This window comes from Dasypus novemcinctus, chromosome 18 (genome assembly GCF_030445035.2).
Source record: "Dasypus novemcinctus isolate mDasNov1 chromosome 18, mDasNov1.1.hap2, whole genome shotgun sequence".
NCBI lineage: Eukaryota > Metazoa > Chordata > Mammalia > Cingulata > Dasypodidae > Dasypus > Dasypus novemcinctus.
In genome coordinates, this window is record NC_080690.1 from 19,150,389 (window position 1) to 19,294,567 (window position 144,179).

The 144,179-nt window shown below is 42.1% G+C and overlaps 1 pseudogene; it reads right to left on the reverse strand.

The window, feature by feature from the left end:
* Window positions 1–6,001: 6,001 nt before the first annotated feature.
* Window positions 6,002–53,199, reverse strand: LOC101426357 (coiled-coil domain-containing protein 25-like; annotated as a pseudogene).
* Window positions 53,200–144,179: the final 90,980 nt, after the last annotated feature.

Consider the following 144,179-nt stretch of genomic DNA (forward strand, 5'->3'; position numbering starts at 1 on the left):
CTCCCCCATAGCTCATGGCACCAGTTTGGCCAACAGGAGGGATTTTCTCCCTAAATCCCTGACTGTTTGAAAAATGTGCCCATACCCAGACCATCCATTCTTCTGCCCCCATCCTGTAACCAACCTAAACAATGTATTGCTTCTCTTTCTAAAAATCCTTAAAGAAGGACGGGTTCCCAGAGGCCCTTGGTAGTCAAGTTTCATTTTTCATATCCTCACGGAGGTGAAATTCCTCCTGGAGAACTTGCTACAACACAGTTTGGGAGAATCATGGCAGCCAAAACTGGTTTGGCTTTCCACTTTGGGCTCCATGCCTCCTTGCCCTCCTCACCTCTCCAGGGCCTCTGTTCCTCACCGTGTTCCCTACCAAAGGAGGATTTACATCCGAGGAGGGCGATCGGAAGAGACAGCATTCTGAGAGCTGCTGCATTGTCAATCTGCTAATGGGACGCGGGAACTGCCACAGTTCCCCACTGCTACCTACTTTGGAACCTACCAATCCCGTGGCAGCCAAGGTCAGGGTCGCTGCCTGGAGGCTTGGTCTGTCACGGGATGGCCTGGGAACAGAGTCAGGAGGCCAGAGGAACAGTCGAAAGCATCTCGAGCTAATTCACACCTTGGCGCCCGCTCACTGGGGCTGGCGCATCCAATTTACAGCAGTAGTGTCTAATGGGTGTTAGGCCTCACCAGAATACACCCCACACTTCACAGAGTGCTCAGAAGGATTGTTGAATATCCTGCAAATAAGTCACAAAGAAACATCTTGAACCATTGATGAATTCATCTGATATTTCAGTATCTGAAGCATGCCCGAGGTGCGTGGCTTTATGCAAGATGTTGCAGGGCAAATAGGACACCTGCCCACCAGCCAGTAGCTCTGCCCTCGCAAGTTTAAAGTGGTGAAGCCTTCCTTGTTTCCTGGAGGTGAAAATGAACAATAACTCACCCCAGAGTGGAACTTTGGGGAGGGTGGACAGGCTATCTGACTAAGGAAACTAAAACAATTAATGAAGAGTTGCCAAATAAAATTCCTGGCAGTTCTCTATTTCAGTAAATATCACACTTAGCTCATATACAATTGAAAACTATAAAAGAAAGATAGAGATTTAAATGATTCTATTTTTTTTTGGCAAAAATTTTTTAGCAAAAAATATTGTGGTAGATTGAAAAAATGACCACAATATTTGTACCTCTTTTTTTTTTTAAGATTTATTTATTACCCCCCTTGCAGCTTGTTCCTTTTCTTTTTGCTGTCTCTTCTCTGTGTCCATTCGCTGCATGTTTTTCCTGTATCTGCTTGTCTCCTTTTGTTGTGTCATCTAGCTGTGCCAGCTCTCCACGGCGCACGGCCGTCAGCTCTCTGCAGCGCACGGGCCAGCTTTGCCTTCACAAGGAGACCCCGGGACGTGAACCCAGGGCCTCCCATATGGTAGATGGGAGTTCAACTGATTGAGCCACAGTCGCTTCACATGTAGCTCATTTTATCAGAGGTGGAGTCTATTTCTCAATTATTTGAATCTGGGTTGACTGTGTGCTTTGCTTTGACTAACAGAATATAGCAAAAGTGACACTGTAAGATCTAGTGTGTGGGCCTTAAGGGACCTTGCTGCTCCCACTGACAAGTTCTTTGGACTCCAATACTACCAAGTGAAGAAGTCCGAGCTTGCCTGCTGAAGGATGAGAGGCCATATGGAATGGAATGGAGGGGTCCCAGCTGACAGTCAGCCAGCCCCAGCCAACCTGGCAGCTCACTGTATGAATGAATCCCAGCTAAGATCAGTGGAGCCTGACTCAGGTCAGCAGAACTCCCAATGAGCCCAGACCAAATTGCTGACCCATAGCATCATGTATTAAATAAATCGTTGCTGTTTTAAGTCATTAACTTCTGGGGTGGTTTATTATGCAGCAAAAGCTAACTGCTTTGTATCTGAAACTACAGCTCCAAATTCTATTGACTTGCTTAGCCAACATATTTTCAATACTGTAGGCTCAATGAAAGCAGATGTGGTGCAATGTCTTCTCCCCCATTACATCTCCATCACCTAACCTCGTGCATGGCAGAGCAGGTACTTCATAAATATTTGCTGAGTTAATGAATATTGTAAAATAAACTTATCTTGCTGCTACTTCAATTATTTCTAAATGAAGCAGAGAAAAATGATAAATACAAGGGAAATGAAACACAAAGAAAAAGCCCAATTAGACTATATCTTAATTATCTAACATTCTCAAATAATGTAGCATGGATTGATGAATCTTTAAGCATCAATGGATGCCTTCCATCCATCCTTCAACAAATATTTACTTAAGGTATAATTTGTGCTCTGCTAATCACCATGATACAATGAATAAGAGAGATGGACAGCATCCTTGGCCTCATGGACCTGTAGAAATTTATCCCATTCTGTTTAACACTAAAAATTACTGATTTCCTTTTAGCGCCATAGGTAGAAACTACAAGTAAGATTATGGGTAAGTATATCTATTACAAATGCCATCTCATCTTTGGTACAAGGTGTTTCCTTGACTGTCATTTGCTTTTTGTTGGCATCTTTCTTTTTTCCATTCATTTAAATCCCATCATTCATTTGGCCATTCAACAAATATTGAGTTCTCTGTGCTTGGTAGGGGGTATACATAACATGAATCAGAAAAAAACTGCTCCCTGGCCTCATAGAGCTTTCAGTCTGGCCAAGAAGACAGAGATTATATGCATAATGATGCTAACAAATAATGGCAACCTAGCCAAAGGTCATAAAGGAGGAGCACAGGATGTGCTAATAGGGGAGCATGACCTAGCCCAGGTGAGATGGTTGGTGAACCCCTGGGCACAGCAAGCAGCCTGACATGTCATCATAACTTGTGCTACTGAGTTTAGGACATTTCCTATTTATTTATTTCTCTCTCCCCCCATTGTCTGCTCTCTGTGTCCACTCACTGTGTGTTCTTCTGTGTCCACCTGCACCCTTGACGGCACTGGGAAACTGCATCTCTTTTTTGTTGTGTCATCTTGCTGCATCAGCTCTCCATGTGTGCGGCACCACTCCTGGGCTGGCTGCACTTTTTCTCACTCAGGGCAGCTCTCCTGCCCCTGCATGGCATGGCATTCCTTGCATGTGGCAGCACTGTGCGTGGACCAGCTCACCACATGGGTCAGGAAGTCCTGGGTATTGAACCCTGGACCCTCCATATGGTAGGTGGACACTCTATCAGTTGAGCTACATCTGCTTCTCAGGACATTCTTGGTATGTGTGCCAAAAATCTCTGCAGAGGCTGATATCCAGAAAGATGGCACAGAGCCACATCAGCCCCTGGCTCCAGCTCCCTGTCATATCCAGCTCTCACTGAAAGCCACACCTATCCCCTTCCAACCCTAGAGTCACCTTATCAAACGATGTCTTTTCTCTGTCTAATATTTGATAAACATTCTCAGGAGCAGGTGGGAGAAAAGGATATCCCAGAAAGAGGAACCAGTACATGCAAATTCATAGAGGCAGGAGCGCTTTATCTAGAGGAGGACGATCTGGACTTCTTGGCTAAAGGGAAGGAGTCCAGGAAAGGGCAAAACAAAAGGTACAAGGATAATAAAAAGGAATGACAGCAGGAGTCAAGTAGGATACAATCAAACATCTAATTGAGGAGGTTAAAATGAAAGGCACTGCTTTCTGCTTGGGCAGGAAAAAGAGATATGAATATAATTAAATCAAGAAAATGAGGGAAAATGATGTTTAGACACTTCAAGAGAATGGAAAAAAGTTTGGCAGCTTGAAAGGGGAATGGGAAAGGCTGTTGGAAAATTGTTTGCCAAAATGTTATTTAAAATAGCAGACATTTAAAGGGAGTATTCACAAAAATTCTGAGGCAGCTATTGGATAGGATACCATGCAGTTATTAATAATGATCATTATGAAGATTTTGTAGCAATGTGGAAAAGGCTTATGATATGACATAGTGGAAAGTAAAAACAAGACTAAAGAAAACAAAATCCCTCCCCCTTTTGGTTTCTAACTGGAAGAAGCAACAGAAAGTGAAGGATGGAAAGAGAAAGACATTGTCTGACATTGGTCTTTGAGGTTGTTTTGAGGCAGGAAAGACCATTCCTGGAGCTCAGAGTCCAAAGGGCCACACACGGATCCCCCAAATCACTTGATATTATTTGCAAAATTGTGTGTGTGTGTGTGTGCACTTAACTGCATGTGTGTATTTTTTCTGGGATGATATAAGTGCTCCAAGCTTTCATTATTTCAGAGGGGTCTAGGGCCATGTGAAGACTACGGAGGACGGTTTAAATTACTGTAATGCATACTACCTGTCCTTGCGGTTGAGATTCTAAAGTTCTAAAATTCTGTGAGATAGCTGAAAAGTGTTCTTGTCTAAGGATTCCACTTTGGCAGCTGACATTATGAATAATTTGCATCTGGGACCCAACCTTCCCTCAACTGGATATAATACTAATTGTGAGTATAAACATACACTTTTTCTTTCTCTACATACAGTGAGCAATTTTCATTCAAGGTCTTAAGTCTCAAGGAATTCAAATATTAAGTTTATAAAATATTAAATTGTCTCCCAGGTAATGATCATTGGGAGAACTGGGCTCCCAGAGACTTTGGCTCCAAATCCGTGATGCATAAGACAGAGGTCCCATGAGACAGTTGAACCACGATGACCACTGCCTGGGAGACCACATACCCTCAAGTCAAGCTGGAGCATTTCATATATTGAAACATTAAAGTCTTTTGGTTTAATCCGCAGTATCACAGTGCTGTTCTAGGTAAAATATTTCTTGGAGGAGATTTTTGCTAGAATAGAAAACATTTAAGAATAAGAATGCTGTGTAGAGAGCTCTGGGTGTGGCTTAATATGAATTTGTATCCCTCTTGCCTGCAAATTTTGTTCCTTTCCCCTTCATCGTTTCATAGGTTCTCTTTGTACAGGGATTTCCCTACACTCTGCCAGAAGAACTATATCTTCCATTTGGAATCACATGGGGCAGCTGATGGCTCATGCCAGTGTAACGCTGCATCTTAAATCACTGAGTCTATGACTGAGAAATTTGAACCCTCACATGTCAACCCAAAATAAATCTTATTTCAAGGTAAGTAAACAAATTTGGCTGGCTAGCAAAATGCTTAATTCTTTCTAAAAATCACAGTTTTATAGACTTTTGCTTCACGGCATACCCCAAGTCTAAAATCAGGTAACCTACATTTCCAAAATGACTCACAGAGCATCCCTCTCCTATTTCCCTGCCTAAGTGCTGAGAAATGACTCTGGAGCCTGGGAGTTATAATATATGTGGCTTGGGTGCTCAGCTTAAAACTCCCAGAAGGCTCAACCAACCTTGATTAAAACAGACTGTTTCTTTAAATACAATGGAACTAAAATGGAGACTGTCACCCAGAGAAAGCAAGGATGTAGAAGCTAGGACCAGCTGAAAGCCTGAGGATAACTATGCTAACAGACTAAGACAACACAATGGTACATGAATATTGAAGCCAGTAATCTTCTGGAAATCTTACTATCATCCTCAAAACCTTATGCTTCTTTTTTTTTTTTTTTTTCTAATCAGGAAATTGGGTGGCAGGGGGAACATTCACAAATATTGTCCACCAACACATTCTTTTTTTTTAAAAACACAGGAGAAGATCTATTAAGAATATGAAAAGCTTTTCAAGATATCTGTTTTTAAGGAAAGACCATAATAACAGAAGTACTTTTCAGAGCTGGTTCTTTCTAAAGCCCATCTCAAGAACAAGTGTAGCCAAAATATTTTCGCTTTCCTAAAGTTAAATGCTGTCTTTGAGTTTTCAAAGGGTCAATATGACATGATCATTTTCTCTCAGAAAAAAAGGGATTTTAAAAAAATCTCCAAAATTAAAATTTGTATAGAATGAAGGTGGAATTTTGGTTGGTTGTTTTTGTCATTCGGAATGTAGCTGAAATCAAAATGTCTGCAACTGTCCTTAAATTTACATCTTTAAAAGGTCCTTTTCACCATTCACTTGAATTCATCTGAATCACTGTCGTCTTACTTTGAAGACAAAAATCTCAACTTTCATTAATGATGAATTGTGCCCAAGTTCATCCATTTCCCTCTCCTTCTTCATTTCCTCTTTTTCTCTCCTTTTCATTTCCTGAATTTGGGCTTCTTTTCCATTCCTCTCTTCCCAGTCTCTGCATTCTTCCTCTGCTGCCAGGAACCACCCCACGACAGTCTTTTCTAATCGATTCATTATCTCCCTCACTTTCTTCTCCCCCGTCACAAGGTTAGCATCCTTTTGCCTGTGAAAGCCTAGCTGTCCCACGTCCACGCCAGTGGTTCTCCTCCGGTTACGCCGCCGCGGTGTGTGGACCACGTGGCTGTCTAGCTCACAGCTTTGAACGCTATTGGCCTTCCCAAGCAGGGCAAAGGCCGACAGCACTTCCTTTAGAAGGTCTTCTATCTTCTCCCCTTAGGTAATTAAGTTTACATGAGCCAAAGAGGCTTTGTCCACATGAAACCAAGTATCTTCAGGCCAGCCATACTTTATTAGGTCTTCATTTCCAGTTATCCTTTCCCATGTGAACAGTGCGGGTGGATGAATTACCGCTGCTGCTTGTGAAGCAGCCGGCCGTGATCCCTGCGGTGGTGCGGGGACTCCAGCGGGAGCTGCAGTGCTCAGCTGTCTCCGGTGAGCTGCTTTTTCTAGACTCAAGCAGAGCTTTTGGACGAGCTCTACCATGCTAAGGGTCAACATGTCCCCAGACAGAATAGTATTTTAATTCAATAGCATTCAGTAGTTATTAAACTATGATAAATGCTAAAGTGGGCAAGATTACACTTAGACTTAAGAAGTGTCACTTGAATCACTTAAAAATATCATAATGTATGGCTAATTGCACCTTGACTATATTATCCAGTGCTATGAAAACACTTCAGATCCTTAAGTAAGGTACCATTTAATACCTATTTCAGTATGTAATGGGTAACATTCTTGAATGCAAAGGTTGTTAAAGGACCCCACATCCTTTGAGCAGCCATCATGTGCTGGGTATTTTGTTCATATTAATTTATTTAATCCTCAAAACAATTCTCTGAGGCAATTATTATTATCTCCCTTTTACTGGTGAAGAAATAGAAATTCAGAGATGTCAAGGAACTTGCCTAAGGTTACACAGCTGATAAATGCCAGAGCTGGGATTTGAATGTGGAAAAGCCAGCTCCAGAATCCACCCTCAAAGACATACCCAATACAACTTCTGTGATTTTGTACTTAGCATCTCTGTGCCTCGGTTTCTTCATCTATAACATGGACATGATAATCATAGTGGGTGGTTGTATTAGGTGAATTGATTTATGAAAAGCTCATAACAGTGCCCAATAAATGGCAGTATTATTATCTATTGTAATTATCATCATTATCCTTCTCTCCTAGGTTGCTATCCTAGCACGCTTCAGCCAATGACTCTAAAGCAGGGATTCACTTTGGAAGGACACAGTCCACCTAGCATGGATTTAATATATCTGAAGCAACACAGCACACAGGTCTAGAAAGCAGGACTGGCTACATCATTTGCAAGGCCCTGTGCAAAGTGAAAATGTGGTGCCCTTGTTCAAAAATTACCAACAATTCAAGATGGCGGCAGCATGGTATTGAACCAAGCACAGTGCTCTTCTGCACGTGGGCCCAGACTGACTGCCCAGGTCACACTCCCATATGACTGGCCTTGCTGGTGGGAGTCCTGGCTGGCGTGGCTCCTCATCATCTCTGTGGCCTTGGGCAAAGTGGTGGAACTTTTCGAGGCTCTCTGATTTCTCATCAATAAAATGGAGACCATTCCTGCCTCACGGGTTGTAGGAAGAACCAAAAGAGTGAATGGAGGGAAGCGGACTTGGCCCAGTGTTTAGGGCGTCCGTCTACCACATGGGAGGTCCGCGGTTTAAACCCCGGGACTCCTTGACCCGTGTGGAGCTGGCCCTTGCGCAGTGCTGATGCGCGCAAGGAGTGCTGTGCCATGCAGGGGTGTCCCCCGCATAGGGGAGCCCCACGCGCAAGGAGTGCACCCCGTAAGGAGAAATGCCCAGCGTGAAAGAAAGGGCAGCGTGCCCAAGAATGGCGCCGCACGCACGGAGACAGCTGACACAACAAGATGACTCAACAAAAAGAGACATAGATTCCCAAGCCGCTGACAACAGAAGCGGACAAAAAAGAACACGCAGCAAATGGACACAGAGAACAGACAACTGGGGCGGGGGCGGGGGGAAGGGAAGAGAAATAAATAAAATAAGTCTTAAAAAAAAAGTGAATGGACAAAAAAGTCCTCATTTAATTGCAAAAAAGCACCACAATAGCCAGCGGTTCTATGTCCTGACTGAGCAGTAGAACCACCTGTGAGCCTGTTAAAAATGCAGGTGGACACTCTTTTCTCTGATGGTTCTGATCCCAGGAGCTGGGCTCTGGGCATCTGTATAATCGACAAGCTCAAGGTGATTCTGTTGTATAGCCAGGATTGAGAATCACTGCACTACCAAACAAACGCTAGTATTTTAGTATTTCAAAAATCAACTTAATTAGAATTAGGATGGTCCTTTTTTGTTTTGAGGTTACCTTCAGGGCATTTGAAGAGCCAAGGTCCTTGAAACTTATCCCGTGGAATTGTAATTGTTTCAGTATATCAGTTGGTCAGTCTGTCAGTTCAATGGCACACACAAATGGAGATAGGAAATATTCCTCTTATACCATTAGACAAGGAATTATTCCTCATTTGAAACGGCAACATCAGGGCCAAAGTTTTCACACTGAGCTCCCGCACACCATCCCCAACCTTTTGGTTTCTGATTGCTTCCTAATCAGAAAAGACCAGCACCAGCAAAAATGGATGCACAACAGCAGCCTTTCTTTGGAAATACTTCAAGTCCAGGCAGAAAATTGACTGAGTGGTGATAGCATTCATGCCACTGGGCACATGTCACTGTAACTCTGCTGCATTCTCACTTGGGTGTCTATTTCGGGCCAATGACAGAATGGCTACATTTGACAAGTTGCATGCATCCTCTCATCAAAACCATTTGAATTTTTTTTTTTAAACAGATTTTGTTTTGCCTGAATAGGAGTATTAATTAAGGTTCTATTACATGGGAAGGCAGGTGGGGGATAAGAGCTACAGGGCAGTGGTGACAAGGCAAAGCCAGTGAGTGTGTGCAGCCATTAACAGGGTGTTAATTGGGTGGTACACGAACATAAATAGGAAGCTCAGAGATGCCAGGAGTGGTTGGCTGGGTGTACAGTCAAGCTCACATGCTAACCCCATAATAGGATGCAGCCTCAACTCAAATTTCCTGGCTGTAACTCCTCCACCTCCCACCCCATGTATTTATGCTGGGGCCCTCCGTGAGATTGCCACATTCTTACCTTCACCTGGAAGAGGCTTCTATCCCAGGGTCACCATGCACACCCCAGGGCCCTGATCTCAGCAAAGGGCAACCTTGGATTCTGGAGGTGACAGTTGGCTTCTTTTCTCTTGCTACGCGGCTGCTTTGAAACTCAACCTATATATTCCCAGCCAGTCACAGGAAAGCCCAAATCATTCTCTTTCTCTTCGTCCAGCCGACTCAGACGTAATGGGTTCTTCCATATTTACTGGACAGTCTATGGTGGGCGCACTGGTGGCTGGCTACCAAGAGTTGCAAGGCGCAAAGGAATCAAGTGAGGAAAAAAGCTCCCCCAGATCGTGCTCTTGGAATCCTTTTGGGAAGTCAGGCTCTTCCCTCTTGGCACGCCATTGTTGCATTATAGAATGCTATCTCTGCAAGGGCTCCTAAGTTCAGTCCTTCTGAGTCCTGACTTTCTGGGTGGAGAAACTGAAACCCAGGGAAGTTAAGGGAGCTGACTTCCGTCACACGGTGAGCAGAGCCGCAGGCCCGCTTGGAAGCTCCACCTGCCAACAGAAACCAGCGCACTTTTTGCAAACCCTCCTTGCCGATTTTGGTTTGCTGTAGCAAACACTAGCGGGGTCCATGGGGACAGCGTCTCCGGAACAGTTGTTAGCCTTTATCATGCTTCCATTACATACAGCTTCTTCATCCTCAGGTTGAGACCATTTTCCAGACCTTCCTCCAGTTCTTGGATTATTGCTGCCTGGTCTGGGGCTCTGAAGTCAATGTCGCTGACAAATAGTTCAAAGTCTCTCTCGCTGATCTCGGGCGCCCTTTCCCTCCCATTCAAGGTCTCGGCCCGGCCCCTCTGGGCGAGCAGTTAAGATTTTCAGTGGCTATGAGCCCTCTTCCTGGACCTCTTTACTCTTTTTCAAGCCTAAACATCAGTGCTGTGTTCACATGCACATGTCACACGAATTTTTCTACTCTTTCCACTTCCAACATAGCTTCTATTTCCAAGGAGTCAAAGGGCTTTTCAGAGTCCATAAAAGTCTATGTACACAATGGCATTTTACACTCAGCAGTCTTCCCTGGGACTTTTTCATTTTCTGCAGGTGATCCCGAGTTGAGAAATGACTTCTAAATCCTGCCTACTCTCATGGCTGATTAAAGTCAAGAAGTCCCTGTAGTCTGCCCACCAGTACTTTTGTGAAGATTTTGCATAACTACTGAAAACAGTTTAAAAGATCATGTCTGTGATCTATTAAACAAGATTTTTTTAAGGGAGATAAAGGGTTTAAAAAGAACACATGAAACAGAAATGGCTGGGTTCTGCTTATTGTACATGGAAATTATAAAAATAACACATTTACTACTAATTACACAAGTAATTTATCATGAAGCACTTGCCAGAAAACATATTTGACTCCCCCCCACCCCAATTCAAGTCTTAATGGGTAAATAATTTATACTCAAGTCATTATTTGCAAGACTTAATTTAAACTGGAGTTTAGTCAAAGTAATTCAAATGTTTTATTTTTTGCATCATGTAATAAAGGCTTTGTTTAATCAGAATGACAACTTGCTCTTGGAGGTAAAAGGAAAGGAAAATGTAAAATTTGAAGATGATTCTCTTTGGCTGCTGGGAATAAGTACAATCAAATTGGTTTGGAGGAAGGACCAAGTTTTGGATGATTCCAGCGACATAGGAGAGGAGCAAAGAATTTCCAGATTAATAGAACTAATAGGCTTAGGGACATTTCTTCAGTCGAAACAACACAAAACAAAAATAGTAATGAAAACTCTCAAAAAACTCACACCCATCCATAACACACACAGTCTCAGTGACACCTTTGTCTAAAACATGCACCCTCGCATGCAGACACCTTCACACACACCTCTTCCCGGCTAAAACAAATAATAGTGCCAATACCACCCCTAATGAGAAAACCCGTCCCAGATGCTGTCAAATTGCTTTCACAGAGTTTAATGAGTTGACCATCCAGAGACAGACTTGTAGTTGCCACTGGTCCTGAGGCTCCTAACTTTTCTCGTGTTAAGAATTAGACACTTGGGTCTGGGGACTGAAGGTTTGTGGGGCCAGGAGGCTTCCAGTCTCTAGATCCATTTTCTTTAATTGAATAGAGGGAGATTGTCAGACTGCTTTTCAGCTTCCATTTCTCACCAGTTGGCTGGCTGTTCATTCCGCGGCCCCCTGCTTTAGCTGCATTGGCTGTTATGAAGCATAGCTCTCAGGTCAGGAATTTTTGGTGAGCTGGATTAGATGAGGTGAGTTCAACTGTGTTCTAACCCCCACTGACCTGAGAGCCAAATACATGCAGTGGAAAATGGCCATTGGGGGACTGGCCCATGCTGGGCAAGATGGGAAGAGCCTTTTAACATTCTCCTGTTTGAGAGAGAGCCATGTAGGGGTCTCACGGAACCACGATGTGGGAACAGGGGGTCCTCTCCCTCTGACATCCCCGCTCAACTCCTGAAGGCCAGAACTTTGAACCACTGCCAGTCCAGGTAGAGAAGAGTGGCAAAACAAAAGCAAAAAGTACAGGTTTTGCTAAGGACAGGTACAGAAGACTATCCATGTTCAGAGGACAAAATGAGGCAGTAAATGACACAATTCTTCTGTGCCTCAGGCCATCCCTCTGAATAATTCTTTGGTTAGAAATTTACAAAGAGACCTTCACAAACTCCAATCTCTTTCATTACTACCATATACGCGTTCCATATACAGGGTACAATAAAGTGTAACTGAACATTTTATGTTAACCCTTCAGACTACTAATGATGGTGTAAACTTTGGACTAAAATGACTTAACAAAGCTATTGAAAGATGTCATGCTGCTTTACAAAAACTCTGCTTTACATTATATTACTGCACCTGAGATTGATGGGATCTGCAAAATTAGGCTACCTAGTACATGTCCTCTTGGGTTGAGAATGGGTATAGAATGGAACATCCACAAAATAAGTTGGGATACAGCAGTTTAGTGTCATTCTCTAGTCCTCTAATGTTCCATCAAAATCACTTTTGGGAGCAGAAGCAAGGAAAACTGTTGGCAAAGATGAAAAGGGAAAGAGCAATGGGGCAAAATGTGAAGCATGAGAGGGTGGGGTAGGTTATTTCTTAAAGAATGACATGTGTGGAATTACATAATATATACACACTATATAATATGTAGACCATGTAAAAATAGGTCTTAAATTTTTTTTTTGTACTTATCACTTAGCTTCAACAATTGTCGACACATTGCCAGTCTGGGTTCATCCAACCCCTCTACTCTCCCTCATCCTATAATTATGAAGTAAATCTTGGTCATCATTTCATTCATAGCTATTTCAGTATGCATCTCCAAAAGATAGTGACATAGGGAAGCAGACGTATCTCAACTAATAGAGTGTCTGTCTACCATATGGGAGGTCCAGGGTTCAAACCCAGTGCCTCCTGGCCTGTGCGGTGAGCTGGCCCACTGGCAGTGCTGCCGCATGAAAGGAATGCCGTGCCACGCAGGGGTGTCCCCTCTGTAGGGGAGCCCCATGTGCAAGGAGTGTGCCCCGCATTGAGCCACCCAAGCAAGAAAAGTACATCCGCCCAGGAGTGGCGCTGCACACATGGGGAGCTGACACAGAAAGATGACACAACAGAAAGACACAGATTTCCGGTGCCGCCAAGAATGCAAGTGGACACAGAAGAACACACAGCGAATGGACACAGAGAGCAGACAATGGGGGGTGGGGGTGGGGGGGTGAGAGGGGAGAGAAATAAAAAAAATCTTTAAAAAAAAAAGATTATACATATTTTAAAAAACACAACCATGATACCATTATCACACCTAAAATATTTCTTTAGCATACCAAATATTGTATCCACTTTAGTGAGTGTTCAAATTACACATTGTCCCATAAATTTTATTTTTTAAAAGTTTGTATCAGGATCCAATAAGCTCCATATATCATGATTGGTTGATAGGTCTTTTCGGTCTCTTTAATCAATGGAGTCACCTTCCAATATCTTTTTGTCCTTGTGAATTTCTTATTGCTGCTGTTGAAGTTGAGTCTCATGTCCTAAAGTTTCACAGAGTCTGAATTTTGCTGATTGCATTCCCTTGCGATGTTGACATGTTCTGCTGTTCCAGCTCCAGTAACTTGGCATTTAGATCCATAGGCTGGCTCTGATTAATTTCCCCATCACTCCATGGGTGGTAGTGTGTATCTCCATCGGAGGTGTCCAATGCCTGGTTGCCTCTGTTTCCTTGAGATGAAGTCACTGATGATCACTGCCTAGATCCATTAATTCTTCAAGGATTCCAAAATTTGGGATCTTTTAATTCTATCATTCCAAATTCCTCTTTTTCTTTCTTTCCTTTTTTTTAAAAGCTGGAGTGCTTCTCTAGAGAAAAAATTCTCATCATTTTGTTACCCTGAGATAGAAGTTATATAGGAAAGTTAGAATAAACACTTCATTTTTCCTTTATTTTCCAGTTTTCAAAAATAATGAGTAGGCTCCCAAACATCCTCCAAAGGTGACTATTGATGGAGTTTCTTGTTTGCTTAGTTTGGATGATTATGAACTCATGAATTTAAATGTATTTGATTTGTAGTATTTCAATCCATTGAAATTCATTGTGGTTATTATTATTATTGGTAATCACATTGTCACATCTTTGATCCCTGGGAGCCTTTTCAAGTTGATTCATGCATCCTTGCTTTCTGGTTTATCATATATTTCCTGTCCCTGACCTGCAATAAGCCATTTCACCAAGGAGCTTAGGATCCTTTTAACAAGAAATAGTACTTAGAGACCAAAATCTAGATTGCTAATGGATTAATCATTGTTTCTAGACCTTTTCAGTGAACACAGCAAAAATTTTAAATATATTATATATAGTATATATACTATACTATATAGTACTATATAGTACTATATATGTACTATATTATATATAATTTATATATTATGTATAGTATATACAATATATATACCTACATATGCATACATTATTTGATATATGCAATTATATAAAATATATAGATATATATTTAAGATAAAATATAGCTTAAATTCATTCTGCTACTTCCCTTTCAGATTCAAAATGACAAGGTTTTTATTTAGCCTTATTGATCTTACAGCTGTCTCATTTTTCCCATGCTAAAAAATTCTCAGTTCTCAGTGACACTAATCTGATACTCACTTTACCCCATACTATACACCCAATAATCACAGAATAACAATGACAACACAACCGTCTGCAGTGCAGTTACTGAAAACAACTTAATTTTTTTTCCCAATTCTTTTTGTTCTTAGTGGTATACATCAAATAACTATGCTTTAAAGTCACTTAGAAGAGTTCTTTTCTATGTGATCATGCCACACACTGGATACACAGTTGGGTTCATTTATTTCATTTTGGTTTTGATTTTTAAGGATGGCTTTTAAAAATTTTATTTTGTTTTATAAAAATGTAAATACCCAGTTCCAAAGTCAAATTTATAAAAAAGGTATATTCAAAGATATCTATTCCTCTCCTCTTCACACTATTTCCCCCTCCCAACAAAGATAACTTAAACAAATTTTGGTTTATTTTTCATTTGCTTTATTTTTAAAAATATAGACAGCTGCCTTGTTATACTGTATACATTTTGGGGGAGTATAGACCAAATGAGCTATCTATACTGTTGTCAAATCATAATTGCTGAAGGTACAGTTTTAAATCCTAAAACAGTTCACTAAATTTGAGATCAATACTGACTCATAATTCTCTAACATTGTAGAGAACTCTTGAAAAATTATTTTAGATCTTGGACCATTTTCTTTCCCTGACCTTCAATCAGCTCTTCCATAGAATTTTCAGCCATGTTAGCAAGGCTTTTACCACCTACTTGCTGTACTTTAATTCATTTCATTTTCATGGAAGGAAGGAAGCCCCCCTAAGTCATTTATTGGTTCTGCTAAGAAAGTACAACAACTTGGGACTCCTTAATGTTTGTTACATGGGCAGCAATGCTGTGCTTCTTTCACCATTGGCTTGAGTCAATGTTGAAGTCTTAATTCATGGTGTTTATGAGGGCAGCTATAGTGCATGGCAATTCACATTTTCAGGAAAATATGCCTGAGAGACTGATGGAATTTCATGGTTGGGGGAGGAAGATGAGCCCCCTGGATGTCTGGATGTATATACAGAGGACATGGGGCTGGCCCACGGCACACGTGCCCATTGCAAGCAGGATCTTAATGTCGATGTTCTGCTCAGTAACTGATGTCTTTTCCTTGATACTTACAAAACCGATCTGAAAGGAGTTGTTCCATCTAAGATATTTTATTAAGCTGTCAATATATGGACTAAGAATGATTGACCTTTGATATCTTGGGTTTTGTAGAACATCAAAGTAAACCCAATTTTTCTCAGAAACATTTATGCTACCACCTCTATTTTATTTATTTATTTATTTATTTATTTATTTATTTATTTATCTATCTCCTCTTCCCCTTCAACCCCCCCCCCCCCCATTGTCTGTTCTCTGTGTCCATTTTGCTGCATGTTCTTCTTTGTCCGCTTCTGTTGTTGTCAGCGGCATGGGAATCTGTGGGTTTTTTTGTTGCGTCATCTTGTGTGTCAGCTCTCCGTGTGTGCGGCACCATTCCTGGGCAGGCTGAACTTTCTTTCTCGCTGGGTGGCTCTCCTTATGGGGTGCACTCCTTATGTGTGGGGCTCCCCTATGCAGGGACACCTCTGCGTGGCACGGCACTCCTTGCACGCATCAGCATTGCGCATGGGCCAGTTCCACACGGGTCAAGGAGGCCCGGGGTTTGAACCACGGACCTCCCATGTGGTAAACAGATGCCCTAACCACTGGGCCAAGTCTGCTTCCTAAATGTACTATGGGTTAACTGAACCAATCCCCTACTTTTAACATTTAAGTTGATTTAATTTTTAAAAAATTTTGTTATTATAAACAGCACTACAATGAAGTTTTTTTTTTGGTATCTAAAATGTTGAACAAATTCCTTTTATTTCTTTGGGTTTAATTCTTCAGAGGGAGATTGTAGGGTTTGAATATTTTGGAGAATCTTGTCCACATTTTGAAATTCTTTCCTACAAGGTCTTATGCTTTCACCAGCAACATACGAAAGAGTCAAGATCATTCTCTCTGACTACATTGAAAATCACTATTTTAAAAATCTTTTTGCATTTAGCAGGTGAAGAATGGTACCTCACAGTTGTTTTCATTGGCATTTATTTGACAATTTATGAAGCTAAATACTTTCTTCCCCATGATTATAGGCCTTTTAAGGTTTTTCTTTCGTGAAATATTTGTTCTTGTCCTTGTTCCAGTTACTAAACTACTCCATTTTGCACCACTCTAATCCACCAGTATACCACTGTGAAACATATCAGTAAGCAACTATTGTGTACCTGGTACAGCTGCTCCAATACTTTCAAATGCTTCTGCTACCCACAAGATAAGGTCCAAAGTCTTTACCCAGAGCATGATCTGCATCAAACTATTCCCAGTATTACCTTCGACCATAATCCCTCTCACGCAAACCCTTGGCCTTGTCCAGCTTGGTAAGTTCAATGGTCTTTTACTATGCGACACATTCCTTCCTCCACGCATTTGCTCTCATTACTCTTACAATTCAACTTGCTTAGTTTCTTGTCTTTCTCTATGCCTCGCTCAAGGAGCACAATCTCTTTAAATCTTTCCCTGGGACAATATTGCCTCCACCTCTGTGGCACTTACTGAAGCACTTAGGCCATGTGCCATCTTTTTTTTTTCTTCCTGTGTATGTGTGTGTTGGGGGGACGGAGCTCTTATCCCAACTGAAGTGTACAATTTTCGAGGAAGAAGGTAGCACATCCTATGTTACTTTTAGACTGTGTCTTGCTCAGTCCCATGAACCCAGCATGGCGGAGATTCTGGTGATCACATGGAGAAAGATCTGTCAATGGCAAGTTGGAGATGATAACATTTTTATTCCTTATATCTGCATAATTCCAACCTTGTTATGAAAGATTTCAACTGACTCTTCAGAGGTTTAATGGAACTATTTAATTTCTTAGCCATGGAGGAATTAAGGCACTAGGCACGAGTGAGAAGACATGGCAGCATCATTCAGCGCCAGCCTAGTGAAGTTGGTAAAGTAGTCATTATTCAGTCATTTTGGACTGCTTTTCCTTTCTGCCTCTGTTACCCCATAACTCCATTCTCAGCGCAGGCTGGAGCTGTATTAACAGAAAAAAATGAAGGCCAAACAAATTAGGGGCTAGTAAACTCTGGAGAAGGGAAAAGCAGTGTAGTGTAGAGAGTAAAACAGAATAAAGAGCAAGTTTCATCTCTGTTGTTTACGGACTGTAAACAATTCACCTAACTCTTGTCATCTGCAAACTCGGGATAATAATATATTCCCCAGGGTGATTGTGAGGTTTAAGCAAGATAATACGTAAGAGTAGGTAACATGCCTGCCACAGAGCCAGAATACAATACATCAAGTTCCTGTTCAAACAGCAGAAAGGAAGGCTATCCTGCTGGTCACTTCTGTCTTTGCATTAAGCAAGAGGTTAGACCAACCTGAGTGAAAGTTGTCAGACCTGTCCAGGGCAATGAGTTGCTAACACACTCTTTAGGGCACTGACTCTAGTGCCATTTAAGGGGTAAATTAAAGTGGAAAGAGCGGAGTGTATGTGCAAATCTTACTTCTGACTGAAGGTCATTTCTAGATGTTTCTGAGAGCCACAGGAAACAACTATAGATGTTAGAGTCCAAAACCCAGCAATTATGGAAACTTCTGGGGAAACTCAGGAGGGACTAGTTCTACAATGAGAAACTGGGAAAGACGAGTTGAAACTGAAAGTCTAGAAGAACAGCAACCTGGTAAATACAAGCAAAAATAAAGCAAAAGTAGCAATATGGATATTAGAAAGTTTGGATCTCAGGTTGAAGGCATAGAACAAAATGAAAATTGATATTATGTAATGTTAAAAAGCACAGGTATAAAGAAGATATAATAGTCATCTGTATGTACCATACAACATAACAGCTAAATATATATATAAAAAACCATTAAACATACTATTAAAATGATATAAATAAGAGTTGGAGACAACTATACATATCTTTCAGAATTGGAGATTCCTAGAATGCAAAAATAAGTAAAGACAGAGAAGAATTTACTATTTTAAAAGAATGAATTAGAATGGATAATTAAGTTGAAATTTTTGGAGAAACTAGTATATGCATTGAGGCAAGAAAATTAAATCATTGGCATCAATATTGAGAAAAATAGATAAAATTTCTCTTTTGCACTGATATGGTTGAATACCTAGAAAACCCAAGGTATTCTAATGAAACACTAGTCAAATGAGGGAATTTAGTAAAGATAGTAAGGATAAATATTTAGGAAATCAATAGTTTTACTCTTTATTAGGAATAAGCACCTAGAAATAAGAATGGGGAAAAATTACAATAGAGATGAAGAAAACTATACAAATATTTAGAGACAAATCTAACAAAACAGGAACTTGAACCCTAGGCCATACATTCTTGTGGCAGTTCTACCCTCTGTAATGAGGCTTGAATTTCAGCCTTGGGTTGCATGTGTCCCTCATCTAAGTTCCCAGCTCTATCCTTTGTTGTCTCTCTTAGCTCTACAGATAGTAGCTGCTTCCTACATTTGCTAGTTCTCTTTTACTTAGAGTCTTCTTTTTTAGCCCTTTTAGTAGTTAATTCTTTATATAAATTTTCCCTGTTTACATTATTGGTGTGGTTTTCTGTCTTTACTGAACCTTGAAAGTATGGTATAGATTTACCTGAATACAACTATAAAATGTTACTGAATGGCCCAAAACAAGAAAAGACATTTTCTTAGATAGGAAGACAGCACAAAAATATCCATTCTCCCCAAAATACCTATATACATTTAATGCAATTCTGATTAGAATTCCGAAAGTTTTTCATTTTTTCTGTAATCGAATGAAAATATTTTAAATTCTAATGTAGGGAAACAGATGTGGCTCAACCAACTGGGCTCCCGTCTACCACATAGGAGGTCCAGGGTTCAATGCCCAGGGCCTCCTGGTGAGGACAGGCTGGCCCGCATGGCGAGCTGGCCCACGCAGAGTGCTGACCCATGTGGGGAAAGCCACCCTGCGCAGAAGTGCCAGCTGACATGGAGAGCTGGAGCAGTGGGATGACACAATAGGAGACACAGAGCAGAGAAAATAAGAAGACGTAGCAGAACAGGGAGTTGAGGTGGCACAAGAGAGTAATCACCTCTCTCCCACTCCAGAAGATCCCAGGATCGGTTCCCAGAGCCACCTGGTGAGAATACAAGCAGACACAGAAGAGTGTGCAGTGAATGGACACAGAGAGCAGACAATGGGGGAAAGTGGGGGGAGAGGGGGAAGAAAGATATAAAAAATAAATCTTAGAAAAAGAATTCTAATGTCGAGATAATTAGATGAAAACAGCTAAGAACAGAATGAAAAATAGGAAATGTGAGGGGGGATATGCCTTGCCAGATATAAAAGTCACAGTAATCAAGTAAAATTAGTAGTGGCAGAGATATAGACAAAGAGATCAGTGAAACAGAATGGAAAATACCTAGGACATATTAGAATTTCATGTAGACAAAGACAGAATTTAATTTCAAGGGGGAGAGTGATTTATTTAATATACTGTGCTGGCACAAATGGCTAGCCATGTAGAGCAGGGGTCGGCAAGCTTTTTCTGTAGAGAGTCAGGTAGTAAATATTTTAGGCTTTGTGGACTACATGATTTCTTTCATAACTACTCAACTCTGCCATTATAAGTGTAAAAAGCAGCCATAGAAATAGCTAAATAAATGACTGTGATTGTGTTTCAATAAAACTTTATTTATAAAAACAGGCAACGGGCCCACAGACTATAGTTTCTCAACCCTAATTTAGAGGAAAATAAAGTTAGACCCCTGTCTCTGACCAAATAAAAAAACAAATTCTGGATGAAATAACAGCTCATAAAAATATAAACACTCAAAAACTCGCAGAGGAAAAATCCAGGTGAACTACTTGTCTGACTGTTAAGAAGGGCACCCATCAGAATCCAGACAGGGATCCCCAAAACCACAAAAGAAAAGTTGGACACATATGACTATATACAAAGTCTAAAGGCAAACAATAGGTTTGAGAAAAGTGTCCCAGAGATGACTATAATCTTCAGAGCCCTGACCAAATGGCAAGAAAAAGACAAACCACCCGATTGAAAAATGGGCAAAAGGTGTAGATATTAGTTTCAGTGTAAATGGAAGTCCTTGAAGGTTTTGAGGGGGAGAGCAATCTGATTTATGTTTTTGAAAAGACCACTTGGGCTTCTGGGTGAAGAATGGTTTGTGGGGGCTGGGGGACTATTGTGCAATCAGAGACCAGAGAGGACTTTTAGCAAACTCCCAGGAGAAGGCTCACTAGCTGCTTAATAAACGTGGGCTGATTTTTGATGAAAACACCTATGCCATACTCCACTATAGCATCCAGACAAAGGGTCCCTGAACTGACTCCTTGATCCTTTCTTTGAGAGAAGGTTTGATTCAGAATGTGGAACCACTCTTTCAAGTGTTTCAATTTACACAAATGTGTTGTCAGGGGTCCTTTGAAGCCAAGAGCTTGCTCTGGCCCAGGTGACTCCTGAGATAATCCTGCCACACCTGCCCACTGACTGTTCTGATGGTTATTCTTGCCTCTGGTTGTGGAGAGGGGAGGCAAACAGATGCTGCAGTCTTGAGGAATTGGTGAATTCTTGGCCTAAGGAGCTAGGAATGGGAGGGAGAGGTGAGTGAGAATGACAGGGCGACTCTGACAAACCCTGGCTGTGGGAAGTCTGCACTGAATAATCTCTGCTCTTCAAGTTTGGGGTATCCAACAATCTGGGTGTGAGTCATTTTTCCACGTGTGGAGCAAAGACCTTTAAACTGACAAGTGGTCAGAGTGACATAACAACTAGCTTTTCTTCAGCTAGGAAGTGGGTTTCAAAACTTGGTCCACCTACTCAGGAATGACAGCTGGAGTGGCAGTGAGCAAAGAGAGGTGTCCCTCCTCCCTGTGCAAGCTTTAGAGGGCCTGAGGCCAATGTATGGAGGCAACACAGAAGCAATGGGTCTGCAGCTGGTGACTCAGGTAACTCTGGGCTCTGTGAACTGCCTCTGTGTTTTCAAATGTAGAATTAAAAAAACCATCCTGAACAGGAGGAATCTCTAGAGAAAAATGAAAGAATGTACACAGATGTGAGCTGCTGCAGTGAGGCAGTCGGGCTGACATTTGCTGCAAAGAGAAGAGAATAGCATTGGCGCAAAGGGACCAGGTATCAGGCAGCGGAACTCTGTGTGGCTTATCTTTGTGGTGGCCTCTCTGTTGCCTGAAATCCCTTGGGCAGCAAGCAAAGGAAAGTGGATCTGAAGGAACTGGGTGGAAGGTCGCATTAGGGCTCTTGCAACTCTGCACCTCACAGCTGCACCTTGGCAAGATGAGGATGTTCTACTCTCCCTGGCTGGGCCTGTGTCTGGTCTTCCAAGGGGATGGGCACGATGAGCCCCCACTTGCCAAAGACGCTGGCCTTGAATGAAATAGCAGGGCCTTGTGCTGTAAACAAGCCCACATTTCTGCACTCTGGGAAAAGTGCTTGCTTTTGGGAGAGTACCTGCCACATTGTGGGTGCTGGAAATTCCAGATGCCCTTGATTTCGCTTTGCCTAAATGGCTGCCAAAGTGTAGGTGCTTAATAGATACTTTGAAGAAACAAATGAACAGACAGTTTATTTTGGAGGCATGTTCTAGTCATCCTTTGGTATATCTAATCCAAAGTCAAGTTGAGAACCAGATGATTTCAATCCCTATCACCTTGTCTGATCGTCTAGAAGACCAGGGACCAACAAACTACAACCTGTTTTTGCAAATAAAGATTTATTGGAACACAGCCACACCAATTTGCTTACATGTCATCTGTGGGGCTGCTTTTGAGCTACAACAGCAGGGTGACAGACATAAATATGGCCCACAAAGCCTTAACATTTACTGTCTGCCCCTTAACAGAAAAGTTTGTTTACCCCTGCTCAGCCACTACCTAGATTTAGCAGGTGTGGGGTGGGGTCCAGGATTCTAAATTTCTAATGAGCTTCCACCAGCAGTGATGTCGATACTGCTGGCCTGTGGACCACTCTGAGTGGCAAGGTCCGAGGACACTTTTTTCCCCCAAAACAAAACCTAAGTATGATAAACCAATAAACATCAAATAACAACCATGTGATGCTGGGGTTAGAGTATGTTCAGGAGATTTGGGTCTCTGGACTGTCCATGGGCGGGCTGGGTCCTGAGCCTCAGCAGAGTTGCAACACCTACTCTCTGGTTTGTTGGCCTTACCCAGGTCAGCCAACAGGGAGGTGAAGATGGTCAACCACCACACCAGGGAGCCAAGAGAGTCTATGGCTGCAAGCAGGAGAGTTGCATCCATTGGCCATGTGGGATCTAAGCCCCCTCTCAATTTAGAGGTGGAATGGACATCATCATCCCAGGGTCTGCAGAATGGAACAATAAAATGTGGACTAGAGTGGACTTGCTGGTATTCTGCTATGAAATTGTTGTGTCTCTAGCAATGGAAGGAGCTGTTTCATTGATGTGGAGACAGTGGCCACGGGAGTTGCTGAGGGCAGGGAGAGGGAAGAAGAGGTGTGAAAAGGGAGCATTTTGGGGACTTAGAGTTGTCCTGAATGTTATTGCATTCAGTCCACCGATTGGACTTGGGGAGAGTGTAAACTACAATGTAAACTATAGTCCATATGGTGTGGCAGTGCTCCAAAATGTTTTCATCAAACGCAATGAATGTGCCACACTGATGAGAGAGGTTGTTGATGTGGGAGGAGTGGGGGGCCTGGGGAGTGGGGTTTATGGGAACCTCTTATATTTTTTAATGTAACATTTTGTGTGATCTATGTATTTTTTTAAAAAAAGACAATAAAAAAATTTCATGATAAAAAAATAGCAACCATGTTTGAGACATGAATTTGATCATGAAGCATCACCTAAAATTAGTAAGCCACAATCAAAGAAAGGCTTGGGCATCCTTTCTCCTTGCCTCATCTGCCTCTCTAACTGACACAGGCTGAGCAGCACATGACAAAGGAAGGGACTGGGCACATTCTCCCTTCATTTGTGCATCCACATACTTGTGAATAGTCACAAAGTTAGACAGATACTGTAGTGGACATTCATTGCATTTAGATCCCAGCATCCATTCACCCCTTTCCTGATGAGAGCCATTTGGAAATATTTGTTTCCTCTACTTTCGATTCACATGGTTTTCGATTCAGTGATTCAAGGGATACAGCAACTGATCCAGGCCAGAGTCAATCAGCATCTTGTATTCCTCCTGCATCACAGTGATTGGTTCAGGGATGGGCATGTGACTCAGTAGTTTTCTTGGGACTTCTGCCCAGACTTTGGTGAAAACGATGTTTACTCTTTACAAGAGCATCTGAAGTAAAAGAAATGAGTGATCTGGACTGCTGTAGCCATCTCATAACCCTGAAGAGAGCTCAGTATGAAGGAGACAGTTCCAACCAATGGGAGGGGAGAAGAAACCTGGTGATCTTGGGTAAGTCTCCAGTCAAACTCTATCCCTGAACAGGCCACCTATCCAAGTAGACCTGCCTATGGATTTTTCCATTATGTGAGTCCATACATTCCCTTTCTGTTTCTGACATTTGGGGTTGAACTTTCTGTGCCTTGCAATTGAAAAGAAGTCCTGATGGGAATAGCTACTAAAACTTTCCATTTGGCTGGGGCTGAACATCTGGGTCCATGTGCACTTTTGCCATTCACAGAGCATTTTCTTGAGATTCCTGCAGGCTTGAATATATTTTGGCATGTCTGCAGAAGGAGCTCGTAATAAACAGCTGCCTCTCTTGGAGCTGGGACCTGTGTTGTTCTGGCTATCTCACACACTAATCCTGATGAGGCCAATCTCACTGACGATAACCATACGACCTGCATCCAAAGAGATTCTTAGCTCTAGCCTGACTCAGTTTGCAGAAGAAAGACCCCAGGAAAAGGACTCAAGAATCCTGTTTCAAGTCAACTGAATGAAGAACCGCAAACATTGGGGTTCTGAAGGGTAGGTCGTCTCAGGAAAATCTATACCAGGTAATGTTTTCTTTACCACCATTCCATGTTCTCGTATCTTTCAGTCCTATTCTCATCTTCTCAACCCTAAATTAACTAACATTCCCATTTTTAAAAAACTGTCTCTTAACAAAATAGATTTCAGCTAACAAACATCAGAAAGGGTCTTTTTAGACAATACACAGGAAGCAGGTATGTTGGAATATGCTCAGAATTTGAAATCAAAGATCTCGATTTGAATCCCAGGCTTAGTACTTAGTAGGTGTGTAACTACGGATAAGAAATTCAAACTCTCTGAACCTCATTTCCTTATCTTTAACATGTTTACCTTGTTGGGTTATTATAGGGAGATGAAACAATGTGTATAGTGGTTAGTTGTAAGACAAATTAAAAATTATCAGTCATAATATTAATATTATGTATGTATTTGCATTTTAGCAGAGAGCAATTTCTTCCTTGACCCAACTTGAGGAACTCTAATGTTGGAATTCCAGTCATAAGTCATAGCAATGGACCTGTTCTAGGTTTGTTTCTGGCAAGTGGCCACTCAATGCAAATGCATGGGAGGTATGTGCAGTCCTTAGGCAACGACCTAGAGAATCAGGAAAGCAGGTCATATGTATTGAAGCCAGAAAAGGGATTCCAGAGATTAGAGTGGCCATAAAGGGTGACACTCAGACCTTAAGATTCTAGTTCTTAGAGGTCATTATCACCGTTGAATTCTGATGTCCTACCCTGGCGTAGCGTGGGATAGCCATAAGTCTCATACCATGGAGGTATTCCTTCTCTTTGGCCAGTTGGCATCATTCTGAGGGTAAGCCTGTACATGATCTCCTTCACATAAACTGGGAATGACCTTAGAATCCATTTTGCCAGCAGTTTGGAGAAAGGGCTAGGTAGCAAAGAGATGTGATTATTTTCACTCCAAGAGCCACTGTCTCAGGATTCTTGCTTAACTGACAAAACAGGGAAGAGCTGCTCTTCAGTGCATCCTCAGTATTTCCATTCCATCTGTGAACACATTACATGGGCTTGCATGAGCCAACGTTTTCTTGGTATATTGATAACCCATGGTATGTATATTATTTGAGTAAATGACAGGCCCTGAAGTTAAGACTCATTAACACCAAATGTGATGCCCAGATGTGCAAGCAAATCTTTATCATTTTGCATTTTGGAAAGTTTGCATTTCATTCTGCTTTCTGAATCCCACAACTGATTGGTAAAATGGATTAATATTAAAAAAAGGGAAGTGGATGTGGCTCAACTGATAAGAGTGTCCGCCTACCATATATAAGGTCCAGGGTTCAAACCCAGGGCCTCCTTGACCTGTGTGGAGCTGGCCCATGTGCAGTGCTGCCGCACGCAAGGAGTGTCATGTCACGCAGGGGTGTCCCCCACATAGAGAAGCCCCACACACAAGAAGTGTGCCCTGTAAGGAGAGCCGCCCTGCACGAAAAAAGGGCAGCCTGCCTAGGAGTGGCACCACACACATGGAGAGCTGACGCAGCAAGATGATATAACAAAAAGAGACATAGAGTCTGGGCACTGCCAAGAATGCAAGCAGACCCAGAAGAACACACAGCAAATGGACACAAGAGAGCAGACGGCAGGGGTGGGGGGAGCAGAAATAAACTAAAATGAGGCTTAAAAATTAAAAAAAAAAAAAAAAACAACTCAACAACAAATAATGTTTTATGCTAGGGAGGAAAATCAGATGTCAGGTTTCTGATAAGGAAAGAAGGGTAAGGGAAGCAGACGTGGCTCAAGTGATTGGGCTTCCATCTACCATATAGGAGGACTCAGGACCCATCTCCTGGGCCTCCTAATAAAGACGTGCCGACCAGGCCTGTGTGGTGAGCAATGCAGCAAGATGATGATGCAACAAAAGAGATATGCAGGGGAGAGCCAAGGCAAGATGCAGCAGAAACCAGGAACTGAGGCGACGCAAGTAAGTGGGAGCTTCTCTCCCACATTGGAGGTCTCCAGGATCAAATCCCGGTGAAGCCTAGAAGAGGAAATGAGAAGAAAAGACAAAAAGAAACAGACACAGAGGATCACACAGTGAATGGACACAGACAACAAAAACAAAACAAAACAAAACAAAAACAGCAGTTTGGGGGATGGGGGAGGGGGAAAAAGAAAAGAAGAGTAAAGTTGGAGAATTCAGGATAACATATCTTGGAGAATGAAAAGCTATTCATTGTCTTCATTCTCCAACTCTGTGGGAAGAATTATTTAAAATTGTAACTTTGAGAGTCTACAATTAAGTTTTACAAAACCCATGGAAAATTTCCCTGTTTTCAATGATTTTTCCCTAAGAGCCTTTGAATAGAACAAAATTTTTCTTTTCATTTTTTTAAAACAATTGGACAGTTGTACTTCATGAGGGATGGCAGTATTTTCAATAATAATTGAAATATTATTTCAATTATATTGATAATTGAATGGCTGATAATAATCTATCTGGATCCATATGAAGAAATATAATATTTTTAACATACTTTGCACAGAAACATTTTGCAAACATCCGCTGCTCTTCTGTGTGGCACTGTACCTTGTCGGAATACAGAGGAAACTTCCAGATATCAGAGATCACTTATGACAGCCCTATCTTCTGTGTAAAAGGTCATCTCTCAGCAGAAGAATAGCTTGCCTAGTTAAAGGGATACCAATTTTAAGCGCTCTGCCAAGCTGAAGACAGAGTGAATGAGTAAGAGAAAGATGTCAGATTTCAAATGCAGGGCACGCTCACTGCGCTCTCGGGTGCTGAGCTGGTGGGAGGGGGAGAGAAACCTCTATTTAGAGATGATTGGGAAAAATCAGTACTACACAGTGCACTTCAGAAGAAACAGGGGAGCCTGTTTATCCCTTTCCTCGGAGGTGACAAAATGGCCGCCGTGGACACACAAAGCAGCAGTAAATGGCGGCAGCGGTGCTTCTCGGGGGCTTGAGGAAATATATGTGTGTGGACAGGTCTGAAGTGGAGTTTTACTGTGGCCAGGAGGCTTTTAAATTCCAGATGAAGGAAAGGGATGCATTTGGAAAGAAGGGATGGTTAGCTGTCAAGGATCATGGCCAGAGGACAGAAAGGGGTAATGAGCTGGGAATAGCAAGGTGCCACATACTTGTGGACTCCATGAAACTTAGAATGCACAATATTTTAACCACCTTGAGCTATGTAACAATGCCGCTTGAAGAACCAAAAATGTCCTAGCCTCCACAAATGCTCATCAGCTGCTTTGAAATATTTTGTTAAAAATGACCCCGAGACTGCCACAGGGGAAGGGCCAGGGGACAGAGTTGCAGATGAATGGTTATGCCTAATCAAACCTGCCATGCAGGCAAAGCAGTTCTCTGCCCTCCCACACCTTCTCCTTCTGTTTGCAACCTGGCCATCTTCTGCCTAGGAGTTGAGGACTACAATGCAGCAGGCACCAACCTGGCCTGACTTTCCTATTCAAAGGACTTGAGATCACTAGTCAATGTGATCTACTATGGGTACTGTGTTTTCCCTCCCAATGAGCAGTTACATTTTGTTAGGCCTTTATCTTTCATAAAGAAGAAGCCCAAAGCAAAGACTATCAAGCAGTAGGAATTTCAGACACTGTGTACTACTTCCCTTGGGGTACCTCTGGGGCTGAAGCCTTTACATCACCTTGACATAGAACAAGTCTGCACAGACTCTGACCACCACACCTTAGAGGTTTTATCCTTCTGTGTGAATGCATACTATGTATTCTGTCTCTTTCTCTCCTTACCAACACCCATGCAAATGTGTACCCCCCCACAACACACGTGTTTGTAGCAGTTTGATATTGTTTATGAATTCCAAAAATAGACATTGGATTATGTTTGTGAACTTGTCTGTTCCTCTGGGCATTTTAGGTTGTATTGGGTTCAGAGATTTCACTTTTGCTTGATTAAATTATGATTAAGGTTTTGATTGGGCCATGTCAGTAGGACATTGAGTCCCTGTCCACCAAAGGGGCGGGGACTCACAGAGAAAACTACATGGCAGAGGAGTTAGAGTTTTGAGCTGGAGTCCTGGAAAGTAAACAGGCAGGAGAACACAGAGGAATAGAAATGGCGCCATAGACACAGCAGAGACCCTGGGAAGAGAGAGAGCCTGAAGTCTACAGCTGACTTTGTGGAGAGAATAGAGCAGCTGGACCCAGAGAGAAGCAAGTTCCAGGAGACAGTAAGATTTATCCCTAGCCTATAGCTGATATTACAAGAAACTGGGACCACGGAGCCAAAGTCAGAAGCCATCTCGCTACATGGCTACAGACTTTGGTGAGGGAAGTAACTTACACTTTATGGCCTGGTAACTACAAGCTTCAACCCCAAATAAATACCCTTTATAAATCCCAACAGATTTCTGGTACTTTGCATCAGCATCCCTTTAGCTAACTAATACAGTGTGCTATACAGAAATGTGATGCCAGCACATCAGTGGCCTTTGCATAGTCTTTTAATTCCCAAGTCCCTCTTGTGCCTTCCAGCATCCTCTAAAGCAGGAGTTCTTAAACTTTTTGTTCCACAGACCCTTTGCCAGTCAGGTGAAAACTGCAGACCCCTTACTAAGTCCACATAATACTGTGTATTATTTAATAAATATATCACACCCACACCAACACATCCCTGCAATATTGAATTCCCATCCTGGGGAGCTCTATCACATTCTCTAATGGAAAAGCAACAATCCCCCAAGTGCAGGGCTATGACTAGTGAAGAAGGATGGTCCATTGATGCGCCCTTGATATTGACAGTTATGCTTATAAGCCTTTGCTCTTGAAATTGCAACTTAGCCTAGTGCTGGGTGCTGAGTGTTACCTCCTGAGAGCCTCCATGTTCTCAAACGTGGCCCCTCTCTGAAGCCAAACTCAGCATACAAATGCATTACCTTCCCCCTAGTGTGGGACATGACTCCTAGGGATGAGCCTTCCTGGCACTGAGGGATTACTACCAAACACCAATGAGCAATGCAACTGGAAAAAGACCTTTAAGAAAAGGGGGAAAAGGTAAAGACAAATGAGTTTATATGGTTAAGAGACTTTGAAGTGAGTCGGGAGGTCATCCCAGAGGTAACGCTTATCCATGTACTTAGCAGGATCTCATAGACTGCCACAGTAGATACTACCCCAATTAGTGGGGCTCCTGAGGGCTCTGGAGACACCCAGGTCATATGGTCATGGCAGATAGATCTGGAGTTTGGTGCTCATCAGTAGGCCCTACTTCGGAGTTTGTTCTCCTGAGTGTGACAGAGTTGGACTCAGATGTGACTTCTCTCCACATGCCTCTTCTGACCCTTCTATGTGAACCTATAGTTGGTGCTGGAGTTGGTAGGCATATGTCCAAGAGACTTGACTCTTTGGGCAGGTCATGTGCTAGGTGGGCCCTGAACCTCAATGGAGTTGCAATACCTAGTATCCATTTCATCGGACTCACCCAGGACAACTAACAAGGAGGTGAGAATGGACAACCACCATACTAAGGAACCAAAAGTGTCTACAACTGCAAGTAAGAGAGTCCTATCCATCAGCTGCATGGAATCCCCTCTCAATTAGAGGTGGAGTCGGCATCACCGTCCAAGAATCCTCAGGATTGGGGAATAAAATATGGACTAGAGTAGACTTACTGGTATTCTACTATAGACTTATTGGTATTCTAGCAAAGAGAGAAATTACATCACTGAGGTGGAGACAGTGGCCACTGGAAGTGCTGAAGTCAGGGAAAGGGAAAAAGAGGTGTAATATGGGGGCATTTTTGGAACTTGGAATTATCCTGACTGACATTGCAATGACAGGAACAGGCCATTATATATCCTGCCATAATCTACAGAACTGAGTGGGAGAGAGTGTGAACTACAATGTAAACTATAATCCATGCTTAGTGGCAATGCTCCAAATGTTTTCATCAATTGCAATGAATGTACCACACTAATGAAAGAAGTTAATGTGGGGAAGGGTGGGAGGTGTGGGGAGTGGGGCGTATGGGAATCCCTTATATTTATTTGCGTAACATTTTGTATAATCTAAATATCTTTTAAAAAAATAATTAAAAAAAGAAAAGAAAAGAAAAGAAAAGGGAAAGAAAAGAAAAGGGGAAGAAAAGAAAAGGGGAAGGGAAGGGAAGGGAAGGGAAGGGAAGGGAAGGGAAGGGAAAGGAAGGGAAGGGAAGGGAAGGGAAGGGAAGGGAAGGGAAGGGAAGGGAAGGGAAGGGAAGGGAAGGGAAGGGAAGGGAAGGGAAAAGAACCTCTGCTCTAAAGCAAAGGCCAGCAAACCATAGCTTCTGGGCCAAATCTAGCCCACTGCCTAATTTGCAAATAAATTTTTACTGGCTTACAGATGACTCATTGGTAATCTGAATCAGGTAAACATGGCAGAGATCATGTGGCCTGTCAAGCCTAAAATATTTACTCTTTGGCCCTTTAAGAAAAAATTTGCTGACCCCTGCTCTAAAAGAGTGGTATCTTATTTCTAGAAAATATACATATTTTTTCCAATTTGCAAAAAGATCTTTCCAGGGGTGGGCAGAAGGCAGAGACTGGCTGCTGTCTTTTGGGAGTGCCACATACAAGGTAGTACCCCTGGTACCCTCTGAGGATGGCCATGCCAAGCCTGGTACTAGTGGCTGGAGGCATAGCAGGGATTCCACTGGAAACCTGGTTCTAGGGAACAGTATATTTTGAATTAATCACTCAACAAATCATAAAACGGGATTGTCAGATTCATTATGAGAAAATCTGTGCTCAAAATAATGTCCTAAGTATGTATCGTGGCTGCTGGGGATACATTAGTGGCATAAGGAGCTCAGAAAATGTCTGTGAGCTCATGACAAAGGAACAGCCAGCATTTGGTGAGAACAATGGAGGATGGACTCTTTTCCTTACATCAGTGAAAAGGCATCTTTTTTATTTAAAAATTTACCACTCCAAACACTCATTTCTTCTCCTGGTGAACCAGGTCAGGGCTACTGAGGAGGAGGTAGGATAAAAAAGGGGGGAGGAATCATTACAACACCTCCCCCCCCAAAAAAAAGAGATGGTTCAATGAAGTTTCATTCAGTGCTAATGAGCTCCAATTTAACACTATCATTATTTCTGACATTAAAGGCCTAAGAATAGTGTCACATGACCAGAGCTTTCTTTTTTCTTTCTTTTTTTTTATCCTCTAATCCTAGAATAAGAAGCTGCCATTAGGAACAGTGAATCAGGGCCTGTAAAAGAGCTTTGGGATTGGAATTTTGCAGTAGTTGCTCGAACCTGGGAAGCACTTCCTACACAAGGCCCTTAATCACCTCTGGGGACCCCAGCTTCCACTGCTTAGCCTTCTTAGCCTGTACTGCCAAAGGGAGTGCCATGAAGGCTGAGGGAGTAATTTAGGGCATGGGTTTGGTGTCAGGCAGGCATGGATTTGAGGTCTAGCCATTCCATTTGTGAGTACCACAAGTGACTTTGGGAAATTTCACTTAGGTTCCCAATGCCTCAGTTTGCTTCACATGCAAGATGAAATTAATAATAATACCTACTCCTGGGTTGGGATAAAATGAGATGGGATATAGGAAATAGAGACTCAAATACTCCAGAGAGGAGAAACAAACTCCCAGGATGACGAGAAGGTGTCAAATGGGCTCCAGGCCTAGACACCAACCAAGCCCAAGGGGAACAGCTCAGAAGTTTCTAGAAGGACCTTACAAGAGGATGACATTGATAGAATACTGAATATATCTGAGTATATTGAGAGGAAATGTATATAACAGGGAGCTTGGAAACTGAAGGTACAATATCCTCCATTAGTTTTCCAGTGGGAACCTTTCCCCATTCTTTTCTAGCTTGTATGATGGGTATAGCCTTACGAGGGACTAGATGGAGAATTTGGTCAAGTCCATTATAATTGAAGATTAGTTTATTTAGGAATGCCTTCCATGGTACAAGCGTGCCATGAAAGAGCACACCAGAGAAGGCTATATTTTGTCTTCCTAAGACCTTTGCATTTTGCAGCGTTGATAGTTTTCAAAGGGGAATTGAAATGAAATGTCTACTTTGTTAAGTCAGGAGGTTCATTTATATATTTTTTTCTTTTTCTTTTTTTTTTTAAGATTTATTTATTTATTTATTTCTCTCCCCTTACCCCCCCACCCCATTGTCTGTTCTCTGTGTCTATTTGCTGCATCTTTTTTGTCCGCTTCTGCTGTTGTCAGTGGCACGGGAATCTGTGTTTCTTTTTGTTGCGTCATCTTGTTGTGTCAGCTCTCTGTGTGTGCGATGCCATTCCTGGCAGGCTGCACTTTCTTTCACGCTGGGCGGCTCTCCTTACAGGGCGCACTCCTTGTGCGTGGGGCTCCCCTACGCGAGGGACACCCCTGCATGGCAGGGCACTCCTTGAGCGCATCAGCACTACACATGGGCCAGCTCCACACGGGTCAAGGAGGCTTGGGGTTTGAACCGCAGACCTCCCATGTGGTAGATGGATGCCCTATAACCACTGGGCATATATAAGTCCACCACCCTATATATATTTTTTTCATTCATTCATTCATTCATTCATTTATTCATTCACTCACTCACTCACTCAACACAGACTAAGTGCCAGGCACAGTTCTGCATGTTGGGGATTGTGGCAGAGATCATTTTAACAATTTCAACCAGAATCTCTTCTGCCCTCTTCCTGGCTACAAAGATAGGCTAAATTTCCCAGTCTCCTTTGCAGTGGCCATATGGGTCCTGTGTTTTCACCCACGGCATGTGAGTGGTGAAGATGTGAGTTGCTTCTGTGCCAGACCTTAAGACAGTTAATATAATGCCACTTCCCGAATCACTTTCCACTGTGTGGAACCACCAGGGACCCAGATTTGATCTTGCAAATGGCAGCAATGGCCGAACAACACGAAGTAAAGTAAAGAAAGTAAAGAGTTGTCTTGTGGGGAAGAAATTACCTTCCTCATTTTTTTAGCTGCTCTGTTCTTGGGCCTTTTGGACACAGCTTTTGAGCTTAACGAATATCAGTCTCTGCACTCACAGAGCTTATATTCCAGACAGACAATAAATACCAAAGGTAATCAGGGAAGAGCTCTCTGAAAAGATACTATTTATATTTATGTTGCGATCAGAATGATAAGGACAGTCAGCCATTCAAAGATCTGGGGACTTGTACAGATGGAAGTGTCCATGGCTCAAAGGCAGAAGATAACTTGTGCCTGAGGAAGAGAAGAAGTGTAATGAGTGTAATGAGTTAAGGTGACAGTGGTACTGGGTGAAGTTGGAGAGGCGGCAGAGTGAGAGTAAGGAGTCTGGAGCCAGTTCTAAGTGTGATACAAAGCCATGGGGAGGGGGAGAGGTGGATGTGTGGAGAGAAATGGAGAAAGAGATAACATTTGACGGCATATTTAAGATTACTTTGGCTGTGGTGCAGAAAACAGACCACTGGGGTCAAAGATAGAACTGGGAGAACAGTGAAGTGATTATTGCAGTGGTTCAATGCTGGTGGCTTGGACAAGGATATGAGCAGTGGGGACTGGGGTAGGGAAGGGGCTGGATTTAGGATGTGATTTGGAGGTAAAGTCAATTCTTCTGGCTGGCGGATTGGAAGTGAGAGGTACAGGAGAGTTCTTATCTTGAGCAAGTGGGCAGTGGTGCCATTTACTGATTTGGGGATGTGTGGGGGAGTAGAGTCTTTGAGGGCACATCAAGCGGCCTCCTGTACAGTACAGAAGGGCCTGGCTCCATTAACCTGGAATTCCCGTAACATTCCAACCTTGACCCAGTGTTGCTCCTTCACTGTCACCAGATGGCTGGTAAGTGGCAGTGAGTCTTAAGCAGTCCTGGAAAAAAAGTCAAAGGGAAGGTTTGGAATCTGAGTATCAAGATTTTGTGGAATTAGTTCTTAGAAAGGGAGGAGAGTATTGTTTCTACTAAACAGCAATTGCAAAAGTTCTAGCACAGGGGCAATCTCTTCCCTATGAGGCCTCAGTGTAAGTATTGAGACGGACACAGGGCCCCGGGGAAGAAAGCAGAGGGAACTGCAGTCTCCTGAGCGCCCTGGGCATTTCTGTAACTTTGTCCAAGTTTCTGGGCACATGGCACCACCTCCTTTTGGAAAGGCAGCAAGTATGTTCTTTACAACCCTTTTCTCTTTCTTCTTTTCAGGCCACTTGCTGTCGGTATTGTCTCTACCACACCTATTTCATTGACTCCAAGATGAGTTTTTATGAAGGTGCAAATAGGTTGATTAGTTTATTCAGGGGTATTGACAGGCTACAGTGCACCGGAGCATGCAGCCAATATCTCTGCACGCTTGAGTGGGCTGTGGCTACCTTGGCTGCCTCCAACAGGAATCGAGTGCTGGTTTGCACGGGCGCTTGGGGCTTGAGAGAGGTGTCATTGCAACAGCACTCTAATGATCATTTTCAGAAGCTGTAGCTGTCTGAATACAATGGGGCCATTAAAAGTGCACAGAGGGCTAAAGGAAAGACAGACGAGGGCACACCCATAGACGCTGGACCTGGGAGGGGATGGGATGGAGTTGTAGCATTATCTCCTGTGCACAGCTGGGACTGTGCAAACACACGCACACACACACAGTCCTGCAAAACTCATGAACCTTCTGGAGTGGGGCTTTCCTTTAGAAGGAAATTGTTGAATTTGGAAGGAATCACAAAGGTCATCAAATCCCAAGCCTCATTTTTTTTTTCAGATGAAGAAACTGAGGACCAGAGAGGTTATGTGATTTCCCTGGGGTCACTCAGCTGATCAAAGCTGATGTGAGTTCCTTACCTGTAATTCTTGTTCCTCTCTCCTCATAAGCAAGCTGCCAACTCAACATAAAATTCTAAAACACTGACTCAATTGTGTGTGTGTGTAAGCAAGCGTGTGTGTGTATGTGTGTGTGTGGCTGTTGGTATATGAGTTTCCAGGGATATTCTTTCCTTACTTCATGTTTTCACCTCTCCCACAAGACAGGAATTAAAAGGAAGGAATAGCTGAACTGTTCCCTCAGGCAAGTAGATCTGTGGAAAAACAAAGAGCCAGTAACTCAGTCTCCAAGGGGTCAGTCTGCCTTCCTTCTCTCTGAAGCATCAAGGGCTACATTTTCATCTCGGCCATGGTCCAATCTTGCATAATCTATAATAATGTGATTCCGAATGCATTTTAGCAAATGCAAGATGGAACGGGACCCTCTCAGCTCCTCCTGGACATTTGATCTGTAAAACCCATAAGGAGTTGCCATGGAAGGTGCACTGATAGAAAAACCAGACAAGCACCGAGTCGCTGGTGAGAGGGAAAGTTTCTTCGGAGTTGGTATTTTTGTTGTTGTTCTTAAAAAAGGGATAGCATCGCGGGAGCTGAAGGCTCACCTTAGCTCTGGCGTTTAATTGCTGCAAAAGTCATTTATTACCTTGTGTCTTTCCCAGAGGGAACTTCATCATTTATAGCCAATAGGCCTCGGCTATGTTTGGCTCCTTTAACTGCCCCAGAAATGACCCCCTCACCTCTGGGTAATTCTGGGTCAGCTCCATTGCCCCTGCTGGCTGCAGTTCAGGAAGGCCCCTGTGAAAGGAAGTGGGGCAGGAAGTGGGATTTTTTTCCCCCCTTCTTTGAATTTTGCATAAAACGCCCTCTCCAGCCCACATAATGAGAAAACATCCATCATCTGTCTTTCCCTGGAATGTCGGGGGCCATCCCGAGCCGATTCGCTGTCCTGCTCATCTGTACACAAGGCAGCGCTTGCGAAATTGCTTTTCTCTCAGAAAATATGTTCGTTTCCACCTTCCTCTGATGGTTCTCACAAATGAAAGCGCTTTGTCATTTTAATGCCCGGTGCTCCCTTTCTGCCCCCCTCCTGCCTCCAGTCACAGCCCATCTGCTAAAACCCATGGGTATTTGGTTTTTAAAAACCACCCCGCAAGCCCCGCGGACTGTCGGAATCCACCGGAGCCCCTCGGAGATTCTCCCTGCCTGATACAATGCAAAAATGGCCGCAAGGAGAGCGTCTTCCCCTCCCCGGGAATCCCCCGGGAGCCTGCACGGCCCTCAGCTAGCGCCGTGCAGCGCGGGGTGGGCGCTGGGAGCAGCCGCCCGCTCCAAGTGCGGGCAGTGGGCCCCGCCGGCTCGCCCTCGCTGGCCGGCTCTGCGGATCGCGGGGACCGATCAGGGTGGGCGAGCCTTGGAAATGGGAAAGGGTGCTGATAAACGCGCAAGATGTTGTTATTGTTTTAAAAATCTCTCCAGCATGATTGGTCATAACCACCTATCATTCTGCAGAGATAACTGGGGAATTGTTCCGCATGCCAGAGGGAGCAAAAGTCTCTTTCTGAAATGTTTGTTCCTCTGTGTGTAGTGTTAGGGCCCATAGACTCCTGTTGGAATGAGGTTTGACTCCGTGGAGATTTGTAGATGCCAAAGGACTAACAATGTCCTCGGACAAAGAACCGCATCAGGCTTTGAACAGGCAGGTCAGCAGGAGAACCTGATTCCAGCATTATAAAAGAGTTTAGTCTCTAGAATATGGGTGGAGGGCCAACATACTAGGACCTAAGGTAACTTTACATGATCAATTTGTTGCCCAAAAGTTATTACACAACAGAATTGTTGCAAGGTATGATCATTCCCCATACAGCAACATTTACTGGTTTATCTTCATTTCTTGGTAAACGTTATTTAGATACCTATTTGCATTAATGTTTCCTGCCTTTTCTTTATCATACCATCCACTCCATCCATCAGTCTGTAAGCATACACTTAAATGAAACAAAGTAATTATTCTTAGGGACCCTTTGTTTTGGTAGGTAAATTTGAAAATCTTCCTGATAATGGGGAGTAGCCCTCAACTTTTCTGTTGTGAAGGACGTAAAGAAATTTTAAAAAAAATGTCTAAGCCTATATGGACTGATATATTTGTAAATTACATAAAAACTGAACTACTAGAAAATAAAATGCTGCTTGACTATTGCAACAATGTCAGATAGCTATGAAAGTTTCTAAACTCTTGCTCTGAATTTCTGCACTTAACTTGTTGAGCACTGCTCACAAATGGTTCGCAGCCCAGGAGCATCTTTGATAGCACTGACATGGAGGCAATCATTGGGCTAAGTTATTAATGGGGGCTCGAATTCCAACTCAGCAACTTCTCACTCCTTAATTTACACGAGTTTGTACATCTACCATTGTAATAGCTTTGTTTAAGCAGGATAGGTCTTTATGCAAAGCCACTAAGCTCAATTATCAAGTGATAACTACGATGGAGGGCACAATCATCCCAGTACAAGTTACACAGGGCATTGTCCAAGAATAAATCTGGAAGTTTGGCTGAGGTATGGCAAAGGGTGGTGAGGGTTTGGATTAGCTCTAGTATAAAAAGGAAGGTGAAAAATTAAAGTGACTCTGAACCTGAATTCCGCCAGATGGTAGATTAGGAGAATACAGAGACAGCTAAAACCAGGCTGGCCCAAGAATAGAAGCCTGTGCGATCTGTGTGACAAAGAATATACATGAGAACGTGCATATACATGCATATGTGTGTGTGGATGTGTGCGCGAGTGTTATACGCAGTCTAACATGTGGGCAGGCTGATTGGAGCTGAGTAGGGAAAGGTGGAAAAAAGATTGAAGGTGCATTTTCAGAAAAGGGGTCCAATTTATATCCGTTGCTGTAATTGGTTTGTTTGTGTAGAGCAAGAAGAAGGGGGCAGTGGGGGGACGTGATGGAGTGAAACACGGAGGGCTGCGAGTCCCTTGCCTGATGAGTTGGAGAGAAATTGTTAGTAACCGAGACTGGTCCCGCAGGGGTTCATTAAATGACTGGCCCTCCACAATCTCCTGTCATTTCCAACCTGGATGCATCAACATTAGCCAGCTTTGCAGTATGCAATTGCATGTCTGCCAGGGTGTGCCAAGGCACGGGAGAGTCTGCTGGCTGAGTTTTTGTGCGTGCATGTGCCTTTTCTTACGGATACACTTAAGTTTTCCATGGGAATTAGAATTAAGGAGGCTGTATGCAATTAAAAAAAAAAAGGCAAAAAGCAAAAGGTGCAACTACTGGAAACACAAATTTGCTTTGACACTTAAAAAGTACCGTGGAGTCAGACAATAGGGGAACCAAGAAAGGAACTGAACTAGGCGGCCGCGAGGGAGCAAAGAGCTGAAAAGAAGCCAATGGAGAACACAACCAAATGGTAACTTCTGAAACCACCTCTGAAAGGGAAAGCCAGCAGCATTTGTCTCCAGATTGTGAGACCTGTCAGCCCCTGGGAGGTGGGGGCCGAGAAAGTGAGATTTAAAGGGGAGGACTGAGGGGAAGCACAGTGACTAAGCCCGGGGGCAGACTGCTCTGACTGTTTTGGCTCTGTTGGTATTCAGAGACCCTCTGACTTGGCCTTTGGATCTTGGCATGTCCCTTTACAGCAAAGATGGAAGAAAAACTTGTTTTAAGGGTAGAAGTCCCTTTGGGAATACCACAAATTCAGAGCACAGTAAAGCCTGGAGATTTCCACCAAATGCTAAGAAAAAGAGGCGGTAATGCTTCCTCCTGGGTCAGTTAATACTCTGAGGATCCAGGCTCCCAAGAGCTCTGTCGGGGCAGCCAGGAGAGCAGCGTCCAGAAGCAGGGAGCAGCTAATGCCACCCGAGGAGCACCCTCACCCCACAACCTCAGCTCTCTCAGCTCGACCTCAACAAGCCTAGACTTTCTGGTTTCTGGACCAGCAGCTTGCTGATCATGCACAAAGGAGGGTTTGAATGCAACTTCTCTTCTGTGGTTTGTAATGGTTTCCTAGAACTAACTATCAAAACGTTGAACCTGCAAGACACGCAAGTAACTGTCCTTCAGTTCCTTCCCTACTCATCAAAACATGCATGTACCAGATGTGTGGCAGCGGAGAGCTCTCAGGATCTCTGAAGAAGAATCTGGCTATGGATATGAATCCTCCATCAGTATTGAATCTTGGGTAGAAGGGACCAGAAACGAAACTATTAAATCACATTACGTAAGTGTTGGCAAATCCAGGAGGATATGTAGGGCTAATTACAATTCTTGTTGTTATTGTTACAGCTAATGGCTACCATTCATCGAGTTCTTTATCCTTTATACATATTATTGCATTTTAATTGTTTTAATAACCATCTAAGAGAGTAAAGGAGGTTCTGTTATTATTCCCATGTTACACATAAAGAAACTGAGTCCAGGAGATCCCAACTAACCCTGATTCCACAGCCACCTTGCTCTATGCCTTTCCAAATCAGAATCCTGTTCCATCTGCCTGGTGTCATGTGCCAGGCACCATACTAATAAGCACTTTACATACGTTATCTGATCAGCTCACTGGGTCCTGAGAGTCACAAATCTAGGTAAGCAGAAGCTGTCTAGCCTTCAAGCACTTCTAAGCTGTCAGCTCCACAGAGCTGCATCATCTTCAGACCGTTTGAAATGGTCCGAGGTGGCAAAAGAATCACTTCTGGGAGTGAATGTGGTCATTCCAGATGACCGGGTGGGGGCCCGGGGCAGACGTACTGCAAGGATGAAATGAGCCTCTAGACAACTGGGGAAGAGAACGTCCACCCGCAGCTTCACTGCCACCCATACTATTCTCAGCAGGAGATGACCAAAGCTGATTGGAAATGAGAAAGACTGACTTTCGTTTAGAGATAGTTCATTTTGCAATTAACAGAGGAAACGGGACTTTCCTGATTTTTTTTTTTTTTTTGGTAACTTTAGGGAACCAGAATAGATATGAATGCCAATGTTTTGATTGAAATACACATGTCTGCTAGGAAAGATGAGGGTTAGCTGTACTATTTTATTGGATCTTTGGATGATTTTATCAAAAAAGAAACATAAAATAAAAAAAGATAATTAAGGTGCTTTCCAAACAGAACCCTTTCTAATGAGGGGGTTTTGGAATTGTTTATATAGAACATCTCTTTAGCTGTATAAGGCAAAGACCCTCTCTAGGTATTTTCAATGGGTTGATCTCATTAAGCAATAGATTTATTAAAAAGAAATACAGATGGAGGAGAAACAGGCCACTTTAATTATACATTATTATTATTTTAAAAAATAAAAACTGACTCCCAGATTTTTAGTCATTGGAATGGGCACTGCACATCATGTATGTGATGTAATGACAGCCTCAGACCGGGGATGCTTTTGATGCATTATTAACCATAAAAAAGACATTAAATACCAGGCTTGAATGCCATGGGGATGCATATTTCACTAGGAATTATTTTTCAATGTATGCTTAAAGTTTATTTTGGTAAACAGATGACTGGAGGCTGTCAGAGCTGGAGTGAGATTTATGTTCATTTGGAGTCTTTCTGAAAGGAGAGGAAATGGCCAGGACCTGTTGAACACCGACAGCAAAATGTAAATCTTTCCCTTGGCTCCAGGGGAGGTTGGAAAGTGCCACACAAACAATTCCTCCTAGGAATGTGGTTTCCAAGAGGCATCCAGTGTTGATGTCTGCAGGGGTGTGCACCAAGGGTAAGAGGTGGAGGGGGCATTCCACTGTCCCTAGGAGGAGGTAACAGAACACACATCTAGACTGGGAAGCTGGGCTCAGGATGCCCTGTCACGTGCTTTGTTTAGTGTCAGCTGCAAAGACAGCTCCAAATTAATTCTTCTATCTGAGAGTCAACCACATATAGGCACCAAGAGTCACTTCTTTTTGCCAGTGATTCTGATTTTGCACATGGAACTTATTGACCATTTGGGTTCTTTGATCTTTGGGAAAGAATGGAAGGTTCACAGTATCAGTCTACAAAGCCCTCCCTTGGGGTCTTTTGTGAAGCCAAAAGAGCTATCACAAAATTATAGTCGAGGCAGGACAAGTTGGTTCCTTGCTGGACTTGAAGACAATTTCCAATGATCACAGATAACAGTATCCACCTTTAGGGCCTGCTCCCATCTTTTTACTATTTGATATTTAAAGAAATATCATCCTAAAGACATATTCGTTTTGGCAGATACTGACAGCTTAATGTAGCTGTTCCAGGCCTATACATTCATATGGAATGTAATAAATTCTGTTTAACACTTGTTACATAGACATGCAACTACAGATTCAGAGCAAAATGGGCACACTTAACCCACATGCATCTGTAAAATACTTTCCTGCTCACATCCTGCCTGTGCTGAGAGTCCAGCAGATGTTACTACAATGCCAGTGCCGCGGAGTGGGCTTTACTGAGTCAATGGTCCATGATTTGCATTAACAAGACATTAGTGGCATGAAGGATGCAAAGTCACAGAGAATGGCTTGGGGATGTATTTTCCTTTGCAGCCTTATCTTCTTGAGCTTTTGTTAGAACTGGTTTATGTTCTCTAGTGGCATTCTAGTTCCCGAGTATGTCAGAGAATTTACCTAAGCATGTGTGTCTCAGTTGCTTGGAGTGACAACTAATTGGATCAGGGTTTTTGGTGATGCCTCTTCCAAGGATGGCTGATTCTAAAACAGTGATTCTCAGTGGAGGGTGACTGTGCCCTGCATGGGACTTTTGGTAAGATTTAGTGCGTTTTGGTTATTACAACTGGGGGCTGCTATAAGCCTCCAGGGGGTAGAGGCTAGGATGCTGCTAAACATCCTAATTGCACAAGACTTCCTACAATGCCTGCCACAAGAATGATAATGGCCCAAAATGTCAGTTGTGCAGAGGTTGGGAACCTCTGTATGGTGGTTTGGAGCTGTATGTACCCCAGAAAAACATGGACTTAAACTTAACCTATTCCCATGGTAGTGAACACATCGAAAGTAGGACCTTTGTGATGAGGTTACTTCTATTAACAACTTTTTTTTTCTCTTTTTTTTGTCTTTATTTATTTTTTTAATATTACATTAAAAAAAATGAGGTCCCCATATATCCCCCACCCCCCTCACCCCACTCCTCCCCCCATAGCAACAATCTCCTCCATCATCATGAGACATTCATTGCATTTGATGAATACATCTCTGAGCATCGCTGCACCTCATGGTCAATGGTCCACGTCATAGCCCACACTCTCCCACAGTCCACCCAGTGGGCCATGGGAGGATCTACAATGTCCAGTAACTGTCCCTGTAGCATCACCCAGGACAACTCCAAGTCCCGAAAATGCCTCCACTAACATCTTAATCAGGATAGGTCTTAATCCTTTTACTGGAGTGCTTTATATGTAGAATGAAATTCAGACAGAAAGGAAGCCATAGCATGCAGCCAGATGCTGAAATTCAAGGCAAGGCCACCATCTACATTGCCATGTGACAGAGAAGCCAAGGACCAAAGAAGAAAGCATCACCCTGATGACACCTTGATTTGGACTTTTAGCCCCAAAACTGTGAGCTAATAAATTCCCATTGTTTAAGTCATCCCACTACATGATATTTACTTGAGCAGTCATGGAAACTAAAATACCCTGTTCTAAAAGATTGCAAAGGTAGCTGCTGTGCTTGGTGGGTAGAAGCACCTAGGATTACAATTCAGCTATGCACTGTCTAAAATTGATGATATTTAAAAATGAGGGAGGAGCTCAAATGCTGGCTTTCCACTGAATGGTGATCCATACTTTGTGTCCTTTGTTACATGGTATAATGATGTCATCACCACTCCAACATCCACAGGGCTTGGAAGAAGACACATCAGTAATCCACTGATATGATGTCATTATACTCCTTCTTTGGATGAAAAAGACAGGCACAGACCAGTCTAGTGACTTGCTTGAGGTCATAAGATGGAGTGGCAGAGTCAGGAAGATATCGCTGGCCTTTCCATCTCCTCTTCATCTCCCATCTCCTAGTCTGGTGTTAGAACCAGGAGATCATACCGAATATACACACTCTCTCCCTCTACTATGTGTGGAGATATAGCAAAATGCAGGTTACGCTGCCTTTAATCTTTAATTCATACACAAGGCCATGCTGCACAGAGTGAAATAGAGTAAACTCCAGAGGCAGTAAGTTCTGTAGGTTTGGCCGGATCTTCCTTTTCAAAGACAGATAGCTGGAGAATAGCATGGATGGCCTTCCATTGTCCTCTTAGATTCTTTTTATGGCAAAATACTCGCTTTTATCGATTCCTACCCCAAGCTCTGATTCCCACAGGCTGGGGGGGAGGGGGCAAACAGAAGTTGAGGGAAGTGCACCTACCCTCTCCTCTGATGGACTGGGAGACTTGGGCCAGAGGGGAGCAGCAAAGGAAGGGAGTGGAAAGATGGTTGGGAGCGGAGAGATGGATGGGGTAGGGTGTGGGGGAAGAAGCTCTGGTTCCAGAAGCCTGTGCAGCTGCTTTTTCTGCTTGAGTGGAGGGATTTGGCCTGGGACCTAAGAGAATAGTTGCTCATTCCAAGACCCCTATAGGCATTTCTGCATTAAGTGGTATCAGAGCAGATACAGAGAAAAGTGGAATCTATTGTTGTATCTTCAATAAAACAGATATGTGGAGAGAATGACATGGAGCAGAATGGACCTGAGAGGGTGAACTCAGGGAGAAGAAATCAAGCAGGACAAGCCCGAATCCCTGAAAGGGTCTTGAGGAGACAAAGAAAGGGGTTTGGATGCCAGGAACCCTAATCAGCAACAGATGCAGCTGCTACTGGTTTCTCATTGACACAGTCACTCTTCCTTTTCATCCCTAGTGCCCTCCAGCCAAAAAATAAAGGCAACTCAGAATTCCAACTGCCAGCAGCGCTATTGTTGGATATGTGGCCAACGTCTGGAAGCTGCCTCTGAGCCGGGAATACTTACTCCTTTGGGAATGAGAGGAGTGAAAGCAGAACAGAGTTTTGGAAATCCAGTTTCCAACTTGGGGCCCTTTGGGGTTGAAGGCAGGGCAGTGGTGCCTTGACATTGCCGTTAGGTAACTCAGAGGGTCAGACCTCTGGCCTCCGTGCTGTTGTGAGCAGGTCTCTGAAGAACTGCTCTGCCTCTGCTCAGGAGGGAAACAGTTGTGGCATCACATGGAGTCCATGTGTTGTCCAAATAGTTCCCTGGAAGAGGATGGATGAGCCATGTCAAACACCAGCTGAGACAACCAGAGTTGTCTTCATATGCCGGGCTTGATCAAACTTTGCAGACATAAGCACCAGTATTCCATAATAGGTTGGCTCTCTTCCCATTCATTTCAACATGACTTTGTGCAAGGGATTCACACTGTTAGTTTAAACAGCTCATTCTCTGCATTTAGTACAGAGACTTTTTTGGTTAAGGCCATCCATGGTGAAATGAGAAGTGTTGATTTATCTCCTAGATGAGAATTTCACCTAAAAGGAGTCATTTACTTGATAAAAAAGCAACTTATTAGTACCCTTTTGTTTATAGTGCCAAGCTGGGCATAGCAGACTACAAGACAGAAGCACATGCTCTGCCTTTTAAAAGCTTATTATTCCCTGGAGAACTTTATGATGTGTCTGAGCATGAATAAGACACGCTGTGGCTGAATCATCAACCCTGGACATGCCCAGAGGGGAAAAAAAATAGTTACATTTGGTAAAATTGAATAAAGGGTTAAGACACCTTGACTCTTGGAATACAAAACCTAGAAGGAAATTCTTCCCTTGCACCTCTCATTTTAAGAATTGTCTCCAGTTTGTACCCATAGGCCTACCTAGGGTGCTTACATCTCCTGCTCCTGGACCAGTGTGGTCTAAAGGCAATAGCTGTTGAGCGGAGGAACCAAACAAGAGAGGCTATATCCTTGTATGATGCTAATGATGCCACTAAGAATGAAGATTCATGCTGGTTACTATCTGTTATGGATGGAGTTATGTTCCCCAAAATGATATATTCAAGACCTAACTCCCAGTCCTGTGAATGACTCTGTTTGGGAAAAGGATCTTTGAGGATATTATTAGTTAAAATGGCTGGATTGGGATGGGACCTAATTCAGAATGACTGGTATCCTTATAAGGGGAGGAGACTTGACACAACTAGTAGGAGACACAGAGAAGATGGTCATGTGATGGAGAAGAAATAGGAAAAACCATGGATTGCTGGCAAGCCATCACCAGAACTCTACAGACTTCAGATGGAGCATGGCCCTGCTGACACCTTGGCTTCAAACTTTCAGCTCCTGTGCTGGGGGATAGTGAAAGGCAGTTATTTTAAGCTACCTAGTTGTGGTACTCCGTTATGGCAGGCCAGCAAACTAAGACTCACCCACTAAATACCAAGTGATGGGCTTTGTATAAGCACCATCTCACTTCATGCCTCTAAGAGCCTCATGAGATGGGTACATTTTTGCTGATGTGAAAACAAAAGCACAGAGAGGTTAAGTGACTTGTCAGAGCTCACAGTGGCAGTTCTAGAGCTAGGATCTAGCACCTAGAGCCGATATGCCATGCTTTTGATTTCCAGTCTGACACCACAGCAAAACAGCACAGACCTCTTCTACATGAGACAGACACCGCTGCCCTCTTGGATAGAGCTGCTGGTGGCACTGAAGACTTCACAATCCATCTTTGTTGGCCACCAGCCAAACAGCTTTCATGCTAGTGGGACACTGTCAAAGGCCGATCAGACCACAGCCAAAGAACTTCTGGCCCCTGGACTTCAGCTGAATGACCCTAGTGGCTACCATAGAATGGCTGAGAACTTTAAAAAGAGAGTTCTGTGATAAAGTCTCTGCAGAGAATGAGAATAGCCTTATACTGGAGTTGACTTTGGAAATGCTGACCTGAGTTTCTGCGTAAAAGTATCCCAATTCTTGGCCAAAATTTTCTTCAATCTTCAGAGTCATTTTACCATGGGCTTTAGATGAATTAGCAAGTAAATGTAATAGAAGGTTGGTGCATTATTATTAAAATTTCATCAGAAATTGACACTTGCCCCTTGAAATATATACGTATGCCAATCCCTGCAATATGATTTTCAAATGTGTTGTTGAACAAAAATCTTATTCTGTGGGAAAACATCTCTGAAATTTTAATGTCCATCAAATGGGAATATGTGAAGTTACCTACAAATATTCTATTTATAATATTTTTTCCAGACCACATAAGGTGAAATATAACCCTTACAACAAAGATTGTGCAGATGGAATTGGCCTCATAGATGTGTTTGTATGTGTGTGTGTGTGCCTTACATAATATTTAAAAGAAATAAATTGTCAACTTACAAAAACCAGGAGATGGTACATAATAATTCAGATTCATAGCTTCTCTTGAAAAAAGCTGAATATTTCAAACATCTGGCAAAAGTCTGCCAGATGCTGAGAAGGGGCTGCTCCCTGTAGACGGGGCATGTGCTTTGCAGTTTGCCCCACTCCCCCAAATCCTTCTTCCCGTTCTGCCTTGCCCATTTCCACCGCCTGTCCAGCCTCTTAGCATTTGAGTTTGTGGCCTCCGGTCTATATTAGAAGTAGGAGCCTCCCTGTGCTGAAATAAGTCTTTCCTTGGTTTCTCTGTGGCTGTACTTAGTTAGCTTCAACTGTGGTTAAAATTGAAGGAAGAGCAATGGAACAGCTCAGAGGCAGGCATAGTGGAAATAAATGTCAGTCTCTGTTAGGGTCCCACAGTACCCATTACACATGCAGAGCCACTGCAGACCAGACCGGAGGCCCTAGCTTAGCTTCCCGAGGCCGCCTGCCTTCTACATGCCTCCTTCTACAGTAGCTGTCTCTCTCCCCTCCTCCCTCCCTGCCCTCCATCATCCACAGCTGCTGGAGACGGTGCCCCTTATCCCATCCCTTCCCTGCCTTGTACTTTGCCTCAGGGCAAGGTCTGTAGTGTTAAGACTGGCAACGGCCTGAGCGAAGAAGCCGGTGAACCCCTGGGGCTGCTATTAGTATCGGACTTTAGCCACATTACAAGTTAAATGGGCTTTTGTGGGCTGGCTAGGAGACGCGACCTCCGTGTATAATACAGTTTCGAAGGGAAAAGTCAACACGGGTTCTGAACAACAGCCTTACAAATGAACTTCGGCAACGTAGCCCATTAGTAAACTGATGCTTGGCTATATAATTCGAGAAGATAATTGGGCTTCCCATTTGGAACTTAAGCTTTCTTAGGGCATGACCTGTGTTCTTAGGTCAGGGCTCTGCGCTGCTCTGTTGAAAAGCAGCAATACAGATGCAATTATAGATCTTAAGAGGGGTGCACAACTCACCAAATATTAGCTGAGTGCCCCCTGTGTGCAAGGAGCTACGCTAGGTACCGAAATAAAAGGGAAATGCCGCCTTTCAGGAGTTTATGATGCAGAGGGGGTGTGCATGGGAAGGTGGAGTAAAGAGGCAACTGATCGCATACTGGGGGGTTCTGAGTAATACAACAGAATGCCAGGGAGACTCAGAAAAGAGCAGGACTTGAGATACTCTCACGAAGGGAGTGGTTTGAAAAGAAGCGAAAAAACTGGTAATATTCCGAGAAGCCCTTTCCACAAATGATGTGGGATTCCCCAGGCATTCCAGAAGAGAAGAAACAACGAAATAGCAGAATGGGAGTGAGAAATTTCAGAGTGTACTCAAGAAAGAGGAGGGGTCTGGACTGGGCTGGAATGTGGTGGGCATGGAAGGGAGGAGTAGAAGATCAGGCTGGAGGTGAGTCGGGACCGTATTGTAGGAGGTCCTGGGTACACGGTCGCTGAGACAGAGATGGGCTGGAGGGCAGCCCGACAGATGTGAAAAGACCAGTTAAGAAGTTAGTGCAAGTAGCGAAAGGTAATGAGTGGCTGTATATGGGGGAGGGATGACAAGGGGTGAAAAGGGTTACACGTGAGGATATTCGTCGTTTGGGGAAATCTCAAGAACTCTCTTGGTAATTGGTGACAATGATGCTAATCCTTATATGATTTAGGTAAAAATATTATTCCGATACAGTGAAAAATCCATCCATTCATTCATTTGTTCATTCATGCACTGAACAATTATTTAAATGTTTATATATATTTTTCATGTTGTACATTTGATTTTGAAGTTTTCCCAAGTACCTAGTCCACGCTCCAAAAAAGAGGAAATCAAAAATTCTAGGGCAACTTATCCAAATAAAATAAAGGCTCTGTGTATTACAATACAGTGTTTCTGAAACTGTGTTCACTTGGTTAATGACATGAAACATGCATCTCAGAAAGCAGATTCAGTAAAATATTTTATGACTCTTCTGTTGAGTCCCAACTTCAAAGACTCTGATAAGTCCCCAAGTTAAAAACAAAAACCCAAAGTGAAAACTGCTAGGCCTTTCCAAGGTCAACCTCCAACTACAGAACCCTTTTATTAAATGGTATCTATTGACTTTCCAAAAACACATTTTGAAAAATAGTGTCACAAAGTATTGTGTAAATAATATAAGGTATAGACCTCCAAGTGCAGTAATTCCTGCTAGATCACACCCATCACCAACCATCACCACAATAGTAAACAGAATGGATATACTTAGGGTGCAACCCATACAGAGATACTTTCCATAATCAATCATTTGTTCTGCAGCAGAGATTTATTGAGCACCTACTGTGTGCTAGGCCCTGTAATCAGTATTAGAGACACAGCGATGACAGAGAGGAATATGGATTCTTGCCAGAAAGGAGCCAAACTTACTGTTGAAGCAATAACACAGGATTTCCATCATCATTGGTGACAAATTGGTCACTCATGTTTTCAAACCCTACGTTCCCTATAATAGTCCAAGTGATATTACAGAAGGCAGTTTTATAGTGAAATTTCCAAAGCTCTGAGGTAAAAACGGGGCATTACTACAGAGGATCCCAAACCAGAGCTGCTTTCTACTTGCTAAAAGGTCTGAGAACAAACTAGTTAGGGGAAGGATTTTAATAAGGAGTGGCTCAAATAAAATGAGTTGGGGACTAGTTTTGAGTTCACTCATCTCTGGAATTCTCTCTCCAGGTAAGAGAAGCGATCACTGCTCCTGAGTCACTGCGGGGCGTCTTACCCAATTCAGCATTCACGGTTCATGCCTAGGAGCCCACCCTCCCTTTTATACTCACAAAAGTTTCTCTCCTAGTTTTTTTTTTTTTTTTTTTTTTTTAATAAAGGAGGTCTGGGGTTCTAAAGCTATTTAGCAAGAGATACAAAATAAATAGTAATTTCTAATATTTATAATATCATTCAAAATTAGCTCTTGGTTGCAAATCAGTAGAAGCAGACTTAGCTTAGACGAGAGTTAGCGGATTTTTCGTCTTAAGGCCAGGCTATTTTCATGAGCTTTATATAGAGGATGAGAATGAAACTTTCAACTCTTAAGTTATCTCCTTTAAAACTGTGTTTTATACCCAGTGTAATTCTGCAACCGTTAAGCCTTAAATGGGTATTGAGCCCGATGCAGAGTAATGAAAAAGACAGTGGATGCACACACTATGAAGTCTTCAATCTGGGGAGAAAAGGGCTGACTCATCTCTTTCAAGGGCCAGGCAAAGATAAAAGACCTCATCCCAAATGGGGCTGCCTCCTCCCCAAACCTTAACATTCCCTCCAATGTAGTTCTCAGCGTGTAAAGTATTATTAATGTCAGTATCCCTAGTGCTTGTAAAAGATTCATGGGCCATTTCCTCCCCTTCTCCTTGAATTCCCCCTTCTTTAGCTGTTGCTGCCTTGTGTTTGTCTCACTCTTGGGCAGTTTGGTGGTACCAGCTGCAGATTCTCTTAGGAGCGGACCTCCTGTCAGGGAATAATAGTGTTTTAAATCTGCATGGGCCTTAGAGATGGCTTTGTCCCTTCGTTTTCAGAAGAAAACTGAAACTCAATGACTTTTTCAAAGTCACATGGCAAGCCTGGAATAGAATTCTTCCAGTCTCCTTTATTCCTTTGTTTATTGTTTTTATTTTTCTTCCTTTCCATTTCTGAAAAGTGTCTGTAGAGTCCTTTTTAGGAATGAGAGGGTGAGGCTGGACAAAATCCTACAGGCAAGGATAGAGATACTGTGCTGACTAAGACAAAAGGTTGTTGGAGTTCCAATGAATCAATGAGCAAAGAATGAACTAGGAATCGTCATGAGAATGCTGCAGTAATAATTGTTGAGGGCAAGAGCCACTCAACGGATGCTAGAAGTTAGCAGAAGAAAATCAGGGAAGAAACAGAATAGTAGCATAGTCTCAAAGTATTTCCTCCAGGGTTCTTGTTAATTACAAAGGGAAAACAGTTACTTTACAATGGAAAAATCTGGGAGGCACCATCTTAAGCAAGTGACTAAAGCTTGCATCACCAGTAGTAAGACTTATCCACGTCATGTACCTCTGACGTGGCGCACAGAGAGGGACACATTGCTTCTGGGGTGTTCCTGACAAAAATGCAGGCCCCTCATCTACTCATGAGAAAACATCAGACATAGCAACTTGAGGGACATTCTACAAAATAACTGGTCAAAAGTACCAAGATCACGAGAGACAAGGACAGACCACGAAACTGTCACAGATTGGAGGAAATTAAAGAAACATGACGACTAAAGGCAACGTGGGGTCGAGGATTGCATCCTGGAATGGAGAAGGGACATTAGTGAAAGACGACAGTGAAATCCAAATAAAGCCTGTAGTCAATTCATAGTATTGTCTCAATTTTAGTTCTGAGTTTTGATAATTGTACTATGGTGATATAAGAAGTTACCATTAAGAAAAATTGGGTGAAGAGTATATAGGAACTCTCTGAACTATTTTTGCAACTTTTCTGCTAAGCCAAATAATTTCAAAATAAAGCTTTTTAAAAAAGGAAAGAAAAATGTTGTGAGAGACAGAAAGAGGGAAGAGAGTAGGTAATGTGATGGAGATGTAACACAGCATCTGACCATTCCTCCTAGAACTTTCTAAATCCTTAGGACACTGTGAGTTTACCATTTCCCTCTCAGGATAAATTTGAACTCACAAGTCATTAGAGCCACAGCAACCTCAGGTTGAAGAGACTTCTGAGAATAAGTCCCTGGGTGTGGAAAGGGTTAAGAAGATACCGACTGATTTCCTCTTTGGCAGCGGTTGGTGGCAGAGTCAGTGGCAGTTGAATAGGGACTGACCTCAAATGTTGTCAGGGCAGGCAGGGGTCTGAGGCCAGCCACAGGGAAGGCTGCACTCCCAGAGGCTTTCCTGCCTTGTCACCTTGAATGGGGTATCCTGATCCAGCTGTGGCGAGGTTGTCACAGTAAGGGACAAGAAGATCGTGCCCAGCAAGTAGGGGCAGAGAGGGCATCTGTGTCCAGGGTGTTTACTACATTATGCTTATATGTTTCTGGCAATGAAATGCATGCTTTGGAAATATCCTCTTCATTTATAGATGTATCACTGTGGGGAATGTATATGAGAGAGAGAGACATGTTATAATCCCAAGAAAATAGCTTAGCTCTACATTCTATTTTTTACCCAAAGCCCAGTGTATATTAGTGATAAATTTGCCAAAGGGGTGGGAATGTGGTTTTGTTGGAATTTCCAAATGCAAAACAGGTCTCCCTTCCTCTCTGTTTGGTTGTTGCTGTTTTTCCAACAAAATTGAAAATGCCGGATTTCAAGACTTGTTACCAGAAACTTGCTTGGCAAAACAGTTAAAATCCCTTTGTATAGAAAATGAGCACTTCTCACAGTAGATACTTTTCTATGTTCTGCCTGATTTCCATGGTAACAATGGCCACATTTGGCTTTGGATCCGTGGATGTGGTGAGAGAGGCCACCTCCGGATTCCAGATCCTAAAATGTCATGGAAGATTAACATGGACGTCAAACTGACGTTATCAATTTAAGGGATTTAAGCGATTCAGCTTTAGAATAAACAAAATCCAGTGGCAAGGTTTTGGACAACTTCAGTGACGTTCAGCAATACAATCCAGATGTTGGGGAATGCTAACATCATAGACGTGTGCTTCCCATTGCATCCTTCACAGGAAAGAGGAACGTGGGAAGAACTGGCTAATGAAGCAAAAGGGAACTGATAATAACTGAGTGACTTTTATGAGGCAGATACTATGTGGGCATTTTATGTACTCTGTCTAACTTAAGATTTGCAGCTTCCCTCTGGGGTCACTATTATTATCTCCATCTTACAGATAAGGACCAAAAGCTCAGAGATCTGACCCAGTTGGTAAGTGACAAAGTCAGGATTTAACTTGTATGTGTGACTTGAAAAATCTTTGCTCTTTCCGAAAGGCCACCCTTACCATTACAATACTTCGTTGCTTAAAATCTGTTGATTTCTCATACTGCCACTAGGTCAGCTAAAGTCTCCTTTGATGCCTTGGTGGTAGCCCCTGCCCCACTTTCTGGCCTCGCATTCTTCCACACAGAACTGAAAACAAGTTACCCAAGGCTGGTGCTCTCTCATAAACGCTCATAGTTGCCTCAGCCTCCCCATACCTACCAGTATTTATCAGATGGTTTGTGATTCTTTCACAGGTCTGCCTACAGCTGTTCGCTCTACAAGGCGTTTTGTAGTTTTTGCATCTACTGAGACTATCTGGTCAATGCTGAATAAATGCTGGTGGAATGAATGAATGGATGGCTGAATGAGAAAGAACAAGAGGATGTTTAAAATATTTCAGGTAATAAATACTTTTCAGGTTTTATATAACATTCTATGTAAGCGCTATGAAAGTTATAAGTCACCATGAATAATTCACTAAAGCAGGATTCCAAAAGATCCTTGTTAGATAACATTCAGTGGTTTTCTTGCAGTGATTCTCAGCCAGGGCAATTTTGCACCCCATCGCCCACCTCGTTTTGGCCAGTCTGGAGACATTTTTGATCATCACAACCAAGGTGGTGCTTTTGGGATCCAGTGGGTAGGGACCAGGCATGCTGCTAAACATCCTACCATGCCCAGGGCAAATCCCCAAGACAGTGAATTATCTAACACAGAATGTCAATAGTTCTGAGGTTGAGGAACCCTGTTTAATTTGATTCAACAGCATGTACTCGAAACCAAGCACACTGTGGTTGTTTTCTCTGCTTTAATTCAGATTTTTGCCTAATCAAGCTGCTTTGCATTGCCTCAATTTGTCTGAATTACAGAGGAATGCTGGAATTTTCCTGGTGATATACTTCCAGAAAGGGCAGAAACACTTTGGTCTTCTTCACACTTTTGGTGGTAGCAATGTTTTTGCACATTAGTTGACTATCAACTGGTTGTTGTCTGTGACTCAAATTACATAATAAACCCATCACATAAATTATTTACTGAGATTTAATTCCAGCAACTGTTATCTTTGTATTTTTTTTCCTCTGCCAGCTAATCTGGCTCATTGCATTGGAATTTTGGTCATGCCCATTCTCTTTCTGCACTAAATTATCTCCATAATGTAGTATAAACAGAACAAGCTTGTGTGCGATATGCTTAACTGTTAATTTACCTAATTAAACTAATTCAATTAAATCATTTACATCTTTTTGGTAACCCGCCAGTTGATACCACAACAGAAGTGGGATGTTTTAGAAGATGATTGTTCAGCAAATGAATGGAAAAAAAAAAGATTGGAACGCAAAATGAAACAACAACCCAAATCTCTTGGCTTGAAAATTAAATGATACTGAAAAAATGCTACTTTCATAGGGTACTGTGATTAGCTATTTTTCTTAAGTCAATTTTCTCTAGAAATAGGTATTTTAACATAGTGATCATAATTTATAGTTTAAGAAGTATTTTAAATACTATTTATATGTTCATATATTTGGTATGTTTAAGTAATGCATGTTCATTCCCACATTAGGATACGATTAGTAAAATGTTTTGTGGTGCTGGCAAGACATAAACTGAGCAGATGATTTTGAAGGAACCTGAGATAAAATTTCGCTAAATTATAAAAATATCTTTAGGATGCATACATATTTCATTTACAGTCATCATCTAAACATCCCTGTCATAAGTGATAAATGCCCAAAAGTAAATATAAAGCACTTTATGCCAATAAAAAACCAACAGAAAAAAAGACAAGAAATTCAAGGCAGAAGAGCCTAAATAAATTCTCATCTTTGTAGATCTGCCATAACCCCCCCTTCTGGGCTTGGCTGGCAGTAGAATTCTATTATGGAGTGACTGCAGATCCCCTCGGTTTCTTAATAGGTGGGGCACCACAGCTTCATCTCTCCAGGACATCAGCTTGGGCAGGAATTCCTCTTCTCTCCTGGAGCACACACACCTAGGGCAAGGCTGGAGGCAATGATCTATCTGGCCTTATTCTAGGTGAGCAAAGCCCTACCTTTCTTAAATGCAGGAAAGTCACAAATGGAACTGATCTAAGTTCCTCCAAGTGGAGCCACCTCCTTCAATCTGCCAGGAAAGCCTGCACAATTCCAGCATGAATCACAGATCGCAACAAGGCCCGCCATCTTCCTGGGGCCTCCCCTCAACAAAATACATTTCTTCTTCCATGCTTTAGGGGCAAACATGGCCTGTATTTATTCTCCTGGGCATCCTTGTTTTTGATCTATTTCTGCATCAGATCCAAACATCTTATTTTCCCATTTAGAAAACAAAACAGCTTGTTTTAGGAAGATGGTCAATTTTATTTGGAAAGAATCGGGTCATCTCTGCAGATGTTTTCCTCTTTAGATACTTGGATGGGGCCTCTTTTCTTTGCAAATAGTAATGACTCCATCACATCATAAATTTTCTGACAATAAAGTTTTGGAGGTTGGCAGTCAGGTTGCAACCCGCTCCCCCCATTCATGCTAACTCATTCTCTTGTAGTAAATGCCAAATGGACTACTCTGTCTATTTTCCTCTTCATTGCTCTGGCTCCCAATTAGCACAGAGAAAAACATGTGAACTAGTTATTTCAGAGTCTCATACAAAGAGTAAAGAGACCATTTCCAAACTTAAGTCCATCTGCCTGCACAAAGCAACTTTCCCTTTCAACTTCACGTTGGGCCAGAGGTGCCATTTCTTCTCCAGGCATCAGGTTTAGAACTGGACTTATTGCCCTGTAGATCGAATTGCCAAATCACAACTACATTTCTTTTCTAATATGCATATGCAGTGCTTCCTCTGCATGTCCCCTCTTTTCCTTCCTCTTGACCCCTGCAATCATCCTCCTAACTTCCTCGACTTTCCATGTCATTCCCAATTTCCAATGATTACTATGAATTTGAGGAAAAACTAAAACTGGCAATTTTCCGTCAGTTATTCAATAGGTAGGTGTTAGGGGAGAAAACAACAACAGTGATTCGGAAGTCCTGTAACTTTGGTAAGTCCTGGATAGACACCATTTTTAAAGACCAAAAACGAATTTCCCCCTGTTGCTATCAGATAGTTGGGTTTCTGGCTGTGGCTTTGTCAGCTGCCTTCTCCACTCCCGGGTCCCCCTCCTCCTCTCGGTTTTGCCCTGGTTTCCGTCCTTGTCCACACACCGCTGTTCTGTGCACCGACTAGCCCAAGCAGGCGCTTGTCCGTGACTGGGTTAGGTCAGGTTGTATGACCCAGTTCTGGACTGAGCAAAATGAAGGAAGGTTTGCTGGGGCTTCTGGGAAAAGGTTGTGCTGTTAGGAGTCCCAGGAATGGATGGTTCCTTTTCTCTCTGGACAGTGTGGTGTCTCAATGTAGCACCTGAAATGTCTGTGCCCATATTGCAACCCAAGGGGAAATGAAATGAGGGCAAACCAACACACCAGGACAGCATTCTTAGGGAGAGGTGGAAGTTTGGGTCCTCAGAGATATCGCTAAGCCACTGAATTGAACAACCTGTGAGCTTACGCTACCGCTAAGCTTGTTTTTAGGTCAGGTAGTACTTTTTCTTATTCTTTAAGCCAGGTGGAGGCAGATGTTTACCACTTTTAGCCAAAAGCATACTAACTAATAGGGTGGCTTTGGGCCAGTACAGGCTCCCTATTCACGTACACTCGTAGTGCCTCAGTTTCCTTATTTGTAAAACAGAGGTCATATTGTCTACACCCTAGTATTGCTGTGCAACTGGAATGAGGTCAGTTGCATTAAGTGCCCAAAGCACTGCCTAGCATACAGTAAGTGCTCACTAAACAGGAGCCATCACAACTGTCACTCGCTAGGGGCCTCTGCTCACTCGGGCATTGCACTCCTTGTTCCCCCTACCTGGGTGTTCATAAGCAGAGTGGCCCAAACATTAGCATTGCCAATATATGTATTCACAGAATTACAATGGAATCCCCCACAGCGACTTACTGTTTCAAGGAACTCTGTATCCTACTGGCTTGATTGCAAAGTCTGAACTGGTGGTGTGAACTAGCCACCTCAAATCCAATCACTGCTTTTCTTTAGCAGCAAAGATGATGTCATTCCTCCCTCCCCTGAGATCGTTCCCGTGGCAGCCCTGGACGAGATGTCCTAAGTTGGAGTCCTCATAGGCAGCCCCCAGCCGCGTGGTGGTCTCATAACTCGGGGTAAAGGTCCCCAGCAGGATGTGTTCTGTCTGTCCCTACCCCCACTCCTGATTTGTCTCTCCCACTGCGCTTTCTTTCCTCCCACCTCACCTGTCCTGCCCCACAGGACCTAATCTAGTGCTTTCCATTAGAAACAAGTGCCTGTTGAACAAATGCTTGGCTGTAACAAATTGTAACAAATTGTTGGGGAGCGATTGGTGATAGGCAACTTAGCAGAGAGAAGCTGCCCATAGTATGTTCCTGGCAACAATATTGTGGGGCCTTGGTGCTTTTATGTGCAACTCCCTGCCGGGACGGTGGCTCAGGCTGCAGGCTTATGCTGGGGCCACCTGGGGGCGCCCAGACGGCCCAGCCTGGACACCCAGATCACATTTACTAATTGCTTATCTATGCCAGGCAATGATGCCCCATGTTTTAGCACCACAGTTAGTCGCCACAACAATTCTAAAGGCTCGTAGCCCATGTTATGGATGAAGATCCTGAGGATCCGAGTGGCCAAGTGACAAAGGTACTATTACTGGTGAGCAGAAAATCCAGAACTCAAACCAGAGTCCATGTTTTAAGTCCAGGAATCCAAGGGTTTGAGGACTTCCTGGGGGACAGGATTTATGGGAGGACCCAAGGATGTGGCAGGACAGGGTCAAACCCTGTGGGGTATAACAAAAGAAGCACTAGAGTGTCAGCACCACTCCCAGCATAGACTCCTTCAGTTTACCCATCTGAGAAACTAGCATACAGAGATTAGCCACATGGCTCTCCTGTCATCAGTGAAAAAAAATGGGAATATTTCAGGTAGCATCTAAGGTCTTTACAACCAGACTTAGGGGCCACATGTTGTCCAATCTTAGCCCACTGCAGGTGCTCAGTAAATGTTTGAGAAACTTATTAGAGCCAAATGTAAACTGCTTCTTGGTCTTTCAAGATCTGCTTTTATCTGTCAACTTCTTTTTCAGTCAGCCTCCTTCCCTTCCCTCCCTTCTTTCTTTTCTTCTTTCACCCCCTACCCCTTTCTTTTGCCTTACCCGCCCCCTCCCCCCCCAAACACACACACACACACATTTCAGACAGCCCACAGCATTTACACTCAGGTCTGCCCACAACTCTGTGGGCCAGTGAGCACTAACCCTCCAGGAGGGGCCCAGGGTCTCAAGCCTTTCTGGAAGGTTGTTGTTGTTTGCAAATGACAGAGAAAAGAAGTGTGTGTGTAGTTTGAGAGACACGGGCAAAGGACTCAGGCAGAAAAAGGGAAAAGATCAAAAACGAAAAGGGAGTGAGAAGAGTGATGAATGGTTTGGGCCAGATGGTGACTGTCCTGTATGGCCTGAGGAAAGCCAATTCCTGGGGCTCAGGAAAGAATCTGGGTCAGAATTATGAAAATCGTTCTTACAGTGGAAGAGATTGAATGCATTTCTGCAGACAGAAGCACCTCAGAATGTCTCTAAATCATATTCACGGTGCATGTGTGTGTCTGTGAGCAAGAAGCACTGAGAAGCACTCGAATGTACCTGTACTGATGAAGAGATATGTGTATGTGGGATGTTCGCATGAAAAAATATATATGGCTATGCTGCAGGAGCTGCATAGAGACCAACACAGCATTGAGAGGCATTCGTTCTATCTGTTCTTATCACAAAATGAACCTGTGAGGGAAGAGGTTGCAGAGTACTCAAAAGAGACCCCCAGAGATTTTCTCTGTAGCTTCAGAAAACACCAGAATCTGCTGCAAGTGAAATCTCAAGGAAGTACACGGTGGGACATTTCCCTTCCCTGCATTCTGCCCACATGCATAAAGATGTCAGCGTGTTGATTATTCTGATTAGACTTTTAGTGTAATTTACGGTGTCCAGCCATTGTGCTTGGGTGTCTGGCCTGCATTCACTGCCCAGGCGATGCCATTTTTAAAATGTCAGCTGGGCCGTGATTCATGGCTGAGGCGGGTGACATTGCAGCTGACCTGAAAGAGTTAGGCAGCAATATTTAATTAATGGGAAAAAATAAAAGGAACCAGCCTAAGGAAAATAAGGGCAGGATCTGAAAGAACTGAAATCATCGCGGGAGGATCAGAATCTCGAAACTGGAAAGAGGCTCTGAAAGTGCCTCGTATTTTTACATATTCGCGGCGCCATCCGTCCACCTGTCATCCGTCTGTGAGTGCCAAGGTCATCCCGAAGGAGTGAGACAGTCCCTTGGATCCCTCTCCTTACCCTCTCTCCATGGGGATTCCCTGGAGGCGGAGTTATCACTAGCCCTGGCTCAAGGCCTCCACCTCCCCTGCCTCCAGAGGACAGCCCCTCCCCAGCTTGCAAAAGCCCCTGCTCCCTCCTAAGCATCCAGCCTGCGAGGCTGTGCAGGCTTGAGGGCAAACGAATATTGCAGTTTTGCTTATCTGGGTGTGTGTGTGTGACAAATCTAGCCTCAACCAGCAACAACAACAGCCACAGACCAGCAGTGAGAAGAGAGCCTCCTCCTCAGGCTCTGGGATCTTAGAAGTTTACACTGGGGGGGAAATGAGCCCTTAAAACACATATGCACACTCACACGTATGCAGACATCGCATCCCCACACCTCCGCCGGGAGGCCAGTAAGCCAGTCCCCTTTCCAGAAATGGAAGGACAGAAGTGTTCAGCAGTGGGAAGGCTGCCACCAGCTCCGGCTTGAGAACTAGCGCCGGCCTTTGTCCAGGCCTGCGGGAGCCGGGCTATTGTCTTCCAGGCCCCTAGATGGGAGCCTCCGCAGCCCAGAGCTCCTCTTCCCCGGTGACCCCAGGGTCGAGGGCACACATGCTGGCCTTGAACTCTCCGTCTGTCTCCCCCACCATATTAATTACTATTCCCTTTGGTCAGGCTAAGAAAACAGCCTCAACTGCATTAGCGCTAATTAAGAAGAGTGAGCTTGCCACGCTGGCAGCCTCATCAGTCCCGGCAACCATCAGACCAGGAAGGGACCCTAACAATCTTATTATGGCCGAAGAAAACACCTCCCTCTGCTCCTTCCTCATCGGGCGAACAATGCGACACCCTCCTGCTACCCCCCACCTGCCCCCCACCGCGAGCCATCCTCTTCCATCAGGATGCATCTGCCCCCCACCACCAGCAACCACTGAGGAGAGCCCGGGTCAGCAGACATGCAGGGCAAGAAAATAGCTGCGTTTCTTTCAGCCAAGGGGAGTCAGCAGAGCAAATGTGGGGTCATGTCCATTTCTAACTCCATCTGTTGCCTTTTCTCTCTGTCACCCACCATAAGCAGATTACTAGACAGACTGATAGAATAAACGTGGATCACGACACGTCATCAACCCCCAAACCTACCATGCTCTCCATTTAAACTCATGAGCTTAGAAGTGGCTCAAGGAATGAAATCCAATGCTCTGGTCATACTTAGGACCTTCTATAAGGAGCTGAAGACTGTTAATAGTTACCTGAGTTGTCTTTGGCATCGTGCCCTTCCTGCAGATACAGACCTACTGCTTCATCTGTCAGATGAATGGCTGTGGTGGCCCCATACTGACTCAGTCACTGTCTGCTCTAATCCATCCTCCACCGGCCTGAGTTAGCATTCTAAAGAGGTCAGGGCATGCCCCTTGCCGGGTTACAAAATACCCACCTGGTCCCTTCTTTCTGTAGAGGAAAACTTAGCAGGGTCTAGGTGGCTACACTACTCCCACCCTGCATTCTTGCCGGGTACTATCCTAGGTGCTGGGGATATGGCAGGAAACAAAATGGACCCAAAAAATCCTTTTCCACGTGGAACTTACTTTCTTCAGGCAGAATTAACTCTTTTCTTTTCTATTCCAAATTGGTTCAAGAGTTCTAACAGAAGTAAGTACAGACAGGTCTGTGTTTGAGTCCCTCCTCTCCGGCCTGCCACCTGCCTGCTCAGCCCCAGATGGGCCATTGTTCCGTCTCTACAAGGGGTGGCAGTGCTTAGATTGCAGGGCTGTCCTAGGATGACACTTGGCATGCAATAGGTGGCCAATGACTATAACACACTTCTCTGCCTCTGTTAGACTAAAAGGTCCCTAAAAGGATGAGATTCTGTCCTAAGCACTTTTGGGTTTCCTGTTTTTAGTATATTGCTTGGCACATAGTGGGGACTCAATGGCCAGTTTTACAGGTCACAGTTATTGCCGCTTTACTATGACAAGCAAGGAGAAATGGAAAATGGAAACAAGTTTCCAGATAAAGAAGGCCAAATACCTCATTGCAGAAAAAGAGTGCATTTCTTTTAACTCATATTACAAAAATTGGATATTAACCCCAAGTGGATATCAACAGAAAACTCACTTTACTTTACCCTTATAGATGCTCTGAGACACCTTATTTGTTTCTAGGGACTTTGGTACAGAACTCTTAAAAATAAGACACCCAAATTTTTATAGGGGACTGTGCGTCTTAAAAAATTATTTGTTGGAGGAGGGGTGTTAGATGGAAATTCTGTACATTACATGATTGTTTTGTAAGCTCACAACTTCTCTAATAAATTTCTTAATTTAAAAAAAGGTTTACTAGGGAAACGGACTTTGGCCCAGTGGTTGGGGCGTCCGTCTACCACATGGGAGGTCCGCGGTTCAAGCCCCGGGCCTCCTTGACCCGTGTGGAGCTGGCCCATGCGCAGTGCTGATGCGCGCAAGGAGTGCCCTGCTACACAGGGGTGTCCCCCGCGTAAGGGAGCCCCACGCGCAAGGAGTGCACCCATAAGGAGAGCCGCCCAGAGCGAAGGAGGGAGCAGCCTGCCGAGGAATGGCGCCGCACACACTTCCCCTGCCGCTGACGACAACAGAAGCGGACAAAGAAACAAGACGCAGCAAAAAGACACAGAAAACAGACAACCGGGGGAAGGGAGGGGAATTAAATAAATAAAAAATAAATCTTAAAAAAAAAAAAAGTTTACTGATTATAAAAGTAATTTTTAACATAGAAAAAAGTTACAGGAAGGCCCCAAAATTCACATATCATCCTACCATTCAGGGAGCGCCCCGCCAACATTCTATATATTCTTCCACCTATTTTTGTTAAAAATATGTTTATATATCCCTCCTTACCACCAACACCCCTGGTATATACCTAACATATATACCATAACTTGTATCCTGCTTCTTTTACTTCATAGCCTTCAAAATATATTAAGAAACATGATCTTTAAGAGCCTCCTAATATTCCATTCATATATAAATGCAGTTCATAAATGTTCCATTATTTATAAATCTCATTAATTCTTATTGTTGGACATTTAGTTTCAGTTTTGTTTTTTTGTTTGTTTAGAATAATGCTGTATTGGGCTGTACAATTCTAGGAGAGAAAGTCCTGGAAGTTTGGTCAAAAGGGATGAGACCTGAAACGTAAGGCACCTGAAACTGATAAAGCCCCTGCTCCCTAGGCATCCTGGCCGCAGTGTGTAAGCTGATGGCACGGGGGTGGGGGCTCCACGCGGGAAGAGCAACCAGGCCTTGTGGATCTCAGCTCCTCCCCGAGATTCTCCTCCATTCGGCAATGGGAGGATTTTTTTTTTTTTAATTAAGGAGACTGGTTGGTTTCCTTATACCAGGAGTTTGTTCAAAACAGCTGAGCTGGTAATGGATCCTCTTGAGCACTTGGGAAGTTTATCTTTAAAAACGAAATGTACCTCTGCCTAGGTCTGGGTGAAGATTTCAATCCTAATGGCAGAAAATACATTGGTGGTCTTTAAACTTCTTAAAACCTTATAACTGTTCCCTCACCTGACCCCCCTCCCCACCAAAAAAAAAAAGAGACAAGAAAAGCTGAGGCATGGTGCCTACACAGGCGCTAGGCCTTTTCTCCAGGCTGGTGTGGACTCATCCCAGCCCTCCTTTCCAGGGGTCTTGGACTTGACTGTAGGATCTTCCTCATCAACAATTAGGTAGCTCCTATCAATTGTCTGGAGTTAGCACCTAACTCCAGCTACAGTCTTGGATATTGAGATATCCAACATAAAACAAATAAACTTATTTTACAGTGGGGTGAAGGGTCCAGAGCCCAAACCTCTTCTCTGAAAAGATTCCCAGCTGATGGCCACTGTTCCAGTAGCTCCGCTTCAGTCCCTCCAAACCCTAGAATTGCAAGACTTGCACCCTGTTGTTGTCCTAACAAGAGATCAGTTTTCACATAAAAGAGCTTTTATTTTCCCATCTCATCCTCTTTGCCACAGGTTTCCTGCCCACTTGACTGAGGTATGAAGAGGGGCAGTCAGGACATGGGGGGCCACCCCTGCCTTCTCAGTACTTTCAGCAACAGGAACCCAGCAGCAAACAAAGACTTTTGATACTAACATGGTCTTGGACGGCATCATTCTTCTGGGTTTGTTTTGTTTTGCTTTGATTTTCCCAATGTGGGCTGGAGGAGGATTTGAATTCAGGCGTGGATCTCTTCAGGACACCTTCAAGCCCCCCTGCCGACCTGACGTGGGGATGGTCAGACATCCTAGTTCACGTGCAGGGCAGCGTTGGGGATCCTCCTCCACAAGAGCTCCATGAGGTGGGGTCCTGCCGAGACTGACACCGGGGCAAGCCGTAGGAAGGAGCCCTGCGGAGCCTCCTGTCCCTCTCCTGTTCGGGACAGAGGGGCCCGGTAAGGCCGTTTGCTCAGCTCAGGCGCCTCGGTGGCAGTACCCAGGCAGGTCAGGGCTGACGCAGCAGCGCTGCCACTGGGTCTTACTGTCATTACAGATGGCAGCATGTCCCCTGAAAGAAGAGCTTTCAAACCCCACAAGCTCAGCCCTCCATCCCCTTGTTCTCCCCTCCTTATAAAAATAGAAAGAACACATGTTCCCATTAGTCACTTGCTTGAGGGTTGCCGTGGGGTATATGCAAGCCGCCTGTACACTGGAACTAAATTTGAATATCATTTGCATCTTTCAGGTAGACAATGGATACTGCATCAAAAACAGGCATCCAGCCTTCCTCCCCCCCCCTCAGCAAGGCACTGAGTGAGGCAGAAACCAGATGACATTTCCTGGGAACAAGGCCTATCATTTGTATGTTTTCAAATCCACTTGATAAGGCCCCTCCTGGTGACAGAGGCCCACCCCAGCTGGAGAGGCATTCTGAGAGGCTTTTAATTAAACTTCTACTTGCCAAGAGTGGTTTGCATATGCACAGGAAGAACGAAGCTCCTGGGGGAGCCTTGAAGACAGCCAGCTCCTTTGCCTCTGTGTCCTTCACTCTCGGAGGTGATGGGGTGGAGGCAGGCTCTGTGTGTGCAGCCCCTTTCTGAAGGGCCTCAGGCGCCGGGGCTGCAGTGGGATGCCAGCTGCGCCCACCCTGCCATGGCGCGGTGCCTCCTTCCCTGCTCGGTGGAGCCCCGCTGCATGGACACGGGCAGGATGTTGGGGCAGCAGGAGGGTTCAAGCAGGAGGGGCGAGGGGGCTCTGGGGTCTGCCACAGCATGGCCCGAAGGGAGAAAGGACAGGGAACGCTTGCAGCTTCTACAGGTGGCTTCGTTATTGACCTGTGTGTCCCTTCTGGGAGGGGGCGGGCTCCCAGGGCAGGAGGTGTCCTTTGTGCCTTTGGCCTGCCTTGACCCCACCTTTGTAACTCTCTCAGGACTGGTGGGCAGTGGTTATCAACTGTCAATAAACTGCCAAACGCGCTTTAATTCAGAGTACAGGAGGCCCATCTATTTGCCAATCGATCTTGGACTTGCAAGTTGACAAAATGCAGAGTCCCTTGTCTTCTTATCATAATATTGAAAATATGCGCTGCGACAAATTGAGTGATCTGCACGGCTCCCGCCCCACTCCTGGGGCCTTTGGTAAATACGTGAGGATTGATGGAGATAAAAGGTGGATGGCAGGTCCGTGGTATGCCTCTGAAGACGCGAAGGCCACTGAACCAGGGGGCTGAAGGACTAATTAGTCCATCTCATTAAGTTTATCCACTAAAATCCTAGGGAAGCAGGTCAAGGCTGCCCTGCCCCAATTATCTGGGTAATTTAAAAACAATCTGCATCTGTCTGAATAATTGAGGCAAGAAAACAGACTTTGGGGACTTAATGATCTATTATAATAGATACTTGGAATCACGGGATCCTTGCCAAGCCCTTTCCACTTGACCTTGTGCTGTGGCGATTTGTCTGTGGTTTTGTAATTTCTTATATTTTTTGCTTTCTGAGGTGGTCAGGTTATGTAATCAGGCCTGAGCTCGAGAGGCAGGGCGGACGTCTGGGGGTGCAGAGGCTGGCCCTCCTTTTTCCAGGCGCTGGGCCACGGTGGAGTCGAGAGCAAGGCCATCAACTCGGACAGGCCCTCCTGGATGGGCCCTTTCCCTGAGGGGACCACCACGCTGGGGAAACACAGTTTGGCTGACACTTTCTAGTAAATTGCCAGCATGGTTATTTAAATGGTCTGTAAGTTGGGGAAGAAAATCATACCTACCCCTTGGAGCTGTGATGTGGATGAAATGCTCAGATAGCTGGCGGATGCTGGAACAGTGCCCGGCAGGCAGAGGACCTGATGCAGGTTAGCTCTTTTAAGTGACAGTATTTATGTACCTAAAACCCGAGCAGCATCGTCCTTACTGTTAACTTGGAAGGCCATATGGCACAACGTTCTCTGTCCTGGTGAGTAAGGGTGGTATCTCTAGTTTCCTATGTCACACCTGCATGAAGTGTTAGTACAAAGGAGGAAAAACAAGGTTTTCAACTGGCCCTCTTGACATTTTGGAGCAGATGATTCTTCGTTGGGACCTGCAGGCTCTCCTGGGCCTGGTAGGGTATTAGGTAGCAGCACCCCTGTTGAGCAGAACTTCGCCTCTGTTCAAGTTCTCTGTTCAAGTTCTCAGGTGCTGGGTAGAGTCTCAGAGGTACTCGCAAACAAGGGACTGGAGCTACCTTAGGAATCCGCTGTTCTGGCCCCCTCAGTGATATCTGCTGCAGAAGCCCGGGCTGCCCTTCCGACCTCGAGAGCATCCCCTCCCAGCAGTCATGTCCCCAACAGAGCGGTGTCTACTAATGCTTGCTGAATGGGTGGCGAAACCTCCCAAGGCCCAGAGAGCCCGTGAGGGCTACTACTGCTGCTGTTACTGGGGACAGCAGGACGGCGTTTTGGGAATCCTGCTGCTGCCCGTGTGCAGGGCCCGTCATTTGCATGGTGACACTGGGCTCTCTGAGGCCTTCAGCACAGTGAGGTCAGGCAACATCCCGGCTGAAGTGGGGAGAATGGCCACACTCTGGTAAATGGACACCAGAACAATTCCACCTTCTCCTTCAAGGCATCACAGAGCTTTCAACAGAACAGGTCTCTGCTTTCACCAACGATTCCAAGGGACGCCAACTCAAAGAACGCATTCAAGTGACATTGACTGACTATCTTGTGTTCCAAAGCACGCTTTTCTCCCTCCCTCCGTCCCCCTCCCCCACTGATGTCTTGTGGTTGATTTGCGCTGGTCTTGCTTCTCTTTAAAGCTTCCCATATGCTTGGCCAATGGGCTCTAGGGAAGGCTCCTCTGGGGAAGGCTTGAGACCACCAACCCACCTGATGTGCCCAACTGGACCCTCTGCGGTATGAGCATCATTTACCCTCTCACAAAGAGTAGAAATCTAATTTGGGGGCAATGCTTTATTTTGCAGATGAAAATATTTAGGGCCAGAGATAGTCAATGACTGGCCACACAACTAGGTAGCAACAAAGGCAAGAACAGATGACCACCTCCCTTCCAGGTCACTGCCTTTAATTTCAAACTGCAAAAAACATTGGAGGAATTTATAAATTAATTTTAGGAAACATGTACAGCAATGTCTGTTTATCTGGCATTGTCTGGATATGAGGGACTTTTATGTATGAATGTGGCAGAAAACTGAAGCTTATCCCTTCAAGCACCAAAGCACTGTTTTTATTTTAAATATTTTAGTGAAGTATTTCTGAAGTACATTGAATAAGGATATGCAAAAGATTTTACCTAATCAGTATTAATGTGTACATTTTTCTGCAATACCTGTTATTTGCAAGATTCTTTTCATTACTTTTGAGGTTTTTAAAAAAAATTTTATTTTGTTCCACGTAGTCAACATTGCTGTAGGCAAATTCTGCACAAATGAGATAGTCTATTATTAATATTTGTACAAAATAACTATATTTACCCTTATTTGGAGGATAAAACTATTTCCACGTGGGGAAAAACAACAACCAAAAGACATTCAAATCTTACTATTTCATAGGTGACCCCTATTTATACCTTTTAATCTACTGTACGTTAATGTCAACTGATTTTTCAAAATATTTTCAGAGCAAAGCAGTCCTGGCAAATCCTTGTGCAGGCTTTCTAAACATTATGCCACTTCTTAAACCAGGAGGAAAAGTATTAATAAAAGTAAGGGCAAAATTTTCTTTCAATGTAAGTATTCAAGCTTTTATTTGGCATCCTTTTCTTGAGTCGGATATCCCTAGCAGGGCTTGAGGTGAACAACAAATGGTTCTGGGTTTGGCCTAAATGACAAATGTGGGCCCATCAGTTTTATGTCTGAGGCAAGGGAATGTCAAAAGTATATTTGCCAAATTCTGTGGCCCCAGTTTATTGCTCTCTCATGCCTGCAACTCTCATCCCCAGAGAATTCCAGCCCGTCAAGAAAGAGAAAGGATGAAGGCTTGATAACATTATCATAGAGTCCGATTAACAACAAGTAGGGGAAAACAAAAATTGTCTCTTCCCTGGTAAAGATGTTTCTCTGCAGAAGGGAGGTTGCTGATAATGTGGTCCCCAGGATAACAAGTCCATCAATCATGAGGAACTCATAATAACTCTAAAAACAGACTTGGTTGTTTGAACCAAAGCCACAAGATTGTGAAAGAAGAAGGTATGAAGCAAATTGCAAAATGCAGATAACTATATGAAAGCAATCATCCAAGTGTGTTTTATATTCTGGTGGATTAGTAATTTCCTATGTTGACAGGAAAAAATAATAAATACTAATCCAAATAATGTTATTATTTGTGTATTGCCTCTGACTTGTACAAAATTCAAGAAATTTTAAAAATCCGATTTATAAAAGTAGAAAAATAATAATGTATTAATGTTAACCTTTACTTCATTATTATTACTAAATTTGTCTTAAATCTGAATATCCAGAGCATCAAATTCTTTCAGTATTTCCAGCTTCATCTTGAAAACTTGAGAATAATTTTCACACAAGTGTAGCTCAAATGCCACCTTACCTTCACAGAAGCATCATACCTGCCTAAAATGTGATGGTATTTTTCATTCGAGAGGAAATCAGAGTCACAAACAGCACAGGAAGTGGCATCTGGGATAAGGGACAAAGAAGACAAGAGACTTAGAGCAGAGATGCCAGGGGCTTTTGTTTGTTGAGGATAGTGCAAACCTGGGAGCAATATAACGTTGAAAAAGAAGGGATGGTGATTCAGACAGGAGAGCAGATCTGTCTCGCACCATCATAGGATAAAACCTCTGGGGTTTTGTCCACTTCTCCAAACTAAAGGAAATTAATGGTTTCCAGCTTGTTCTTTCCTGGAAAAGTCTCGGAGGGTCTAGTGTCAGCAGTAGAGTGGGGTGAGAAGTCCAACAGCTTCATAACTTACTAGAAAGTTAAGTCAGTCAGCAGAAGGACTGCTGACCGGGCTTCTCAGTTTAACCTACTACCTGATGATTAAAGACAGTTTGGAATATTAAAAGGGCCACCTGGGAGATGAATTAGTAGCTTTGTTTCTCATGCCTGCTTTGTTCATCCTTTTGCTACCTTGGAGTTCAGAGCAGTAAGTCAACTGGCCTTCATCTTGAGATAGTATTTTGCTATCAAGGGATTATAATCCTCAAGCCTGGCTTATTTGGACTTTTAACCATGCCAGAGTGGAACTAAATGCAAAATGCATAGGTATGCATGAGGGAAACCACTGGTATACTTCCTGATGATAGATTACTTCAATCTCTGTTTGATGTACAGAAAGCAACCTGCAATTATACAATTAGACTGAATACACACTCTTCCCATTAGTGTTTATTTTTTGTCGCCAGTCACGTTGCTTACTGGAAACTCAAGGCCATTGGCATATGTGTCTCATCCTTCTCCCTTTCAAGACATTTTGCTGATCTACTCTGATTTCTTTTTAGCAGCCTGCTGATTCTTCTCTTTAAGGATGCTCCTAGGAGTTTGAGGGGCTCAGTGTGGATAGCTGAAATTGGACTTACTTGGCATATTTACCTTAAAAAGCTGAGGCTTGTGTAAAATGGCCCCTGGCAGTTGGCTGTCAGTAAGGAATGAAGAGAAAAGGAAAAACCAAAGGGGAGGGACTAGGCTATAGAGAAAAACTAACTCCCGTGCAAGGAATTGATGTGGAGAATCAAGGATCCTGGTGAGTAGTCAAGTGGGACGTTCATAAGTACATGGGAACAAAGTCTGGGGACTCTGATGGGAATGCTACACAATCCTGAGGAATAACCACAGAATGTTTTACTGACCTGCCAAACTGCCTGGCAGTACTCCACTTGACCAGCCAACCTGCTTCCCAGCAGTGTAAATCAGAAAGTAAAAAAAAAACAAACACACACACCACTAGTTTCCAAATCCTATCTCATTGCACATAAACTGAAAGTCTCAACAATCAATAATGTGCTACACAATTACAGTCAGAATTCAGTATAGCAACACCTGGACTAGCCAAGAGGTATTTGAGTCAATGAATGAATTTGAAACATTTTAAATGGGATGAGGTGATCAGATCATAATTTCGGGAATAATGCCTTAAAGACAGCAAGTGAGGAAAGTGCAAGAGACAGAAAATAATATATACACAAGAGAGAAAGACCAGAGTTGATCTGTTTTAATAAAATGGCCCTGTTCAGTTAACCATTCCTATTTCTCTACTCCCACCATGAAGAATCTCCAGCATCTCAGAGTTTGTGTCAGCTTCCTCAACCTTATTTCTGACTATTAAGATTTGAATGTCTAAGCTGGAAAAAGCTACTGTCAATTCAGAGCTTGTGCTCCTATCTACCTTAGCAGTAATTCCAAGGAGATTCATGAGGTTAATTCCAACTCGCTAACCACTATTTTGGTAGTAGATGAACATTTTCAGGACCTCGGGAACCATCAAGTATAGTCTTCTGAATTGTTTTGAGAAAATCCATCAGTCTCAAAATTTGTTTAGCTGAACAAATTGTCACTGGTCCCACAGATATAAACAACATGACTTAGTTTTTCCTATCATCTGCCCCTTTTCCCCTTTATGGCTCTCATATTAGTAGATTAAAAGATCAGAAGTGCCAGCTTTTAGTAAATAGACTCAGCTCTAGTCACAAACAGATTCCATGAGAATGAACACAAAGTTATTAGAAGAGAGAGATAAGTACCTTACAAATATTTTAAGCTTGCTGTCTGATTTCTCTTAGGCATGCCCTGATTTCTTTTAAGCACTGGGAACATGTTCACTTTCCAGGTTTATATGGCAGATCTTTCGTATCTGGAGTGCCATTTAGAGGATTACTAATTTACTAAATGATACCCCAGTGCCCTGAAAGAGTTAATTCTCTTCCAAGAGATTAGCAATTTATTTTCTATTTAGCAGCAGGATAAGGCCCACTGCTTACAAATGACTATGAGGCTCCTTAGAGAGAGAGATGCTATATAAATACAGGGTATAATAATTATAATTATTGTAATATAATGTCAATCCACAGGGTTATTTTTGTGCATATCCTTTCCCAATCTTTGTCTAAAAGGATTTGATCAACATCATGAATTCCCTGTCACTTATACACATATTTTTGGAAAATTAAATGCCAAGAGTTACACCATATCCTTTGGTACAAAAATCCATCTAACTGATCAATCAACTAATGTTCCCCAAACACCATAACTAAACAGAAAGTACAGGCAGATCTTGCCTTCCCAGAGTGGACAGTTTGGTTGTGGTGGTAATGATTCATGAGCAAACCTGGCTAGGTAGAGATGATGGTGCAGATCAGCAGAGAGCACATGAAAGTTCAGTTCAGAGGGGGAAAAATCAGCTCTACTGTATCATGGGCCATCCTTCATTTGGAGTGAGGAACAATGCTTATCTTCACAATTTGTTCACATTCTAGCTCTACCATTTACTAGCTGTGTAATTTTGACCAAGTTACTTACTTGACCTGTCAAAGTCTCAGTTTCTTAAAAAAACAATTGACTTGAAATTTGGCAAGCATTAAGCAAAGTTATGTCTGCAAATATACTATGTGAACTGTAAGGTACTACACAAGAATAAATATAAAAGTTTCTCTAAAATGTGGACTTTTTGAAAATGGAAATGATGGAAGGCAATATTTTGTGTGAATGAAATTTATCTGAAGAGTCAGTCTTGGAATTCATGATGTTTTCTCTCCTAAGAGGACTCCATGCTTGGCTCTCTTCAATGGGGGCCTGGGTTAGGCAGGAAGCAAATGACAGTTCTGAGTGAAGAGATATCATGAGGAACCCCAAAAAGCGAAGGCGGGCCGTGTTTTAAAGATGCCTAGAAGGAAAATAAATGTTAGTGACCTACACGGGTCACTCCAAGTGAAGACGGGGAAGGGAGAGACATTGAAAAAGAAAGGATGAATCTGGAACTTAATGTGACAACGAAACATAAAGAGAGGGAAGAAATAAATTTGCAAGCATACGGCATAATCCAAATGTTTAGTGAGATAATTATAAAAACATGGTGACTAAGAAATTTGGCAAAGAAAAATGGCTTTGTGATGGAAGTTACGTAGATGTGCTTTTGTGAATGCATTTTCTTAAAACAATAGACAGTCCTCTTTCAGAGAATAATCACAGCCTCTGGTAGTTTATAATAATGGTCAAACCCTAACCTGGACCTTTCATATAAACCTTTCATGAAAGACAGTAGTTTCTTCTCTAAAAGAATCCAGAAATGGATACTGCACCAAGATCATTTAGAAAGCCATGCTGACGATTTATCACTCTGGCTAACAAGAAGTTATTTCTTATGTCTGACCAAATCTCTTGCTAATGGAAAGCAAAGTTCAGAATTTCAAGGCTTCATGACTTTGATGTGTTCATTCTCTCTTTTATATTCCCTCCTGTTCTATCTTTCAGTCTCTCTCAGTCCCTCCCTCTATGGAAATGAAGAACAATTACTCAGAAATTATCCTCAGAAAAGTCCACTGAATATTTGGGTAATTTAGTTACCCCTTGGTTTTCCCTTATTTCAGCCAAATAAACATAATACATTCATTCTACCACCACCTGACATCCTAGATTTAGCTTTCCTTCAATAAAATAAAAGAGAGAAAACTTAGGAATCTTAAAGAATAATTTCTAATGTGTATAAATTTTCTGCCTACAATGAAATGAACAAGTTGGTATTCCTTATGACATGAATATACAAGTTTGATCCCTTGGATGGGACTTCTAAAGTACATTTGCCTTTGTTTTTGTTTTTTTTTTAACAACTTTATTTCAAATTGATAAAAATAAAAGAACAGAAAAAGGCATCTCAACGAGTTATGGAGGCATTACTCCTAAAAATGTCTTTTTCAGGCACTTTTATCTAATTCCAACTGTGAACTCAGTTGTCCTCTAGGATTCAGAAAGATACAAAGATGAACACAGATTAGTAAATGACATAGTCAAGATCTCCTAAAGAATGAAAAAAAAAATTAAGAGAAAAAAATGCTTAGTCATATCCATATCTCACAAAAGCAAATACCATATTCTCTTTTTACCTTAAGAATTAATACAGCATCAACATTGCTTCTGCCACAAAAACAACACAATGTTGTTGGTAACTATAGTTCATAAATTACATTAGTTTTATTTTCCCCATGTATTACCACCCTTGCCTTTTAAAATATATATTCTATATATATACTTTATATGCAAAATAGATTACCTAACTCCCCCAATTTCACTGATTTAAAATTGTAATTTTTCTCTACATCCTTAGTCAATGAGCTTGGAGAACTCTTTAATTTTTTCCTCTTAGATTTAATGTGACTCACCACTTTCTTTTTTTTAAGATTTATTTATTTATTTATCTCCCCTTTCCCCCGACCCTGGTTGTCTGTTCTCTGTGTCTATTTGCTGCGTCTTCTTTGTCCGCTTCTGGTGTTGTCAGAGGCATGGGAATCTTTGTTTCTTTTTGTTGCATCGTCTTGTTGTGTCAGCTCTCCTTGTGTGCGGCACCATTCTTGGGCAGGCTGTACTTTCTTCTGCGCTGGGCGGCTCTCCTTATGGGGCGCACTCCTTGTGCATGGGGGTCCCCCATGCAGGGTCACCCCCGCGTGGCAGGGCACTCCTTGCACGCATCAGCACTGCACATGGGCCAGCTCCGCATGGGACAAGGAGGCCAGGGGTTTGAACGGTGGACCTCCCATGTGGTAGACGGATGCCCTATCCACTGGGCCAAGTCTGCTGCCAGCGACTCACCACTTTTTGACAACTAGGTTAGATAATTCATGTGGAGGGAAAGGAATGAATTTGTGGAACTCCATTCCAAAACATGACATGTAGAGTAGTAAAAAAAAAAAAAAAAAGCCCCTTTTAAAACTGAGATCAGTACACTGTCCTTATAAAATCTATTGAAAGAAGGATGGGGTGGGGGTAGATTTATCTGGCCTCCACAAGAACTACAGGATCTCTTCAGCGACAGTGAAATTAAGTTCCAGTTGCCACAGTGGTAGCTTCCTTCTCTTCTTTGTTTCACTTGCCCACACTCTTACTGTTCTTGAGAGTGCCTTACAAATAAATTACTTTTATTTGATTACTTGTCTTTGTGTCTACTTCTGAGAGAACCCAAATGAAGCCACAAGTCATTCATTTGGTATAGTATCAATATCTCCAGGTATCTTCTATTAAAATGCTGAATTTTATATTGGGGGGTGGAATGAATTCGTGTATCAGAATATCCCCATTCTGATATTTAACAAAAGGAACAAGAAGTAGTGACAAACTATGCAAAATGCTTACCAGCAACAGTCAAACAAAGAAAAAGATACTGCCTCAAGCCATAAACTTAAAAAATATATATATAAGCTGCATGAAGGAGAAAGATGATTTTGGTGTGCCACAATACTGCTTTTAAGTGTACCCTGAACCCCAGAATGAGTAGAAAGGAGTAGATAAAATAGTTGGAATTTTCCTCTCTTACCTCATAGTTTGGAAGGGGTACTTAGATACCTTGGACTGAGTCAGTAAAGTACTTTCAACTGTTTTCTAAGACCTCAGAGTTTTATTTGAGGAAGGAAAAACTGCCAGGGATTGAAATTTTTGCAGGGAGGGCTCCAGAGGAATAAGATATATTCCCAGTAGGTGAGATGAACCCTGATAAAGTATATTTAACAAAATCTCAGGAGAAGGAGTCAAGCCCCTGGTTCTCCTGTATACTGCTCATCAAAACAATCCCTTCCAAGAAAGCACTCAGGGAATAGACAAAATAATAGAATATATTAAACTGTTGCTGCAAGGAAGAACAGGTCTCGGCTAGGCAGAGAAGGAGTCAAGAAGAAGTTACCAATAGTTATCAGTGCAAATAGATTTGGATGAAGCTTCACATATTAAGCAAGAACAAGGAAAAAAAAAAAAAGAACACAAAGGGACTTCTACTTTCAATAATGGCAAACTAGTTCTTTCAGACCAAACCTTTCATTGAAAACAACTCCATATGCTGGATACATGACAAAAAGTCCTTAAAAGCACTGAAGAGCTGATGAGGGATCAAGGTGCTGGTCAAAACTGAAGGGACTACCAGAATCCAGAAAGAAGAGGGGAGCAGGGAGCCTCTTTTCCCCTCAAGCACATTTGCCAAGGAGGATATTTGCTAAATCAGCAAACCTGAATTTTGGTTTTGACAGCTTTGTGTGTGTATGTGTGTGTGAGAGGGGCAGAAATCAAGACCAGAGCGCACCCAGGAGAAGTGTCTTCTAAGAGACCCTACCCCAAAATTACACCTTAAGGTTAGAAAGGGAAAGGAATTCAAAAAAGGCATGAAGGCATGCAAAGGAGAGGATACCCTGTATGGAAGAATAAAATATAACTCGAGGAAAAACAAAATTTCTTTTTGAGTTCTTTTTGCTATAGAACAGTTTACTATGGTACAAATTTACTGAAGTAGGAACTAAACGTTAAGTTGTTAAAAGAATAGAATGATATTAAAAAGAGGCTGCGCGCTTAGGAGACAAATTGAAGATCAAAACATTATTACAGACCTAATAAATAAGTTAGTGACAGGTAGGAATAGAATAGATATTATTGAAAGTAGAATTATTGGCGTAGGGAAAAGAATTGAGATAATCTCAGCAGATTATCAGAGAAAAAGAATCAGCAGAGAAAAAGAAATAAATAGAGAAGGTGATAGCAAATGAAAGAATAATTGATATCCCGAGAACAGAGAATGCAAGAGATGGAAAAAAAAAAATTCAGACATATGAGGGGAAAATGTCCCTTAGAAGAGGAAGAAATGTACATATCAATCTGGATACAGTGTATTATAGGAAAAATACAGATTGGTTGATGCTGAGCATACCACGGCCTAACTGCTGAATTTAAAAGCTAATGAAAATATCCTTTAGTCATTCAGGGGGGAAAAGCAAGTTCTGTAAAAATGGGAAAATTAGGTGGCACTCAGTCTTCACTATGGAATTTAATTCCAGAGAATAAGGAAGCAATATTTATAAGGTTCTTATATTTTAAAAAACCTGTGCTCTATAGAGTATAATAGCCAGTCAAGTGAGGTTCAGATACAATTACTATAGTGAGAGATTTTCAAACATTCAAAAAGTATGTGTATGATACCTAGGAACCCACCTACCAATCAAAGAAAATATGAATGACATCTTTGTGATTAAATTATAATACTCAGGGCCTGGAGATAATAGCCAAATGCCTACTATGTTCTGAAGGAAAGAAAATGTGATTCCCCTAATTTTAGGTAAGGTGTTTCTTCATTTATTCATTCATTCTTTTTTATCTATTTTTATTTGATTTTCCATGCCTGCACTCAGAGGGGGCTCTAACAAGTCAATAAGCTTAGATCATATTTTCTTAAAATGAGTTATGTTTATTTTGGATTCCATTATTGTACCATGGCAAGATGTTAATTTAACACACTGCCAGTCTCCCCACCTCTAGCCCCAACACACACAAATTTAGCATAGCCTATAGCTAAATTATCCTTGAGGGTAAAGTAAATAGACATTCTTAAGCATGTAAGAGCTTGGAATACAGCACCTAAGAACTTTCTAAAAATCTACTAAAAAATGAAAATTCATCCAAGTAAAAGAAAAATCAAAATAAAAGAAACACAATCATGGAGAAATGGATAATGAAAACTGATTTAAGAACTCAATTATTTACTACAGAAATAAGACAAAATACACGGGGTATTTATGGTTTTAGAACAAGATGACAAGTGTTACAAACCATGGCAAAGTAAAATAATAACTAATAAACATCAGGAGGCAGGGGATGGTAACTGGGCAACTGTGGGCTAATTTTCTGATCTTTCAGTAGGGAGCCAGTCAATATTGCATAATACTGAAACATGAAAGTTAATGGGGAAAAAGCTAACTATAATGGATCTAGACAATTAGTTTTTCTACTCTTTTTTTAAAACTTTGTTAGCTCCTCTATATTCTGGTGAAAAATATTTTTCCAAGGTTCAGCAATTCTTTCCTTCATATCCTTTTATTTCTGTTAAATTCTAATATAACAAATATAGTACCATTAAATTTAATATTTCTTAATATATCTTTGTCATATATAATCCCTTTTTAAAATCTCAGTATTTTTCACTCTCTTTGAGCCTGCCAATTCACTTTCTCTGTCTCTTCTCCCTCCTCTCTCTCTTTGCTTTTATGTGTTTTAGTTTGCCAAAGGGCTGTGATGCAAAGTACGGGAAGTGTGGCTGGCTTTTATAATGGGAACATATTTGGGGTAAATGCTTACAGTTCTGAGGCTGTGAAGTGTCCAAATTGAGGCAGCAGCAGAGATGCTTCCTCACCAAACTCAGCTGCCACATGGTGAAGCAAGATGGCTGCAGATCTCTGTCGAGGTCTCTGCCTTCCTCTCTCAGAGGCCAGCTCCTAGAGCTCAGCTGTGAGCAACCAACGATAGGGCTTTTCTCTTTTGGGGCCTCCTGTATCAGTCTTGGCTGCCCTGCTTTCTTCCTGAGTTCACCTGTAAGCTATCACACATATGGCTCATCTCTTCCTGGGTCTCAGCTCTTTGAGCCTCTCAAGGGCTTCTCTCCTTGCAGCTCAGTGTGGGCAAAACTGGAGTCCTTTCTCTCACATTGAAAGGATCAAATATGGTGGCTCCCTTTTCCTGTGTCTCTGTTTTTATTAGACCCAGCAAGAGGGCAGGGACTCAACCTCTGACATAGTCCAGTTGAAAGGGTCTCACACCCACAGGAATGGATTAGTTCACAAACATAACCTTTTTCTTTTTGGGATTCATAAAATAATTTCAAACTACCTTAACATGGTGAAGAAATGCTTTGGGGAAATGCTCACCAAATCTGAAAGATGAGCATTTTGGGGTGGTGAAATTTTTAGTGACATTTGATTTCTTTTTTGTATTTCACATTTTAAAATTTTATAAAGTCAACTTGTGTAATTTTTACAAAAACAATAAAGTCATTAATCTACAAAAGAAAAATATAGGGTTCCAACACCCTGTGAATGGGTTTATGCTCTTCTACATGATAGAAAAGGGTCATAGAGGCTGGAAGAGACTGGGAGCCCAGACTGTGAGCTTGGGCAGAACAAAAGGGGAAGAAAATGATAATAGAAGCATTGTAATATCTTTATTTTTTCATAATTTTGCCGATGATTTTAAAATTAAAATACCTGTCAATTAGCCTTACTACATTGACTATTTTGATATTTTCTTTAGAAGATCTGGCCTTCTGGAAGCTGACATTCCTTGTCTCATAGTGGTGCCAGATCCCTAAAGCTGACTCTATCAGATATTTTAATCCTCTAGGATTTCTGAGCATATTAAAGGAGGGTTCACCAAGGGCTGAATACACTTACAGATTAACAGCTTCTGCCATTAGCAAATTGGAAATTCCTTCTCTCATCCCTCTCAGAGTAGGAGTCTTTTTTTTCTCTTAATAATACTATGATTCTGCATGTTCCTTATTAATGTATTCTATAAAGCATTTCTATTTTTTTCTTGGCTGTTTCAGCCTTCTGTTGGGGTTCATGGGTTTTAGGCGGAATAACTTATCAGAGCAAAGAAAGCCGACTCTACATTCAGCTAATGTGAAGACTGATCCTTAGTACAGAAGCCAGACATTGACAGGGAAACTACATGCACCATGCTTAGTGTTCTGCTAACTAATAAACTTCTCATGAGGTCACAGAGTAGATACCTGGAGCAATGTTGTTACCACAGTGAGTGAGACAACACCAGGAAAGAGTTTGGAGCTTCTGACTTGAAAACCATTGACTCCTAACCTGAAATGGGGATCCACCAGAATGTGATCTAAACATCCGACATAAACATCCTAGAGCCACAAGGGAAACACTGGACCTTGATGAGTGGAGAGAAGCAGGCCAAATCCATGACGAAATGTTTTAGGATAGAGAGCAATGAGGAGTGGGTAACCACTGCTATGCAATTCCTTCAGACTTCATGTTTCTTGAATTCAGTTGGCTATTATTTGTACCAAGTGATAAAATGATTGTTGCTGTTTGGCTTAGTTATTTTCCCCCCTTCCTGGGTGTTTTGAAAAAAATCCGTGGCTTTCCCTTGTGTGCAGTACCTACTATTATCTAGTAACTGGATTAGATCTCATGTCAATATTGAGGAGCATCCCTAATTCTAATTACAAAATGAATACACAGGGGAATTATTGTCCAGGGAAGCACCCGTATTTTTGCTATTAATGAACAATTAACACAGTTGACAGAATGAAACACCTATACTCTGCATATTTTAATCATTTTCTAAGCTATTATGGATATTTATTACTCTCTGGCAAGATTTTTTACTCCTTCAGCATTTCTCTGATACTGAGAAATGATTCCAAATAGAAGATCCATTGGTTTGGGCACGTAAAAAAACTTAAAAAAAAAATTCAAAAACTTTGTAACTTTACAATAGACCTAAAGCCAGAAAAAAATAATTATAACACATACATACAATTGTATTCACACATACACATACAGGGGCATTTTGATCAAATTATTCTAAGAGAGAATTATTCCATATGATGAATAGAACACCTTCATTTTAGAAGCCCTATTCTCTGCTTGAAAAATATCAAAGCTTCCATTTAAGTTGCCATGGGGCAAACAGAATTACATACAACTCAGAATCATTTCGAGAGATGGGAACGGCATACCACATTTAACTTTCAAAACACAGTAAGTGCAATGAGCTTAACCACACAAGGACCTCAGAGTTTCTAGGATAAACACAGGAGGATCAGTGTTGGTGCAAGAGCTAGAAGAAGGAGACTGACGATTACAAAATTCAGTCACATTTTAAAATTTTCTGCTACAATAATTCACTTTATGTAGAATTAATGTGGCTGATTGAACGTTTGTGCTGTAATTTACTTATAATTAACATTTTATGGTGTACAGATTTCACCATTTCCTTCATGCTGTGAACTCTAAGTCATAGGTCAAAAATAGAGATGGAACAGATAAGTGCAAATACTCTTACTGAAATATTAATGAGATTTTAATTTACTGCTTTAAAAACACATCTTTCATCAATGTCTGTGTATAAAATCACTATTTTATTTTAATTTTTTAATCACATTAAAAATATAATGAACACTTTTAGCCAGCTGAAAGACACTAAAAGTCTGATGCATGCAGGGAAACCTAAGTTGGTACAATGTTTTTCCAACTTGTTAAGGTGCTGGAAATATTGTCTCATGGAGAGGAGAGGGACTGAGTCCTACAACCATGCATCTCTTCCCACTTAACCAGTGCATGTTGATATAGAATAGTTTCTTCTGGAGGCTTCCCATTGGAAAGGGAATTTCTACTCCTAAACTAAGCCACTTGTGAAGACCAAAGACTGCATGGTAATTCATGTGTTTGATTTACATCCTTTATGGAGACGCTTATGTTTAGAGTCTAAAGTTTCAACTTGGAGGAAAGGATAAACCCTCAGGATTTCAAACGGAGTAAGGGTTTGGGGAATATACTGAGATTACCACAAAGTACTGCCTTTCTATCAATGTTATTATTTTTTTAATCAACACTCAGGGCACTGTTTCCTTCTGCTCATTCTTTAAGACTTGAACTAAATGTCTCCTTCTCAGAGAGGTCAGCTCTGATCCTCTTTTGCTACCTGATTCCATCACGTCTAGAGCTTTTCCCTTGGTTAGATTTATCCTTCAGAAGATAGAGTAACACTAGCCACGCATCAATTGTTCTGGTCATCCCAGTCCAGGCACTGGACATGTAAGTAAAGGCACCATTTTGAATAGTGCAACCCTAGCAGATTCCTTATGGAGAAGAGAATCTCTAGTCTAATGGCCCCAGATCAGCTGATTTATACATCTTGAACCATCTCAACTGAGCTAGACATCGTGGAGCAGAGATGAGGTGCCTCACTGTGCTGCAACCAAATTCTGACCCACAGAATACATGAGCATGATAAAATCACTTGTGTTTTACACCACTGTGTTTTGGGGGTAGTTTGTTAAGCAACATTTGATAACCAGAACATCCTAGGAAGTTAGAATATCCTACCATGGCTTTTGCCTCTATCTCAGGAACCTGTTACTTTTTCTTCTGGAGAGAAAATTCAGACAGAGACTTATTCAAACAGAAGCCCTTTTATGAATGATATAAAGATGGCAGGTTCTTGAAGCAACCTCAGCAGACATAAAAAAGTTAGGAATTGTGAACCTGTTGACAACCCCAGGGATTAAATATCTCACGGGGATATCCTATGTGTTCTTTGAATTTCCTAACATAATAAATAGACCCACCAAACCCAGAAGTTTCTCTCTAAATTTTAGCCAGGTTAATTAGCAAACCTGAGCTCCTTTCTTTTCTCTCTCACAAAGGTGCCATCTCCACATGTTGCCTCCATTTCTTTACCTTCTACTTATTCCTCAGCCCATTATAAACTTCACAATTATCATTTCCTTATCTAAGTTAGAAGGTCATCACAAAGCAAAAAGGGGTGTATGGCTAAGGGAAAGGACTGAGAAATGACTACAAACACATGAAAAAGATATATCTGGTTTACAAAGTTACATTCTCTCTTTTCACAAACTCTCTATAAGGTTAGGCAAATATTCAAGATTTTTCATCATTTATGAAAACAGTATTGAGATAGCTGGGGTGTTAGGACATATGGTAGTAAGACCTTGATTTGTCTTCTCCAAGGTCAGACCAAATGAGAATTAGACCTTCTATGCCAAGAAAATGCTGCTGATTTAAAAATGATTTCTAAATGGAAGCTCGTCATTCCAAATTCTGACATGACTTTTTTCTTAAACCTCTGTGGCATTATCTGGTGCCCAGCGCAGAGGAGGGAGGCAGTAAAATTAGAGTGTGGCCTCTTGAGAGAAACCTAGACCTAGACAGACCTGATTTTCATACCAACCAACACCTGCTTTTGGAACAAAGGTAAATGTATTTAGTCCATAAAATCGGAACCCCTGATCTGAGCACTCTAAATGCTTGGAGCTTTGCATTTGTATTCTAGAATTTGGACGAAGAGGACAGTTTCTTGGGAGAATGGAAAAGATAATTCAGTCAGTTAATTAGTACATGAAAGAAATAAGCAAACTAAGGGGTGGAAAATAAAGTAAAATAGACCCTATATGAGGGTAATACTTCCAACTCCAGAATCACTTTTAACGCCCCTGTTAACTGGGGAACATTCCACAGCAGGAAAGGTGACTCTGAAGGAAGACTTGGGTCATTCATGAAAAAGTCAACAAAAGCCTCCCAATCCAATGAAGAAATTTCATTCCCTTTACTTTCTAACAAGCTCCACCCCCTTCAAAGGACTTATTAGAATTTCAAATGAAAAGCTGAATATTATGAGCATTGTAAATCAACTACTAACAGCTTTAAAAACTGTGTCAGGAGAAAATACACATGTAATTTTCATATATATATATGAAATATATATATTACTTTTTTTTTTTTTGCCCTCAAAGGTTTGTTTGGAGAGAAGCAGTTACCAATTTATTTTAATAGAGGGACTCTTGATTTGGGGGAGCATGAACGCTTCCAATCAGAGGAATCCTCTCACCTGGGCTGGTAGATGCCCCCAGCTTTGCTTCTATGTGTGGCACAAACCAAGGTGGGGGATGCCTCTTGACAAACGACATTGCATTGCTTATTGTTTGCTCTTCAGGCTTCTTAGAATCTGAAGAAATATCACTTACTTGGGAAGAACTGCTGTTCAGACCCCTCCAGTTCTGGAAAGCACGCTTGCTGTTCTTGAACAGCTCCAGGAAGCAACTGGGTGACAGAGGAACGCACCCTTTAATGGGGGAAGTAGCTGACAGCGTTCTTCTCCAGGCCCTTTGCCTCTTTTGCTAGAGGGTCTTGCAGCCTTCTCTATGTTTATTTCCCTGAGAACCTGACAGGGTCATGAGTCGGGGACACTTTATCTTCGTTCCTCGTTTCCCTTTTCAGGTCCCTGAAAAGAAAAGAAAGACCGTTTGCAATTTCTCGAACTATTAAAGTCGCTGGAGACTCGGATTAATTTCCAAAGCGAAGAGGTTCCTCCTTCCCTCCCTTGCTTTCCTTTTTCATCTTCTGCAGCATAGGAAGGCACAGGTAGTTAATAAAGATCCCCTTCCACACTATGCAAAACAAAAAGATAAAGACAAAATGAAGTATCAAGGGGGCGACATCCACCAGAACACATCCACACCCACAATCGAATCTCCTTGGCAAATGTTACTTTCGTTGCGCAAAACACTTACTGCTAAAGATTGTCAAAATATAGAATAATGTGTTTTGATAGAAAAGAACACAGCCAGCTATGATGGAGAGTAGGTGCTTCTACATCACAAACTTCCATCTCTTCCCAGGCAATTCTCAAAGTACTTCAACATTAAGACGAAAGTAAAAGTGCTTCAACATTCTGACGAAAATCACAGCCTCAAAAATTACAATATCAGGTCCTGGAGAATGGCATCCAGGTGTTCTACCTTCTGTCTGGATGGAAGTACTTAAGCAAGCGTCATTTGGCTGTTTATTTAACAAAGCATTATTAAGCCATCAACTACTGAAAATCTTTTCCATACATTTTAAGGACAAACAACTGTCTGCCCTCGCTCCCATTTAAATATTGCAGTTACATTCCAGGTAAAATACTTGTATGGTCAGTCAGAGGGTAGCCCCATAGCTCCCCTTCAGTATGGAGTAGTAGAAGGATCCTAGGTTCTGGGATGGAACTGGGTAGAGATAACATTCAGGTGAGAGGAAATCCACTGATCTGTGATTGATTTAGGTTGGATATGGAGGGGGATCCATCCCAGGTGGAAAGTGGCTGAACCTTGTATTCCTGAGAAGACTGGAAGACCCACTCCATACCCTCTTCTGCAAACAACCTTCCCTCCCCTAACATAGTCCTCTTCCAATTTTGGAGGGTTTTATTGGGGAAAATTCAGCAGTTTTCTTCCACAAGGTTGAATCCCCCTTGAAACTAGCCTGGTAGGTAAAAAGGTAATAATGATGAGACAACCCACTGGGAGAGAAAATCCTGGGCACCAGGTATGAACATGGATTCCCACCACTGCAAGCCCTAAAGCCTCTGGGCTTGATTGTTTTGTGGGAAGTGAAAAGTTTCCTTATATGTGGATCTGCTACTTACTAGAATTATCTTGGGTGAGCTGCTTAACCTCTCTGAACCTCATTCATATGCCAATAAAATGAGAGAGTAACACCTACTGCAGAGTGATGCCTAAATGAGATAATGCATGGAAAGTTCTCAGCATACAGGCAACTCAGAATAGATACATTAATCTACTTGTATTATAGTTCCCTTCCATCTCAGTTCGGGAAGACTGTGGCATGCCTAAACAAAAAGGGAGCTTAAAGACGTTGTTGTTGAAAGGTTCTTCTGTGCTTGCTTCACAGAAAGTTGTTCAAACCATTTTGGCCAGCATCATTACAATCTCTGCCCACAATAGACACCAAGTCTAATGACTGTTGGTTTGCATTTTTCTGTTCTCTCATTATTTAGTTAACTTTAAAAAAAGTCTATCCTTACAGAAATCTCTTTTCCTCCCTCTCTCCAACTTCCACCTTGCCCCCATTCCCTCCTCTCTCTTTTTCTCTCTCTTCCTTTTCGATACACATTTCCAACCCACAATGGTAACCTGCTACCTAAGATAAGTAGAATATCTTTGGGTTTCTCTCTAATCCTCCTGTTTTTAGTCCTGATGCCTCTTACTTCCTTCTTGCCTGTTCCAGATCACTTCTCCCCATGCCTCACTCCTAATTTTTATCTTATTTTCTTATTCATTTATATTATATATTTTTTACTTCTTGGTAAAAACACTTACAATGATTTCCAATCACCTGATCTATAAATGCTCTCTTTTCCTTGCTTTAAATAATTAGGGAATCAACATGATTGAAACATGACAATAAGGCTTCATATTAGTAACAACTGGAACATGCCTACAATGGGAGGGAGAATAAATATCCCAGGCAGTATTGTTCTAATTGACTTGCCCATTTGCCTAATTACAAGAGCTAATGAAACAAACTCATCCATCTCCTTTTGTAGCATTTCCCCTCTTTCTACCACACTAATTTACCCTGTTGATGGTATCACTAAGGGAGGGAAAGATGAAAGAGTAGACACGTATTTGAGATATTCTGAGTAATAAATTTCCTACATACACACACTCACACACACACACTCAGTAGCCCTGAGAAAATAAATATATTACTTGATTCTAAATGTGGAAGAGTTTGTAGAGTCATGAGATATGTTGAGCTCCTGGTCTTTTTTTCTTTTAAATATACTTTTACTTTGAGAAAATTGTAGATTGGCAGTTAAAAAATAATACAGAGAGATCCCACGTGCCATTTACCAAGTTCCCTCTAATAGTAATATCTGGCAAAGCTATATCCTAACAAGGATATCGACATTGGCACAATTAAGATACAGAACATCCCATCACCATAAGGATCCTTCATGGTGCCCTTTTATAGCCACACCCTCCTTTGTCCCACCATACCCCCTCCTTAAGTTTTGGCAACCACTAATCTGGAATCATACAGTATATAACTTTTAATTTGTTTTTACACTCAACATAGTTCTGTGGCGCTCCATCTAGGTTGCTGAATGTTAATAATAATTTGTCCTTTTTAATTTCATAGTGTGGATGCACCATAGTTTGTTTAACCATTTACCCATAAAGAACATCTGGGTTATTTCCAGTTGTGGGACCTTTCAAAGAGAACTCTACAAATAAACTTAGTTGGATTTTGGTGGAAATTGTGTTAAACTTGAATAACAATTTGAGGAAAATTCAACAACTTTACTGAGTTGAGTCTTTCAATCCATGAGCCTGGTATGTCTTTCTCCTTATTTAAGTCTTTTTTGATTCCTTTCATCAGCATTTTACAATTTTCAGCATATAAGTCCTGGACAAACTTTGTTAGATTAATACCTAACTATTTCATTTTCTTTGGAGTAATTGTAAATAGTATTGTATTTTTTATTTAGATGTATCTAGAAATGAACAATTGATTTTTGCATGCTTATCTTGTACACAGCAACCTTGCTGAACTCACTTATTTGTTCTAGGATTTTTTTGTTTGCTTTTGTTCTTTGACTTAGATTCTGTGGGATTTTCTACAAAGACAATCATGTTTTCTGCAAATAAGAATAATTGCTTTTCTCTCTTTCCAATCTGTGAGCCTTTTATTTCCTTTGCTTGCCTTATTGCAGTGGCTAGTATTTGCAGCACTACATTGAATAAGAGTGTTGAGAGTGGACATCCTTGCCTTGTTCCTCATCTTAAGAAAAACAATGTATTTTACCATTAAGTATAATGTTAATTGTAGGTTTTTTGTGAATGCTCTTTATCAATTTGAGGAAGTTCTTCTCTATTAAAATTTTCAGGAGTGTTTCATTCATGAATGGGTTTGAATTTGATCAAATACTTTTTCTGCATTGATTGATATGATTATGTGATTTTTCTTCTTCACCCTGTTAATATGGTAGATTATATTAGTTTATAATTTAATATTGAACCAGCCTTTTATCCTTAGAATAAACTCCACTTGGTCTTTTCATATATTGCTGACTTCTATTCGCTAATATTTTGTTAAGGAGTTTGCATCCATATTCACAAGGGATATTGGTCTGTGGTTTTCCTTTTTTGGACTGTATTTGACTGATTTTGGTATCAGGATAATACTAGCTCCATAAAATGAATTGGGATGTGTTCTCTCCTTTTATCTCTTCTGGATTAAATTGTATAGACTTGTTATCAATTCTTCTTTTAAAATTTGGTAGAATTCTCCTTGGAAACCATCTGGACCAGTGCCTTTCTCCTCCCACTCCTCTTCCAGATCTTACTTCCCCAAATTCTCCCACAACTGTGCAATGACTAATGTCTATAATAAATCCTTTAAGATGTAATATTCATACTATCTATTTCTCTGGTTGAATGCTGACTAAACCCTGAAATGATTTGCTATTAAATTGGCATGGTGACAATGATGATTATGATGATAGCTAACATTTCCTGAGCACTTAAAACGGGCCAAGCACCCACCAAGCACTTCATTTATTATTTCATATAAACAATCCCACAAGGAAGGTAATATCTCATCTCAATTTTTACAGAAAAGGAAACTGAATCGCACAGAAGTTAAGTGAGTTAGGAGAAACATGCACAGTAAGGATCAAGGTTTTAGCTAGGCTGCTCAGCTAAAGTTCTTTCTCTTGACATCCACTTTCTTTGTTGGGAGACCAGGAAACAGGGCACTGACAGTAAGCATAGATTAGAAGCTGGGCAGAGTTCATGGCTTTTAGTATAACCTGTGCTTTTCATTTTATTTGCTTTTCCTTTACACACACCTGATCTTCACCCCTTTTCCTTTTTTGTCCTTTCTATACATTGAGGACTTTTCCTTTGGGCTTTTTCCCCTTCCAAATCCCTCTCACTTCCCTCTCACCTTGTAGACTCTTGGAAAGTAAGCAATACCAACTGATACATCTCCTTCCAGATTCATCACCTCCCACATAAATACAGCACAGACAAAAAAACAAGGATAGATACTAGTTGGGGTGGCAGCAGTGTGGTTGTCACCATGTGCTAAACAGGAGCTTCCATTATAGTGAGACGTGTCAGTGCCAGCAAACACAAGCCGGCTCAGAAACCCGAAGTGAACAGTACACGTTTATTCTGGGAGGTCATCTCTCCTGTTTCAGTTCCTTCTTTGCTCACTTTGGGGTCAGTCCATTTACTTATCCAAATGTCTACCATATCTTAAGAAACAGTATTAATGCGTTAAATAATGCTTTGAACACAGACGTGAACACTGACAAAGATGCAGCTCAGATCCATTCCATTCAGCCCCAATAAACAAACAAACAAACAAATAAATAAAATATTTTTCCCTGAGTACCTTTGCTTAGTAAAAGCCGTCAAATATCACTGGAAATTATTCCTAATTTTTTTAAACAGCCCTGAAGAATTAAAGAGAGGAAGAGAGAATGAATAAGAGGAAGAGAGAGAGAGGTTAAGCTCAAAGGCAGAGAGAATGAAATGGACCAGATTATACAAAATTAAAAAGCAAATACGAGCAGACAATTTTGCCGAGTGATTGCAAGCAATTACAGTCCGGCTTTTCTGGAGGGAAAATGGGGGGAGGGAGTTATTTCAGCTTAAAAGGAGACTTTATTCATTCCTGATCAGCTTCTCCTACCAGTCTCTCTTTTATTCTTGGATATCAATTTAAAAAAAAAAAAAAAAAAGTCAGTTTTCAGATGTTACATGTCCAACCCTGCGAATCCACCCCTGGGCAGACAGTGAGAATTTAAGCTTCCAATCGGTTCTTTCTATAGCCCTGAAAACCAATTTGTTCATAAAGAATAAAATAAGGAGGGGGGAGAGGGGAAAACAACCAAGAGCATGTGTTTCTTTTAGAGGAGAGCTTCAATTTTACTATAATTGTCTAAAGACGGAGCTGCTTTGATCTGAAGAATTATTATTATGCCTCAAACACCGGCTGCTAATGCCACAGCTGTGCCGGGGCTCGGTCACGCCGAGGGGCTTGGGGACCGACTTAGGCCCTGACCTGCATCTCAGTCCTTCTCTCCGTATCTTTCCTTTGTCCAAATGGAACACTTCATTTTCCTGGTACATCCCCCAACCACTGAAGGTCACTGCTCTGTTGATTTTATTCAGGGTCCTTGGAGGAAGGGACATGACAGAGCCTCGCCTTCACGGGACAGTCAAGGCTGGACACGAATGTACCAAGAGAGGGCCAGCCTGGTCATTGGAGGGACCAGGGCGACCCAGCTTGGCTGCTCTTGGCTGCTAGTGTCCAGTGCTTGCCAAAAGCATGGAGAACAATTCACCATGCTTCTATGCTTTCAGTTCTCTGAGTTGCTAGTAATATTTATTTTCCCTATTGCTAGCTTAGGCTGCAGTAAAGCACAGGCCAGCTCAAGAAGCAAAATTAAACCATTTTCTTTCAGAGGATGAATGGCTAAAACTATATTTAGGGTCTAACGGCCAAGCTAAGTCTTCAGCTCTCATGTTTTCCCTCCTGTAACTGAAGGGCAGAACCAGAGGATCTGTTCTCCCATGTTAAGACTGGTTTGGGTTCCACCCTTCCCTGCACTTCCTCCCATCCTGTGTCCCCCAGGCACAGAGGATTCACTGGGAGACTGGAACTCCAGTAGGGCCCTTTATGTCTGTTGCTTCTATGGCTGTTCATTCTCTGGCAGCCCATTGCCTATAGTCCAGATGCCCTAGCTGGGCATTCAAGGTCTCGACAGATAGCCTGCCCTTCTACCTCACTGCTGCCACTACCTGTACAATCTTGTCACCACAGGTGACAAATCTTACCCTCGTCCCAGAATATGTCAGCAAATTCTCTCTTGTGGGTCTCTGCTTGTGCTTTCCCCCTGACCTGAATACAACCTTTCCCTTCTCTCCCCTTTCTTAAATCCTTCTCTCCTTTCCTGCCTCCACTTGTAGCCCAAAGTGCAGGTGAGATAGGGGAATGTTACTCCAAATGCATAATGAAACAAAGTTGCAAGGACAGAGTGCCTAATGGCCTGAACTGTGGTCTAGAGGGCATGGTGATAAGGAGAAGAGACACTGGGAGGGACTAACCCCAACCTGCCTCATCCCTGGTCTCTAAGCCAGTGTTTACCAAAGTGGAAGGAGACATGGAGCTCTTTAAATAAAAGTGCTGGCGGTGGACTTGGCCCAGTGGTTAGGGCGTCCGTCTACCACATGGGAAGTCCGCGGTTCAAACCCCAGGCCTCCTTGACCCATGTGGAGCTGGCCCATGCGCAGTGCTGATGCGTGCAAGGAGTGCCGTGCCACGCAGGGGTGTTTCCCGCGTAGGGGAGCCCCACGTGCAAGGAGTGCACCCGTAAGGAGAGCTGCCCAGCGCGAAAGAGAGTGCAGCCTGCCCAGGAATGGCGCCACCCGCACAGAGAGCTGACACAACAAAAAAAGAAACACAGGTTCCTGTGCCACTGACAACAGAAGCGGACAAAGAAGAAGACGCAGCAAATAGACACAGAGAAGAGACAACCGGAGTGGGGGTGGGGGAAGGGGAGAGAAATAAATAAACAAACAAACAAATAAACAAATAAATAAATAAAAAAAGACAAGAGAAGCCCTATGTAGGTCTCTAAGTCACAATTCTTGGCCCTGAAACTTCTGTTCTTCTTCCTTAACAAGGAAATGGGCTTGAACAGAAACAGAGAGGAAGCTGTAAAAATGAACAAAATTTAGACAGGAAAGAAGTATTTAGGGGGAAGCAAACCATTGTCCATGACTTTCTTTGAAATACCTTTTTTAAAAAGATGGCTTGATGGATAGGCAAAAGGATGAATAGATATATAGATCTTTGATAAAGTAAGTGCATTCCAATGTTTATGGTTGAATGTAGATGGTAGGCATACAGGCGTTCACTGTAACATTTTTTTTTCAACTTTTGTATGCATTTGAAATTTTTCATAATAAAAAGTTGGAAAAATATTAGAAAGAAGCAGCCAAGATAATCAGCCATGTCCTGGTGGCTCTAAGACAAGTTGTCCCAATAGAGCATTTGGCAGAATGATGAAGAGCTAGATTTTCTTCCACTCTCTACCTTTGCCTTTCAGCCCCTCGATGCTGTCTGCCTGCCTCCCTAGGACTGAACAAGCTGCTAAGAAGGTTTCTTATAAAAATTTGCTGTTATCTCACTCTATGGAATATGTATTTTATCAGATCTTTCCTAATAAGGGACACAAAGCTTTAAGATTCTGAGAAATAAATTGTGAGAAGTAGAATTTTGGCCAGTGGAGGAGAAATGTTAGGTGGTGAATGGGATGGGATTAGGTTTGGTTGCAAGTGTCAGGCAGACCTAAGCAACGGTGGCTTGAACAAGATGGAAATTCATTTTGCTCTCACAAAAACAAAGTCCAAGTGGAAGTGGCCCATGACTCTGCATCTCAAGAACCATGGCCCTTTATAAATTCACTGTTTCAGCATGCCTAAGGGATAGTCCCCATCTTTGTGGCATGAGATGACTGCAGTCTATGTCACTATGTTCCAAGTAACAGGGTTAGTGAAGGGACAAAGATGAAGGTAGAAAAGAGCAGGCATAACCTCTTAAGACAGGTTCCTGGAGAAGATTCTGGGAAGAAGGCATTAGAGCAGGTATGCAGGGGTCAACTCTCACACAAAAAGAACAGAGAAAGGGCCAAAAGCTATCCAAAGGACCTGTCTTGGGGGTCAACAGACCAGGACAGTGCATGCAACTCCCAGGATGGGACAGAGAGAAGAAAAACCTGAAACAACAAATATGAGTTACTAAATCCCTACCACAGCCATAAAGAGTCCCATCCCCCACCCTCAAACTCTTAAGCCTAGATAAAACCCCTGGCTCACTGCAGCCGACTGAGAAGGGAACAGATGTCTACCTCCCTTTCAGTGTTGGAAAGGAAGAGGGAGTGTGCATCAGAGGACTTCTCTTCAGTGCATTTGGTCAGGAAAGCCCACATTGAATCTCAGCTCTGACCAGACCAGAAACAGTGGAAAGCAGAGGTTAAAAGAAACATCCTCCATGAAAAGTTCTCACAATCAGAGCCATCTGCTGGCTGGCCATGAAATTACAAGGAGAAAAACTTTTTTAGGTTTCTCTTCAGAGAAAATCTGCACCCCATTAGTGAGTCTCTGGACCAATTTTGACAAGTTAAGCTGAGCAATTTTGAAGATTTAGAATAAGCTGAACCAAAAATCAAAGAAGAGCTGTTAAAAAAAAAAAAACCTAGGTGAGAGAAATTGACCATTAGGATAAATTCACCAACATGTTCAGATGCCTAGACATCAGAAAAAAATTACAAGCCACACTAGGAAACTGGAAGAGATGGTCTGGCCAAAGGAACAAACCAAATACCCTGAAGAGATACAGGATTTATGACAACTAATCAATGATACTCAAACAAATCCACTTAGTCAATTTAAGGAATTGAATTAAAACATGACTGAAGTGATAAAAGATATTAAGAAGACACTGGGTGAGCATAAAGAACAATCTGAAATCCTGCAAGGAAGTTATAGAGCTTATGGGAATGAAAAACCTGATGGATGAATTAAAAATTCATCAAACAAGACTCTCTTCCTTGCAGCTGTAGATTCTCTGGATTCCTTGGTATGGTGTTTATCCATCCTAACCTCCTTGTTAGTTGTCCTGGGTGAGTTCAATGAACTGCTGAGTAGGTGTTGCAATATGGTATTGAGGCTCCCTCTCAATTATAGGTGGAGTGGGCATCACCATCCCAGAATCCTCAGGATTGGGGAATAAAATATGGACTAGAGTGGATTTACTGATATTCTGCTATAGACTTATTGGTATTCTAGCAATGGAAGAAATTATATCATTGATGAGAATACAATGGCCACTGGAGGTGCTGAAGGCAGGGAGAGGGAAAAAGAGATATAATATGGGGGCATTTTGGGGATTCAGAATTGTCCTGAATGATAATGCAATGACAGATACAGGCCATTATATATTCTGCCATAACCTATAGAATTGAGTGGGAAAGAGTGTAAACTACAACATAAACTATAATCCATGCTTAGTGACAATAGTCCAAATGTGTTCATCAATTGCAATGAATGCACCACACTAATGAAAGAAGTTGTTAATGTGGGGAAGAGTGGGAGGTGTGGGGAGTGGGGCATATGGGAATCCCTTATATTGTTTTGTGTAACATTTTGTGTAATCTAATCATATTTTTAAAAATATGTTAAAAATACATTGGAGGCACATAACAGCAGATTTGAATTGCTCAAATACAGAATTAGTGATCTGAGGACAGAACATCTGAACTAGAATAGACAGGAGAACAGAGAGAAGAAAGAATGGAAAAAATGGAACAGGGTCTCAGGGAATTGAATGACAAACATACGCTTTATTGGTGTCCCAGAAAGAGAAGAGGATGGAAAGGGGGAAGAAAGAATTTTTGAAGAAATAATGACCAAAAACTTCCTGGCTCTTATGAAAGACATCAATATCAATATCCACAAAGGACAATGTACCCTAAACAGAATAAATCTGAATAGGCCCGCTCCAAGACATCTACTATTCAGAATGGCAAATATTAGAGCTAAAGAGGAGAGTCTGAGGGCAGCAAGAGAAAAGCAAAGCATCACATACAAGAGAATCTACATAAGATTAAGTGCTGATTTCTCATCAGAAAACACAGAGGCAAAAAGAAAGTAGTATGATGTATTTTAGTACAGAAAGAGGAAAAGTGCCAGACAAGAATTCTATATCTGGCAAAACTGTCATTCAAAAATGAGGGTGGGAAGTGGATGTGGCTCAAGTGATAAGGCCTCCACCTACCATATGGGAGGATATGGGTTCACTCCCTGGGGTCTCCTGGTGAAAAAGAAGAAGAAAAAGTGTGCCTGTATGGCAAGCCAGTGCTCATGTGGTAAGCTGAATGCCCACACAGTGAGCCGAGTGCCCAAGCAGCGAGCCAAGTGCCCATGTGGGTGCCTGTGTGGTGAGCCAAGTGCCACATGGCAAGCCAAGTGCCCGCGTGGTGAGCCAAGTGCTTATGCGGTGAGCTGAGTGCCCACATGAGGGCACGTGTGGCCAGCCGAGTGCCCACATGGGTGCCTACGTGGTGAGTCAGTGCCTGCGTGGTGATTCAAGTGCCCACATAGTGCCTGCATGGCAAGCCAAGTGCCCTGTGTTAACAAACTGAGCACCTGTGCAGTGAGCCAGTGCCCACAGAAGTGATGATGCAACAAAAGATAGATGAAGGGGAGAGTCAAGGTGAAGCGCAGCAGAGACCAGTAACTGAGGAGGCGCAATTGACAGGGAGCCTCTCTCCACGTCAGAGGTCCCCAGGATCAAATCCCGGTGAATCCTAGTGGAGAAAGATGAGAAGAGAAAACCAAAAAAGAGAGAGAGAGAGAGAGAGAAATAGATACAGGAGATCACACAACAAATGGACACAGACAGCAAAAACAACAGGGCAGGGGATGGGGAGGGGAAGAAAAAAAAATGAGGGTGGCCACTGGGGGTTCTGAGGGCAGGGAAAGGGAAAAATAGGTGTAATGTGGGGGCACTTTTGGGACTTGGGAGTTGTCCTGGATGACATTGCAGTGACAGATGCAGGCCATTGTATTTCTTGCTATAACCTACAGAATTGGGTGGGAGAGAGTGTGAACTACAGTGTAAACTTTAATCCATGCTTAGTGGCAATGCTCCAAAATGTGTTTATCAATTGCAATGAATGTACCACACTAACGAAGGATGATGTTAAAGTGGGAAAATGTGGGAGGTGTGGGGAGCGGGGCATATGGGAATACCCTATATTTTTTTATGTAACATTTATGTAACATAAGTATCTTTTTAAAAAATAGGTGTAATATGGTGGCATTTTTGGGACATTGGAATTGTCCTGAATGATGTTGTACTATATATCTTGTCATAACTTACAAAAAATGTGTGGGAGAGAGTTTAAACTATAATGTAAAGTATAATTCACACTTAGTGGCAATGCTCCAATATGTATTCATCAATTGTAACAAATGTACCACACTAATGAAGGACGTTGCTAATGTGAGAAAGTGTGGGAGAGGTAGGGAGGGGGGCATTCAGGAATCCCCTACACTTTTTATGTAACATTTATGTAAACTAAATACCTTTTTTAAAAAAATGAGGGTGAGTTTAAAGTCTCCATATGCAAAAACTGAGAAAGTATGTTACCAAAAGACCAGAATTAAAAGAGATACTAAAGGGAGTACTGCAGCCTGAAAGGAAAAAAGAAGCGTGAGAAACTTGTAGAAGGATGTAGAAATGAAGATTATTAGGAAGGATAAATTAAAGGGTAAAAAGACAGACAATACTAAGATATGACAATAGAATGCCAAAGGATAAAATGGACAAAGTAAATAATGCCTTTACGGTAATAATATTGAATGTTAATGGCTTGAACTCCCCAATCAAAAGACATAGACTGATAGACTGGATTAAAAAAAATATGAGCCATCTATACGCTGTCTACACGAGACTCATCTTAGATGGAAGGGCAAAATCAGGTTGAAAGGGAAAGGCTGGAAAAAGATACTCCATTGCAAATGGTAACCAAAAAAGAGCTGGAGTAATGATACTAATTCTGGATAAAATAATATTTAAATGCAAAGCTGTTATAAGGGATGACGAAGGTCATTATATATTAATAAAAGGGGCAATTCACCAAGGAGAAATAACTATAATAAATATTTATGCACCAAACCTGGGTGCCCCAAGATACATGAGACACACTGGTGAAACTGAAGGGAGAAATAGAATTCTCTACAATAACTGTTTGACACTTCAATATACCACTCTCAGCATTGGATAGAACATCTGGACAGAAGATAAAGAAACAAAAAGCTTGAATAATATAATAAATGAAAAGACATTTGTAAAGCATTACACCCCAAAACAGCGGGATATACATTCCTTTCAAGTGCTCAAGGATCCTTCTCCAGGATAGACCATATGTTGGGTCACAAGACATGTCTTAACAAATTTAAAAAGATTGAAATTATATAAAAATTTTTCTCTGATCATAATGGAATGAAGCTGGAAATCAATAATGGATGTAAAAGGGGAAATTCATAAACATATAGTGACTAAACAATACACTCTTAAATAATCAGTGGATCAAAGAAGAAATTGCAAGAGAATTCAGTAAATATCTTGAGATGAATGAAAATGAGAACACAACATAAAAACAATGGGACACTGCAAAGGCAGTGCTGAAAGGGAAGTTTAAAGCCCTCAGTGCTTACTTTAAAAAAGAAGAAAGTTAAAATTGAAGATCTAACTGCACACTTGGAGGAACTAGAAAAAGAACAGCAAACTAATCCCAAACCAAGCCAAAGGAAAAAAATATTAATAGCAAAGATCAAAGCAGAAATAAATGAAATTGAGAACAACAAAAAAAGAGCAAAGATCAAAGCAGAAACAAATGAAATAGAGAGAATTAACAAAACCAAAAGTAGGTTCTTTGAGAAGGTCAACAAAATCGACAAACCCTTAGCTAGACTGACAAAGAAAATGAGAGAAGATGTAAATAAATAAAATCAGAAATGAGAGGGGGAACATTACCACTGACTCCATAGAAATAAGAGAGACCATAAGCCAGAATAGTATATTAAATAAACGATGCTGGGGGAACTGGATATCCAAATCAAAAAGAAAGAAAGAGGATCCTTATCTCACACCTTATGCAAAAATTAATGCAAAATGGATCAAGGATCTAAATATAAAAGCAACAACCATAAAACTCCTAGAAAATGTCGGAAAACATCTTCAAGATCTTGTGGTGGGTAGCTTCTTAAACCTTATGCCCCAAGCATGAGCAACAAAAGAAAAATCAAATAAATGGCACCTCCTCAAAATTAAACACTGTTGCACTTCAAAGGACTTTGTCAAAAGGGTGAAAAGGCAGCTGACACAATGGGAAAAAAATGTTTGGACATCACATATCCAGTAAGGATTTAACATCCATGATATATAAAGACTGTATTAGCTAAGGAGTACTGATGCAAAATACCAGAAATTGCTTGGTTTTTATAAAGGGTATTTATTTAGGGTAGGAGTTTACAGATACCAGGCCATAAAGCCTAAGCTACTTTCCTCACTAAAGTCTATTTCCACGTGTAGGAGCAAGAAGTCTTCCCTAAATTTGCCGAAGTCTGCGAGGGTTCAGGCTTCCTGGGTTCTTCTGGGCTCAGTGCCTCTGTTTTCTCCAAAGGTCAGCTGTAGACTATGAGGCTCTCTAGGCTTTGCCTCTCTCCATAAGGCAAACAGCTCTGTCTCTCTTCCTGGGGCTCCAGCTTAAGACTTCAGCATCAAACGCCAATATTAAAACTCCAACATTAAAAGCCCTCCAACTCCATCCTTTGCCATGCCTTTTATCTGTAAGTCCCCACCCTCAATGCCCTACTGGCACAAGAGGTTTACATAATTACTTAATCAAGTAAACTTATGAATTCAATATAATCTAAGAGGAAAAATCAGTTTACAAATATTATCCAATATTTCCTTTTGGAATTCATCAAAAATATCAAACCGCTACAAAGAGATACTACAACTCAACAATAAAAAGACAGATGACCCAATTAAAATATGGGCAAAAGACTTGAATAGACATTTGACCAAAAAAGAAATACAAATGGGGATAAAACCACATGAAAAAATGTTCAACATCACTAGCAATTAGGGAAATGCCAGTCAAAACTACAATGAGATATCATTTCACAACTATTAGAATGGTGGCCACCATTAAAAAGTCAGAAAACTACAAGTGTAGTGGAGAGATAGGAATGCTTATTCACTTTTGGATGGAAATGGGGAATGGTGCAGTCACTATGGAGGACTGTTTGGCAATTCCTAAGGAAGCTGAATATAAACTTGTCATGTGATCTGGCAATATTACTAGGTACATACCCAGAAGAACCGAGAGCAGTGACATGAACAAACATCTGCACACTGATGTTCATAGCAGTGTTATTCACAATTGCCAAAAGATGGAAACAACGCAGGTGTCCATCAACCAATGAATGGATAAACAAATTGTGGTGTATATACATGACGGAATACTATTAAGCTGTAAGAAGAAATGAAGTCATGGAGCATATGACAACATGGATGAAGCTGGAGGACATTATGTTGAGAGAAGCAATCCAGACTCAGAAGGACAAATACTGTATGATTGCATGAATATGAACTAAATATATTGTGTAAACTCATGGAGTTAATAATTAGAGTATAGGTTACCAGAAAATAGAATGGGGGTAGAGAATGGAAAGCTGAGGGTTAATCTGTGCACAACTGGTAAAAAGGTTGTTGGTAAATCTTTGGAAATAAATAGAAATGGGGAAATCACATCATAGAGTTTGTAACTAGCTGAGCTATTATGTGGGTATGATGTAATAACCTTATATATGTGGTTGAAAGTGAAAGTCTAATGATATATTTATTACTACAAGGAAAGCTAAAAAATGTAACATCAGACTGTATAACATAGGGAATCTCATATGATGTAAGAATATGGGTAATATTGCATATATAAGATTGTATTTACAAAATGTAAATACAAATAAACAGAGAGATGGAGACAGAACAGCAGGTATGTGTGGCAGGGGGCAGCACAGAGAGATTGAGAGGTGATGAGGTTTGTTTTGTTTGTTTGCCTGTTTTTTGTTTATTATGATAATTATTATTATTGGAAAAATGAAAATGCTCTAATAATGACTGAAGTGATGAATGCACAACTATGTGTTTATACCAGATACCACTGATTGTACACTTTGGATGGATTTATGCTTTATTAATATGTATCAATAAAATTTGTTAAAAAAAAAGAGAGAGGTTCCTGGAAATTGACACACATGTTTATTCTCTCCTGGCAGCAGTGCACCCAGCAGAAGTACATTACTATGAAAGGGAGGAGAAAGGATTTTGGAGAATGATTAGAAATCCCCCTCAAAGGTGGGGAGAATGTCTCTTCAGAATGCTCCAGCCACAAATCCAGTTTTCTACCTACTCTGCCTTCCCATGGGAGCTGCTCTGATCTTATCAACTGCCCTCCTGGACAGTGGCCTCCCTTCTGGCCTGATCACATAAGGAGATGAAGGAAATAAGAAGCCATGTGATGAGTGCTTTAGAATTTAATAAGCAAAGGTATAAGGTAGGTATTAGCATCATCACATTAACATTAAGAAATAGTCTTCCCTAAATTTGCAAGAGCTAGACGGCCACTATTAAAGTGCATGAGGGCACAGAGCAAGGCTCCACAGTCTTTCCTACCACCCAGCTCCACTACCTCCGTTAGATATCTAAAACTTCGAAAAGCACAGAGGTCACCTGCGAGCAGAGGAGTCCTAAACAGGTGATCTCACCTGGAGGTGAGAACACGCAACAGCAAAAGACCAGAGTGGACTGCAGTGTGGCAGAATGAGAACACTGAGTCAAGAAGAACCAGCAAGGCTCCTCAGTGGTTGGGGAGTGTAGGGGGAGGATGAAGTGGGGGTATTGTCAAAAGGAGGTGTCCAGGTTGGTATAGATCCACCACATTCATAGTGGGGTTTCAGATCTGTTTAAGGATTAGAATAGGATGAATTCCCGAAGTTCTCAAAGGATTCGAGGTTAATCCTTGCTTCACAAAATCTTCTTGATCAGAGGTTCTCAAACTGCCCATTAAAATCACCTGGGATTTCTGAAAAACAATACTGATTCCTCATTCCACCCTCAGCAGTTCCTTCTTTGTTGGTCTGGTGTGAAGCCTGGGTGTTGGGACTTTTCAGGGTTCCCAACATGATCCTAATGTGCAGCAAAGCTGGCGAGCCATTGCTTTAGAACAGCAGCTTTTAAATTTGAATGTGCCTATGCCTTGGGATATTGTGAAAATGCAGATTCTTGTTCAGAAGGTCCTGGATGAGACCTGAGATTCGGCATTTTCAGAAGCTCCCAAGCGATGCCGATGCTGCTGGCCTTTGGAGCACACTTTAAGTAGCATTTCTTGAAGACTCATGCAATTTTCCTATAGAAAAGCATGCACTTTCTATTTTCATGGGGCTCCAATGCATTGTCTCCTTATGCAAGGCTGTCTTGAGACAAGAGTAAGTCTCTGCCTTTAATAGAAACCTCCCTCACCTGCATCTAGGCTGCTCCTTACTGGTTGGTCTGCACCTATCTTCATGTTTAGTGTGCCATCCACTAAGTCGACAACATAGAAAAGGCCATGCTGAGCACGGCAGAGAGCACCGGTTGGTGCTTAACACAGCTCTTATTAATATGAATAATTAATGCTGAGTGCTAATGGGTAGCCAAATACTAATAGCAATAATGATACTGAGGAAGCAGTGATAATCCTACATGGCACAACTCCCTCTGCACCTTTACCCCCAAATTATAGTTCTAAATGAGCTTACAGACACTTGTGACAGATACAACCTCACAAGCATTCGCTTAATTAGACAGCTCTATGGAGTGAAATTCCACTTTCAACAGATACATTTTCGGTGTGGCACACAGGAAATTAAATGTGAAAGTATCATTAACATGGAAGTTGTGAATTTAATTCCCTACATGGGATGCTGACAAACTGAGATTGTTTATCTATTTCTCATCATGGTTTCCTATGCGATTCAGTAAATTTCTTGGAATTCAAAGTCCAGTGTCCTACTTTTGGGATGAACATATACTTGTAGCTTCCAATTCTGTCCTCAAAGCTACATATTCTTGGAAGCCCAAGAAGCTCGTGTGAGCATATCACTCAAAGAAGGAGACACAATCACGTGGTTTGTGATTTCTAAGGATGGCGTTCAGGTCTGATTTAGGACATGAATTCTTCGTTTCTCTCTCTATATATACCTTTTTGTAGTTGTCTTAAATATTTCTCTTTAGAGGAAGTAATATAGCACTTAGAATCAGTGATATTTATTAAGGAATTCATTAAAGAAAAAATGATAACAAGATGTTATCATAGTCAACAATTAATGGTGCCATGTAGGAAGCTTGATTGCTCTTTGGATGTGTAACTGGCAGCTGCTTTTGGCACTGTTTTTTACAAAATATCAACTGGAGCACAGGTTTATCTTCCTGAGGGCTGGTTTTCACTTGTGCTATCTGCATGTCTATAATCACAAGTAAAGAGATGGGCCAAAGTAGGTTATTCATACCCTATGTCTGTCAGAAGCCTACAAGAGAGACCTCATTCTGTGAATCATACTATCTTCCTAAACCTCATTCATCTCCACGTCTACCCTTCACTGCAGGTCCAACTGACTTGGACCATGGTTGTAAAAGGAAGGCCCTGGTGGTCCCTTCATGGGTTCTGATAGCTTTAGAGACTAGATTAGATAGAATCATAGGATATACATTTTACTACTGTTAGGAACTCATAAAAGGGAGACTCGAATTTGTCTGTTCTCCTGGGTGGAAAATGGGAGAGTTAAGAAGTTGCCTGAAAAAAGAAAAGAAAAGAAAAGAAAAAAGAAAAAAGAAAAGAAAAGAAAAGAAAAAAGAAAAAAGAAAACAAAAAATAAGGAAAAAAAAAAGGAAGTTGCCTGAATATTTAGGGTTAGTTTTACCCTGGGAGCATGCTAAGACATGTGAAAGGATTAAATGTGATAGTGTCATTAACATAGAAGTTGTGAGTTTAATTCCCTACATGGGGTGTAGCACATTTTACACAACCGGCTAGCCAGCAAGGCCTGGGCTCTGGGGACATTCCATGGTGACAAACCACCTACCCACCTGCTGATTCTGACAATGTGATATCCAACTAGTCCAGTGCCCAGAGCATTTTAGAACTAGTTTTTGCCACTCTATGAGCTCGTTCCTGAGGATGCTTCAGATCTTCACCTACATAAGCATAGTTATTCCTCCTAAAAGTCTTTTGGTTTTGATTTACTGAACTTTGGAGCTAAAAGGGGTTTAAACCACCATCCAACACAATTTCCTCACTTATAGATGAGAAAAATATACTCATAGAGAGGGTTTATTAAAACTTCCACAGCCAACTGGTTTCCTGACTCTTAGTTCAAGATTCTGTTTTAAAATTCTATTAAAATGGGAAATCTAAGGATTCATAGGAATAGCTCTTGGATTATCTTCTCTATGGTGGTACAGTACAGAGTCACATCTAGCAGACTTGGGAGAAACAGGGACCTCAATCCTTCTAGGCTGTTGTTCACACTGTGGATTTTCCTGGGGACACAAAGCTTTTAGTTTGCTGCCAAAAGCTCCACCATCCTGGAAAGGTGCATTTTCCAATTCTGTCACCCCTAAGAGGAACAGAATATTGGGTTTTGGACAGACCTTAAGTGCCTGAGTTGGGAGGGTATTTCAAAAATAAGGGGTGTGTTGGCTATTCTATATGACCCTGTAGATGCACCCCCCTCCTTCTATCCTTCTCCACTGTGTCCCAGGAGATTGACCTCTACAGATTGCATCACCCAGATGCCCTTGTCCTCTACCTCCCAGTTAGTAGCACCAGAAGGAGGTCAGAGGTCAGGGAATTGATTACCTCAGCTCCCTCCTTGCTTCATCATGGTTTTGGCAGGAGCTGCATCAGCTCCTGAGGCTCTTGTAGCCACAGGTCTCACAAAGTCTAGGATTACCATTCCTCCTCTTGGCACTTCAAAGCTCTGAGCTTCCCCATCATCCTTTCTCTCCTCCCTTTACCCTTCACTTCTGTAGGTCATCCCATTATTCAACTCTTTTCATTAAATTAACCCACTGAGTGTGCCATCTTTTTCCTACCAGAATCCTGACTAATACAGGGGCATTATTGTGAGTTAGGGGTGCTCTTTAGCTCTCTTAAATGGAACTGTATCAGATAACTGTAACCTACATTAGGTTGGGCATGGAGTCACATCCATTTGAATGGGGGGGAGGGCAGAAATAAGGTGTTGATATTTGGGATAGCAACAGCAGTTGGCAAAATTTGCCTAAAATGGTTGAGGTTCTCCTGGCCTACTTGAGGTCATCCCACCCAAGTTCATTGAGTCCACAGTAGAATCACAGGGTTTCATTTCCAGTGGCACCCACTGATTTATTCTGTGAATTTGGGAAGGAAGTGCTCCTTTGTCCCTTCTTCCCCCTCTCTAATTCGGCCACAGGATTCTGCTCCCTTGCACGCCTGCTAAATATAATTTGTCCCAATCTGCAATGTCTAAACTCAACCGTCTCAGGAAAGCTGTCTTAAATGCTAAATCAAACACAAGTTGAACTGATTTTTCCATCTGTTTCTTTAACAAATGGGAACTTAAGCCCATTGGGAAACTGCATGGGTCAGGGAAACATCAGATGAACACTTCTGAATAGAAACAAATGTTTCTGAAGCTCTCATGACATTTCAAACACAGCACTCCATTGGCCAGGACTCCCCCGCCCCACGCCTGTACAAGCTCCTGATGACAGCATTATTTGCTTGAATTGGATTTGTTTCTGTGCCCAAAAACAACACACAAGGAACCTCGAATAGGAGACAGCTACCGGGTCCTAACAGTCTTTTCAGGACTCTGAGACCAGACAGGAATGAAACCCAGGGAGCAAAAGGAATCATTCTTTGGGGTCTGCATTATATATTGCTCTTCTTTTATTATTAAAAACGTTAAAAGCAAAGAGCAGTGGCCTGCATTCTGATAGACAGTTCTACCAGATGAGGCAGTGTTCCCTGAGGAGGTGCAGCAAGAGGAGGCTTGATTCTATTGGAGGACCTGAAAAGCTTTCCCAGATGTCCCCCTTCACAGGCAGATGTTCCTTCTGGACCCCTATGGGCCTCCTATAGGCCTCCATTCTACTAGTTTCTCTGACTTACAGCTCCCAATTTCCCTGCCCGTTTCCAGAACTAGATTACACACTCCTTGAGTTTTGTCTTATTCCATTTGGGGCATCACTAAGTGCTTGGCACATAGTAAGCCCTCAGTTAACGTTCTTGGTTGATAGAGTTGATGCATGTGTGAATGACTGAGTGAAGTGGCTGCATCAATAACTGATAGCACTGCTTCTCTAGGTGGCAAATAATTTACCACCAGAGGGACTCTATATTTTGAGGTTACTGGGACACTTTCAGTGATTCACTACTGCTTCTTCCCTGTTACCCCCACCCCTGAGAGGTCCTGAAGAGGGATTCCCTCTTGAGCAGCATGCCATACCACAGTCCCCTGGAGGCTGCCTCTCCCAGTGCTTCCATGGTTAGCCTTTCTGGCTGCCCTCTGCTCCCCAAGCCTTCACTCTGCTTTCTATCTCTTCTTGCTGAGTTTCTCCTCAGTTTCTATTTCCATTGCTGGGGAGGCCACATCATTATCAATTAAAGCAGGACGTTTGTGAGAGTAAAAGGGAATTCTAAGAATAATTAAAATTAGGTAACTTAAAATATCAATTTGTTGACCAATACATAGATTTTATTATCTTGGTAGATCTATAGAATAGTTTTATTTCAAATCTGTTTTTTTATAGTGGTTATTTCTACAAATAAATATATACCTGTGTTCATTAAAGCAAAATAAAAATAATTTATTTCATTAAATATGCTATCTGAATATCAAACTATACCATTAACAGAATAATTGGGTGTGGTATAATGATATAATGATTTTTTTAGTCATAGCTATTTCTAATACTACACTATACTATTTTCCTAGAGGTTGCACACTTTTAACATGGACTTATTTTTTAAATTTTTGTTTCATAAAATTGCATGTAATCTTTGAAGTTGTATTTTTAAACTTTTTAAAGCATTACAAACAAAAAAGCACTAAAGTTGTATTTTATTGTTAATAACAATGAAACTATTGACAACTTCAATTGAGTCTCCCCTGTAGATTATAAATTTTCAATTGAGAAAATGCTTTCTCCAAAGTTAATGAGGTGCCTTGTTAGTTCAGTTCTATTTTTTTTATATTAAAATGTATAAATATTGTAGCAAGAATATTTTCTCAGAGACTGTCTTATTATCCCCAAGTTCCTATCTTTGGCAGGGACTTCTATGACAGACATTTTTGCAGGACAAAACTGTTCAAATAAGTTGTCTTTTCTTATGATTCTAAACCACAAAATCTTTTCACTTTCCTCCCATTATGTCAAAAATATAATTTCATCCAGTTTAAAATGGGAATGCTAGCAAAAGATTCTCCCCACAGGTCAAAATATTCTAAAGAACAATTATAATTTAAAAAATAAAATCTCGTATAATTTTTGAGCTCTCAACATTCAATTTGTTCAGTTTTTTTCCTTTCTACTGATGGGATAAATTTCATAGTCTTCCTGTTTACAAGCTGTTTTCAACAGTTGCAATTGGTTAAAAGCTTTAAAATGAAGTTTTTTGAATACTCCAATTTTGGATACTTTTATAAGGTTTTCTAACTAATATTGAATAAAATATAACCAAAATTTACAGATTTGTTAGCAAAAGAAGTTTAATAGATTGCAGAACAAACACATCTGTTGAATTACAAAGTAGTTCTTCAAAGGGGCAGAATCTTCTAAAACCCCATTTATGATGGGCAGCAAAGAAGAGTGCATTCTGTCGTAGAGTTGTTTGTTTATTTTTTAATATATTTAACATCATTTTCATCACAAAATTTTATGGTTTGGTTACTTTAACAGAGTATCCAAAAATATTTGTAAATTTAAACAATGAGAGCTTTTATTTCAATTGATCTAACATCGCAGCTTAGTGGAAAGAAATGAATTACCTGAACACCAAAACAAATTCCAAACCTATTTCTGTTCCTTAGGTATCTTAATTTTGTAATAACATTGCTTCGACCATGAAACAGTGCTTCACCAAAATTCGAATGTGCATTATCATCACATTACCTTCATTGTTAAACTTCCTAAATGAATTTTACAATACTCTTCATAATATGGTCAGATGGTTCCCTTTCGGCAGCATGAACTTCTAGAAACTTTACCTGGAAGCATCTGATAACACTGATTAAATTGACAGCCTTGACCTGTTTGCAAGGCTTTCCTTCTGCCTTCAGTGTCAACACATTAACTGTGATCATGTTTTGCACATGCATAGGAAAACTTGGAATGAAAATGAGTGAAATATAGGAAAATCAGTCATTTGATAAAAACAAAAAAGGAGGCTTTGCAGAGGGTACTGTAAATCCACCTTTTGCAGATTCAAGTGTGAAATCATCATCTATGGAAGAATCTTAAAATAACTACAGATTCTTAAAACTAGATGCTTCTGCTTCGTCAGCACGTTTTTGTCTTGTTTTCCACGTGGCCATTTGCTACAGTGGATGATAAGATAAACATCCTGTGCAAGCTACACGTTTATCATCATCAACTTTCTTAAGAAATGGAAATTCAGTAGTTATTTTTTCAGCACTTTGGGTCTATTTTTTAGCTTGTTGCTGCAAAAGAGTTGACTTCAAAATAGAAGTGTGTTACCAAATAATAAAATAAATCGTTATGGATTTATCTCATATAAATGACAAAACTGCTATTCTGAGAGAATTCAGACTATTCTCTATTTTGTAGCAGGCCTGCTCAGCCTCTACTTCCTGCACATTACCAATATTTACCCACACACCTTATAGGTTTCCACATTTCACATGGACCCTGACAACTGGTATCATAGTGGCTCCCTGTACCCTGCTGGTCCCAGCATAGGCCACAGCAACATCAGCCACCACCCAAGTCCAGGAGGAGTTACTAACCCTACAAGCTCATGACCACGTACAGTTGGTTCATCAGCAAGCACGCTGCATGCTGAACTTGGAAAGGGGCTGTTAGCTACCTTGCAACTGGAACAGAACAGAAAAAAAAAGATGGGCCATCCCCTGGTTGTCTTTCAGACTTAACCATGAGTTAAAATGAGAACTCTGTTCTCTGGACTTGCCTCTCACAAGTCACTAGAAAAGAGTTCGCCAGGGCGAAATGGAGGTCTACCTAACCCATTCTGGCTTATTTTAACGTGACAATTAATAATCACATTTTGTTAAAAAATAATAATAAAAGTAAAACCTGAGATAAATGCTAAACTAGAATGTATAAACAATAGGAATAACCAGGAATTCCCTGGCAGATTGGGTTGTCTTATGCTTCTTGGCTTTTATTTTCACTCAAGCAAGTCTCTCAATTTCTCATCCTTTTCTCTTCTATTAAAGCTTCTGTTTGCCTCTCCCTAAGGACTCCCAGCCCTTTCATTAAACGGATAAGTAAGGTGCAAACATCTGATAGGGTGTGGATACAAGTTGAATGCCAATGGCATCCTGATAATGGTCACAGACCACACCCGAGCTAAAATCTAAATGCCTTCCTCTGTTGGGAAAGGCCGTGGCAGAGCCTGCTTGGTACCTAATCCATGTCAATTCCAGTCTTCTTCTTTTTGAATAAGCAACCTGCTAAGGACAGTAGTTTTGAAAAATAAAATGATACTGGTTTGCTGGTGACTGAAGAACTACCAAAACAATGAATTGCTGACCTCCAGGCAGCTGAAAGCAATTTCTAACTTCCACAAACACCCTTTGCTAAAGTTCCTGCTTCCTCCTCTCATCCAATATCCCTACCATAGAAGGTTCGTTGGCATTCTCAGAACTCCTCCCCCTCCCCCTTCACATGTGCTGCCCCCACAGCCTCAGATGCCTTGCCCAGCCTTGATACCCTCTGCTTCTGCCCTTCTGTCAGGAGTCAGCTTGGTCATCGCCTCTTCCAGGGAGCCTGGCCAAGGCGGTCTTCCCAAGACATCCCATGCACGCTTCCACACTGCTTGATGGTTACCTGTTAACTTGCCTGGTTCTTTTGGTAAACTTTTCCTCATTTCTGTCATCAGGCTATGAACCTGGCACATAGCAGGCTACATAAGGTAAAATGAATGAGTGAAGAAACGAACGCTGAAACTCACCAAAAAAGGGACAGCTTCCCCAAAGGCCTCTGGGAGGATACCTGGCTGGCTCTAAAGGTAGAGGTCACAAAACGGCTGTTACTCATTCTCCCTCAATAGAAACAGGTTCATTATCTGGTTATAGCCCCTCAGGGACCTGGGGGGTGAGCAGGCATGCCCATTAGTAACCCCCCTTTATAGCTGGGCAAATGGAGGCACGCAGAGGTTAAAAGCCCCAGGTCAACCCAGTAGGTGGACCTGGGACTGACAATCTGGCCTGTCCATGTGTACCTGATCTATGGTTTGGTTCTCTAAGTGCTACTGCCTCTAAGAACTGATTAGTTCTTTTTTATTTTTTTATTTTATTTTTTTTTAAAGTAGACTCCCCAAAGTCCTTTCTCTAGATTAGTCATCCTGGCTTCAAATATCTCAAAAAGATATATATATATATTTTTTTCATTCAGTATTTGAAATGTTTTTAAGGGCTTATTTCAAACACCCTTTCCTTTGAACTGATTGTTCAGAAATTTCATTTCACGTTCTCAGTGTTTTTTGTAGTTGGCTCTGATTTCTAAAAGGTTTTTATTTCTTCTCTATTAGCGGCTGCCACCTGCTTACTGTTTGGATGGGTTTTGCTTTTTTGCTTTCATCTATTGAAATGGACAAGAGAAACCTTAGGTAATGAACCTTGTTTCCAGTTTTCCCCCTAACCTCCCCTATTTTTAACTCCTACTGCCACTGCAGAGGATGTGGAAAAGGGATGGAAAATACCCAGGATGTTGATTAGTCCGGGAGCCGCTTCTCTTTTCTCCCCAGGCAGGGGGAAGAAGTAGCAGGTGGCGGAGCCTAGAAGTGTGCCTCGAACATTTGAGGCAGCCTGGCTGGCTGGGAGAGCACCTGGACCAACCGGTCAGCAGTGATAGGGCCCGCCATGGCCTTTTAAAGGGCTCCTCTTGCTGGAAAGGGAGAAGTGCCTTTCTCCACTCTAATGGTGACCCAATGGCTAGTGTCAATAGCCATTCCCGAGGCCCGCCTTCATGGAGTCTAGCTCGTCCCACTTTTGGCAAATCTGCACACACTGGCCCTTATGAAAGCAGCCTTTGGCTACAGACATATAAATATTTTACCAGTCCATCCTGCTCTTAAGGTATCAAGTTTAATGAACTGAATATCCTCCATTAATCACCCAGCAGAACGTTATTTACTCCAAGTGAGAGGGCAAGTGACCAGAGCAAAGATGAGTCAGGGACTCTGTCTGCACAACTCGTCCTTCAGCCATAAGTTTCCAGATCTTCAAGAACAAAGCCCTAAACCCTGCAGTTCCTGGGCAGGAGCTGACAGCTGGCTCCTCTGCCTTCCCCTGCTACCAAATCTCAGGCTCCCTCTTTCTCACCCAGAAACGCACAGCCATGAGATAACTCAGCCTGGGGAGGCAGAAGGACATCTTGACCTCTTTTCCCAGGATAATCCCAGGGCCAAGAAGCCAAGTATGATGTAAATAACATTGGAGGGACTTGAGAAAATGTAGCTGAAGTGGGTACAATACCAGCGGCCCTTTGACATCTCTAAAGATCCTTTGTTAATAATCTCTATCACCCAGTTTAGAGCTGTGACAGCCACTGGGTAAAAGTGGATCCAAGTCAAGGAAGGAAGGAAAGGGCAGGGCAAAGAGAAAGAAGGGGGCCTTGGAGTCGTTGGGCAGGCGGTGGGCTTGGGAGGATGACATGGCAGTGCTCAGGTTGAGCAGGTCTTTTCCATCTTCTGGGGCCCCGGCTCCTACACCCACAGAAAAGGCAAAGGGTGGGAGCTGACATCTCGCTTGCTTCTTAGCAGGGATAGCAATGTCCCCTACATTCTGACCCCACTGGAACCTAAGAGGCTCCTGGCAGGGAGCAGCCAGCCGGCTCAGGAAATTACAGAAGCACGTGAAGGTCGGGTATGCTTTCTGCCCTTTGTCTCCCTTCTTTGGCGGGGCTGACCTCGGCTTCACTCGCTCCCCACTTGGGAGGCAGGGCCCCTCCCCCACGCGTCCAGGCTTTCCGGAGCCGCCTGCCTCTGGCCAGAGGTCCAGGGAAGCTTCTCCCAGGCTGTGCACTTCTTGGGCCCAACACTAATTAGTAATGCAATCCCGCCAAGAGTGAAGCCGCCTGCCACCTCCCCTCACTCATAGTGATTTATGTTCAATTTGTACAAATGGAGAAAATGAGATTTCAAATTTCAATGCCATTTCTGCAATGAGGTGATTAAAAGAGAGAGAGGTATCGCCTTGCACTGTATAGAATATTGATCCCAGTGCTATTTTCCTTTGCAATAACCATTAGCTCAGTATTATTTGCAAACCTCTAATGTGAACCTGGAGATGTAATTTACATTTGTGCCTCACTTATTTGCTTTAACAAAACAACACAAAAGCTTTGGGTCTTTCAATCTATCCATATTGTCAATAAAATTAGCAGCTTGAAGGGGAAAAAATTATATTCAAAACCATAACTTCCCATTAACTACCGCAGGACACTGCACACTGCTCCAAGGAAGAGCGAGTCCTGGCTAAAGCCCCTCTCCTTTCCTTCGCTTCTTTTTAACCCTTTACCCCATGGGGCTACGATTCAGTAAGAAAATTTAAGAGTCAAGCATCCCCGCCTCCTGAAGTGGATCAGCTTGGGTGCTCGCGGCTCGCCGCGCGCGTCTGAGGCTGGGTCCCTCCGTTGGGGAGCAAGCGTGGCCCGGGCACCCGATGCGGGCGCACGCCGCGACCGGGGGCCGCCCGGAGCCTGCCAAGGGCCGGGACTAATGCGGACACACAGACACGTGCGGGGCCGGGCACTGACCCTCCGAGGGGCTTCCGGAAAGAAAGCGGGTGGGGAGCGGAGGCAGGGCGTGGACGACGAGGAGGAGGTAAACAAGAAATAAAAGCGCAGGGCTGTGTGAGCGTATTCCAAGTGGCAGTTCGTCAACCTCCGACTCGAAACAAATAGGCCTCGCAGCTCCGCTCTCCCGTTTCTTGTCTCTGCAAATCCATCAGCTGCCTACCACGGCCTACCAGACTCGGGAAGAAGAGAACAAGAAAAAGGGAAGAGGGGGGCGGGAGCTAATGACCCATAATTGCCATGATAGTGGGAGAGGGCCCAGGCAGCTGTTTTACATTCCTGGTATGTATAGTATGCAAATATCGACAAAGGCTCGACACAGTTTCGCTATTGTGGATCCGGAGGGTAACCAAATTAGCCTGTGGCAGCCATGGTAATTGGGAGGTGCTGTTCCCATTAGGAGTCCTGCAAATTATGAAGAAAAATGGACCGAGGCTTTGTCACAAATAATAATACCAAGAAGAAAAGAGCAGGCGGCTGTCTTTTCTTTTCTCCCCCCTTCCTCCCTGGTCTTTTTTTTTTTTTTTTTTTTTAATTTCTGCATTGTGTTGTTAATACCTCTCCATTTAGTAATAAGAAAACAGTCTGAAATTCCCCACTAGACGGTGCAAGGACTTGATTACAAGAATGTCAAGTTTACAGGGGGATAGAAGACAAAATGGTTGTCAGGAGCCCCCTTCTCGGTGCCAGTGCCCAGAGTCTGCAGGTAAAAAAGGTGCGTTGATCCTGGGGCAAAATTGCTGCCCAGAACCTGGAGTGATGAGAAAGTCTTCTGAACGTATGTAGAGAAAATGCTTGTTCCAAGGAGGATCCTCTCCTTACTATTAGGGTCCGGAGAACACTGCCTCGTATGTCATAGCTGGGCTTTGTACTCCATCTCCCTCCTGAAGATTCTGCAGTTCTGGCTGTTTCTAATCTCTTAAAAATCATGATGCCAGCATGAAATTGTCCAATCATGATGCCCTACAACCCAAACTCATCCTTTGAAAAGGTTTGACGTTCTTCACCCTGGGCATTTCCTTGAGCTCCTAATTCCGTGTCCCCAGGGAAGTGGGTGTCTGGTGGCCAGATGGGCCACCAGAATATCAGACGACACTGGGATGACATCACCTCTTCGTGCGGCTGGGGTGAGCAAAGGGGAATGGTCAGTTTGGGGCCAAGTGTGCCCCAGATGAGAGGTATGGCATCAGAGGGGACAGGTGAAGGGCCAAGCCTTCCAAAAGCATTTTCTCCTTTAAAACAACTTCCAATTCCCCATTCCCCTTATTTTAGCATCTGTTTGTTCTGTCAGAGGAATGCCTTCGATAAAAAAGGCCTCTCTGGAAATACAATGTCTTTCAATTATGTTCCTTCAGTCACCTTGGAACCTTTCAAGCATTTCTTTTGCATTTTATTTTTAATTTCACATTTCATAAAAACGTACAATGTTAAAACATGGAAAGGTATAGGGACCTTCCACTTGTTTAACTGGAAAGATCCGGCTGCATACATACCTTTAAAATCAGACGGCATTTCCCAGAAGGAAGAAAAAATGAAATTTTTATAAGGTTTGAAGTATCCTCAGAGACAAGGCTACAAAAGGATCCTGCCAATTTTGTCCTCTGAAGAGCAGAGAGAGAACTAATGGCTACTTGCACACATGTGGAAAATTAACAAAAACATGAGAAAAACTGAAAATAGATCAGGTCATAGCAAAGTCAAATAAAGGGCTGAAAAAGTGAGGAAGCGGAAATGACAAATTGCTTGAGCAATGTCACTGCAGATCTACCAATGGGTATTTCAGGGAAAGGGTGGAGAAGTAGTGGACCATGATGCTGGACCATGGTGCTGGAGACGTTTAAGGCCCTCTGCAGGGGACAGGAGAGTAACTGGTCCAGCATTTCACCACGTAGCCTCATCCTCTACCTCCTACCATTCCTTGTTAGTTTTAAATGAAGAACATTCAACTGTCAGGTACAACCCAGGTATGCACTCTCATTTGAGAGAGTGAGAGAGAGAGAGCTCTCGAGTATTTACAAAGAAACTTTTTAAAGAGAAAAATGTTCTTTGATGAAAAGGTCCTTGCAGTTTGTGATTGCATTTAGGTTTTTCTTCTGGGTCTGCGACTTGACCCAGCTCGCAAGACCTGTGGCGTTTGGTGTCCTGGACAATTTTCCGGCTTCATTCCTCTCTCTCCCTCCAAAGAACTTCATACCCACTCAATGTCTTTCGATGGCTTGAACCAAACATGCTTTCTCTCGGACACTGCTCCTCCGCCCACTGGAATGTGCCTGGGCATGGTTGCACACACACATGCACATGGATGCACACACAGATGAAGACACATGTGCACACGCCTCTCAGGCCTACTCCTCCCTCTCTCCCTCTGGTCTCTGCTTAGCTGCTACTTCCTCCCGACTCCCCAAATCTAGGTGAAGCCCCCTCCTGTGTGCTCTCATAATGCCCCATGCTAGAACTTAGCACAAAGCTCTCTAATTGTCTGTTCACTTTTCCAAGGCTATGAGCTCCAGGAGAGCAGTGGCCACCTCTTTCTAGCTCCCAGGGCCTGGCGCAGTGCCTGGCCTAAAGAGGTTGAACCATAAGCACTTGCTGAATGACTGCCATCTGATTACCCAAAAGCTTTATTGAGGACTGAAAGTGTCTCTTGACAGTAAGTTCTTCCCCTACCCTCTGTTTTTGCATTGGGAAATTCTGCTTCCAAGAAAGCCCGTCATCAATCTAGAATCCCAGTGAGTCTTCAATATAAAGACGGACCATGTGTATTCCAACTATCATATTAAATGGATGGTGCTTGTTTACATCATGGATTTTGTGGTGCAGTTTTCACCCTAGCCCATTACCTTCCTTGCTCCCTGCAGAATCTGGGGCCTCTCTCTCCTAATTTCCCCCTCAGAGGTGAACTTTGTCTTATCTGCAAATGCTGCAAAGAATACATCCTTTTGTGCCCTGTGCTTGGCTCTGCCCACCTCAGGATTGCGGGCTTTACCCAGAACCAGAAGAAAACCAATTTCAACTCTTGCAAGGAATTCACAAACAACTGAGGCAAATTCCTTTCACCATAAACCCAATTCAATTCAGATTACTGAGTAGTTATATCTCAGGTGTGTGTTGTATGTGTGTGTGTGGGTGAGAGAGAGAGCACATAAAACATGCTTGGACAAATAAGACATATAAAATCATTGCAATAGCAGAAATGAAATGATGGGAAATGGTACAGTTGATTGGAGTTTGGCAGAAGAATAGTGTTCTTTAAGCTGAAATAGCTATTTAGAAATAGTAAGAGTTTGACCTAGAAGAAATAGGAAGAGACAGGGAATCAGGACAGTGGCTAGACTAGAGGACATTCTGCTCTGAAGAGGTTTATAGGGATATAGTTTGGAGAAGAAGCCACACTGATGAGAGAACTGAATATCAGACTGAAGATATTTTAGTTAAGGGGGAGAGTTTGGGAGTGGCGCTGTGAGGTGGAGTCACTCAAATGCCTTCTGAATCAACCCCAGGAGGGCATTTATTAAGGTCTGTGGTAGATTGTTGTAGTAATGGTCCCAATGAATCATCCATGTCATTGTGTAATTCTCTCCCATGTTAACTCTGGACTTGGCCATGTGATTTGCTTTGAGCAACAGGGCTTTAACAGACAGGATACAAAATATTAATAATAATTGTGCCTATCTCATATGGTTGTTGTGATGAGTAAAGAAAATCATTCATTCCAAGTGTTTAGAATAGTATCCAGCAAACTCTTAATTACTGCTATTATTATAACTAATATTATTGATTCCATTGTTGTTTAGTCTTCCAGATTTTTCTCAAAGTTTCTGAGTAATTCATTTGGATTATCAAGAAACATTTCACCATGTGAATAGTTATCGATACCTTTTATGACCCTTAAAAGATATTAATCAGGGAAAATGACCTCTGGATCACAGCATTTCAATCTGGTAGTAAAGGAAGGCTGTTCTATATTTTCCTTTGTATGGAATTTTAATGTATTCCTGATGAAAATCTATACACACATTCAACTCTCTCTGATCTTTCTTTCTATCCCATCTGGCTAGCAAGTTCTCATTAAGATATGATTTAAGAACTGAAAGTTCATTAAAAAGATCATTTTATGACAAAGTGAGATGAGCAACATAGAAATGATTCCATTTCTTCTCCAGATCATCCCTTTTAGGGCTTTTTTCCAAACATACCTAGCATAATTCATAGAAGCCCTAAGATTTGCCTTTCAAAGGTCTGGAATAATTCAACAATTAACATCACACACCCTTGTTACTTGATGCATTGGATCCAAATTGCAATGAATACTACTGCTAGCAATTTTCTTATACAACTTTCTTTAAGCAGTATTGTTAAGGTGGAAATCTCTCTTTCTTCTAAATTCAGTTCTAAGAGCCAATTTCCCAAATCATTTCTGGTTTCAAAATAAGTTCCCCCTACTTTTTAAGAATAGCATTATGGGGAAAAACAGTAACATCACTTTATGAAAAGAACAAAAGTTCTGAATCAGAATGCTTAAAACAAAGTTTTCACATAATGGTATTTTCAACTGAATAAAACAAAGCTCATAGCAACTGCAACATCATTAGCATTCTTTCAAGAGCAGGGATCACTCACTGAAATCTTGTGTTTCAAAATGTGAAAATTCATCTGAACTACACTTCAAAAAAATCACAAAATGGTATCAGTGTCTCCATTCATGCAATATAAATATGAAATATATCAAGTGGAAAAACGTGAGATGCACTACTTATATAATTTTTACAAATTTCTGTTATGCAACCAAATCCCACAAAATTTCATTGCGGTTATTCAAATACTTGTGGGAGTGTCTTAACACTCTTACACCTTGCACCTTAAAGTTAATGGCAATACTGTCAGCAGACATGCTTACAATAATATCGGGAATACTATCAATTGCTTCATCTAGCAAGATATCCAGTTCAAGAATTGTCATATTAACCCTAGTGCTTACAGAAAAATATTTTCCAAAGACATGAAGAGCTTGAAATATTTTTAATAACACAGAGTTGTAAAGTTTTTCCCAATTCCTCTTGCAAAATTTTCTTTTTTTTTTTTTTCAATTTTAAACTTGTGGTGGAAAAAAACATAGGTGATTCCCTTACTAATGAAAATTACTAATGAAGCTAATGAAAATTAGCTTCAGGGTGTACATGGTGCATTTAAAATCCAGACTGAATTGATATGTTACTTAACTCCACCTTTCATTGCTACAAGCTCCATTTAACAGAATCACTCTGTGTATTAAAAAAAAAAAAAAAAAAGAAGTAGAACTAGAAGAAGGAAAAGAAGGTGGGAAGGAGAAGGAGAAAAGAAAAACTCCATTGAAACTAGGGAACTACAGAGGTTCAACTCATATTTCTTTGAATGAATCTATAACAAGATGTTGGATTTCTTACTGTGACTATCATTTATCTCATTACTTTACAGGATGTAGAATTTATATGTGTTTGTCATGTTTCTATAAAGTGTATATACCTTTGGCAAAAACCCCATTAAAATATTCTTGCTCATCCTGTCTTTTATGTGGAGTTTCTACTAGTCAGGGTCAACTACCTGACAGGTTCTGCTGTAGTAACAAATAAAACTCTAAACCTCAGTGGCTTGACACATATCTATTTGAAGTCAGGCAGCTCCTCTCTCTCTTGAAGTAAGCCATCTGGTATACTCCAAGTTTACTGTGGCAGGCAGAAAGAGAGAGAAGAGGTGACTGGCTTTTATCTGTTTTAGCCCAGAAATGATACACATTACCTCTTTTTTTCACATGTTACTCATTAGAACTATACATATAGCTCTAACTCAACTGCCGGGATAACTCAGAAATGTAAGAAAGCACATGGATGGTTAGTGGTCTCTGCCACAAAACTAAAATAATTTATCAAAAGTCAACATTTCATTGCATGTCTGCACAGGCATACATAATATGTATATTACATTTATGTATATCATGATATGCTTGCTTATGGATAGTCATATGGACTAGAATAAAGCATCTTTGTTCTGCTATAATGTTTTCAAGTGGGAGCAATTCTGTCTCCCAGGGACATTTGGCAATGTGTAGAGACATTTTTGACTGTGATTGTCACAGCTGGAGGGGGTTGTTACTGGGATCTAGTGGGTAGAAAGCAGGGAGGCTGCTAATATCCTACAATACTCAAGACAGCTCCCAAACCAAGGATCATAATGCCCGACATGCCAGTCGTGCCAAGGATGAGAAGCCCTGGTCTACCAGATGGTCCAAGAGATGCCAATTGCCTGTCATGCCCATTGAGTGCTTTTGAAAAAAGCTGCCCAAATTGCAGCTATGTACTCCAACTTCCTTGGCACCCTTGTTGATGGCTCCCAAATTCACATATCTAAACTTAACCTCTCTCAAATGCCATATATCCAACTACCTATGAGATATGTTGATCTGGATGTCACACTATCTTCTTACATGAGTTTACTGCCTTCTCTTACCTCTGACTCCATCATTCCTTCCACTTTATCTAATATCACTGATACCTACCATTCCAGTCACCCAAACTGGAAACATTGAAGGAGTTGCTCTCAATTCCTCCTCCTTCACAATTCCACACACCACCCAATTCTGCTGATTTTTGACTGAGAAATGACTCCTGAATTTGACATTTCTCTCCATCTCCCTTGTTCTGCTCTTAGAGGGGTGTATACTGTTATTCACATAGTATAGTAATCATAATTTGTTTACTGTTGTTCCCCTCATTGGTTTCCTTAGCACAAGTCTCTCTACCCTGGACCAACTTCCACATTGCCATGAGGGAAACTGCACAGTTGAGTGGAAAGGGTAAAATGCGGTCTTTCCTAAACCACCAATGTGAACTGGGACTAGGTCAACCACCACACCATGGAGCCTAGAGTGTCTACAACTGAAAGCAGGAGGAGTGCATCCAGTATCCATGTGGAATCTAAGCCCCCACTTGACATAGATGTGCAATGGACACAACCAATCCAATGTCCACAGAGAAAATGTGGAATGGGTGTGGGAAGGGTAGCCATGGTGGCTGCTGGGTTTGGGGAATGGGAGGAAGAGATGAGAGGTGGAGCCGGTTACCGGATGTCGAGTTGTCCTGGGTGGTGTTTCACGGACAACTACGGGACATTGTAGATCCCCCCAGGGCCCACTGGATGGAACATGGGAGAGTGTGGGCTATGATGTGGATCATTGACTATGGGGTGCAGTGATGCTCAGAGATGTTCTTACCAGGTGCAATGGATGTGTCACGATGATGGGAGCAAGTGTTGCTGTGGGGGGAGTGGGGAGTCGGGGCGGTGGGGTTAAATGGGACCTCATATTTTTTGAATGTCATTTTTAAAAATAAATAAATAATTTTAAAAAAATGTGAACTGGGACTAAGAGCCTTTCCTTTATAAAATGGTTGTGAGAATTAAATGTCAGAATGCATAGAGATCCCACTGCACAGTGCCTGGTGCACATGGATGCTCTATATGTGTTACATTGTTTGTTATTATGATGATTATATCACTTTTAAAGTCATCTTTAATATTAAACTACTTCAGTTTCTAAGGATAAAGCTTTCATAGTCAAATGCCTTCATAACATGCTCTTAGAGAACTGTTATGAGTGAGGCTGTAAACTCTACTTGGTCACCAACCATGGTGGTATTATTTCTCACTGTATCACAGTGCCTTGACTGGTACATAGTATCAGTGTTCAATAAATACACATTAAACAAATTAATAATTAAATAAAAATTATTAAAATATACATATAATGATGTAACTATATTATAATAAAACAAGTAACAATTTTATCTCTGTTTAAACCAGGATCATTCCATTTTTAAGGTTTTCCACAATAATGCACTCTTTCTCCTTAATGTTTACTAATATCCACCTCTTACTCTACAATAAATTCCTCCTCCTTGTTAGAACTCAGGAGGCTTTCTTGAGTCTCTTAGTGTTTTATAGCTGTTCCTATGATCTGCATCTAATAGACTCTAATTCCCTTTCCTACCAGGATCCTATCTGGTTCGCTTTATCAATATTGCCCCCACCCCATTACACATGCGTTTACTCACACAGCTTCATGCCCATTAGATGAACTGACAGATTTTTCTCATTAATCTTTTTTCCAGAAACTTCTGTGGCTACAGCCCTAGCCAGACACTCTACTTGCACATCCAGCCTAAACTCTGCTATGTAATATTCAGAGGGAAAGCTTCATGTTATAGAAACACAGCATTCCTGCTTCCAAGTTGACTGGAAGAAAACAAAACTTACAACCCAAAAGGAGAGAGAAGCAATTAATGCTGCAGTTGTTGGATTGGGTTAGAAATACGAGGTAACGCTTCCGGCATGGCCAGTGACCTAGCCGGGTCTGGGTTCGCATGCTGGGCACGGGAAGATCAGGCTGCGTGGTCCTCAGCCCAGGCCTGAGCAGGTCCCTGACACGGTTCCTTTTCCCCAGGGCCTTTCCCCAGCTCTACCCGAGCAATTTACTGGCTACTGAGAGGACAGCTGAAAAGCCATTGTTCCTGGGTGTGTGGTAGTCTCCTGGGCAGATGCACACACAGCTGACCGTGGCCAGCTGAGGCTTTTCTGATCTGAGTTCAGTCATGTCCCATGTGACCTGACACTCCATCTTCAAGACCTCAGAGCTGCTGCAAGGGAGGATAAAAAGCCAAATTAACGGAAGTTGTAGCAAGTGCACCCTGGACTGAAGTGTCCGTGTGGCTTTTGAAATTGTCTTCCTTCCTGCTCGAAATGCCTCATTTCTTTCCTCCCTGGGCAGCTTTCTTCCTTGAAGCCTCCAGCCTTGCTGCCTTATCCTCGGTCTGCGTGCCTTCCTCCTGGGTTTCCCTTAGGGCCTCTTTAAACTGGCAGCCAAAGAGTCACTTCCCGGTAGGTGCAGTTGGCACGCCTGCAAGTGTACTTAAACTTTGTGTCTGATCAAGTTATGTGTATTGGATCTGAAACCAGTTAGTCAATTCGTTCAGGTCCCTAAGTGGCGATTTGTGGTAATGTCTACATCAATAGGAACGGAGCGGTTTGCTAGCTGGTTTACGTAAAGCAAACGGCTACAGGAAAGAGGGCCTGCCTCCAGCATGGATTAGCTCTCTCGGCTAATGAAGACATGGCTGGAAAAGAAAGGAAAACAAATAGAAACAAAAGTGGGTAGCCATAGGTGCACACTCAGGCAAGGTCAGTATTCTAGGTTGAATCAATTTGCCTCCTTCCCCCACAGATCTGTTTTTGTTGATGCTCATATGTAATGATTACTATTATAATCCTGTTCTATGCATATTAAACTCCAAACTCCAAGGCCAACCTGTGATTTTTAAGAGGGAACCTGGGGTGCTGATACAAGCTCTACTTGGAGGTTTATCCTAAAAATCCAGTGTGGTGTTGAGTTCCACCTCTCATCGGTTCTCTTTTGTGTAAACACGTTCTGCCTTTGCCTGGGAAGGGGAGGAAACAGCCAGTCTAAGAGGGAATTTATTTAGTGTAGGCTGCATAGTGGCTGCTGCTCTTTACTACTGCAGAGTACATTGTTTCTAATAATTGTGATGGATTGATACTTATGACTGGCTGGCAGAATTCCTTTAGCATGTTAAAATATTATCTTTTATTCTTTGGTCTAATGCATAACCTGATGCTTCAGTAGGATTTCAAATGTAATAAACAAACTTGAAAAGCAAATGCCCCCAAAGAAAAGGAAGATGCTCTTTGATCGAGGTGGGTTCCCTTTTAAATCACTGCCCTCAGCCAGCCAAGTGAATCACTTAGCAGGATTGTTCTTTAGCTCTGGCACATTCAAACCTTCTAAAAGTCTGATACAAAAGGAGAAAGTCTGTGCACACAAAGTACAGTAAAATCTGTATGACAAAAATGTCTTGGCTAAAATGGAACTGCTGAAATCTACCTGGTTCTGATCTGCTAAGCTAGCCAGGAAACAGCCAAATTCCTGGCTTAAGCCTGAAAAGTACTTCCTTGGAGTCCCCCTCTGTTTTCACCTGCTAGCTGGAAATCTGACTTCCCAGAAGGGTACTGTGCCTTTACCATGCACCACAGTGCCCTGGTCCCAACGAGCGCTCAGGAGATTTTGCCCCTGAAAAGACGTTAAGGCTCAGAAGCTTACCACCATCACCTCCGGCCCAGCAGCAATGCTTAGCACTTTGACAGTAGGCTCATTTGACATTGCAAAGACAGGCTGAATTGCTCAGCAGCCAGGTGGCTAAAAATGCACGCCAAAAACTCTGTTCTGTTCCCCCTAACCAAAATGCACATCCCTGAAATAAGCAGCTTTAAATGCTGGGCCAATGAATTTTTATTTCATTTTGTTTTCTTGCATCTTAATTTCCATTCTTTCTTATTGTTGGTTAGATCACTTTTCATCCCGATTGTGCTGCAGGAACGTAGAACACGATTTATGGAGCCTTAACATAAATATGATGCTAGACAGAAAGAGAGCGACATATTAGTTTAAAATTTGCAGACTCTCACACGCAGCGCGCACATCACTGATTTATGAAACCGCGATAGCCTGTAAATCCTGGAGTATGGCGCTGCATCCGTTAACTCGCCAACAGGGAGACGGAGCCCTTCAGCACAGACTCCTGCTAGAAGCTCCCGGGCCCTGCAAACAAGGATTCACTAAACATTTATCCTTTTGCTTTGTTTAGAAACGCATCTTAAAAAATTAACTCTGCACTAAACTGGTAGGAAGGTTTTCTCTTCACCGATTAATGAGGGATGAGAAAGGGGTTATTGCTTATTACTCTCAGATCCAGTCCCTCCCTTCCTTCCTAGTGTGGGGGCTCTCGTGTGCAAACTACACTTCCCAAGCTCCCCTGCCAAAAGGCTGCTGGTGCAGATCAGCCAATGGGAGGCACTCGCAGGAGCCCGAAAGGGAGAAGCCTGGTATTTCTCCCCCATCTCTTCCCGTTTTCCTGGCTTTAGGAGCAACACCGGAAGCTACTGCTTCCTCTCCGTGACTCCAACTGCTGCCAGACAGACTTGAGATTCTAGCTGCAGCCAGGTAGTGCTGGCACCCAGGCTCCATGCTCCTACCTCTTCCCTTCTTCCTCGAGGATGGGGGTGGTAATGGCTTCCTGCTGTTGCTAGTCTCTGGGTAGCCTCAACACGCACAATTTAGCTTTTCAGCCTTCCAATGCCTTTGTAACTTGACCCCCTATTAACTTCCTTGCATAAACATGGACTCCCTTTTGCTGGCTGGGCTCTGGCTGATTCAGGGGCAAAGCTGGGAGTCTATGCTATCATCTCTGACCAATATGGGGACAAAGAACAAAATACAAATCTGTCTCCAGCCTCGCCAGACCTCAGTCACTCAACATCTGAGGAAGTTGCTGCAACCACAGTTATTTCAAAGAATCTTTTTCTTCCCCCTAGAAAAAGAAAGTCTCCAATGTACATGGCAAGAAATGCTACTTGAAACTCCCTGGGAATCCCAGCAACAAGCTTTAGAAGGAATGAGACTGAATGTTTCTAACCAAAGGACATGGTTAGAAAAAGACAGGGACTTCCAGTATCACTGGAGAAAGAAGAAAGGGTTATAAGGAATACATCGTGATGCCTTGTAAAATTTGTGACTCATTTAGAAAAAATAATTGGCAATAGATCCAGAGATTAAACTGCTTATCCTAATTTAACTTCAAAACCACAGCCTAATGACTCTCCCAACTCTAACCTCACCATCCTGCTAAGTTATATGTGATGTGACATCTTGGTGGGGTAACAGTATGCAGCCATTTCTCTGCAAACTATAGATGCTGTACAGTTACACGTGTGCACAACATGAACAATGCTATTGCCTATACATTTAGGAGCTTGGTATAAATACCAAGTTGTGAGTTTCTCCTTGTGCGCGCTTCCTCCTAAATGTATTTATTGCTTTTTAAAAAGCATAACTGAAATGCTGAGTCCTTCACCAGCACTCACCAACTTTCAAAGACTATAAATGAAAGGGAGAAACTCGAAACGTGCACCACAATCATTTTAAAACTAATTGATGTGGATGGAAGTTAGAACAGTGTTTGCCTTTGGTAGGTGAACACTAATGGGCACAAGAGGGACCCTTCTGAAATGCTGGAAGTGTTTGGCACCTTCATCTGGGTGGCAGTTACATGAGTTTGTGTATATGAAAAATGAAGTTGTAAGCCACACACTCAAGACTTGGGCTCTTTACTAAATTGCCTTGTCAGTCCCTCATGTTATGGTACAAATATCCACCGGATGCACAAACATGACAGACACACAGCTTTATGTGAGAGGAGACCAAGACAAGTTGGTGAAAATCCAGATAGAAACTTTATGAATGGAAGCTATGGATCCTACAAGCAGCAATCACAGCAATTAAAAGGAAATGAGTAATCAGAAATAAACTCTCAAAAATTCTTCACTAACATCCAATTTGCATAGTTTTGTCTCTCCTTTTACATCAATCAAAAATGAAAAATGAATCATTTTTCCAAGGACCTGGAACCTCAAGTCTAATCCGTGGAAGAAGGGATTCCTTTACAGAAGGAGGATGACTACACCATCATTTTTAAGGATGGGCATTTTTGTGAAATTTGACAGTTGTTGGCAACGCCTAGAGTTGCCTCAGGGCTGCACCCTGAAGGACTTGATGGGGTGGGTCTTGGGAATGGAGACTCTGAGAGGGTTAACTTCATGCACTCAGTTTCTTGAGGACTGTGCTTGGGCTCAACACCTCCTTGGGAGGGGTGGAGTAAGCAGGAGTGGGTGGAGGAAGACGTTGAATTGTGATGCAGGCAAAACAAAGGCCACCCCTGAGAGGGAGCTCCAGATACGGGGTGCAGGCTGGCCCTGAGGAAGGGGGTTTAACCCCCAGGGAATTACTCGAGAGTGGGCTTAGCTGAGAACTGTCAGCCTCCAACAGTTCCCATAGCTGGTGGAATAAGGTTTCCGTTTCAATGTGAGGGATGGGTCCAATGGCGCTGGCAGCATCCTCTCAACCCTGTAGGCAAGAAGTAAGGAACAGGTACCACCTCCACCCCTAGCAATGTCACTCCTCCAAATGTGTGAGTCACGTGCTTATGACCTGAAGTTAGGGTTGGAGTCATGAGCAAAACTACTGAGCTGGTTTATTTAAGCAAGGATCTCATTTGGCATCCTGTGTAGGAGGTTAGTGAGCCCGTAAACTGCCACATAGAAAAAGAGAATATAAATTAGGGGATTGGATGGCCTGCAGGAGAAACTCAGAGGCACCATTCCAGTTCCTTGTGACCATGATCTCCTCTCTTGGGTCACACTCAACAGAAGCTAATGGAGTTGCAGGGGTATCCACTGAAGTGCTGCCATGCCAGGGAGAAAGGCGTTTTGTGCAGGCTGCAAATGAGTTTGCATGAGAGGGCAGGAGTGAATTGGTGCGTTTGAGGTTGGGAAGTTGGTGACAAGCTGCCACTTTGCATTTGGCGCTTCCCTTTCTGAGCAGGTGGCAATTGATTGACAGGCATTCTCTGAAGTGGAGGAGGACATCTGTGTTTTCCACACTGTGGAATACTGGATCTTTCCAAGTCACACAGTTGGAAAAACAGCTGAATCGCCTTCTTAGTTCCTTATGTTATGATACAAATATCTACTTGATGCCCAAACATGACAGGCGCACAGCTTTACACTACAGCGGACTAAGACAAGTTTGTGAAAACCCAGATAGAAACTTTATGAATGGAAGCTACGGATGTTACAAGCAGCAATCATGACAATTACAAGGAAATAAGTAAGCAGAAAACAATACTGTCCCCAAAATTCTTCATTAGAATCCAATTTCCATAGTTTTGTCTTTCCTTCAAAATAAACACACACTATCTGAGACTCTGGAATGCTCCTGTCTTAAGCATAAAAGAAGCCAACTGTTTAAGAAGGAAAGCTACTCCAGGAAATCCCAAGAAGAAATTATGTCGTATATGAACTCCTTAATTCTGAAACAGTTACCCAGCAGTCTCCCTCCCCTTTCTCTGAACTGTGTTGTGAGTGCTTATGATTTATGGGTCGCTGTCGATAATCAAAGCCATCGCTGGATTGAAACTGACAATCGGATCAGGCATCTAAATTAAACAGGAATATGAGTCTCCTTCGAAGGATCCATTACACTGAAAGAATTCTGCCAAAGACACCACGGCATTTATTGAGAACACCTCAGAGCCGGACTCAAACTGTGAACAAAATGGAAAATGTCTCAAAGAGCTCTCAAAATTAATTAGAAAAATTAAAGGAAACCTTAGAGAGAAGCAGGAAAGGATGGAATTTGAGAGTCAGCCTGTCCCCCACGCTTGGAAATGGTGGTTCTGGGCTCCACACCTGGCCTCACAGACCACAGCTAGCAACTGCCCCTTCCGTGCCTGAAGAGCCCCTAAAAGCTGCTTCCTTACTCCTCAGGGAGGGATTGTGAGGAGGAAAGACTTGGGCACTGGTAAGTAGGTTTTTTGTTTGTTTTTTTTTCAAACAAAGAGCCATTTATTTACTTTGCTGAAGCTCGCCTCCCACAAGCAGCAGGTTATCTCCCTTTACGGTTTCTTTCCACCAGGAGGTAAACCCACTGAAAAGTGGTTGAAGATACAGTACTAAAAGTCACTGATCAGGCAAAAGGGGGTGGTAGATCCGGAAACCTGTGGTTAGTCCATTTTGAATACAAATGGGAACTTCTGAAAGGCCATTAAGGAAAGCAGCCTTGGTTTCCTCTGATGAAGCCTTGTGTCCAGTGACACAAGACCTGCCAGGCAATATTACGTTGAGGACCCTGGAACATTTGTGATTAATGGTCTTGACTGAGGGCCCACCATGGCTATTTTCCTGCAATGTGTCCTTTGTTGCTTGTGCCCACAACAGTGGGCCACAATCCAAAGCACCCGAGATGGACTCCCGACGAAAGGCCTTCTCAGATGCTGGGGCAGTGGCCTAGGAAACAGCCTGGCCCAAGAAGGTGCTCCACACTGCACGGGGACTAAGCCCTCTGAGCTTTGATCATGGGGAGTGTGGATTTCAAACCTGTCCAGGGATGCAAAAGAAGGTTGATGGTGCAGAAGCTGAGAACCACATGGGAAGAAGGTGCAAGTCACACGGGAACAGAAGTCAGCAGAGGCAAGGAGGAGGGAATAAAGAACTGGTGCCAGTAGGAGGAACAGAAACAGAAGTGGAGAGAGACAGAGATGGGTGGAGTGTTGGCCTTGGAGCGTGTGCTAGAATAGGAACAGTGGATCTCAGCCGCTAAGAGTGAGCTGATGATCTGGTAACCTCCATGGGATGAAGGCGGCTGCGCTAGACCAGTGAGTTTCCCCAAATGAGGTTCTCGTTTTTCTTGAGCCCTGGCTGTGTGCTGATGAGGTTGTTTCCTAGTTGTCCTCATTTCCCTGTGTATTATTAAAAGAGACTCCATTAATTGAGCTAAAACTCAGATTGTCTTGGCTCCTTGGTAACTTGAAAGCGCTTCCTTGATATACTGGCCCCATAGTGTTAGACACAGTTCATAGCGCAGGCGCTGGTGTCCTGTGACTCCATGGACTGGGGTGAGCCATTCCATTGCATTCTGTTCACCTGGGACTGCTGGCTCCTCTCCAGTTTTCGCAAGGGATGTTCTAATCAGAACTAGAGGCTACACCACTAAAATGGGGGTCAGCGTCCACACCACAGAGCCTGTGACCCGGGACCATCCACAATTCCATCTGCGATGTCTATGTAGCCATGGCGATGAGCCACGGCTCTTGTCTATATATCCAGATGCAGATGTTTGCATGGGTCTCTTCGTGGTCACGTTCCAGGGCCTGTTTGTCATGGTCACGTAGGTAAACAGCAGTAGCAGCCCAAGGCGAACTTGGAGGGGCCTTCGTCTCTGAGGATGTCTGCTGTGTTGGACCCACTGACAACTGAGGGCTTCTGGACGCGTTAAGTCGTAACTATTCACATGTACAGGATCTATCTGAGAAATATCTCATGGCTTAACATGAGATGTGTCTGAAGGAACACTGACTGCACACGTGTGTCTCCACAATGGCACCTACGTGAGCCTGACAGCCGCGCTTTCCTTCTCCTCCAGTAGCCACCCTCACTCCCACGGCTTTTGATGACCAATGTATTAGAGACAATGTTAGGATTTAACTGTATGCGCTGCTGCCTGAAGGGGGGGTGGGGGGGGGTGGGAAATAAAGGGAAAAGGGAATGTCCTTGAAGAGGAAAGATACTGGATACATAGCTAGGTGAAAACACCATCAAAGAAAGGTGGGGGACACTTCCTCCATTTAGGGAAAATGTAATTACCTGAATTGGCCCAATTTCAGACCAAAGTCAATGGCTACACACTTGGCATTTTTTGTTCCATTTTTGAACTGCCCTTTCTAAATAGAAAAAGGAGAAGTCCTGATTGAGTGAACTAGGGTCTATACTCTTCAGAGGAAGAAATAAGAGTGGAATTTGTGCATTTCCTCATTTATTTAACTATCAGCACTGCTCTGCTCTGGAAATTGTCCTTTATTCCCAAACAGCAACATAAGGTGGGAGTGGGGGCACATAGGGAAAATATGCTGATTCTATGTATCAGTGACAGGATTAATAAAAGTCCGATTAATAAATAAACAGAAGTGGAAATAAATTGTTACAGTTTTCTTTAACCTCTATTCCAACCATTTCTCTTTTTCCACCTCTTTTAATTACCCCCTCCCCACTCCCACCCTCCCCCAACTCTGGGAAGAAAGTATTATTTTAATATTATTGTTTTCTTTTAAGAGCTGTGGAATGAACCGTGGCAGGATGATAAACAGAAAGGGGAAAGAAGCAAGCGCACTCAAATCAGAGAATTCATATCAAGGCTTTTGAGAGCGGGAAAAACAAAAATATCAATCTCAAACCTCAACCCCCTGATACTCCCCTAACTGTTTTTCTTTTGATTTGTTCCTATATAAAAGTCTACTTAGATTTCTAAACCAATCTCTCCGTTTTTCTAGAACCAATTCGATATTGAGTGTGTGCAAAAACATGGTAGCTTAACGAGAAAATAATTATCAGAGGGAAGAAGAAAGGAAAGAGAAAGAAAATAGAGAGATATGACAAGGGAACTGGGCCAAGTGAAGACAAAGCAATGCACTTAACCCACCTGGAGAGCAAATCGGACCAGCAAGGTGCTCTCAGCCAATCGCCTGGGTCCGCGGCGGGGAGGAGAGTCGGCATGGGTTCATTTGGCCGAGAAGTGTGTTTCATAAACCTTACGGTGCGGCTATGAAAGCTATCAGGATCTTCCCACGTTTCCTGTCATTCCGTGGAGATTGGCTGCTGGAGTGTTGGGTGGGGGGGCAGTGGGGAGCGGCGGTGGAGGGGGGAAGAGGATGGTTGGGTTGTTGAAGGGGGACCTGGTTCGGGTGGAAAGCCGAATCACGCAGGAATTTATTTTAAAGTGCATATACAAAATGAAATGAGGGGAAAAAATCCAGTTTATTCCTTTCGGGTCATGTGAGGGAGCTACTGGCAAAGATAATAATATACAAGGGGCGGGGGTGGTGGGGGGAGAGAGAAAGAGAGAGAGAGAGAGAGAGAGAGAGAGGCAAAAGGCTTTCTATTATTCGGGACACCAGTGAAGCACACTGAGGCAGCTGGAAGATTAAATTAAGTATTATATCTGCTGACCCTATTGCCATGGTTACCGGACAGCGGAAAATATTAATCAACCCAAGCCTTTTCAGACAAACGTGCTCGAAAAAATACAATAAACATAAATATATATATATACGGATATCCTCCCAGCTCTGCTGTATAGATGCAGAATGCCAGTCACTGCATCACCTGATAGTGGAGATAAAAAAAAATTAAAAAAATTATGCCTCTTTGAGAAGGTTGACGTCACTTTATGGAAGGCAGAGCACAAATGGTGGGTTGACCATTTGCTCACTTTCGATTTAGCTGGCTTCTTCCCCTACCCCCTTCAATAATTGAACTCTAACATCTGGCTTGATTGCAAAGTCAAGGTGCTATCTGTCTCCTTTTCCTAGGAAACCCATTCACTAGCTCCCTAGCCAGTCTCCCTGGTACAATGTCCAAAACTGAAGCACACTGAAAACAAAGCAAGAGGCATAAAAGAAATATAGATAAAATCAGAAGCCCCAGCAAGTCATGATATGAATGAAGAGATTCCAGTCTCTTTTGCTGTGAATCTAAAGAATCCAACACTTAATTACTCTTCAGGCTCAAAACTTAACTTCCAGCACCAGCTGTAAATCTCCGTATCTGCACCTGGTCATCTCAGAATCCCAGATTTTGCCTCTCAGCAGCTGACATTGAAAGACTTTCCTGCCTGCCTTGAAATGTACTGTCACTGTTCTCAAGATGAAAAACTTGTGGTATCTCACGGCACAACCAGGGGACAGGGACAGATTACCACCAAACAGGCTCCTTGGTACAGTATCTTTCCTGCTCAACGCATCAGAATGGGCACTTTGCCCCTAGACTTTCCTTTCTTTTCCACTCAGTGCTGTCGAGTTCCTACTATGTGCAAGGAAATGTGTGCAGAGCAATGTGTGCAAGATACTGAGGCGACAGAGACCCAGGAATTTCCATCACGGCAGGCCTCGAATCAGAGGAGACAGGGGCCTGGAAATTGATCTCGTTCAAATTTTACTGTTTTGCAGATAACAGAAAACCTACAGTACGTAAGAGATTTGCTTAAGACCACAGCTGATTCATTGTAGACAGGTTCTTGTGGAGAATCTCCTGAGCCTAAAGCCCTATCTGATCTGAGATGACGAGATTTTTAATGGCAAGTTTATCTTTTCACAAAGCACTACCAGCTCCCGAACACCCACAGTGCCATTTTGCCTGGACCTGCCCCAGGTATTCAAGGACACCTAGGAAATCTAATGGATGGGTTCCCCCATTTTCTCTCTCTTACTTCCCTCTGCCTCCCATGACTTCCGAACTCCGCTCCCCTCAAAATAAAACAGCAACTATGGGAAATATGGCCTGGCGTCCAGATTTCTCATGACTGGTGAATATTCACATTCTTAGGTTAACACAGGGTTCCAAGGAAATGCTCCGAAGTTTAGCACAGACCTGCTAACAGAAGGTTGCTGTATAGCAGCCAGAGGGAACCTACACTATGAGACCCAAGCAGGTCTCTGTGTCAGGCCTGGTTCTGACACCCCGTCGCCAGGAGCTGCAGGGATTCAGATGGCTTTTCTCTTAGTTAAGCCCTCACCACATGTAGCCCTGACCAAGACCAATCAGCCTTCTCCTTCTGCTTAGGTGCAATTTTACCCAGTAGGTGACATTAACTCGGTAGCTAAGTCCCCACATGTAGCCCCAGTAACCACAAGGTCCCAGCAGATGACAGGAGACAGCAGGTTGTATGAGCCTGTAAATTATTTCCCCATAGTAACGGCAAGATTACACACTTTAATATGCATGCGGCCTGAGAGAGCCCTCTTCCTGGCTGAGCCAAGGCGGTAATGTGTATTTCGTGTCCAGAAATCCATTCTAAACTGTGCAGCGTGTAATAGACAGCATTATATAAAGACTTCCAACATGACCCTTCTCATTGGGCTCCTTCAGTGGGCTTAGATGTGAAGTGTTTCCTCCTTTACGGAAGCTCCCTTTGCCTCTAGATTCTTCAGTTTCATATCAATACTCTTAGGACATATTCCATACCCATTCCAGTTTTTAAGAAGCCTTTTTGTTCTATTGTCTGTGTACAGATTTTTTTTTGGTTTCTTTAAGTGGGCACGATCTGATTTAGGTGGTTGCTTTTGAGAGAGGGGAGTGAAACTATTAGTTGAGAGAGAAGGAGAATAAAATGGAAAAACAGGGCGTGTAGATTGTTCCTACTATATACACGATAGATGTTGGATTTATGGGCTGAAGGCCGTCTTCCTTTAAATTCAATACAAAATACCTCCCACTCCAGAGTGACTCTTAAAAGAACCACCTAAACCAGACAATCCGTGTATGTCCTAGACACTGACATAGTAGAAAGAACATTGAATTTAATGTCAGAGAATGAGTGAAATTCAGCTCTGCCACTTTTTAGTTGTGAGATTTTTGGATGAGTCCTTCAACCTGTCTGATCCTCAGCCACCCCATCAATAGAATGGAGAAATTATATTGAACTTACAAAATTTTCATGAAATTAAATTAGATTAGGACCTAGACATAATAGATGCTCAGAAGGTGCTAGGATCAAGGCAGGGAGACAAGGAAAATAAATGTAGTCCTTTAGAAAATGCTCAAGGATGACAATTTGGTATTGACATAAAATGACTTCCCTCAAATGTCCACTGATCCTATTAGCTAACCAGATCCACTAAAATCACCATGGGGTTCTAGGAATATCTAATCAAGGCACACAAAGAGGCTAGTGAATTCATTCTGCACCAAGATGCTGAATTATTTTTCCTGGACCTCAACTTCTTCATCAATGAAATGGGTAAGATGGGGCATGTGAAAACATTAAAACTTAGTGCAATTAATGTGTTTTTGGGAAAATGTCCACCTTTTATGTAGGCTATTTTTTGGTACTCTTCATAAACACCTTAAAAAACAAACAAACAAACATGTTCCAGGGCAAAAGATATGGATATTTCACCACAGATTGCTCCATATGGCTGAAAGAATGTTATACTTCAAGCAGGGACAGGTGCTCCTTCAGGATGGTCACTGTGCACATGTGAGTCAGGTAGAACAGAGCATAAAAACAAAGCTTTTATTTTATCACCTGGTACCAGTTAAGGAAAATAGTGTGGGCCGAACCTTGGGCAACCCTGAATCATATTCAATTTATTCTCCAACAAGTCATCATCAAAAATAGGCAAAACAAGTCCAGAGAGAATAGTACACATTGGAAATGTGCACAGATACAATATTACATTATTGTCCATATGTGAATGAAGACCGTGGCTTGGTGAGACACAGGTGTTAAATGGCAGCCATAGAAGCACTGCAAATCTCTCCTCCTTTATCAGAGGAGACTGTGTGTCTTTGACACTTCTACCAGAATAAGAACCATGCTGAGAGTCTGTGATGTCTTTTGAATAAATCTTGGGAAGAGATATCTATCCCTGTACTGAATGTATAAAGGTTCAAATAATAACACTCAAGGTACATTTTAGACTCTTTGATGGATGGAAAAAATCTGGTGCCAATGAATAAAATCAATTCCAGATGCAGTTTCACAGAAAAATGCATGTTCATAAAACTTGTAATAATTAATTGGATATTTCCAAGGTCTCCCCTTCTCTGGTGTAACCACTTTGACTTTGATCATACCTCTCATGTGTACAAGTTGGTCCCAATGGTTGCTACTAGAACAGACCGTTTTTGCATTTTGTCTTTATAAATTCTGTTCATTCTTTATAAAATGTTCCTTCCCTTCCCTTACCTGAAGAACATCTACCTATCCGTTAAAACCCTGAGCACCCTTGTTACGGTAAATGGTATGACCATGCCACCATCCCCAGTTCTCATCTTTTCTTCACTGTGCTCCTCCTCCCCATCAAGCCATCAGCCAGTCCCTTCAAAGTTTCCAAGCCCACTTAGAATAAACGTCAGCCTCCAAAGTCCTGTGTGATCTGGAGTCTGACTACTTCTCCTTCTTCATTTCTTACCATCCTAACTTGGTCCCTTGCTTTTCTTCCCTCTCTCAAACATGCCTGACCTGTTCCTTCAAAATCTTTGCTCTATTTTTCTCTCCCTCAAGTACGTTTTCCCATGTGCTTGGTACAGCTGACTCCTTCCTGTCATTTTGGTCTCAGCTATTAATATAATAGCAGTTTTTCTGGAAGACATCCCTGATCAACAAACCTAAAGTCATTATCCAGCCACTTGCTATTACATCACCCTATTTTAACTCTTCTCATTGCATTTACAATTATCTGATATTTTCCTTCTTGAGTTTTTTGCACATTGTCTGCATCCCCCTACTAGAATATAAACTCCATGAGAGTAGGGACCCATCTATCCAGTTTGCCCAGCATCTAGACAGTAAGTGCTCAAAAAATTTGCATTGAACGAATGTTCCAACCTTAACCCCTGTGTACTTAATCACCTGCTATTTTGTTTTCTCATAGCATTTCATGTATACCACAAATTATTACACCAATCACATGGTACTCTATTTGTTTGTCTAAGGCCTCAACTAAACCATGATATCTGAAGATTGAGGACTACCATTTTGTACAATTTGTTCTATCACCTCCCAAGTTAGAAAGATCACCCTAAGCTAGTGTGCGTGGGACAACTGCAAGGGGAGCAATTTGCATCATGGAGATAAGAATGGCAGTGCAGGGGTTGTGCAATATCTAATCTGCAAAAACATAAATGTAGTTCAGATTTCCATTTATCTTGGACAGATCAGGAGGATCTTGTCTCTTCCTTCACTTTCTCCTCTGGGAAGACATTCAGTGCCCCATGTACTTGCCATGGTCAACTTCTCCTAAGTCCATACCTTGGGGTTTGGAAAGGTTCTTCGTGGTAGACTTCATTGGGATCTTGGCCAGGGCAACCTGTGTGCACCACTTCAAGTCCTCTCGGCCTTACCTACCATCTAATCCAGTAAGTAATGTGATGCACAGACTTTGATGAGATTTGTGCAAGTATAGCAGAGTGTGCTTTGCCTTGGGCTGTGCATCATACCTTTGGCCTTATGCCTGGTACTTCTCTGATGATGTGAAATGAGATACCTGTGGGAACCTGCTCAACATTCAGGTGTGGCCACCCAGAAGCTGACCAACTGAAAATGGAAGTTAATGGAAAATTGCTTCTATGTTTTGTCTCCTGGGCAGACAGTTATGAGACCCATTTTCAAGAATTCCTCAGAAGCTACAGGTGGGATTAAGCACCAATCACTCATAGCCGTGCCAACTTGACAATCCACCATATAAAGGCGTTCCTTTATTCCATGTATCTTTCCCACAGTGTCCCCTCATTTATTTCCTGAGATCACTTCCCAAATAATACCTCTGGTCTGCTTTTTAGGAGACCCCAGTCCAAAGCAGTTAGTGCCTGAAGTAAAATAGTGATAGCCTGGACATGCAGCATGACCATAATTACTAAGATTCTCACCTGTGGTGGATTGGGATGATGTGCAAGCACAAGGTGAAGTATGAGTTTTCCTGGTGTTTTTGAAACTTGCACGGCCTGGGGCAGTGGTAATTATAAATATCATGGAGATGAATGCCTTATTAACTGTTTTATAGGGCTTCAAAAAGTGATAAACTCAGGTTAGACTATTTTTTTTTAAGATTTACTTTTTATTTATTTCTCTCCCCTTCCCCCCGCCCCAGTTGTCTGCTCTCTGTGTCCATTCACTGTGTGTTCTTGTGTGTCTGCTTGTATTCTTGTCGTGGCACCAGGAATCTGTGTCTCTTTTTGTTGCATCATCTTGCTATGTCAGCTCTCTGTGTGTGCAGTGTTACTCCTGGGCAGGCTGCACTTTTTTTGCACTGGGCGGCTCGTCTTACGGGGTGCACTCCTTGCACATGGAGCTCTCCTACATGGGGGACACCCTTGCATGGCACAGCACTCCTTGCATGCATCAGCACTGTACATGGGCCAGCTCATCGCATGGGTCGGGAGACCTTGGGTTTGAATGCTGGACCTCCCATGTGGTAGGCGGATGCTCTATCCGTTGAGCCAAATTCGCTTCCCTAGACAATTGTTGATACAAGGCAGCTATGAAAACATGAAAACCAGGAGGTCTCTATGGCAGGATTTGAGGAAAACCTCATCTCCTATAGCCACATAGCAGATAAAGTTGAAAATCTTGTCCAAGATCTAACTTCAAGGGTAAAAGAGATGCAAAGGAGATCACAGTCTCAATAGGCCTCCTATGTCAGAAAAGACTGAGACTTTGAAACCTAAAATGCATTAATTTGGGTGGATGATCCTGAGAATCTGAATTTCTGGACTTCCCTCAGCTCTTACAGCTGGAAAAAGCAGTGCCATTCCCTTTTCTATAAGAGAGTGGCCTCTCCTGACCTAGAGACCCTGCAAAGAACTCACCTAAGTGGGTCCTTGTAAGATCAAGCTTGTGCTCCTCAGGATTCACCTCCACTGCCATTCATTGACTCCAGCCTGATAACCAGGGTCAGATTTTAGGAGGACTTAAGTCAGAAAATAAAGTACCTGCTTTAGGGAGAATAGTTTATATACAGATGGAAATATAGGACATGGTGTAGTAGAGAATGGAACATCCACAAGAATGGATCTAAAGGGTTCTGGAATGAAGAGTTGGAAGATAAGGCAGATAGGGGAAGAATTGAATGGCATAAGGAAACTATTATGACTCAGTATTCAATGACCTGGCTAAGATGCCTGGAGCCAATTAGTCTAATATACCTGGACTGGTTCCTGGAAGTTTCTATGTTCTAGTCAATACAATGACATGGTATTTAGGAAAGAATCAGAGGGTCAGAAAGTAGGAATGCTAGAAGAGATTTTCTTATTTAAGGCTGTAGAACTCACTATCTGCTTGGGAGGACCCAGGGAACACTCTCTTCACTAAGTCAGTATAGAATACACTAGTGAGATGGGCACTGACATCTCTGCAAAAATCATTAGTGGCTGTCCACTGTGGACCAGGGTGGACAAAAGGAAATGCCACTATGGAATGGAGTTCCCTAGATTCAATAAGGATGATAGAATTTGGGAATGACAGAGGCCAGACAGTGGTGCTTAACCACTTAAGGAAGGGAATGGATAGTTATATAATGAGCAGTAAGGCTGGACTGGCAATTGGGGATCGGTGGAGATGGCTAAGAATCATGGTGTTGCTGATGTTGTGACAGCTCTTGAAAAGCAGTTCCTGGTGTGAAACTGAGGCCTGATAGTGACTAAGACACTGATCTTGGTACTCCAAGTGACTATGTGACTGGAGTTGCCCTTGATGAGTTGGGTATTATTATATCCACTGATTCACTGAATAGGAAGACCAACTTTCCATACTACAATGGAAATAGTAGGTATAGATCGCCATGCCTCCTAAATTTGTTTGCACTAACACCTCTCCTCAATCCACAGAAATTGCCCCATGGTGAGCAGATTTCCTTGTGGCAAGCTGATGGAGGAGGAAAGAACTTGGGACTGGCTCATGGACATGTTGACACAATATATTGGAGTGAAATGTAAATGATCTAATGGTCCCACTTAAGGGTGGTCCACAAGAAAGTGGCAATGGGTCATTCTCTCATAAGGCAGAGATCCAAATGGTATACCTGGTCGCCAATTTGGTGTGAAGCAGGCATAGTCTGAGATAAGGATATACAAAGACTCCTGAGCAGTTGCAAATGCCTGGCTAGTTAGGAACCTTGAAGTAGCAAGTTTGGAAAATTGGAAACGAGGAAGCCTGAGAAAGAGACATCTGGGCAGACCTATGAGACTGAGCCCAGAGTATGCATATCTTATCCCACTGAATAAGCAGAAGGATTCATCATGTGGAAACAAGTCATTATTTCTCTTCGGCTATACTGGGTGATTAATTCCACAGAATAAGGAGGTGTTGACAAGGGAGGGCTTCATAAAGGAAATGATATTTTAGCCATAATGAAGGATGAATACATATTTTGTAGGCAAATAACAACAACAACAGCAGCTACCATTCACTGATGGTGTATGACATGCCAAGCACTATAATAAACCTACATTTTATATCTGTTTTCAAATTTATTCCTCACAATAACTCTATGAATTAGGTCCTATTATTATTTATTGCCATTTTATATGTGAGGAAGTTGAATATTCTCAACTATTGTTTTTATTATCATCCCATACTTCCATGACTAATACCAACAACCATTGATTAAGAACATACTTTGCATCTGTTATCTCATTCAATCCTCAATAACCCTATGAGGTTGGTATTATTATCCCTGTTTTCTTTTTTACAAGTGATGGACTGAAGCTCAGAGAAGCTGCACATTTGCCATTTGTCACTGAGGTCTGCCTGATTCGAGGCTCTCTGGGGGTTTAGTATTCTATGCCTCTCTGATCACTCCTTGGAAATCAGAGGTGGAAAGTTAGACAGGGGTGGGACACTGAGCTCAACAGCATTTTAATAAATGAAGAAATGAGATAAATTGCACAGGTACCTGACCACCTTACGAGGATTGCTGCTCCTGTTTTCCTCTCCCCTCCTTTCCTTTCTCTCCCCCACATGTGATGACAGAAAAAACATCATGACAATTGAGCTGGTCTTAGTCATTTTTACAATTGTGGTGTTTTACTCCAATTTCTTTGTTTTCTTTTCTTCTCACAAACGAAAAGGATTCACATTTTGAGAAATAAATAAAAATAAAGAGAATTCTAGCATATTCACTGCAAGATATGGCTTCCAAACACTTTTCAGAAGCTTTTCCTGGAATGCTTTGAATCCCATCCAGTCTGGGAAATCTGCTATGTGAAGACCCCCTTTCCATGCCTTTATCTACATAACTTTCATTGACCTAAATCGGATTTGTGTGTGCAGAAGGGCAGCACAATTGAGGCTCAGCAAGTCTTGTCATCTTTTTGTTAAGCTTCCCAGGCTGCCAATTACGAATTCTGTGCACTCAGGGATGTGCAGGACACACCACATTAAATTGGAACAGAGTGTACTGGCTAATGATAAGCCATTCAAATATGTAAAGGGATTCCTGGGTAACAAAGATGGAGTGGAGGTCTGAAGCCGACGAGGTAGGGATTACACTAGAATGGAGAAACAGAAAGAAGGGAGAGAAGAGAGACAGAGCAGAAGAGAGAAAGGAGAGGGAGAACAAATATGAGTATCTGAGGATATGGTTTCTTTAGAAGTACATAATGGAGAAGAGGCTGGAAAACAATCCCTTGAAATGATTTATGGCTAAGGGGAATCTGGGACCATTTAATATCTGTCATGGGGGAATCTGAGACTGTATTTGGGAGATATTTCTTTGAGCTGCATCTATGTCTAACCATTTTGATCATCTGACCAGCTGTTTAAACGGAATGATTGTGTGGCTGGACTGATGGGCTGAATCAGTCAAACAAGTCCATCTGGAAGATGATGTAGAGTCAGTCAAAATATTACATCCTGTGCAATGCAAGCACATTGTTTCCACTGGTCATTTACCATTCATTTGACATAATATGGAACTAAACAATCCCAATGAAATAAATTTACATTCAAAGACAGAAAGCAAGGGAAAGCATGTCAGCACTTCTATTGCTAACTTTTCATTATCATCATTAAACACTGACCCATGGGTTTTTTTAAAGAATACAAAGCCATGACCTATATGAACACACTTTGAAAAGTTAAACAAGTCACACAAAATTCCAACACTAAGTATGATCTCTGCTAGAAGAGATAACAGCATTAAACAGTCTTTTGCTAGCTAGAGCTGTACAGAGAAAGTTAAAGCAGCATAGCCTCCTTTGTAGTCAGGCCTTACATTCTACAATGGCCAATGTCCAGGGAGCTGCTTGGTTAGAATACCATTGTGTGTATGTGTGTATGTGTGTGTGTGTTACTGTACACAAGAGATGAACACACTCATACATATGTATATTAGGATTCTCCAAGGAAGCAGAAGGTTGAGAACCTGTGGGATTTATGATAGAAATGAGATTTATTATAAGAATTGGCTCACATGACCATGGAGATTGGTAAGTCTGGATTCTGTAGGGCAGGCCACAAGTTGGGAACACCAGTGAAGGTTTTGATGAATTCTCAAAGAGAAGCTGACTGGCTGAAGTAGAGACAGATATTCTTCTTTATGATGGTAGAAATCATCAGTTCTCAGGCCTGCAACTGATTGGAATGAGATTTCTCTCATTGTGAAAGGCAATCTCCCTTGTTAATTGTAGATGTAATCAGTCATAGATGAAATCAACTTTCAGATGATATACATGAAACACCCTCACAGTAACAATCAGGCCAGAGCTCGCTTGACCAAATAACTGGATACCATAACTAGCCAATTTGATACATGAACATAACCAGCATAACATGCAAAAAAATAAATTCAAATACATAAAGTTTACTGGCTTTACATTGTATGCAAAGTTGTTTGAATGTTCTATTATGTGACATGTGACATTAACTGCAATAGGCTGATGATTAGAATGTCCTAATACTACATCTTTGCAGGTAATGCTCAAACATACCTCCAGTTCAACCCTTTCTCTGGAATGTCAATTCAAAAACGTCTATTGGCTAGTAGGCATTTTCATTTGGAAATTATACCTTAGAGCCAACATATCTAAATTCAAAATCCTTGCTTTCTCCCCCAAACAATTTCCCCTTCCTTCATTTTCATCATGTGAGCTCTACATGGGGCAGGGTCTCTGATTTGCTTTCAAACATATTTCCAAGGCCTAGAGTAGTGTCTAGCAAATACTAGGTGCTCACTGAATATGTTGAATGATATGGATGGGTGGGTGGATGGATGGATGGATGGATGGATGGATGGATGGATCGATGGAAGGAACTGACATCACTATTCTCCCCATCTAGGGCTCATCTGCCTGCTAGCACCCTGTTTGAGGACTTCGTGGTCTCACAGCTAGGTGAACCAGCTGAAGTGGCCTGCTTTCTTTTAGAATCTCCCTTCATGTCATCTCCATATTCCCATTAGAGAATTATATCCTAAAACATGCAGTGATTATGTGCTTCCACTGTGCAACCCCTTCAACAAGACACTCCCTACGGTCTATAGGATTCCAAAGCAATTGAGAACACCCATATTAGGGGATCTGCATATTTTTCCACCTCTATCTCCCACTCACCTCCCTTGCACTAGAAATATTTGTTATCTCATGTACCTCCAACGGGCATGGCCATATCTATGGCTTCATGGTATCTGCCCTTCTCCACTTTCACCAATGAAATTCATGGATGAAGAAATGTATATGTGAATATTGCTTTCCATCTACCTGCACAAATCCTATTCACCTTTCAAACACTTTATCTAATCCAACAGTCCTCTGTCCTGACTGCCTTAGTTTGGATTAGTTATCTCAACTTGTGGTTTATTTGGGAAGATAAGAGTGTGGGACCACCTTGGACAACTACAGGGAAAATTCTGGAAATAGTGTAAAACGCACCCCTGAGAATTTTCCCACCTATGGGGCAAGGAAGGTGGGTGTTTATACACCAACTCCTGAAAGTTATTGCTCAAGGGCCACAATCTCTTTCACCTGCTACAACTCTAGAAAAAGCCATAGGGTACAAAGAGAAAGCTCCTGAACTAGTTAAGGTCTAAGCAGTGCTGCCCCAGAGAAATAAAATGTGGGCCCCAAATGCCAGCCACAAAGGTAATTTTAATTTTAAGTTTTTCAGTAGCCACATTAATAAAGGTAAAAAAGAAATAGGTGAAATTAACTTCAAACATATATTTTATTATATTTTATTCAACCCAATATATTACCGCAGGGTAAAATAGTATCATTTCAGCATGTAATCAACACAAACAAATTTTTCATGTTTTACCTTTTTTTTTTAATTTACTAAGTCTTTGAAATCTGGTATGTATTTTACACTTGAGCACAGTTCATTTAGAATTAACTTCTGTTCATGTGCTGAATAGTCCACATGGCTGATGGCTTCTGTTTGGGACAGTGTAGGTCTCAGGGATATGGGCAGCCCTGTGGAGCATCTACCATACTGACTGTTCCAGACACTGAGATCCATCTCCCCTTGATTGACTATTTATAGTAATAGTCTGAGACCAGCAGCCATTGTTCAGAAATGTTATTTACTTTTTCACGTGGTCAGTTCTTATTTCCCTGAAAAAAGAAGACTATTTCTGGGATTTACTTTTATTACCTTTCCATTAGTTCCTTTTTATTGTTTTGTTCAATTTGCTTTTGCCAAATGATTGATTCTGAGAAGTCGCCTTATCCATAGGTTCCCAACCTTCTGTGAAGAAAATAACCATTAATTTTCCATTCAAGGGATCCAGGAGAGATCTGCCTGGGCAGCTGGGAGACCCTGCCCTAACTAACATTTAACCACTACACAGAGACAAGAATTTTTAAAGATCTCCATAGAGGGAGTTGCAGCAAATTCTTTCAATAACAAAGTTGAGGGTTTAACACAGTTTGCTATTAGAAAAAATATTTTCATTTATCTAACCGAAATTGCCCTTAAGTATTTTTTTTCCTCCCATTCTGCCCTATTGCTTGCCTTCATTTCTGAGTCTGAAGAGATATTTGAAAAGCATCAGATGGGCATGTGGTGGCCAGTTTGCCATTAAAAGGTTAACATGTCTTCCCAGCTAAACAGAACCATGGCCATTACGCCACAGAGCAAAAAGCCCTGAGAGAGCTCTGTGGCACATAAGAGGCAAGGCAGCAAAAGCAAGGAGATTTTGCAAAGTCCAGGAAAGTCTCAAAGGCACTAAATGGTGTTCGTTGTCTGCTAATGGAAACTGTGAATTTACCAAGTCTCATATAAGTAGATGGATGTAAATATTTCCAAGCCCCCAAATTCTGAGGGAGAAAGGGAATTCAGCATGACCTGTCTTCTTGAGCTCAAGCCTAATTTTTTCCAGTATTTTTAATTGATGGTTATTTATGACAGTCAAAACTACTGGTAAATCAGAAGACAAAAACTTTCCATTGGAAAAAATATAGATTATAGGCCCATTTCTTTCCCTCTTATTTATCTAAGATTAAATATCTTACCAGTTTCTTGAAATTTTTAAAAATCTTTTTCCCCCTATATTTCTCTAATATCTTTTTTCCTAAATTCTTACTTGCTTTCCTTTTTAAAAAATTTCCTTCCATGCTAACTCCTTTTCATTCTCCTCTATCTCAGGTCCATTGTTTCTTTGCATTCATAAATTATCCTAGTTTCAGACCCATGTAACTTCCCACTTTTACCTTGGTTATTTGGACTTTCTTCCTTTTCCAACTTCTAGTCTCTAAGTAAGACCACCTTTCTCTGTCCTTTGTTCTTCCTGGGCACTTGCCACCTGTCTTGTCTTTCTGCTCCACTTCATTCTCTCTTCCCAGGGATTTCAGTGGTGGAAGGGCCCAGAAGGCAGACCCAACACTTCTGTTTACTGCGCTCCCACCAGAATGGGGTGAAGCATTACTAATCCACCTCGTCTACTTTTACTAGGGGCTACTTGCCACTAAGAAATGATTTTGAGTAATCAACTACATTCACTTATTTAGGTGATATTGCTTAAAAACCACTAAGAATCAAGGCTATTTCATTTTCAAACCAAAAATCTCTAGGAAAAGAAGTTAGTTTATTAGTATAGTAGTTGTAGTAAAATGTACAATACTTTCTTAAATAAAAATTACCGTGTTTTAGGTACAAGGCAAATCACATGTTTAAAGATGAAAGAAAGTATAGAAACTGCTGCCATTGAGGTTGGTTCGTAGAGACTCACACTATAAACCTGCTTTAACGTGATGTCAGGCACTTTTTCACACTTTGGAGTGGAAGAGCAAGGTTTTCTTTTAGATAATGAACCCATTTTAAAAGTGTTGTTTCATATCCCACTTTTTAAAAAAGATTTAACAGAACAGTACTGTGTCTTTCCATAATTGCAGAAACTTCCATTTTATGAAACTTTCCATAAATTGCACCAAATTCTATAAATTAGAATTAGAATTCTAATTTAATATGTTGTTTTAATCTAGGATGAAATCTAAAATGATAAAGGCACAGCTGAACAAATCTCTCTTAAGAGTTTTTCTAAATTTATTCAAAGATTGACCTAGGGCTTTCACTTAAAGAGATTTTTGGGGAAAAGCTTATAAAATAATTGTCTTGATAAATTTCAGCTCCTAAGTATCACTTTTCCTTTTTCAATGGATTCAGAAGAGTGACTGAATTGTCTTTCAAAGTCCCCACCTTACTTTCTCACCTCCCAGCCCCTTCTACTCTGGAAGAGTCTAAGGTCTCCACTCTTTCTTCCTACATAGACCTGGTACCTAATGAATGTGCATAGTAGACATGCAATAAAGGTTTATTGAATGAATAAACTGAGTCATCCATGGAGGTAAGTGCAAATATAGTTAAGATTAATTTAACAAATATTTATTTAGCACGTACTATTTACACTAAAAATGATTATGAAGATATAGCTTCTGCCTTCAAAGAGTCCATAAATCATATAAGATTAAAAGGACACAGATAATTATAATAATGAAGTGGTATCAGTAGTATTTTGGCATGAGTTAATCTTCCTGAAGAGAAGGGAGATATCAACTCTCAATCAAGGTTAGAGGGACCAGGAAACTATCATAAAACAAAGCATGTGAATTAACTTTGGACCCTTAAGAATTCCATAATACCACAGATACAGCACTTCAGAATATTTTAGTGCAAAGAAACCCAAAATGAAACAAAGGAAAAACCAAAGCAAACAAAGAAACAAATCCTTAATTACTCCCTGCTTTTCAAAGCAGTTAGGGAATTTGTATTAGGCAGCCAAAGGGGTGCTCATGCAAAATACCAGAAATTGGTTGGTTTTTATAAAGGGTATTTGTTTGGGGTAGGAGTTTACGGATATCAGACCATAAAGCATAGGTTAACTTCCCTCACCAAAGGCTATTTTCACATGCTGGAGCAAGATGGCTGCCAAAGTCTGCAAGGGTTCAGGCTTCCTGGGTCCCTCCCTTCCAGGGTCTTGCTTCTCTCTGAGTTCAGGGTTCCTCCTTTCCTGAAGCTTGCTTCTTCCTGGGCTTAGAGTTCCTCTCCTCCTGGGGCTTGCTTCTCTTTCCTCTGTGTGCTTCCTTCCTGGGGCTCCAGCTTAAGGCTCCAGCATCAAACTCCAACATTAAAACTCCAACATCAAAAACCCCGAACTCTGTCCTTTGCCATGCCTTTTATCTGTGAGTCTCCACCCAACCAAAGCCCTAATCATAACTTAATTATGCCCAGCTACAGACCAGATTACAAACATAATCCAATATCTATTTTTGGAATTCATAACCGTATCAAACTGCTATAGTCCACCCTCTGAATTCCAAAAAGACATTACAGTATTTGAAAAAACCTTAAATCAGTAACAATGGAAGTACTAAATCATATCACAATCAATTTAAAGAAAGAAATAAAGTTTGTGCTGGGGCAAAGTTCTGTCTGCTATTGACCTCTGAAACCTGCAAAACAATTTATCTGTTTCCAATACACAAAAGGACAGACAAAGGATAAAAATTTTCATTACAATAAGAAGAAATTGGGAGGGAAATATGAGTCAAGGGTCTTCTACTGTTCAGTAAACCTGCAGGACATCCTCCATTCGATTTCAGTCTGAGAGTCATTCTTAAGATGATGGTTTCTTCTCCTTGTGGCCTTATGGGAACCCATCTTTTCCACAGGATTGCCCAATGGCCATTTCTTGGTTCCACCCACATCAGGCATCTGGATGTTGAACAAGCTCCAGACCTCTCCCTTCAATAGTGTTGGGGTGATTGCCAAACCTTACCCAATGTTTGGGTTATAGTCTTAAACCCCTAGTACACTGATGTGAAGATAATATTTCCCCCACCCTTTGACATACAGGCTCAACCTTCTCAGGGCAATGAGTTGACAATCTGGCCTTCCCTAACTTTTGGTAGACAGGCTCAACCCACTCAGAGCAATGAGTTGACCACCTGGCTTCCCTAACTTTTGGGAACAGGTCCACCATTCTCAGACCTGTGGGGTACTGACCTTAACCTCCCTAATCCTTGGGGAATGTGCTCTACTCTCTCTGTGCCCTGGGGCAGCAAAACTTTCCCAGAACATTGGGTGGGAACATCCTCCCTCTTCAACGGCTGGTGCAAACTCACCCTCTCTGTACACATAGGTGGAGTTCCTCTCTTGGCCCAAGGTGATGTCTTAATTCCAGTTCCCAGCTTCCATGGTTTTCCTCTTAAAGCTGTTTCTCCTTCAATCTCTCCTTTCCAAATCCCTTTTAGTCCAAGCTGACAGTGGTTTTGTTCATACAGCTCTCTCAAAAAACTTGTTGGTTTAGCATGCAAGAAGCAGAGGTCCAAGCCATCAGATAGTAAGAAATTCCACAAGTCTTTCTGAGATAACTGCATCTTCAATCCTGATTTACAAGTTCCAAGTTTAGTTAAGTCCTCCTATGGGGCACTTTCATCTGGGAGCTTGATTTCCAGAGGTTGGAATTTCCAGTATTAGTTTCTGTTTCTTTGTGCCTGACAGTTCAGTCCTCAGTATATCTCTCTCATCTAGCATTTTGCTATAAGCTGCAAGCAGAAGCCAAACCACATTATCCAGGTTTACTTTGGAAATTTCTTCAGCTAAATGCCCAGGCTTGCCATTTTCAATTTCTGCCTTTCATAAAACACCAGGAGTTAATCTTGCTAAGTTCTCTGCAACTTTAAAACATGGATCACCTTTCCTCCAGTTTCCAATAATAGTTTCATCATTTACTTCTCAAGCATCATAAAAAGTCTCTTTAGCATCCATATTACTATTAACAGTCTCTTCAAAGTGATAGACCTTTTCCATCAAGCATTTCACAATTCCTCCAATAAATATCCTTTACCCATTTACAAAACCATTCCAACATTTTGGTAATTGCAAAAGGACTTCCCCACTCTTTGGTATTA